The sequence below is a fragment of the Myodes glareolus genome, chromosome 7, assembly GCF_982192425.1.
Source record: "Myodes glareolus chromosome 7, mMyoGla1.1, whole genome shotgun sequence".
NCBI classification, from domain to species: domain Eukaryota; kingdom Metazoa; phylum Chordata; class Mammalia; order Rodentia; family Cricetidae; genus Myodes; species Myodes glareolus.
The window spans coordinates 53,812,965-53,918,580 of record NC_142032.1 but is presented as its reverse complement, the minus strand read 5'-3'; the positions used below and the strand labels follow the sequence as shown (position 1 = coordinate 53,918,580).

At 45.5% G+C, this 105,616-nt stretch overlaps 11 protein-coding genes across 18 annotated transcripts; 6 read left to right on the top strand and 5 right to left on the bottom strand.

Annotated features, from left to right (window-relative positions):
- Window positions 1–1,186: 1,186 nt before the first annotated feature.
- On the top strand, window positions 1,187–14,837 carry Nxf1 (nuclear RNA export factor 1). Its single transcript, XM_048458514.3, has 21 exons — window positions 1,187–1,364; window positions 5,670–5,853; window positions 6,034–6,184; window positions 7,305–7,388; window positions 7,469–7,573; window positions 7,702–7,782; window positions 7,865–7,934; window positions 8,041–8,129; window positions 8,224–8,331; window positions 8,669–8,778; window positions 10,563–10,599; window positions 11,013–11,081; window positions 11,163–11,218; window positions 11,338–11,436; window positions 11,532–11,590; window positions 11,689–11,804; window positions 11,933–11,975; window positions 12,534–12,606; window positions 12,965–13,147; window positions 14,194–14,254; window positions 14,501–14,837. The coding sequence occupies exons 1-21, from the start codon at window positions 1,337–1,339 to the stop codon at window positions 14,537–14,539; spliced, it is 1,845 nt and encodes a 614-aa protein (XP_048314471.2). The 5' UTR covers window positions 1,187–1,336; the 3' UTR covers window positions 14,540–14,837.
- Window positions 14,838–14,934: 97 nt separating this feature from the next.
- Window positions 14,935–16,432, top strand: Tmem223 (transmembrane protein 223). The gene is made up of 2 exons (XM_048458519.3): window positions 14,935–15,241; window positions 16,009–16,432. The coding sequence occupies exons 1-2, from the start codon at window positions 14,938–14,940 to the stop codon at window positions 16,299–16,301; spliced, it is 597 nt and encodes a 198-aa protein (XP_048314476.1). The 5' UTR covers window positions 14,935–14,937; the 3' UTR covers window positions 16,302–16,432.
- Window positions 16,433–16,484: 52 nt separating this feature from the next.
- On the bottom strand, window positions 16,485–18,635 carry Tmem179b (transmembrane protein 179B). 2 transcript variants are annotated; one of them, XM_048458517.3, is made up of 5 exons: window positions 18,495–18,635; window positions 17,472–17,659; window positions 17,258–17,392; window positions 17,030–17,108; window positions 16,485–16,840 (listed from the first exon to the last, which is right to left on the bottom strand). In XM_048458517.3, exons 1-5 carry the CDS (start codon window positions 18,588–18,590, stop codon window positions 16,685–16,687), a joined length of 654 nt encoding a protein of 217 aa, XP_048314474.3. In that variant the 5' UTR covers window positions 18,591–18,635; the 3' UTR covers window positions 16,485–16,684. The 2 variants fall into 2 exon arrangements, with proteins under 2 accessions (XP_048314474.3, XP_048314475.2); XM_048458518.3 differs by lacking the exon at window positions 17,258–17,392 and having other exon boundaries at window positions 17,441–17,556; window positions 18,495–18,634.
- A 16-nt stretch (window positions 18,636–18,651) lies between these two features.
- On the bottom strand, window positions 18,652–33,453 carry Taf6l (TATA-box binding protein associated factor 6 like). Of its 4 annotated transcripts, none has more exons than XM_048458512.3 (12): window positions 33,357–33,453; window positions 32,131–32,190; window positions 30,844–31,003; window positions 30,133–30,219; window positions 29,388–29,538; window positions 29,200–29,250; window positions 28,567–28,661; window positions 25,357–25,431; window positions 25,012–25,232; window positions 24,589–24,721; window positions 19,574–19,702; window positions 18,652–19,447 (listed from the first exon to the last, which is right to left on the bottom strand). In XM_048458512.3, the coding sequence occupies exons 2-12, from the start codon at window positions 32,145–32,147 to the stop codon at window positions 18,689–18,691; spliced, it is 1,878 nt and encodes a 625-aa protein (XP_048314469.2). In that variant the 5' UTR covers window positions 32,148–32,190; window positions 33,357–33,453; the 3' UTR covers window positions 18,652–18,688. The 4 variants fall into 4 exon arrangements, with proteins under 4 accessions (XP_048314469.2, XP_048314467.2, XP_048314468.2 ...); XM_048458510.3 differs by having other exon boundaries at window positions 33,298–33,427; XM_048458511.3 differs by lacking the exon at window positions 33,357–33,453 and adding an exon at window positions 33,095–33,270.
- Window positions 33,454–40,089: 6,636 nt separating this feature from the next.
- On the bottom strand, window positions 40,090–44,165 carry Polr2g (RNA polymerase II subunit G). Its single transcript, XM_048458341.3, has 8 exons — window positions 44,015–44,165; window positions 43,797–43,906; window positions 42,873–43,032; window positions 41,235–41,285; window positions 41,068–41,133; window positions 40,917–40,988; window positions 40,530–40,563; window positions 40,090–40,316 (listed from the first exon to the last, which is right to left on the bottom strand). Exons 1-8 carry the CDS (start codon window positions 44,024–44,026, stop codon window positions 40,303–40,305), a joined length of 519 nt encoding a protein of 172 aa, XP_048314298.2. The 5' UTR covers window positions 44,027–44,165; the 3' UTR covers window positions 40,090–40,302.
- A 2,137-nt stretch (window positions 44,166–46,302) lies between these two features.
- Zbtb3 (zinc finger and BTB domain containing 3) lies at window positions 46,303–53,094 on the top strand. Of its 2 annotated transcripts, XR_015738378.1 has the most exons (3): window positions 46,303–46,554; window positions 46,812–48,778; window positions 49,675–53,094. XR_015738378.1 is itself a non-coding variant. In XM_085693592.2 (2 exons), exon 2 carries the CDS (start codon window positions 46,864–46,866, stop codon window positions 48,418–48,420), a length of 1,557 nt encoding a protein of 518 aa, XP_085549718.1. In that variant the 5' UTR covers window positions 46,303–46,554; window positions 46,812–46,863; the 3' UTR covers window positions 48,421–53,094. The 2 variants fall into 2 exon arrangements, 1 of the variants encoding a protein (XP_085549718.1); XM_085693592.2 differs by having other exon boundaries at window positions 46,812–53,094.
- Window positions 53,095–53,608: 514 nt separating this feature from the next.
- Window positions 53,609–68,361, bottom strand: Ttc9c (tetratricopeptide repeat domain 9C). The gene is made up of 3 exons (XM_048458190.3): window positions 67,022–68,361; window positions 60,800–60,982; window positions 53,609–54,955 (listed from the first exon to the last, which is right to left on the bottom strand). Exons 1-3 carry the CDS (start codon window positions 67,257–67,259, stop codon window positions 54,861–54,863), a joined length of 516 nt encoding a protein of 171 aa, XP_048314147.1. The 5' UTR covers window positions 67,260–68,361; the 3' UTR covers window positions 53,609–54,860.
- Window positions 68,362–68,694: 333 nt separating this feature from the next.
- On the top strand, window positions 68,695–84,787 carry Hnrnpul2 (heterogeneous nuclear ribonucleoprotein U like 2). 2 transcript variants are annotated; one of them, XM_048457944.3, is made up of 14 exons: window positions 68,695–69,379; window positions 71,588–71,723; window positions 72,011–72,087; window positions 72,534–72,673; window positions 73,072–73,162; window positions 73,258–73,370; window positions 73,766–74,029; window positions 74,213–74,335; window positions 74,711–74,839; window positions 75,558–75,726; window positions 80,050–80,250; window positions 81,544–81,617; window positions 81,885–81,992; window positions 82,112–84,787. In XM_048457944.3, exons 1-14 carry the CDS (start codon window positions 68,842–68,844, stop codon window positions 82,190–82,192), a joined length of 2,244 nt encoding a protein of 747 aa, XP_048313901.2. In that variant the 5' UTR covers window positions 68,695–68,841; the 3' UTR covers window positions 82,193–84,787. The 2 variants fall into 2 exon arrangements, 1 of the variants encoding a protein (XP_048313901.2); XR_015003194.2 differs by lacking the exon at window positions 81,544–81,617 and having other exon boundaries at window positions 82,112–82,153.
- A 3,140-nt stretch (window positions 84,788–87,927) lies between these two features.
- Bscl2 (BSCL2 lipid droplet biogenesis associated, seipin) lies at window positions 87,928–100,324 on the top strand. Of its 2 annotated transcripts, XM_048458088.3 has the most exons (12): window positions 87,928–88,663; window positions 90,370–90,587; window positions 91,932–92,248; window positions 93,517–93,598; window positions 96,725–96,868; window positions 97,544–97,678; window positions 97,828–97,925; window positions 99,155–99,296; window positions 99,424–99,490; window positions 99,677–99,748; window positions 99,845–99,925; window positions 100,086–100,324. In XM_048458088.3, exons 2-12 carry the CDS (start codon window positions 90,510–90,512, stop codon window positions 100,238–100,240), a joined length of 1,371 nt encoding a protein of 456 aa, XP_048314045.1. In that variant the 5' UTR covers window positions 87,928–88,663; window positions 90,370–90,509; the 3' UTR covers window positions 100,241–100,324. The 2 variants fall into 2 exon arrangements, with proteins under 2 accessions (XP_048314045.1, XP_048314047.1); XM_048458090.2 differs by lacking the exons at window positions 87,928–88,663; window positions 90,370–90,587 and adding an exon at window positions 91,352–91,508.
- Gng3 (G protein subunit gamma 3) lies at window positions 88,601–90,125 on the bottom strand. Its single transcript, XM_048458091.3, has 3 exons — window positions 89,784–90,125; window positions 89,336–89,435; window positions 88,601–89,069 (listed from the first exon to the last, which is right to left on the bottom strand). The coding sequence occupies exons 2-3, from the start codon at window positions 89,432–89,434 to the stop codon at window positions 88,941–88,943; spliced, it is 228 nt and encodes a 75-aa protein (XP_048314048.1). The 5' UTR covers window position 89,435; window positions 89,784–90,125; the 3' UTR covers window positions 88,601–88,940.
- Window positions 100,325–100,466: 142 nt separating the features above from the next.
- Window positions 100,467–105,143, top strand: Lrrn4cl (LRRN4 C-terminal like). Its single transcript, XM_048458315.3, has 2 exons — window positions 100,467–102,647; window positions 103,290–105,143. The coding sequence occupies exons 1-2, from the start codon at window positions 102,605–102,607 to the stop codon at window positions 104,006–104,008; spliced, it is 762 nt and encodes a 253-aa protein (XP_048314272.2). The 5' UTR covers window positions 100,467–102,604; the 3' UTR covers window positions 104,009–105,143.
- Window positions 105,144–105,616: the final 473 nt, after the last annotated feature.

Genomic DNA, 105,616 nt, shown 5'->3' with positions numbered 1-105,616 from the left:
CAACATAGTGTGTCCTAGCCACAATGAAGGCCTTGAATTCACAGAGGTCCGCCTGCCTCTGCCTCCTTCAATATTGGGATTAAAGGCACAAGCCACCACCGCCCGGCCTGAAGGCTATTTCCTATAAGAGCTCTTGGGTTTGCCGTTTAAAAATTGTAATCACACCGGGCAGTGGAGGCACACTTTTAATCCTAGTGCTCTGGAGGCAGAGGCGGGTGGATCTCCTGAATTTCCAGAGAAACTCTGTCTCAAGGGGTGGCGGGGAGGATATCACTGTTAGAGAATTTCCCTGCCTACCTAGCTGAGGGGTCTACCCAGTAGGGATGATGACAGTTAGGTCCTCGAGTGTAAAGACCAATGCTCAACTATATCCCTGACAGGTTTTTGTTTTGAGACAGGCTTGCTATGTAGCTTTGGCTGTTCCTATATTCGCTATGTGGACAATGTTGGCCTTGAGCTCCCAAGTACTGGATTGAAGACCTACACCACCATGCCCAGTTTTGAATTTCTTTTTTTTAAAAGCAGGATCTCTCTACATAGCTCTGGCTGTTCTCGAAAGAACTGTGTAGACCAGGCTGGCCTCAACTCTGCCACCCAAATATTAGGATTAAGTTGTGTGCCCATCATTCGCGGCGTGATTCTGTCTTTATTGATCGGGCAATTTGGAAGGACCTACAAGGAACTAGATTTTAATTCACACGGATTTTTACGCTTGGCAAGATAATGAGCTAGGAGTGCTGCAGGAAGAAACGCTGTGCATTACTTAGGGTTCCTGCTTCGGTGGAGCTTACATTCCATTTTCTATTTCGTCATAATCCAGCGAAGAGGCAAGGAAAGCTGGGAGGGCTTAGGCCTGCGGCTGGCAAGGAAATCAAGTGCGACTTACAAGCTGCCGGGATCTCACCGGCAGGGACTGTGAGCCGTTATTCCCACTGAGGCCAGGTTTCCATTCTGTGTGACCCTCGTCCCTGCTCTTTGAGTTCAGGGCTACACGCTCGGCTCTAAGGAGACCCGCGTAGCAGCGGGCACGGTGAAGAAGCAGGAAGGCGGGGCCCGCCTGCAAGCCAACGAGCCCAGAGCTCCGGCTGTGGGCGGGCCTCGAAGGCCCTGGCCCCACCCCCGCGAGGCCGCCCTACTTCTGCGCAGGCGCGAAGAGCGCGTTCCCGCCCCGCGGCACCGCCCACATCCTGGGGACGTCGGCGGCGCGCGACGTGCTTCGCCGGATAAATGCGGTGGCGCCGGTCGTAGGAGAGCTTCTGTCTTGAGCGCCTGGGCGTCCGGGCGTTTGGTGGCGTCAGGTATTGAGCCTGAGTCCGCCTCTGTACCTTCCTGTGCCATGGCGGACGAAGGGAAGCAGTACAACGGTTAGTGCGGGGCCTCGGGCCAGGAGGCGGCGCGGTGGGCCGGAGTGGGCGGCCCCGGCCTAGGCCGCAAGCCCGGGGGCGGGAGGCCGCGAGGAGCTCTGCGTTCACGGGCAGCGGTGGCCGCGCGGGCAGGGGGCACGGGGCGCCGCGGGACCCGGGGGCTCCAGACTCGCCTAGATTCTGGCGTTGGAGGACCTGTGGCTCAGGGGTGGGGTGACAAGATTCCTTTGAACTTTGAGGGTGGTTGATGCCTGTCAATTCAGTTTGGCGGCCCGACTCTTTTAAATGTGAGTCAGTAGTGCCTTGTTCGTGGACTGGCTGCTCTGGTGCTCCGGTCAGGCGGTTTTGCAGCTTGCTCCTTAATGTTTACCAGTTTTCTAATCCTAACAACTACCCTCACTTGTCAATTCATCGTGGTGGTGAGGACAGTATGACAGCTTAGGTTTGACTCTCGAGTTGGCTGTGCTAACCCCAGTGAGTTAAGCTCTAAGGTCTTGTTTTCTACCTCTTTCATGTGTGTACCTGTCTTCCCATGTTTGTGGTGTGAGATCTTTTTTATCAAGGACCTGGAACACAGTGACTCGAATGAATATTTTTCAATGAACTTTAGTTGCACTGTTTCTTTATCTTACTCCTTTTCACTAGGGTCACTTGGTGAGGATCTTTGTTTACAGGACGCTAGATATTAGATAGATTTCTCTGGAAGTTATGAACCTTTTTGTGTTTGTGTGGTGCTGATTTATCTAGGGCCTGAAAAATCCTCAGCCCAGTGAACCTTTATTTTAATTAAAATATAACTATATGCTGGATAGTGGTGGCGCACGCCTTTGATTCCATCACTTGGGAGGCAGAGGCAGGCGGATCTCTAAGGGTTTTTTGTTTTGTTTTCCCCGAGACAGTGTTTCACTGTAGCTTTGGATCCTGTCCTGGAACTGCGTCTTGTAGAATAGGCTGGCCTCGAACTCAGAGAGATCCTCCTACCTTTGCCTCCCGAGTGCTGGGATTAAATGTGTGTGCCACCACCAACTGGCCAAATCTCTGTAAGTTCGAAACCAGCCTGGTCTACAAATTTTGAGACAAAGTTTCAATGTGTAGCTCTGACTGCTGTTCTGGAACTCACTGTGTAGACCAGGCTGGCCTTGAAAACTCAGAGATCTGCCTGCCTCTGTAACTCTTAGGATTAAAGTTTTGTGTCCCTATGTCCAGCTTATTTTTCTTTTTAAAGCAAGAGCTTAACTGATATGGAACTTGAAATCCTCCTACTTCAAACACAGTTTGTATTAGAGAACATTCCAGGACCCTGATATGGAAATGTCACCAGACCCCGAATCTATAAGTCCCTTTAGGTGCAGGGCATGTCTGCTCAAAGAAACTAGCATTTTCCAAATTCAGAGTAACAGTTTAAGAGCAAGGAGGTAGTGGTTATTATTAGGAGGTTTTAAGATAGGTCATATTTGTAAAATTTTTTGTTTTTTGCATTTATATGTATGGGCAAAAGATCAAAAATTTCGAAAGGTTTCCATATATTGATATTTTATTTGACTTTTATTTTAATAAATAAAGCTTGCCTAAAGTTCAGAGAGTAAAACAGCCACACTGGTCAGCCTTACAGGCCAGGCAGCGGTGACACACACCTCCAATCTCAGTAGTCACACTAGTTTACCATAGAAACCAGTTGGTAGTGACGCACACCTTTAATTCCAGCACCAGAGAGAATTATCAGACAGGAGGAGACAGCTCTCAGACAAAGTCTCATTCTGAGATTCCTGGAGGCAAGACCACAATTTCAGACTGATGTGGAGGTAAAAACCAGTGGGTATTTTGCTTTTCTGACCTTCAGGTTGAACCCCAATTTCTGTCTCTGATTTTTATTAAATGTGCTACATTTCCAGGTGTCAGGTTACATTTCTATGTTTTTTGTTTTTGTTTGCATAAAGGAACTTGTTTCTGCTTTTCTTTTTTCTTTATTTTTTTGACAATTTTATACATATATATAATGTGATATATGTATATATATATATGTATACATAATTGTGATATATTCACCTTTTGTTACTATTTTAAGGATTTATTTATTTATTTTATTTTTCCGTATCTGGATATTTTGCTTGTATGTGTGTGTCTAGTGCGTGCAGAGCCCAGAAAAGGGTATTGGATTTCCTGAAACTAACTACAAAGGCTACCTCCATACAAACACCTGTGCCCTGGCCAGAGGAAAGAACTTTTTATAAGACATCAACATCAGGACCAAGTTATTGAAAACCTGTAGGGATATTGAATATTGAAGAGTCAACAATGTACTTTGGGCTGGAGAGATGACTTTAGAGCTACTCTTCCAGAGGACCAACTTTGATACCCAGTATCCATGTTGCAGAGCACAGTTGTGAGCAGCTATGTGGGTACTAGGAACCAACTTTGGTTCCTCTAAAAGAACAGCAGGGTACTCTTAATTATTGAGCCATCTCTTCAGCCTCTTAACCCACTGATTTCGAAGGTTGTTCATATGAACTTGTAGAGAGAATTCCTCCACCCACCATACCTTTTTAAACTTTAATTTGTTTTAAGACAGGATCTCATGAAGCCTAGGTTAGTCTTAAATTTGGTATGTAGAGGCAAATGATCTAGAATTCCTGATTTCCTGCCTCTACCTCCCAGTTATTGGTATAATAAACATGGTCTACCATACCCAAATGGAAAACTCTCCTGTTGTTTGTTTGTTTTGAAGCAATGCTAGGGATTAAACCCAGGTCCTTGAGTGTACTAGGCAAGCACTCTACCACTGAGCTACATTTTTTTCCTTTTTGATTTTTTTTTTAATGTATATGAGTGTTTTGCTTGCTTGTATATCTGTATACCATGTGAGGGCCTGGCGTGGGGTACCCATGGCAGCCTCTGGAATGACATGGACAGTTGAGCATGGCAGTGCGGGTGCTGGGAATCAAAGCTGGTCCTCTAGAAGAGTGGCCAGTGCTCTTAAATGTGGTGTCTAGCCCACATTAGAGTAGTCATCAGAGACTACTCTTCCAGCTGGTGGGAACAGATGTAGAAACCTCTACCCAAACATCAGGCAGAGCTCAAGGAACCCCATGGACAAGGGGGAGGAAGGATTGTAGAAGCCAGAGGAATTGAGGATACCACCAGAACACAGCCCATAGAATCAACTATAGAATCAGCAGGGTTCATAGGGGCTCATGGAGACTGAAGCAGTGATCATGAAGCCTGCATGGGTCTGTGCTAGGTCCTCTACGTTCATGTTCTGATTGTTTAGATTAGAGTTTTTATGGGACTTCTAACAGTGGGAGATGGGGTATTTCTGACTCTCTTGCCTGCTCTTAGGACCCTTTTCCTCCTCCTGGGTTGCCTTGTCAAGTCTTTTTATTTTATTTTATTTTATTTTATTTTTTGGTTTTTCAAAACAGAGTTTCTCTGTAGCTTTGGAGCCTGTCCTGGAACTAGCTTTTGTAGACCAGGTTGGCCTCGAACTCACAGAGATTCACCTGCCCTGTCTCCGTAGTGCTGGGATTAAAGGAGTGTACCACCACTACCCGGCACTTGTCAAGGCTTAATATGAGGGTTTATATCTTGTCTTACTGTATCTTGTTATGCTGTTTGTTTAACATCACTGGAAGACCTGCTCATTTCTGATATAGATATAGGAGCTATATAGGAGCTGGGGAGGAGGAAACTGAAGAGTGGAGGGAGGGAAAGCTATGGTTGGTATGTACTATATGAGAAAAGAATAAATTAAAAGAAAAGTCATCTTGCCAGGTGGTGGGGGTGCACTCAGGGAAGCAGAGGGAGGTGGATTCTGAGTTCAAAGCTAACCAGGGCTACATAGAGAAGCACTATATCAAGAAACTAAACCAGGGGCTGAAGAGCTGGCTCAGAGGTTAAGAGCACTGACTGCTCTTCCAGAGGTCCTGAGTTCCATTTCCAGCAACCACATGGTGGCTCAAAACCATCTGTATGAGATCTTGTGCCCTCTCTGTCCTGCAGACATACATGCAGGCAGAACACTATATACATAATAAACAAGTCTTAAAAAAGAGAGGGGGGGCAAACCAAAGAATGAGTCATCTTTTCAGCCCCTTGAGGTACATTACTGACCCTTTTATTTTTCAATAGCCCTGCAGTTTTCCAATAACTTGTTCTTGATGTTGATGTCCTACAGAAAGTTTTTTACTCTGTCTAGGGCATAGGTACGGAGGTAGTCTTTTTAGTCAGTATCTGTCTTTCTCAGGAGTACAGATAGTGGCTGCAGGCCACTGATGTATTACCAATTTCTGTGTCTGTTTCCAATTCCAGAGCATGATGACCGTGTTAGTTTCCCTCAAAGAAGAAAGAAAGGCCGCGGCCCTTTCCGATGGAAGAGTGGTGAGGGGAATCGTCGGCCTGGAAGAGGTGGTTCTGGTATACGACCTTCCCGGTTTGAGGAAGATGATGGAGATGTGGCAATGAATGATCCCCAAGATGGCCCCCGAGTAAGATAGTAAGTGACAAAGTGTTCTGCTTTAAATAGTGGCCCATTGAAATATATAGTCCTATTGTTTCTTGTCTCACTTTGTAAAGTGATACTTAACCAAACCAGTTTAGTAACTGTAGTCTTTCGTTAGTAGGTCAGGTTCATCTTTCCTAGTGTTTATGGAAATTTAATTCTGCTTCCCAACAGCAACCCTTATCCCAACCGGCCTAACCGTCAGGGGGATACTTGGCATGACCATCGAATTCATATTACTGTAAGGAGAGACAAAGTTCCTCCAGAGAGAGAAGGGGCTGGGACCAGCCAAGATGGGACCACCAAAAACTGGTTCAAGATTACAGTGAGTACCTTGGGAGAGTAGTAGATGATTCGGGAAATGGAACTGGACTCTGTAAAGGTGTTTGACACTCGCCCCCAGCTCCTCAAATCCATGTACTCCAGTGTTTACTGAGCAATCAAGTATCACATTTATCCACCCTTTCCTCTTGGAATGAGTTTCTTAAGAACATTTAAGAAAAGGGATGGGGCTGGAGAGATGGCTTAGAGGTTAAGAGCACAGGCTGCTCTTCCTAAAGGACCTGAGTTCAATCCCCAGCAACCACATGGTGGCTCACAACCATCTGTAATGAGATCCGGTACCCTCTTCTGGAATGCAGGCAGAACAGTGTGCACATAATAAATATATACAAACATGCATGCATGCATGCATACATACACACATACATACATACATAAATCTTTTTTAAAAAAAAAACTTGCCTGCATACTTTGTCTTTGAAAAAAAAGAACATGGCTAAAAGGGAGTTGAGGATACGCACAATGACAAGTGGAAGGGGAATCTGCTGAGTGTGTTCAAGAAGCAGAGAAACACTTAAGCTAAGAGTGGCTTATGTGGCTGTGGAGTTTCTGTGGGGCAGGTAAGGCACATATAATATCTTAGGATTTAGAATTATACATTTGATGTGTGGCCATGTGATCTGAGGCATCTTGCCAGGAATAATAAGTATATGGAAAAGATCTTAAGGAACTCTTTGTATCTCAAATGGAAACCTACATTTGGTTCTTTCTTTTTTACTTTTTTTTTTTTCCTGGAATTTTCAAGACAGGGTTTCTCTGTAACAGTCCTGGCTGTCCTGGAAGTCACTTTGTAGACCAGACTGGCCTTGAACACACAGATCCACCTGCCTCTGCCTTTCTAGTGCTGGGATTGAAGGCGTGTGACAACACGCCCAGCACATCTGATCCTTTCTGTAGGAGCAAAAACAATCACTGTGATAGAAGGGCTCTACCAGCTTCCTGCATATAAGCATATGTCATGCCTTCTATCACTGAGCCTCATGCATGCCATGTTAAGTATGTCTTCTATCTTTGAGCTCCACTTCAAAGCTCTAGAAATCTTTTCAGTCTTGGCAAAAAATACAAGAGAACTGAAATGTACTGTCCTTCTCTCTCACTTCCAGATTCCTTATGGCAAAAAGTATGACAAAGCGTGGCTCCTAAGCATGATTCAGAGCAAGTGCAGTGTCCCCTTCAACCCTGTTGAGGTAAGGCAAGGTCAGGCTTAGGAGGCTGGCAAAAGGCCTGTGGACTCCAAATCTAATGTTCTTGTTTTTCCTTCTTCTAGTTTCACTATGAACACACACGGGCCCAGTTTTTTGTGGAAGATGCCAGTACTGCTTCTGCATTGAAGGCTGTCAACTGTAAGATTCACGATCGAGAAAACAGAAAGGTATGTTAGATAAAGGGCCATAGGTGTGGGATAGGTTGATGCTGATGTACTGAGTAAAAAGGACTAAGTATTAGTTCTGGGAATAGACTTACTTCAAGTATATTCTTGCCTGTCTGTGTTCTCTTCAGATATCCATCATCATCAACGCCTCTGCTCCACCCCGCACTGTACAACTTGAACTGAAGCCTGAACAAATAGAGCAGCTCAAGGTGAGTCCTGCGTAAGTGGTACAGCAGTCCTTAAATCTCCCTCGGTGAGCACTAAACCCTTTCTCTATTTTCTTTCCTCTAGCTGGTCATGAGCAAACGATATGATGGCTCCCAGCAAGCACTTGACCTCAAGGGCCTCCGCTCAGACCCAGGTATGGCTGACAGCAGTGGTCCTGACTAGATGGAGGGGGGAGCAATCGGTCTTTATAACACTGGGGTTGGCAAGCCCTCTCAGACTTTTCTTTCTGTTTACTGAAGATTTGGTTGCCAACAATGTTGATGCTGTCCTAAACCGCAGAAACTGTATGATGGTCACCCTGCGGATCATTGAAGAAAACATTCCTGAGGTAAAGCAAAGTGGGATAAATAGGGTAGGGTGAGGGACCAGAGCCGCCCTTGCTCTGTGTGTGGTAATACTTCTAAACTTTGTTCTGTTCACAGCTATTGTCTTTGAACTTGAGCAACAACAAACTATACAAGCTGGATGATATGTCCAGCATTGTACAGAAAGCACCAAATCTAAAGACCTTAAATCTCTCTGGAAACCAAGTGAGAACCAAAAACATCATGTTACTTTTATTTTTAATACTTAGTTATTATAAGTGAGTGGAAGTCGGAGAACAACTTTTGGGAGTTGGTTCTCTTCTTCCACTGTGGGTTCTTGGGTTGGAACTTGGGTTGTGTGGCTTGTGCAACAAGAACTTCTGCCCACTGAGCCATCACACTGACCCTGGCTTTATTGCTACAATGGTGGAGGGTGAAAAGAGTTTGGCTGGCCATGGTGCGAGGCAAGAAAGAAAACTTAGGTAGGTTGGGAGTATGAAGATCCAGCTGCTATCCTTACTAGGGTCTCTTTTTCCCTTTTGCCTCCCCTTATCCTTCATAGTTGAAGTCTGAGCGGGAATTAGACAAAATAAAAGGGCTGAAGTTGGAAGAGCTGTGGCTTGACAGAAACCCCATGTGTGATAACTTCCGAGACCAGTCTACCTATATCAGGTCAGTTGTAGCCTCTGTCTCCCCTCCTGGGGACCTTCACCCCCTTGGAGGCTGAGCTAATGCACCCTGACCAGTGCCCGTCTACAGGAGAACATACAGCCCTGAGCTGGAACCACTTGTCCTTTGGGAGGAGGATCACGTACTCTTTTCTGCCTCTCTGTGTCTCCCACCTTTGTCCCAGATCTCCTTTCTTTCCTTCTTGCCTAACTACTGTGTGCTCTGGCCTTTTTTCTTCCTTCTTGAACACAGCCTTTTCTAGATTCTCCCTATCTGTTGTTCCAGGAAGGACACCTCCCTTTTCTGTTCTGATGTGGGGGTGTCATATATATGTCCCACCCATAAGATTGTCTTCACCCAAAAGCCTAGTATACTCAGGGTGAGAAAGTCGTCTCTAACTGGGACCACCTACTGAGATGGACCTTTCCGTGTTTGTCCTTTTATGTTCTCTCTTGCCATTATGCCAAGAGGGATCTTTTCATGATTGACTTACTCAAGGCTGTGGCCTGGTCTTTCCTGTTTGTGCTGAGGTTGATGCCTCTTGGAGGCTGCTACCATGCTATTGGTCTCTTGCTCAGTGCTGTGAGCTGGGCCCTTCTGGAGAAGAAACCTGGGCTCCCTAAGATATGACCTAAGCCGGGGCCCCGCCAGGAGGCGTGGGGATCCCCAGGCAGGTGCTGGGCGTGGAGGCCACAGGGGCATCTGCTACCAAGGAGACAAAGAAATGACCCTGTCAAGGGGCATTGCCCCTCCCTCACTTGCATACCTCACATCAGCCTGCTTGGCCCCAGAGGATGGCTGGTTAGCCAGAGACGGGTAAGATTCCTCAGGGAAGGAACAACCTAAGACAGGCACAGTCGCAGAGGGGCCATCAGGAGAGAACTTGGGGGCCAACTGAGGTGGGGCATAGACCCTCACCCCCCCTCAACTCGGCAGGAGCCTAAACCCTCATGTCTTCTGAGGGAGGTCTTCTGGTCCCATGGCTGCTTTACTTCCCACGCCTAGCTCAGACCTGGACCCAGGGAGCAGACAGAGACCTGGCCAACAGCAAGCGACTACAAGCCACTATAGTAGGATTTGTTCTTCATTTCTACCTTGGAACCACAGGAAAGGGGCAGCTGAAGGAAAGGGCTGTATCAGAAGGTCTTTCTCCCTTTCCCTTTCTTTTCTAAGTGCCCTTGCCTTCAGTTCTGTCTCTGTTGCTTTGCTTCCTCTCCTTATCTCCCCATATCTCCCTTGTCCTTGCCCTTCCTACTTTCTCTTTTTCTCTTCTCCTTTCCCCTTGGTCTCTTCTCTTGCCTTCTTTTCTCTTGAGCCCTGTCTTGCTCATCTCCCTGCCCCAACTTCCTGTGCCATACTTGTGGTGTGTTCTGGTCTTGGCCAAGGCCAGACCTGGCAGAACTGGTGGATACCTGTTGAGGCAGCGGAGCCCCTGGGCTCCCACCCTATTCCCTCCTCCCGGGGCTGCACAGGTGAGTAGGTGGAAGGTAAGGGGGGCAAGGTGGGGAAGGCAGCCCTAGGCTTAAAGCTTGGGCTGAGTGTTCTTCCCGTGGCACTCGGGATCAGGTAGTGAGAAGAGACAGCCAGCCTTCAAGGCAATCCAGAGGGGTACCCCTTGTGAGGAGGGGAATTGGGGGTTCTTATCTCTAAGTGCTGATTGGGAAGGTGTGGGCGATGAGAAGGATGGGATGGGCTGTTCCTCGGGTTTTTGGTGTATTTGCTCCTAGAGCAGCCCAGGAGGCATGATGGCTCTGAAGCGTCACTTACTTCTGTCCCGTTCTTGACAGCGCCATTCGCGAACGATTTCCCAAGTTATTACGCCTGGTAAGTTTAACAATTCATTCTCAGGCCGGGTGGTGATAGTGCACGCCTTTAATCCCAACACCTGGGAGTCTGAGGTAGGCAGATCTCTGTGAATTCAAGGCCAGCCTGGTCTACAAGTGCTAGTTCCAGGACAGGCTCCAAAGCTACAGAAAAACAAAACGAAACGAAAATAAAAAATTATTCTCTCCTAACAAGCACAACTGAGGTCTTGCCTCTGTTTTGTGACTACCAGTGTGAATGAGTAAATCCCTTTAGAGAATATGCGAACAGTGGTAGCCATAAAAGTTCACACGAGATTTCTGCACACTCTTTATGCTGTTTTTTGATTGACTTCTGACTCTTTGCTCTTAGCTTTTCTGTGTGCTAACAAATTAAGTCTTCTGCTTCACATGTTACATTCACTGTTTCCACAGGATGGCCATGAGTTACCCCCTCCAATTGCCTTTGACGTTGAAGCCCCCACAATGCTACCACCCTGCAAGGTCAGAATTGGGGATAGAATTAGAAACTCGTGAGTGGGAAGCATACTGGTTCTCAGATCCTAATGTCTTGTTTGATTTCAGGGAAGCTATTTTGGAACAGAAAACTTAAAGAGTTTGGTCCTGCATTTCTTGCAGCAGTGAGTATCCCAGGGGCCCTTAGGGCTGGGGATAGTGACTGGCCTGTGCATAGCTCATAGCTACTGTGTTGCTTTGGTTTTAGACACAACTCAGACTCTTCCTTTCACTTTCCTTATAGGTACTATGCAATTTATGACTCAGGAGACCGCCAGGGTCTCCTAGATGCCTACCATGATGGCGCCTGTTGCTCACTAAGCATTCCACTGAACTCTGTCCGGTGAGTGTCACATGTCAGAACCTAGAACCACAGGGTTTTTTGGTAGATATAGTCTACTATTCTGACCACTACCATATTCTCCTCCTATTTTCCAGAAGCAACTTATCTGAATACTTCAAAGACAGCAGAAATGTGAAGAAGCTTAAAGATCCCAGTAAGTATATCGTGTGAGCAGTCAAAATGAGAAACAGTCAACAGAGCTAACCAGGGCAGGTGTTCCCTAACTTTGGTTTCTCTTCCTTCTACTTGCAGCCCTGCGGTTCCGTCTGTTAAAGCATACACGTCTCAACGTTGTTGCCTTCCTCAATGAGTTACCCAAAACTCAACATGACATCAATTCCTTTGTGGTAGACATAAGTGCCCAAACAGTAAGCACATATTCTCCTGACAGAAGCCCAGAATTGGGGTGGGGAATGGGTTCAGCACTCCTTGGGTGAGGAGGCCCAAGCTCTGGTTGGGAACCTCCATTACTTCAGGTGCTTTTTTTCTCTTTCAGAGCACATTGCTGTGTTTTTCTGTCAATGGAGTCTTCAAAGAAGGTAAAAACCTTGAATCTTGAACCTTTCTCTGATCCTTAGTTTCCCAGCTATCTTCTTATTCCTTTTCTTCTCTGACCTTCCTATTTTACCCAAACCATCTTGGTTTGATCTTATCTCCTACCTGTCTTAGATGCAGTGTGACAAAAACCTGGGGACCAGAACAATATAGATGAAAGAGTCAGACAGGTGTCCATTTCCATCTTTGTGTTTATTCTGTGGGTCTAGTAAAGTTACAGTACCTCAGAACTATTTTTTTCTTGTTTTGTCAGACGAGGTTCATAATTAATACTCTTGCACAGTGGTGCTTTAGGAACTGAAATGACTTCAGATAACTTTTGCCAAGCCACAGGGTCAAGACTTTTTAAGTTGTTTCACTTACTTCCTGTTCCTATCCTCCCTGATCTGTCCCTTCATTCCACCTCTGTTCTTCTGTGTTCTAATAACCATCCTTACCTGACCAAATAGGGTTCTTTGTATCAAATGCCATGATGTGAGAACCTTTTGTACACATCAAGCTTGAGTGACTCTAAGGAGCCATTGCTGCTGTTCTCATTGCAGTGGATGGGAAGTCTCGAGATTCTTTACGTGCTTTCACGAGAACTTTCATTGCTGTTCCTGCCAGCAATTCAGGGTAAGTGCTCAGCTTATCACATTGGGCATCAGTCTCAGTCTCAGACCAGCAGTGTGATAATTGGAAAGAATTATTCCTCGGGGAGTTAGCCGAATTGTACAAAAGCAATAAATATGAAGTTCATGAAGCTTGAGTAACAACTATCATAATAATTCTAATGTGTTTGGGAAATAATCCTCCTAAATAAATACCTAGTCTATAGTCGAAATAAATGATGAAAGGTAACATGAAAAAAAAAAAAGGTAACATTAGATGGGCACCATGTGAATTAACCAGACCTGAGAACAGAGACAATAGAGACAATGTAGAAGGGAGAGGTTATTTGTCTTATTTATTTAAGATGTTCTTTGTCCCCAAGGTTATGTATTATAAATGATGAATTGTTTGTGCGGAATGCCAGCCCTGAAGAAATCCAAAGAGCCTTCGCCATGCCTGCACCCACACCTTCCTCCAGTCCAGTACCCACGCTCTCCCCAGAACAACAGGAAATGTTGCAAGCGTTCTCTACCCAGTCTGGCATGAACCTCGAGTGGTCCCAGAAGTGAGTGCAGAGTATGGATAGGACCAAGAGGAAACAACCAAAAAAGATTCCCACCAAGACTTCTGCATAAATTATTTATAAAATTCCAAAGCAGCCGGGTGGTGGTGGCGCATGCCTTTAATCCCAGCACTTTTGGGAGGCAGAGGCAGGCGGATCTCTGTGAGTTCGAGGCCAGCCTGGTCTACAAGAACTAGTTCCAGGACAGCCTCCAAAGCTGCAGAGAAACCTGTCTCGAAAGAAAACAACAACAACAAAAAAAAATTCCAAAGCACAAATTAAGAATGAATTGTTGCCCTTTGACCTATATATTGCTCCCTTCTCCCCACAGCAGAATTAGGGATTAAACCTAGACTTCAGACTTTATATATGCTAGGCACTCTACCACCAAGCTAATTTCCCTGGCCGCCTTTTTTGTTGAGACAGGGTTACACTATATACTTGTCTGGCCTTGAACTCATAGATACCTGCCTGCATCTTCCTCCAGAATGGTGTCACTGAAGGCATGAGCTATTGCTACTCAGTCCTCTTTTTACTTGTCATTCATTTTGACAAGGTCTCATTAAGTTGCCAAAGCTGTGCTTGAACATTACCATGTCCTGGACTGCAGTAATCCTCATCATTCCAAGGGAGCTGGGACTATAGGTGAATACCTGGAGCAAGAGTCTCTTATATATGGTTCTGCAACAGTTATGTTTGAGACAGGGTCTTGCTATGTGCCTTGGCTGCCTGAAAGTCATTGTGTAGCTCAAAATTGCCTCCGACTCAGTGATTCCCACCTCCTTCTGCCTCCTGGATGGTGAGATTAAAGGCCTGTACCATCTTGCCATCCTGCAACTTAGTTTTTAAATTATGTAAATCCATTCCAGTATAAAATTTTGGTCATTTTTGTTAGACATTTTAATGTTTCATTTGTATAAGTGGTGCAACAATGTATAAACTTAATGAAAAATTTGGGTGAAGTTCTTCATGGCATGGATTATAAAGTGGCTTTTTCCCCCTTTAGTAGTCAGATTCTCACGTGGCTTCCTATTTTAATCTCACTTCAGGTGCCTTCAAGACAATAACTGGGACTACACCAGATCTGCTCAGGCCTTCACTCATCTCAAGGTAGGGTATGAGAATTTTGTGGCTAGAACCAGTCATCTCTGAGGTTTACAAAAGGGTCAAATGAAGGCTAGGTGTGGTGGGCTTGTCATTAGTCCCAGCACCTGGGAGGTAGAGGTAGCCAGATTGAAACTGAGGCCAGCCTGATCTATATAGAGTTCCAGGACAGCAGAGTGTGGGTGGGGGCGTGTCAATTAAGCTAGTGAGAAAGGGATCATCTGGCTCTACTTACCTGTTCTCTTTCTGCAGGCCAAGGGAGAGATTCCAGAAGTAGCGTTTATGAAATGATCACAGGAAAAGCCCCCTTGTAAATAGCCCTTGGATAATATTGTCTGGCTGTCATCTGCCGTCTCCTGTGCAGCACCGAGGCCAGCCTGTAACTGTGACTGAGGAGGGAGGGCTGCCTCATCCTCCTCACCTACCTTCTGGAAGACTTACAGAAGACTTCCGGAAGATTGAGCCTCATGGTGCCAGGAAGCCAAAGCTTACTTTGTAGAGCTGACACTAAACTACCCGAAGGACTTAGGTGCTCTGTGTACTTAACCCCAGATACCCTTTACTTTTTAAGATAAAGAGTGATATTGTAGTTTGTGTCCTATTACTGGCTTGTTTTCCCTCACTGCAGGAAGGGGTGGGAGAATGTGTCGTAACAGGAAGTCCCGCCCCGGGGACGGAAGTGCCGCGCCATGGCGGCACCTTGGTGGCGGGGTGTCCGCGGGCTGTTTTCCTTGCTGCGGTCCCAGCCTGCGTACCGGCCTTTGCAAAATGAGGTCCCACGAGATGTGCTACTCTTCCAAAATGAACGGGGTCGCTTCTTTGCCACCCTTGGATTATTCTGCGCCGGCCAGGGCATCTTCTGGACCTCTCTGGCTGTTGCAGCCTTGTCCCGACCTCTTATCCGAGGTCCTGCGGAGGCCCCCAACCAGGGCAACACCGACCTGCGCTCCGCACTCTGGCGCTACGGGCTAGCTGTTGGTTGCGGCACGATGGGTAAGGGCATGGGCTTCAGGTTGCCGTGGGGCTGTGAGCACAAAACTCAATGAAGGGTTCCCAATCCTCCTGGATGAGCAGAAATGTAAGCAGGATATCCAGTATAGTTGTGATGCAAGTCCGTGAATGCTTTGTTCTCCAACTCCCCACCTCCGCCCTGCACACCATAAGCCAAGGTCTGTTCTTCCTTCTGGCCGTGAACAGGCTACTGAAGCCACGGGCCCATTTTCTACCTTTAACTATGGAGCTGGCCATCTATAAAAACGTCAGTATGGCTCAATTTGTAGAGTGCTTGCCTAAGGCACGAGGCCTTGGGGATTCAATCCTCCCCTCCTTCCCCCCCCCCCCCCCCCCCCCCGCTCGCGTGCACTGTGTAAACTGTACATTATGGCACCCAGATGTAACAGCATTTTGACAGTGGAGGCAGGAAGTTCACAAGTTCAAGGTTATAGCAAGCTTGCTGCTAGCATGGATTGAAAGACCCTGTTTTTCTTTTTTTTCCTGAGACAAGGTTTTTCTGTATAACTCTGGCTGTCCTGGAACTCTCTTTGTAGAACAGGTTGGCCTCGAACTCAGATTCTCCTGCCTCTGCCTTCTGAGTGCTCAGATTAAAGTTGTGCACTATCACTGCTTAGCTTGTCTAAGTGATGAGTTTAGAGTTAGAAACACAAAATTCTGTAAGTGCTCAACTGTTCGAGCCATTACAGCAATGTGCTGCTCTAACGGGGGTCTGCATAATCCTTCACCCCACTTTGCTTCTCCCGCAGGAACCCTGGTCCTGGGTGCTGGTCTTCTCTACTCTCTCCGATCTGTGCGTTCAATCATGCTCCTTGCAGGAGGGCAGCAGGTGACACTCACCACTTATGCCCCCTTTGGCTTGGGGACCCGTTTCACAGTTCCCTTGAACCAGGTTTCCTGCATGGCCCATAGAGGTGAAGTTCCTGCCATGTTGCCTCTGAAGATTAAAGGCCGACGATTCTACTTCCTTTTGGACAAAACTGGACACTTCCCCAACACTCAACTTTTTGACAACACTGTGGGTGCCTATCGGAGCCTGTGAAAAGTGGCTTACCCTTCTCAGATGAGGATGTAAACCCTTGAAATGAGGAGACAACCCAGGACAATAAAAAGGAACCCAGGATTCGCTACTAGCCAATAAATCTGTCTTCTAAATGGCCTAATAGGCCATCATTCTGTCTTCTCTTCATCTATTTTCTTTCACATCAAGAACTCTATACCATGATGAAGAAAAGTAATATATATTATTTTGGTACAAAAAAAATGTTAAGGTGAAAAGGTGTGTGTGTGGAGGGGGGTCTATTCTTATGTTTCCCTCCTGGAGGGAAAACTGAGGTTCTCGGTATAAACAGGGCTGTATTTGAGACAAGATTAAAAGCTCTTGGGCATGGAGGTTCTGGCTGCAGAGAGCACGCTGAACATTCTTCAGGATTGAGATGGGCGGTGCCCAACAAGAGCAGCAGTCTCAGAGCTCCACTCTGGGTCACCCCTCTCTGGAGCCTGGGTGGCTTCAGACTTGCACTGCACGACCTGGAGCATCCAAACCAGACACCACAGTACCAGATTCACCCAAGAAGAGGTCTGTGAGAGAAAACAGGTATATGAGGAAGGAAGCCGTCTCCAATACTCAATATCCTCTATTGAGAATCATGTGACATGCCCACGGATACTTGGAGCTTTTGACTGAATTACAGCCAAGCACATATTACATGGAGAACACTCCATACTTGAGCTACAGGTATTTAATCTTAGTATATCCCTTTGTCTCACTTCAGCATTTTGTAGGTTGGAGTAAAACTGCACAGCAGTTCCAGGGGGTGTCCATGAGATTTTCTGGGCATCAGAGCAGCTGTGAGGATAGAGAGAGGGAAAACGCTCTAAGCACATTTGTGTTCTTAGAGTAAGGGCCAAAGGATGGGGATAAAATGAGAATGTAAGTGACTTGTCCCCTACAGAGGAAAGATAGTCCCTGCCAGGTTTCCCTCCCTCTCCCATTACCTAATTGTATGGTTCAAGGAGATGATGGAATTGCAGAGAGAACGGGTGCCAAATCGAAGAATACAGGCAGACACTAAGATGAAGAAGATGGCTATAGCTGAGATGGCCAAAGCAATTCGGAGCCCTATAGAACCTCTGAGGGAGAGAAAACAAGCTGTGTGGCTTAGATGGAACTCCTCTCACCTCAGCCCCTTGTCCTCAGTAGGGCAGTCACCTGTGGGAATCCTCGATGCAACTGCTGTACACCCAGAAGAGGAGAAGCAGAAGGCAGTAGAGGGCCAAAAGGCCTGAAGCCCCAGCTACAAAGGAGCAGAGGGAAGGGGCTGAGGGACTTGACAAGGCCAGAGAGGAGCCATTGAGGGCAGCCACACCATACAGGGGACAGCTACCACCGAAGGAGCCCTGTGGAGAGAAAGCTGTTTAGTCCTTCCTTCCAGTTTAATGCACCAAGATGCAGGTTACTGCCAGATGTCAGGGCTTGTTCAAAAATTAGGAGAAACGGGGAGACTGATGTAGATCTGCTGGTAACCAAGTCTGCAGGGCGCCCAAGGGATCAGAAAATTCAATGGATTTTAATGAACCCAAGAGAAGCCCGGCAGTGGTGGTACACCAGGGAGGCAGAGGCAGGTAGATAGATATCTGTGAGCTCGAGGTCAGCCTAGTCTACAGGGAGTGCCAGGATGGCCAGGGCTAGCTACATAGAGAAACCCTGCTTCAAAAAACAAAAACCCAAGAGAAATCACAAGTTTCAGCCTTCCCTGTGAGCAGAAATTCAGGAGTAAACCCTGACCTTGTGTGTCCTTAAACAAGCAGCTTTCCTAGCCTGTAGTGTCCTAGACTCCTATAAAGACTCAAAGTACTCTATTACCAAGACTGCCCAGCAGTAGTAAATCTTAAATGTACGTAGGTATTTACGTTTCCTCATTTCACACACCGCGTTAGAATCAGGGGGTACCTTGATCACCTCCTCTACACTACGTTTAGAGGAGAGAAGGGGTGGAAAAACGTTTCTATTGGATAAATGCAAAGACGGCCTATATGTCTCAGTACACCCAAGCAAGCTTATACAGCAGTTAACAACCGGCTCATCTTGGGCGGAAGACGCTCTCCATGTTCAGCTCCTTTGGCAAGAAAACAACTTTGGGACTTCTCAGCCCCTAAGACCGGTGGAGCTACCACGGCCAGTCTCGGACGTCGGCCTGCTCCAACCCAAGGCTAGCCCGCCCCGCAGCCGCACCTGGGTCCTTGTCAGTGCCGCAGCCGCCACAGCCCCGCACAGGAAGGCGGCAGCGAATAGCGCGAGCTCAACACGCTGCAACCAGCGCAGCGCCATGGCACCTGGGCCAACAGGAAGCCAACCGCCCAAGCCCCGCCCACGAGCCCGGACACGTCACTTCCTGGGGAGGATTTATTTGTGAAGAGGCGGCAGCCTTACAGGGGCAGGTACAGAGAGTAGTCCGAGAGCGCCCAGCGGCGAGCTGGGCGGCCGGTGCGGCCGATCATGGGCAACTTCTGCACGTAGCGGGACGCCGGGCTGGGCCCGTAGGGCGCGGGGAAAGCAGTCTGGAAGAGACGCCCGCGGCAGCGCCGCCCGGCTTGACGCCCAGCGATGATAAAACGGAAGTGAGGGGCACCGCGGGGCGCAAAGCGGCTCTTCTGGAAGACGTCGCGCGTCCCGGTGCCAGGACCCTGCTGACGAGGAGCGCCCCGCGCCCGGTGCACGCGCGGCAGCGGTCTGCTCTCCGAGGCGGCGGAGGCGGTCGCGGGGCCCCCACCGAGCGGGCTCTCATCTCCCTGCGGGCTGACCACCGCGCTAGCGGTCAGCTGCGGCATTTTCCGCACCGAGTCTGGGACAGCCACTGGCTCCTTCTTGTCTCCGGGCGGGCGCGGGACCGTGGGCACGGGCTGGCCAGTGCCGAAGCGTGTGGCCAAGCTGTCACCGAAGAAAGCGTACAACTCTCGGTAGATTTCTGCCAGGGTCAAGGAAGAAGGGTCCTCTAGCCGGGCGCCTCCTGGCGGCAGGGGGAGACCAGACCCAAAGCCTGGTTCGGCACCGCCTCCCGGGGAAGACTCTAGGAGAAGGCTGTCCCAAGGCAGGTCCTCGGCACGATGGCACCCTCTCCCGCCAAGGGCACCGCGATTGGGCTCTGCTGCCTGGGCTTTCATCTTCAGTAGTCGCTCTACGGCCACCTATCAAAAAAAATAAAAAAAGAAGAAAAAAAGAAGAAGAAGAGAGCTAGAAAGTACCTGGGCCAGCAGGCATTCTCAGTAAACCTGCTAAGCTGTAATAAGGGGTAGCTGGGATTGTCCACTCACCAAAATAGCTCCATAGACTTTGTGCCCATCTGCTTTGACCTGGGCATTAGATACTGAATAGTCATCCAGCACGGCTTGCAAGTTTGTCCAGTAAGTGGGTAGATGTGGGTAGAGGACTCGTTCTACTGCCTAGAATGGAAGAAGGAACGCAGTAAGCAACCTCGTTCCATATGCCCTCTTGAGTGTCCTTAACCCACAAAAGACCCCCTCAGATTGTTATCTCAGGCCTCAGTTTCCCCGTTTCTCTGGGATATGTAAAAGCTTTTGGTAAGCATGAGGATAAAGACATAAAAACACAGGCAATGTAAAAAGACTCATTACTGACATTTACAGTGGGATAGTAAGACATAATTAAATCATTACAACATTGAAATTGTTTGTGATTCTTAGTGAATACAATCAGCAGGAAAGTGCTGTTCTTATTAGAGAAACAGGAGTGGAGTTCAGACCACACACAAAAACAATCAAGAGACCTTGTTGAAATGACCTTGCTGGGAGCCCAGACTGGGCCTTGAATTCCTGATAATTCCCTTTAGTTTCGTTAACTCTGGGATTACTAGACAGTGTACTACCACACATGGCTTTAATTATACACTTTTAAATACAGTAGTTACCTGGGAGAAAGCAACTAAGACTAAACAAAATGTATTAATATTTGAGATGGGCTTTGACATGTAAGGTAGACTTGGATCACTCATGCACAGAGCATGAACACTGAAAATCCCGATCACCTACTTGTCAAATTCGTAGGAAAAATGTTACTGACACAAATAGCAAGAATTTTTTTTGCTTTGTTTTGTTTTGTTTTGTTTGAGACAGGGTTTCTGTAGCTTTGGAGCCTGTCCTGGAACTCTGTAGACCAGGCTGGCCTTGAACTCACAGAGTCCCACTGCCCTCAGCCTCCCAAATGCTGGGATTAAAAGTGTGTGCCACCACCACCCAGCAGGAATTACATTTTAAGTAACTATGAAAGAGACTGAAATATCTTGCTAAAATTTACGGACATAAATATACACTCAGAAAAGTGATCTTAATCACTTTTAAAAAAAAAAGCAAGATTTTGAGGTGCAAGTATGTAACCCTATCATTCACAAATGTGAGGTCAGCCTGGGCTTCACTTTACACCCCTGTTTTGTATAAAAACAGGCAGGCATGGTGGCTCACACCTTTAATTGCAAGGGGGTGGGCTGGGAGGAGCGAAAGAAGCAATTGGATCTCTGAGTTCATGAGGCTAGGAAATCCTGTTTAGAAAAACCAGTAATAAGGGACTGGACAGATGACTCAGCAATTAAGAGTACTGGCTGCTCTTTCAGAGGACCTGGGTTCAATTCCCAGCACCCACAAAGCAGCTCATAACTGCAATTCCAGTTCCAAGGGACAATGCCTTCACATAGACATGCAGGCAAAACACCAATGCACATAAATATTTTTAAAAAATAATTTTGTAAAAAGGTCAATAATAGTATATTAAAAAAAAAAAAGCATCAAGGACCCACCAGGATGTTTCATTGCATCAAGGCATTTGCCGTACAAACCTGGTAACCTGAGTTCAATGCCCTGAAACCAGGTAAAGTTGAAAGAGGGACCTGACTCTACAGAGTTTGTGGTCTCCTCTGACCTCCACACATGGCAAACATGTCCACGCACACACATCATATGCTTATGCTATCATAATAATAGTTTTCTTCAAAAGGAACTAAAATGGCCGGGTGGTGGCGGCACATACCTTTAGTCCCAGCACTTGGGAGGCAGAGGCAGTTTGAAGCGAGCCTGGTCTACAATGATAGTTCTAGGACAGCTACGGCTGTTATACAGAGAAACCCTGTCTTGAAAAACAAAAAAACAAAGGCGCTAAAATGTAGCTCAGTTGAGTGCTTGACTAGCATGTTCTAAGCCCTAGGTTTGATCCCAGCACTGTATAAACTAGGTGTCATAGTACAGGCCTATAATCCTAAAATGGCAGCATTTAGAAAGTTCAAGATTATCTTCAGCTACAAAAAAAATTCTAAGGCCAACCTGGAATAAATCAGCAAATAAAAATTCAGTTTAAACCAATAGAAACTTTTGTTTCTTTCTCTTTTATTTCTTTGGTTTTTTCAAGACAGGGTTTCTCTGTGTAGCCCTGGCTGTCCTGCAACTCACTTTGTAGACCAGGCTGGCCTCAAACTCAGAGGCCTCTGCCTCTGCCTTCCTAGTGCTGGGATTAAAGGAGTGCACCACCACTACCTGGCAAAACTTCTGCTTCTTAAATTACAACTAAACTGAGTTTATCCTATGAATGTAAAGATATCTTACTAATAAAAATCTAGATTGGGCATGTTGGTTCACATTTGCTAATGCCAGCACTGGGGAGTTTGGGGTGGGAGGAATAAAGTTCCTGGCTATGGATCTGGGGAGATAGCTCAGTTGGTAAAAAGTGTACCATGGCAGCATGAGGTTCTGAGTTCAGATTTACAGCATCCATGTAAAAAGAAACTACGCCTAGCCATGCACATTTATAATCCCAGCACTGTGGCTTGCTGGCATCTTGTCTAATAAGTTGGCGAGCTCCAGCTTCAATAACAGAAACCGTCCCCCATCACATTAAAAAAGGTAAAGTGGGGGCTGGAGAGATGGCTCAGAGGTTAAGAGCACTGACTGCTTTTCCAGAGGTCCTGAGTTCAATTCTCGGCAACCACATGGTGGCTCACAACCACCTGTAATGAGATCTGACGCCCTCTTCTGGTGTGCAGGAAAACATGTTGTATAAAAAAGGTAAAGTGGACAGCAATTTGTAAAAGACATCTGACATAAACCTCTAGCCTGTCTATATATATAAACATGCATATACCAAAGTTCAAAGTCAGCTTGAGACCCTTGTTTTAAGAAAACCAAACAAGATGTGGCACACGACTTTAAACCAACACTTGGGAGGCAAAAGCAGATGGATTGCTCTCAGTCTATGAAACTACATAGAGTCCCAGCTAGAGTGAAATCCTGCCTTTAAAAAAAAAAAAAAAAAAAAGCTGGGCAGTGGTGGCACCTTTAATCCCAGCACTTGGGAGGCAGAGACAGGCGGATTTCTGTGAGTTTGAGGCCAGCCTGGTCTATAGAGCGAGTTCAAAGCTACAGAGAAATCCTTGTCTTGGAAAACAAAACAAACAAAAAATTTAATATAAATAAATAAATAAATAAGGGCCAAAGATATAATACAGAGTAGAAGTCCTCAGCTTCAAAATTCAGGCAAGAAAGAAAAAAAGGGGAAAAAAAAGAGTAGAAGTCCTTGCTGTGTAATCCTGGAAACCCAAGTTTGATCCCCAGAGACCATGAAAGGCGAAGGAAAGAATCAACTGCACAAAGCCACCTACCATTTCCATACACAGCCCCTCCACCGTAACAATAAAAGGACGAAAGGAAAGAATGGCACATAAATGTAATCCACGGACTAGAAGGGAGAAGCAGGATTAGGAGTTTCAAGTCATCCTCTGATCGCACATGAAGTTCAGCCTGGGTTAAATGAGAGGCTGTCCCAAAACAAATCCCAAAAAGAATCAGCAGTGATAGTTTAAGGAAGTAGGTGGATCACACACAGAAAGTGACAGTCCTGAGCTGCCTCACCATGAGCTTTGTTGGGTCTGCCCACGTTTCTGGGGACCAAGGTGCAATTTTCCCTCTTTCTTTTTTTTAATATTTCCCCCCAAGAAAGGGTTTCTTTATGTAGCCCTGGCTGTCCTGGAATTGTCTCTGTAAACCAAGCAGTCCTTGAGATCTGCCTGCCTCTGCTGTGATTAAAGGTGGTGCAAAAACACATTTATTTGGTTTGTTTGTTTGTGTTTAGCACTATTGTTTTGAAATGCTGGCTAGAACCTAAACACGCTTTTTCTGATCACTAGGACTTCCTTATTCTCTAAAACCCCTCCCTTACCATGTGACTACCTACCAGTCTGCCAGTTTAGCTCAAATGACATGTTTTTGTTTTTCCCCTTTGAGAGGGACTTTTCAAGAGGGCATTTCTCTGTATTAATAGCTGTGGCTATTCTGGAACTTGCTCCTTTAGAGCAGACTGGCCTTGAACTCACAGAGAGTATTGGGTATAAGGGCATGAACCAGGCATGTTTTTTCTTCTTTCTTCATCCTCCACATCTGGGAAGCATCTGAGATTTACAGCTGGCCTGCCCTAGGATATTTTCCTCTAACACTCTAATAAAACTGTCCTTGATCTTGAAATACACACACATACCAACTGTATTTCTATATACCAACAAGGGACAGCCCCCTTGAAGCAGCACCACAGCAAGAATCTGGGAAGAAACATAACAAAAGAGTGGAGGGGAGGGAGATGGAGGAGCACCTCCAAAGTGTGAACAAGACCCAGAATCTGACAGCCAACACTGCAAAAATAAAGTGTGTTGGTTCTCCTTAGGGCAACCATGATAGCACCCTAAAAGACTGAGGACATTAAAAAAAAAAAGTAAATATGAAAATATGACATGGTCAAGAAGTATGGTGCTGCAAGCCAGGCAGTGGTGGCACACACCTTTAATCCCAGCATTCTGGAGGCAGAGGCAGGCGGATCTCTGTGAGTTTGAGGCCAGCCTGATCTACAAGAGCTAGTTCCAGGACGGACTCCAAAGCTACAGAGAAACCTTGTCTAGAAAAAAAAAGTATGGTGTTTGAAGAGGATCACAAACTGAAGGCCAATATGGGTAACAAAACAAGCACTGTCTCCAACAAAAAACTCAAAGAGAAAAGGAGAGAAACAAAGAAAATGAAGGTATTTCCTAACATGGTGTTAGGGAATGGGCAAGAATTCATTTTTACAGGAGCATACTATAGAGACCACCAAGCCGGAGTTCTGAAGGGAAGACGCATTTACACAGAGACAGTCAAGGTATACCATAAACCTGGCCTAAGGCACGGTCTCAATACACAGCTCCATCAAACACACCATTTTTACAACAAAAATATACATGAATGCTATTTCTTTAACATACATGGCAACTGTCGAAGATGTGTGAGAAAAGTCAGGTCCTCACCTTCCAGCCCAGAGCATGCAGCCCTACCACAGCCCCATAGTGAGAACAGAGAGGCCGAACAGGGTCTGTCAGGACCTTCTGCAGGGATAGCAGAATTTGCTGATAGAGGCCACTTACAAGGTCCCCATGAGTCCTGTGGGAACAATAGTCAGGAAAGGGAATGAGGTACCGCACACAAAGACTTGAGCATTTGTAGGGCACTCTGGGACAGGCTGCCAGGTTTGACTGACTCAGTATCCAAGGGACAAAAAGTGGATATCTTAGTATATTTGTACTGTACCATGACATGCCAGCTAGGGCTCGAAGGGAAGGGTCTACACTCAACATTCGCTCTCAAAGCCAGAGGCTTTACAGTTTCCTACCACAGCCCAACTGACTCTGTAAGCCATCCCATTCTCTATTCACTTCAAGCCCAGTAGCTACCAGAAGATGTGGCTGAGTAGAAGCGCAGCCCCATCCCGAAGAGTCCAGTGGTCATTCAAAGGGTTGATGGAGGCGGCCAGTGGCTCCAAGACGCAATAGAGCACACTCCCCACCAGGGATCGGACATAGGGCCCCAAGCAGAGGTGTGGGTTCCGTATCAAGCTCCGTGCCACCTGCAGTAGTCGGTGCAGCTGCTCCAGGTCGTGGCTTACAGATTTGACCTGTTGGTAAAAGCAGGTGGCTTAGGAAGACATGGAGAGACAGGAGGAGCCTGCCATTCTGACAGCATCTGCTATGAACCCTAAGCACTGCAGGGCCATCTTCATTAGAAAATTGGTCACTTACCCCACTGACCACATAAACAAAGTAAGGCAGGAGTGCAGCAATCTTGGAGTTTGTCTGCAGGTCCTGGAGGGCGACCTGAAAGGAACCATCCCAATAAAAGAGAGCCACCATTCTGGTGGGTTAGCACTGCACCCACGTGTCATCATGTTAAATGTTCATGCCCTGATGCAAGGATTCCATTAGTTTTAACCTATGGAAACCTACTGACACAGACAACAATACTATCTGTTAATAGAAAAAGTGAACGCATGCTAGGTGTGACACATGAGTCATACATGAGTACAGGTGTGAAGTCAGCATGAACCACTTTCCAAAAGGAGAAAGATGGGGCCATTGAGATTGTGAGAATCTGGTAAGAGTACATGCTGCACAAGCCCACCAACCGAAGCTCAAATCCCAGAAACCTCGTAAAGATGAACGAGAACTCACTAACTTCCCAGGTGTTCTCTTACACTCCCACACAAGCCACAGCATACACAGTAGTAACAACAGTGAATATAATCTAATGGTCCAATATTATTTCTGTTTTTTTTTTTATTTTATAAAACTCTTTTTTTTTTTAATATTTTATTTATTATGTATACAATATTCTGTCTGTATGCCTGCAGGCCAGAAGAGGGCGCCAGATCTCATTACAGATGGTTGTGAGCCACCATGTGGTTGCCGGGGATTGAACTCAGGACCTTTGGAAGAGCAGGCAGTGCTCTTAACCGCTGAGCCATCTCTCCAGCCCCCTTATTTCTGTTTTTGAGACATGTTCTAATGTATGCCATAACAGCCTTTAACTAATTATGTAACTGAGGATACCCTGACCTTCAAATGCTCCTGCCTCCCATTTCCTAAGTGCTAGGATTACAGGTGCTCACCACCAGGCCTAGCTCCAACACATTTCTAACTAGGAAACAGCTGTAGGTTAGGCTTGGCTGAAGCCTGTAATCTCTGCACGCGAGAAGCTGAGACATGCAGACTGTTGAAAACTTAAGACCAGCCTAGGCTATCATAGTGAGTTCCAGGCCAAGGGTTACAAAGCAAGACTAAAACTAACTCGACTCAAACAAAACAAAATCCAAGGTAAATTGTAAAACCAGATACTACTTATGCTTACATTAAGTTGTAAATAAGAAGACTGTATGCTTCTATATTATATGTACCTCCACAATAAACATATACTGGTGTTACTTCTGTAGGCAAAGACATTTATCACAGTAAAAACCTTAAGCCAGGCCTGGAGAGATGGTTAAGTAGTTAAGAGCACTTGCTGTTCTTGCAGAGGACCTGGGTTCAGTTCCCAGCACCCACATTACAGCTTATACAACTGCCTATAACTCCAGTTCTAAGGGATACTCGCCCTTTTCTGACTTCTGTGGGCAATGAACAAAAATGATCCACTTATTTAAATGTATCCAGGCAAAATATTAGACACATAAAATAGGAAATAAATAATTCAGTTGGGCAGTAGTGGCGCATACCTTTAGTCCCAGCATTCAGAAGGCAGAGGCAGGTGGGTTTCCCTGAGATCGAGGCCAGCCAGGTGTACAGAGGGAGTTCCAGAACAGTCAAGGCTACATAGAGAACCCCCCCCCCGCCAACAAAAAATAGTAATAAATTCTTTAAAATATTAAAAAGCAGCCAAGTGGTGGAGCATGCCTTTAATCCTAGCACTAAAGGCAGAGACAGGCAGATTTTTAGTTTTGGGCCAGCCTGGTCTCCAGAGCTCATTCTAGGACAACCAAGGCTACACAAAGACCCCTGTCTCAAAACAGACAAAAAGCGAACAGCTGAGCACGGCAGTGTACACTTTTAATCCTAGAGCTCTGGGGAAGTAGGCAAGAAGATCTCAGAGTTCGGCAAATCTACATAGAGAGTTAGTTTTAGGGCAATCAGGACTATATAGAGAGACCCTGTCTCAAACATAAACCCACCTCATTCATCCATTAACTGCTATGATCTGGACCACCCAAACCTTCTGGAGATCTGAAAGTGAGAGGGGCTTAGCTCCCAAGCGCATAGCTGCCTGCCATCCATGAGTGACCAAGACACAAAGCAAGAGCTCAGTTTTTATTTCCCTTGGTTCTCTACTGAGACAGAGTCTTATAAAGTAGCCATTAGCACGGCCTAAAACTTGCAGTCTTCCTACCAGTGCTGAGATTACAGGCCCACACCACCATGCCTGCTTCTGATATTTGTTTAACAATGTTGGGACTTCCAATCCAGGCCTTTGCACATGCTAATCAATGCATGGCTAGCCCAGCAGCCAAGTTCTGAGGACAGAAACAGATGCTGACAATGTTCCTAGATTTTTAAGCGAAATAGCAGCAGCCAGATGTGAAGGTGAGGATCATATCACACAGAGAAGTCACATGGTTGGGCAAACCGAGCCCTGATCTGACTGTGGACCAGAGAGGAAAGCCTCTGGTAATGTCCAGAGGTTAAAGAAGCAGCTCAGGAAGCAGTCCAGGAACTACGCTTGACAGCAGGCCTGAATGGCACCTGGAGGCACTTGACCTGGACCTAGACTTCTTCTTTCCTTACCAAGTCCAGAAAAACAAATGCCTCGACAGGCATAGTGGCAAACACCTTTAGTCCCAGCACTGGGGAGGTAGAGGATGGATCTCTGTGAGTTCGAGACCAGCCTGGTCTACAAAGAGAAGTCCAGGACAGTGAAGGCTTGTTACACAGAGAAACCCTGTCTCAAAAAACAAAATAAAATGATTATTAAATAAATAAAGCAGGGTGGTGGTGGTGCATGCCTTTAATCCCAGTACTCAGGGAACAGAGGTAGGCAGATCTCCATCAGTTGAGACCAGCCTGGTCTACAAGAGCTAGTTCCAGGACAATTACAACTGTTATATATAGAAACCCTGCCTCAAAAAAAAAAAAAAAAAACCAAAAATAAATAAATAAATAAATATAATGCCTCATTTGGCTCCAGATCAATAGACACCTCAAAAAATGGGAATCAGGAATGAAGGTGTGGGAATACAATCATTAGAAGCACCTGCTCTGCTGCCCACTGCCCAGGGAACAACTGTTTCTATTAGAGCATTAAGGAGTTAGGACTGGCATAGCAGGGACTCACACAGAGCACACACACCACTAAAGAATGGGTTCCACCACAATAAACAGTTCCTCTACAGAGGACAGGAACTAGACAACTGAAATATTCATGGGGATTTAAAACTCTGACTTTATGCCTAGTCACTGTTTCACCTTCATCAGCTGGGGGTCGTCCCCCAGTACAGCCCGCGTGACTTGCTGGTAGTACTTGAGAAGGTCATCTGTCAGTGAAGACACTGCGCTGGGCACTGTGATGAGATAAGAAGGAAGAGGTCACAGATGAAGGGACAGCCTTCTCAAGGCTTCCTCAGCCTGCCACCCTACAGCTACCACACCCATCCACATGGGACCCAATCAAGCAGAAAATGCAGGCACAGGCTCCAGCTGCTCCCAGTGCACTCTGATCAGGCAGGCTCCACTTGTCTCGGCTCTATGTACTCCCACCCACCCTCTGCCATACAGATTCCTGCTCAGTTCTACAGCTCTGATTGCGATTGCGTATGACTCAGGCTCGCTGAAGCTCTGCTCAGCGTACCCTGGAAGTGAGACACTTCTTGGGGACCTCAGAATACAGCACAGATTTCTGTCTTGGTCTCCAACATACATTATGGGGGCTAATGGGTCTGGGTTCTGCCTCTGACCATAAGCCTTCTGATCAAAGGCATGTGTTCCTTTAGAACATGGCAGGCATCTGGAAACGCTTGGCGGATGCAGACCAAAAGGCACAGATGCCCCTGACTCTTACAGAGTTCTTCTGGACAGCCCATTCTCCACACTGCCATTTACCTGATCCCTGAGGTGCCAGGTTTCCTTTGCCATCCAGATAGGAGACATGGACTAAAATTAAGGGAAAAAGTTGGATGTCAGTCGAGATTTTGCCCCTCCAAATTCCACCCTTCCTAAAAGTTGGCCCATCAGCACCACTCAGACCATCCAGTTCCTGTCCCAACCCCAAGAAGGACCCTAGCAGCCACCTCTGACTGCTGTCTCTGCACAGCCCTTGGGGATGTTGGTGGCTAATGCCAGCTCCACGAGGTTCACTTCTCGGTCCTCTGGAAAGTAGAGCTCACCCTCTCTTGCGGGTCGCAAGGGCAGTGCCTCCTGGGACCCATAGCCACACACAGCCTGAGGAGAAAGAGGATTGGCAAACAGTCAATCCAGTAAGGAACAAGAGAAGGGCGGGAAGCCTTTGCTGGCGGGCAGTACCTGGGTCCCAGGATGGAGAGAAGCCTGGGGTTCAGAGCTGCCTATGGCTCACCGGGTCAAGGGCTGGATGTTACCTTCCTCTTGTAACTGTAAGGGTTCTATGCCCTACTAGGTGCCAGTCCCTATCACTCACAGCCAAACAACTCTAAAAACACAACCTTCCTCTCTCAACTCCCTGATCCAGAACTACACCAACACAGGTTAACATCCCATGTTTCTTCAGGCTGTTTCCTTACCCAGCATGCATTTTTATTTCTGGAGTACTTCAAACTCAATTTCCTCAGCACTCTTTTAAGGCCTGGCTCAAGCTCTATTTCTTTTATAAATCATTCCCCCACTGTCCAGGATCCCAGGGGCCTTTCCATTCTTTCAGAACTCATATTGCTTTGGTCTGGGTCCAGCACCCGACCTATTGCACTGTGTGTTTGTCTCCATGTCTCACAACATTGCGAGCCCTGACCTGAACAGGGGTGAGGTAACCGCCTGAGCCCTCTGTGGTTGTACTCCACTCACCTCCACACTGCTCCACCTGAGAGCCCTGTTGAAATCCTCTACTGTTAGCTTCCTCCGTTTGGTGTGCTTCATGAACTGAGAGCTATTCTGGGAGGGGATGAACAGAAGCCAGAGTCAGGAAGCAGGGAGCAGGTGTAGGAACCCCCAAAGGAAATGGGTTAGATTGAAGACACAAAGAGGAGCCCAACTAGCAATCAGAAAGCCTGGTTTCTCCAGCTCAGCCTTTGCAAAACTTTCTCACATCACAACCCAGCTCTGTGCCTTAGTGTCTGCTGTGCAGAGCGTCACTATCCATCCACTCTGCCTAGGTGGCAGGACATTGTAAAGAAGTGCCATAAGGAAATGCTCAGCTAGTGTTTTCTTTTCTAGGTGACTAATGATGAAAATGTTTTCATTCGTTTGTCTTTTGTTTTTGTTTTTCAAGACAGGGTTTCTCTGTGTAGCCCTGGCTGTCCTGGAACGAACTCTGTAGTTCAAGGTGACCTCCAACTCAGAAATCCACCTGCTTCTGCCTCTTGAAGCATGATTCTAATTAGTCTAACATACACCATCACTGCCTGGCTTAGATAAGGACTCTTTAAAAGATCTAGACTGTCTGCTAACCTCAAAACACAAGGTACCTAACATATGTTTGCTGAACCAGCCAGTGTGGGAGGGGGTAACAGGGAAGAACAAAGGGAGAAGGGCTAAGGAGAGCTGAGAGCAGCGCACCTGTGTGGCCTCTCTGAGACGGTAGCACACATCTTCAGCAAGCAGAGCCGCCACCTCGTCACTCAGCTCCAGCCCTGTGCTCTCTGCCATGAGTCGAACTGACTCACGAGGGATCTCCACAAACCTCCGCTCTTCTCTCTCTGACATGGTCCCAGTGGAGCTGGGAGTGGAAACAAAAGGAAGGGTTAAAAACTGTCCAATATCTCTAAGAGTCCCCCAAACACAGGTCAAGCAAGACCCTCTCTCATCCGTGCCTGCTCCTCTTGCTCTACAATCCACAAACAGGGAGTTTAGAGGCTCAACAAGGCCAGGTCCAAGATGATCCACCCAGACAAGCTCCCAGGACTCCAGCAAAGATGCATCATTCATCTCTAAAACCAATGGGCAATGCATGTAGCCCCCATCACTCTCCTCCTAGTCTCCCCCGTTGCTTTTGGAAAAAAGAACAAAACTGGCCCAAGCTGGAAAGACTGCACACAGGCTGTCTGCAAAAACATGTGCTTATTTCAGGACCTCAGTCCATTCTGTTTCTTCTTTGCGACACTCCCCCTTCTTTGTTCTCCTCCCTAAATCTCTTTAACTTGGCATCACTGTTCAAATGTCACTTGCTCAGGTTGTGTAAATATTCCTGTCATTTGTCCTTAAAGCAGATCTGAGGCAGGAGCATGGATAGTTCCAAGCCCACCTGGACTATGAAATGAGTTCAAGGTTACCCAACAACTCAGACTATCTCAAAATACAGGTAAAAAGAAGGCTGGAGTTGGAGTGATGGTGCACACCTTTAATCCCAGCATTCAGGAGGCAGAGGCAGGAGGATCTCTGAGTTTGAGGCCAGCCTGGTCCACAGCCAGAACAAATTCTAGGGACAGTCAGGGTTACAGAGAAACCCTGTCTCAAGAAAAATATAAAAAATTAAAAAAGGAGGTTGAAGATATAGCTCAGTGGCAGAGCCTTGGGGTCAAACAGTCTGTAACTACACAGTTGCACAACTCTGTGTGTGTTTGCAGAGTTCACACCAGAAGATAACCTTGGTTATCACTCCTCCTGAGGAGCTGCCTACTTGTTTTTTGAGACAGGGTCTCTCCCTGGAACCTGAAGTCCACAGATTAGTAGGCTGGCTGGTCAGTGAGCCCCAGAGAGACGCCCACCTTGGCGTGCCCAGGGCTGGGTTACACATGGCTTTTTACCATCATTCCCACTCTTTTTAAGGGGGTTCTGCAGGCCAGCATGTGGTCCCCAGCAGACTGGGAGCTGCACACCAGCAAAGACCATGGTCTGTATGCTCACCTTTGAAGCCCAAGCATCCAGCAGCAATGTCAGCACATACTATGCCCTCATTAACACTTGCTGAAAAAAGAAAGAACAGTTATTCTTCATTGCTTTTTCTGTTTCCTTGGCTCTTTGAGCCAGGGTTTCCTCTGTAGCTTTGGAGCCTGTCCTGGAAGTAGCTCTTGTACCAGGCTGGCCACGAACTCATAGAGATTCGCCTGCCTCTGCCTCCCCAGTGCTGGGATTAAAGGTGTGCGCCACCACTCCTGGCATTTAAAGATTTATTTTTATGTACATTGATATTTTACCTGCACGTATGTCTGTGTGAGGATACCAGATCCCCTTGAACTACAGTTACAGACAGTTGTGAGCTGCCATGTGAGTGCTGAGAATTGAACCCGGGTCCTCTGGAAGAGCAGCCTGCTCTTAACCACCAAGCCATCTCTCCAGCACAGCTATTTTTCTAAGCACATAAATGTGGCTTCCAGATAGCAACACTCTATGACCTCATTCAAACCTATATATCTAATATCTAACAATGAGATATATACAGTATACATTTTGTTCATTTCACAAAGTCACAAAAGCCAAGGCTCAGAGAGATTACCTGGATTGTCCAAGGCCAACCAGTAGCACTGAGTAATTAGATGGCAGGGGCTCGAACCTTTGTAGTAAATTAACTCAGAATACTCTATTTACAAGAAGCACGCTTGTGTTTGAACTAGGCCTGGCTTAGTAGCCCAAGGATTTGGAGTCCCACAATTAGATGCACCACTGAATGAGTATGCTTTAGTTTTCCCATCTCGAAAATGGGAGCACTCAGTATTGGGTGTGTGGAAAGCCAGGAGGGAGTTACTCTATTATGTCCCCCTATTGGGACCTCACAAAGTCGAGTCTGTGACCAGGGTCTCCCACTCCTCAGTCTCCTCTCCTGCACATTCTCAGTTCCAAGTCCCTCTGCCCAGAAAGCGTAGGAGCCGACCTCCTAGGACCTCAGAGTTGCGCATCCTCCAATCCACCTTACTTCATCCCAGATCCGGAGGGCGTGGGGTGGAGAGGGAAGGTCAAGGGTTACGGAACTTGTGTCACGTGCTCGATGAAGAGGGCGGGCCCCCGCCGGCTTCCCGGCTGGTGAGCAGCCCACCGCGGGATGCGAAGCCCTGGACCCCAGCAGGGCCTGCTCACCTGCAGAGTCCGGCGCTGCGAGGAAGCCTGCCCAAGAGGCGGCGGCAGCTTCTACTCACCGGCTCGGGCTAATTCCCTCTCTCGGAGCCCAGACTCCGCCCTCAAAACGCGGGGCCAATCGGTGGCTGTCTCCTGAGTATCCCGCCCACCAATGGGCGTTCCGCCTCAAGATTGGTCAGTGTGAATGAGCGCTGAAGGCACCAAGCCGTCGTTGGTCACGTGGGTGGCGTTTCTTAAAGCGACAGCTCGTGGTTGGCCAGCAAGTGGTGTGTCCTGGTTTACATAGTCCCCAGAGAGATAGTCCTCGTCCCGGACCTTGCGCCTGCTATTGCAGAGTTTTCCGGATCAGAGTAAACCTTTAGGCTTTTGGTGCCTGACTTAGCTTTCCTCTTTCTATCTGTTATCTCTCCAATAATACCTCCAACAGCATCTGCTACAGGAACAGATGGGATTCACAGGAGCGAATTCCCTGTGGACTGAAGAGACTTCTGGCCGGGTGTGAGGGTGCACATCTTCAATCTCAGCGCTGGGGAAGCAGAAGCAGGAGCATTTTTATGAGTTTGAGGCCAGTCTGGTTTACACAGTGAGTCTGAAGCCAGCCCAGAGGAACATCGTGAGAAACAAAAATCCAAAGAGGGTACAGCCAGGCCTTTGTGGCGCCTTTAATCCCAGCACTTGGGAGGCACATGGGCAGATCTCTGTAAATTCAAGGCCAGCCTGTTTCATAGCGTGAGTTCCAGGACAGTCAGAAAAAAAACTGGGCCAGACACTTCCAATAAGCCCTGGATTCTGCTCATTGGGCTCATGTCCCCATTCTCCTGACTCGTGCCTAATCGTCCATATTATAGGCTACAACTCATACAATACGCTAACAGCTCTTTCCTAAACTCCTGTTGGGACAGTTCCTGTGTGTTCTTTCTTCAGTGCCCCCACCCTTAACCCCCTTCCTTGGGAAAAGATCTTACTAAACTCTTCTGCCTGGCCAGGAACTCATTATGTGGACCATGCTGTCCCCCAGCAATCCTCCTCACAAGCCCCACGAAAGGTAAGACATTTGGGCCTGTTTCAGCGTACCTGGTTCATCGGCGGCAAGTCTCAGTTGATAAACAGTGAATTTCACTCAGCAAACCACCCTACTTCGAGTAAAAGAGGAAATGGTGGTGATGAGGCAGGAGGATTACCAATTTCAAACCTGTAAAGGAGGAGTTGGAGGTTAACCTGATCCGTTCTCAAAACAGAGACAGTTGCTTACCGATCTTCACTGCTAAGCCAGCCCAGTAATCATAATTTCTCCCACGCCCATACCAGTCAAAATCCTAAACATGCTTGTCCTGGCACTCCGGACATTCTCACTCTTTCTCTGAAGACCATTTCCACCCCTGAATTCGCAGCAGCTTGCAAACCTCTATTGCTAAACCAGCCAGGTTTTTTGCTTTTTTATCTGTTTTTGTTTTCAGTTTTTTTTTTTCCCGAGACAGGGTTTCTCTGTAGCTTTGGAGCCTGTCCTGGGAGTAGCTCTTGTAGACTAGGGCTGCCTCAAACTCACGGAGATCTGCCTGCCTCTGCCTCCTGAGTGCTGGGATTAACAGCGTGGGCCACCACCGCTGGGTCCAGGTTTTTTTGTTTTTTGTTTTGTTTTGTTTTTGTTGTTGTTTTTGCTTTTGTTTTTTTGTTTGTTTGATTGGGGGGAATAGTTTTCTTGAGACAGGGATTCTTTGTGTTACAGCCCTAGCTGTCCTGGACTTCCCTTCTTAGACAGACTGGCCTTGAACTCGCAGAGATCTGCCTGCCTCTACCCTGCCCCAAGGCTGGGATCAAAGGCTTGCTACCACACCCAGCCAGCTTTTTTCTTAAAAGGGTATAGCCCTCTTTCTTCTTCCTGAACATCATCTCCCAACAGCTGCAGAGACTTAAGTTTGTCCGCCCTGCTGTTTTTCTCCCAAACTTTAATGAAAAAGCATCCAGCAAAGTTAGAGGTTAAATTTTATTTCATCCCAAAACAGTAGAAATTTTAAAAACTTGTGTATGTGAGTGAAGGCAGAGTGCATGCAAATGGAGGTCAGTTTACTTTCCAGAGTTGGTTCTCTTCCATCTTGCTTTTGAGGCAGGGTCTTGTTTCTAGGCGATGGAGTCCAAGTACTGGTCCCAAGCTTCTGGGTGGCCAGTCTCACCTCTCTTCTCACTGGAAGTGTTCTAGGATTTCAGCTACTGGCCCTTACACCCAACTTTATTATTGTTTTTCTATTGGGGGGAGGTTTGGTTTTTTAAAACAGGGTGTTACTGTGTACATGTCTGTCTTAGAATTCACTGTGTAAACCTGGCTGGCCTTAAACTCATAGGCCTGTTTCTGCCTCTAGAGTGCTGGGATCAAAAGTGTGTGCTAGCATGTTCCATTCCAATTTCTGACCTTTTAAAAAAAAACTGCTAGGTGGTGGTGAAACACACCTTTAATCCCAGCACTCTGGAGGCAGAGGTAGGCGGATCTCTGTGAGTTCCAGGCCAGCCAGGTCTACAAAGTGAGTCTAGGACAGCCAAGGCTATACAGAGAAGCCTTATTTCAAAAACCAAACGAAAAGTGTTTTTTTGTTTTGTTTTGTTTTTTTAAAATCTGTATGTGTGCATACGGTTGTCAGTCAGAGGACAACTTTCAGGAGTTGGGTTCTCATCACAGCAAGGGGGGACCAAAAATTGAACTCAGGCGGTCAGGTAACAAATTCTTTTACTTGTTTCACCATCATCTCAGGCCCCTTGGTAAAGTATTAGCTTACTACTTGCAGGACATAAACTGGGTGACTTGATACACACCTGTAATGCTGGCACTTGGGAGGCGAGAGTGAGAGAACCACAAGTTCAGTGTTCTCCTCAGCTACATATCAAGTTCAAGGCTAACCTGAGATATAGGAGCCCCAAGAAAGTAAAATAATCCCAGCACTCGGGAGGCAGAGGCAGGCAGATCTTTGTGAATTCGGGGCAAGCCTGGTCTACAAGAGCTAATTCCAGGACAGGCTCCAAAAGCTACAGAGAAACCCTGTCTCAAAAAAAAAAAAAAAAAAGAAAGAAAGAAAGAAAGAAAGAAAAAGAAAAAAAGAAAAGAAAGTAAAATAAATTTCATTTATTTAATGCAGTTCAGGTGATCAAACCTCCAAGTTTGCATCTGCTAGACAAAAATGTTCTATCACTAAGTTACATCCTCAGCACGTTACTAAAAATTTTTTTTAAAAATTTAAGATTTATTTTTTCATAAGTGTTTTGCCTGCATGTATGTCTGTGCACCATGTGTGTACCTGGTGCCTGAGGAATTCAGAAGAGGGCATCAGATCCCTGAGACTGGAGCTATGTGCCAACATGTGGGTGCTGAGAACAGACAAAGCTGGAAGAGCAAGTACTCTTAACTGATGAGCCATCTCTTCAACCCCAAGATCTACTTATCGCTATGTTGATTTGTGTATGCATGTGTGCACATGAGTGCAGACTGTGCTCCAGGAAGCCAGAGGAGTCAGATCCCCGGGAGATGGTAACAGGTGTCGTGAGCAGGCAACACGGTGCTGGTGATTAACTCAGCTCCTGTGCAAGAGCAGCAAGAGCTCTTAAGCACGGAGCCATCGCTCCATCCCTTATTTTTTATTCCAGAAGAGAGATTCCTGCATGAGAACCTGGACAGACAGACTCACCCCTCTTCCTTTCAGGGCTCAATACTGCTGCTTGGGAAAGAAAATCCTCTGGAACTAAGCTGTGAAAGCCAGATGGATGGAACTGGGGTTGCCATGGCAACTCCACCTTAGGCTACTGACCCTGCTGAGTCTCTCCCAGTTACACTGACTTGCAGTGTGGTTTCCATGCTTGAACACCGAAGTGTCTGTCCATCTATGAAAGCCTTAGTTTATCAGCTCATTAACATCGGGCTGGGCTCCTGGTTGATACTGCTCACATTTATAAGTCTAAACGACAATTGACAACTTGAAGGCAGGAGAGGGCAGAGGAAGGCCCAGGCCTGTCAGGGCAATATCATATCTACTGAAGCTGTATATAATCTGCCTAGAGTTTACTTGCTCCAACTGGAGTGGAAGCAAGAGCTCAGGAAGGAAGCAATGAGATCCACATTACCAGAGGAAAAGAGGAGGCTGCTGTGGGTGCCATCTGGGATGGATCACTGCTGAGCCATTCCGTCCTCAGAACAAAGCTACTTTGGCATTAAAGTGGGTCTGAGCTCAGGGTAAGGGTCCTGATGCCTCTGAGAACCCATTAATCTTAACAAGCCATAGCTACACTTTATCTTAAGGCATCCTAATAGCATACAGAGAATTCCACCCTTTAATGAACAGATGTACACTTTCACAAATCTGACCCCTAGTAGCACATTCCTGCCCTTGAGACAGGTTGCCAGTATCAACAGCAGGCATCCCATACTGTAAGTTAGTCCTCGGGACTGTATTGTGTCACCTAACCAAGTAAGAGCCCCCACAGGTAGGTGTCCCAGCTGATCAGACCTAAGAAATTTCCATTAAACCCTGTAAAGAGTTTTTCATCCCTCCCTCCCCAGTTAACATTAGGGACACATTGTGTCAGATACAATCCTTGATTTCCCCCACCCCAGCTTTGGTTGTATCTCTCACTAAATCCTCCATTTCTATTAGTCTGGTCTTTGAAGAATTCATTCAGTCATTGGCCTGCCAACATGGTCCCCAGCACAGAAGCATTTTCCCACTCCCCAAATAACTAGCCCCTGGAAAGAAAAAATTACTTTATTTCAACCAGGTGATGGTGGCGGCGGCAGCAAACACCTTTAATCCCAGCACTTGGGAGGCAGAGGCAGGCAGATCTCTGAGTCCAAGATCAGCCTGGTCTACAGAGTAAATTCCAGAACAGCCAAGGCCACACAAGCGAAAACATTTCTTAAAAAACTAAAGGGAAGAAAATTGCTTTATTTTAAACACTTGCCAGGCATGTTCGTGTATTTATGTAATTACAACCTTTGGAGCATGGGCAAGAGAATCTATCTGTTCAAGGCCAGCCTGGGTTATAGTGTGAGATCCTATCTCAAGACCAAAAATCCATAGTTGCATTATATCATTAGCTGTGTGCCCTTAGACACATTAGTTCACCTCTCTGATCAGTTTCACCAGGCTGTAAACAAGACAAGTCTATATCATGGAATTGTCAAATAATGTGTTGAAGGAACTTGTATCATTTGTGCACAAAGCACTTCATGACTCTCCCTGGGCCAGTTCGGGAGGTGCTAACTTCCATGGGATGCAGACACGGCTCAGGAGAAAGCACTTACTACTCTACCCAAACACGCATGTCAGTGGCTCACAACCACCTCCAACTTCAGCTCCAGGGGAATCCTACACCTGGGGCCTTGCTGCAGGCACCTGTACTCTTGCATACACACGTGCTTAAATATAATGGAGGATAATAAAATATTTAAAACAACAAAACAATTTGACATTCTAACTTTCAGACTTCCCTAGCACTGATCAAAGTCAGACACAGTAGCAGATGCCTTTAATCTCAGCGTTCAGGAGGCAAAAACAGGCAAATCTCCAAGTTCCAAACCAATCAGAACTACACAGTGAGACCCTATCAACAAATGGGGGGGAGTAAGGGTGGCAATGTGAGCTTACAATTTTGTGTCCCTGTGTAGCTTTGACTTCCTGCCTCTGCCTCCCAAGAGCTAGGATTAAAGGTGTGCACTACAACTGTTTGGCTATGAACCTACAATTCTCTAAAAATTCTGAATAAGAACATTATGTTTTATTATACACACACACACACACACACACTAGTTGTTTAGTTTTCTGGGTTTTTTTTTTTTTTTGGTTTTGTTTTTTTTGAGACGGGGTTTCTCTGTAGCTTTGGAGCCTGTCCTGGAACTAGCTCTTGTAGACCATGCTGGCCTCAAACTCACAGAGATTCACCTGCCTCTGCCTCCTGAGTGCTGGAATTAAAGGCGTGCGCCACCACCACCTGGTTTAATATTTTTTTACTCTAATTTTATGTACATTGGTGTTTTGCCTGCATGTACGTCTAAGGGTGTCAGATCCCCTGGAACAGGAGGTATAGACAGTTGCGAGCTGCCATGTGGATGCTGGAAATTGAACCTGGGTTCTCTGCAAGAGCAGCCAGTGCTCTTAATCCCTGCGCCTTCTCTCCAGCCCTTGTTTTGTTTTCTTTTGAGGCAGAATCTCACTATATAAAGTGGACTGACACCCAGTTCCAATTAAGAACATTTTAGATATAAAACAGAACATGAAGGGTGATAAGAAACTACAGAACCTTGGTCCAGGAGTTGTGACAGTCAAGGAAAAGGGAAAAGGGAACCATATTGCGGTGCCTTTCTCCTGCCATGTTCTGACATCATTCTGGATGCTTCAGCTCTCTATTTATTAATTTATTTACTTTTTATTGTTATTGTTATTATTGAGACAAGGTCTCACTGTGTAGCCCTAGCCGGCCTGGAACTCTTGTAGACCTGATTGGCTCTGCCTCCCTAGAGCTGATATTGAAGAAATGAGTCACCACACCAAGCAGCAACAGCTCTTTAATTTCTGAACCTCAACACAATTAACACTGGGACCATATTATGTAAGATGCAGTCTTTGAGCAGCTGGGCTCACAGCCCTTAAAATAAACCAGGAATGACCCTGTATACCTGTAGTCCTTACACTTGGAATTCAAAGACGTCCTAGGATACACAGTGATTCAAAGTTAGTACAGGTTTGAGAACCCATCTCAAAAGCAAATAAATAACAACAATACTAAAGCTCTTATTCCGACCAAGAGAAGACAACATTTCCATGAGAACCAAAGACCTTTTATGGTTAGAACACAGAGTAAAAAATCTTGAGAACACAGCTCAGCTGGAAGAAGTACCCACAGCCTCCTGTGGACAAGAGACCTTCTTTGCCTCCGTAACAGTGGCCAGACTGAACCTCTAGACAATGTACCAAGCAGGAAAGTCACATTCTCTAAATCAGGACCAAACAAGGCTGGAAGCTCCCTTACTCAGCTCACGAGTCCTATGATAAATCAGGAAAAAACATGTAAGTTAGACATCAAGCTCTCTGGCAGCCAAAACCATAGATTTCCCACCCCAAGGACATATGTCTTGGACTTCCAAAAGAATAGGATGAGAACTTACACACCTCTGAGACATTAAGTCCTACAGTTGCCCCCTCTCCTGTACACCCCTTCTTCAGAGAACAGAACCAGCACCCATGGCAGACACTCACCCAAGTAATCGTCCATCAGAGAGCCAATAGCAAACTGTAGGAAGAATGGTAAAAAGGGAGGTGAGGCCAAGGCACAAGGATATCCTCTACCCACCCGTCCCCACTCTAGGCTGCTATCATCAATCCCCCTTTCAGAGAAAAATAGCACAGAAATAGTAATTTTTTTAAAAAAAAAAAAAAGAAAAGAAAACAAGAACCCAACAGCTCTCAGCTGGGAATGACAGTATTGACTTATTTATAATCCAACCACTTGAAAAGCTGAGGCAGGAGGATTATGAGTTTCAGGCCAGTCTGGCCTATATCATCAAGACACTGCCTCAAAAATAAAATTAACCAAATAGCTCCAGGCCTGCCCCGTAAAGGCAAGAAGTCAGGCAAGAGACTCACAATGTCATTCTTGTCCACACGTGTCCCCACAATCTTCAGGCGGATCTCATCATCCTGTTGAATCACAATGTCCTGTGGAAGGAGAAAACCATGTACACAAGCGTACTCAGGCCCACAGTCTCAGAATGTCTTACTCTCTTCCCTCGCTCACCTCATCCACTGTCTTGTAACAAGGTGGGTTGGAGTTCGGGTCAAACTCCATCTCCGATGGGATGGACTAGAAGGAAATTGACATGAAGATTAGCACTTCAAGTGGCTTTGTCAAGAGATGATAGGACTATGTCTCCTCCTTGGACCCCACCCAGTATACCGACTTACATGTCTAGAGATGAAGCAAGACATAGGCCCAATTTCTGTGAAAAGTCCAACCTAGGAGGAAAATGATCAGTCACACTTCAAAGGCTTTCAGGGACTAATTTTCCCACCTTTAGCTGATGTCTAATCATATTATTCATGTTTCCTTAAGAGTCTGAATTGTAGCGTTTGTTTTCATTTCTCTCTTACACAGTAATCTTCATTTCTTTATGTAACAAGTCTTTTCCTGTCCTGCCAGCTCCCAAATAATGACACAGACACTTAGTAATTATGAAAGCTTAGCCTTAGCTTAAGCTTGTTTTGTTTTGCTTTTCAAGACAGAGTTTCTCTGTGTAACAGTCCTGACTGGGCTGGAACTCACTTTTAGACTAGGCTGGCCTTGAACTCAGAGATCTGCAGGCCTCTGCCTGATTCTGCCTCCTGAGTGCTGGGATTTAAGGTGTGCACAAGAAAGAAAGAAAGATGTGCACCACCACAACCCTGATGCTTAGGCTTATTTTTAACTAGTTCTTATAACTTAAATTAACCCATTTCTATTAATCTACATTTTACCAGATAACTCTTTACCTTTCTTTCGTTCTGTATGTCCGACTCCCTCCATGTCTCCTTAGTGTCTTGCTGGCATAATTTGATTGCCTACATCCTCCTCCTCTTCCTCTCTCTCCTCAGAAATCCCATCTATCCTCCCTGCCTAGCTTTTGGCCATTCAGTTTTTTATTACACCAATCACAGCAATACATCTTCACAGTACACAAATATCCCACCACATCTTTACATTTTTATTTTATTTTTTCATTATTTTTATGTGTGTGAATATTCTGCCTGCTTGCAGTGATCATGAAGGGGAGAAAAGGTTGTTGGATCCTGTGGAAATGGAGTTGCAGAAGATCGTGAGTCATAATGTGGGTGGTGGAAATCAAACCCAGGTCTTTTAGAAGAGCAACCAGTGCGCTAAACCACTAAGCTATAATCCTTAGATTTCAAAAACTTTTATGTTTAAGACATAAACATTAAGGGTATCACTAATTTGCACTAACTAACTTTGCATTTACTTTATAGCCCAGGCAGGCCTTGAATGTGTGATCCCTGTCTGAGCCTCCCAAATAGGGAGGATTACAGGCTTATGTTACTAAGACTGAATTTTACAAGGGTACCAGGGATCGGAACTCAAGTCCTCATGCTTGCACAGGAAGCACTTTACCCACTGAATAATATCCCAGATTCCCACTTTGTCTGAGACAGAGTCTCAACTCTATAACCCAGGTTGGGTTAAAACCTGCAGAGGCAGAGGCAGGCAGATCGCTGAGTTCAAGTCCAGCCTGGTCTACAAAGTGAGCTGCAGGTCAGCCAAGGCTATAGAGAAACTCTGCCTCAATAAATAAATAAATCTTAATAACAATGCCAGGCCGTGGTGGCACACACCTTTAATCCCAACACTCGGAAGGCAGAGGCAGGTGGATCTCTGTGAGTTTGAGGCCAGCCTGCTCTGCAAGAGCTAGTTCCAGGACAGGCACTAAAGCTACAGAGAAACCCTATCTCGAAAGAAAAAAAAAATCTTAATAACAACAACAAAAGATTTAAGACAATTAGTAAGTGGACTGGAGACTGACTATCCCACAACCTATCTATGAATGCTCTTACCTTGTTGACCTGAGTGACCACAGCATCCACCACCTCACCTTTAAAGGGCCGGAAAACAATAGCCTTGTACTTAACTGGATAAAGAACAAAACCTCGGCCTGGCTGGATCACACCAGCACCAATATTGTCGATGGTGGTGACAGCAATTACAAAGCCATACCTGCAAGAAGGAAGAAACAACACAGCTACTGTATGTGAAGATCCTCTAACAATCCATCAACAACATGAGTCTGTGGGCATCTGTGTATGTGTGATGAAACTTCTGCTCTGGGAGCTCAATGACCAAGAAAAAGACAGGCCCACCGATCAGTATCTGTAAGAGCAAATGATGCTCTTTTATTTGTACAAGAAATGTTCAAGAAGGCTGACATACCCCTATTATCTCAGCACTGAGGAAGAATGAATTGGTCAGGGTCGGAGGCTAGGTTGAATCAACATGGTGAGACAGGTGTCTCAAAAAACTACAAACAGGGATTGACTGGAGAGATGGCTCAGCAGTTAAGAGCATTGGCAGCTCTTCAGAGTTCAATTCCCAGCAACCATATGGTGGCTCACAGCCATCTACAATGAGATCTGGCGCCCTCTTCTGCATACATAATAAATAAATACAAACGAGCTGTGGTGATGACACAAGCCTCTAATTCCAGCACTGAGAGGCAGGCAGATCTCTGAGTCGGAGGCCAGCCACTTCAAAAACCAAAAACACTTGCATAACTGTCTGAGCTCACATAAGGGATGGAAATTTTGTTACCCAACTCTGCAGAGGGCCCAAAGCTGGCAAAAACTGGCTGCCACGGGTGCCTGGATGGGTGAAAGGGTTTCTCAGAATGAATGACAAGCCCGTTGACAAGAAGTTGGGTAGAGGTTCCAGGCTAGGCTCATTGTGCGTGCATCCAGCAAACGACAGGTGAGAGCGAAACTTACTTCCCGGTGCAGGTCCCCTCCACCTCGGTGAAGAGCTTCTGCTTCACCGTGTTAAGTAAGTTGGGACCGAAGTAGCGTGGGTGCAGCAGAATCTCGTGCTCTAGGGAAATCTGCAGACAAAGTCAGACGCATTGAGAATAAGGAGCGACTAGTCAGCCCTTCCCGGTCTCTTGGCTCCTCCTGCCCCGGCCCCCGCCGCCACCTCGCGTTCAACTCACGTGATAAAACATTTTCTGCAGAAGTTTGGAGCTCTGAGCCGCGAACTCGGCAGGCAGCAGCCTCACCGGAAACACTTGCAGATGTCCCGCCCATGTGTCCCAGCCACTTCCGCGGTTCTGACGGAGCCTAACGTCATGGGCGGACCCACGAAGCCCCGCCCCTCAAGCCTGCTCATTTGGCGCTCAGACTTCCCACTTATATAAAGCAAGTTCCAGGACAGCTAGGACTACACAGAGAAACTCTACCGAAAAATCAAACCAAACCAACCAAACAAACAAACAAAAAGATAGTTTACTATAGGCCTGGCTTGATGCCGCACCCCCTTAAACCCAGCAGAGGCAGACATATCTCTGTGAGTTCGAAGCTACCCAAGTGTACATAGTGAGTTCTAGGAAAACCAAGGCTGTGTGTGTAAACCCTGTCTCATAAAACAAAAACTAAAAAAGCGTTAATTGTTAAAGAAAGCTGGAACAAAGTGCATAGAAAAGCAAAAGGTCCAGAACAGCCAGAGCTACACAGAAAAACCCTGCCAAAAAAAAAAAAAAAAGGGCAAAATGCATTCAGTGCATTCACAGAGCAAATATTTGAAGACTTTTTACTTGTTTGTTCTGAGATAGGAGTTTCTCTGTATAACAACTCTGATTGTCTTGGAACATGCCTTGTACACCAGATTGAGTGTTCAGGTTATGAACAACTGACCTCTTCCAAAACTGTGTTCTTGACTAATATATATTGGACTTCAGATTTAATCTGACCAAAAAAATCCAGAGCATTGCCAGACCATCATGTCTTCTCTGAAAAGTGTGTAGATGGAACCTCAGAGCTTAGAACAGCTCTCCAAGTGTGGTGTGGAGGAAGAAACATTCATGATCTTGGGGAATCCTCTTCCAGCTGCCTATGTGTGAGATCGGGTTTTCTTTACATGTTTCAGTCCAAACAATAGCCCATAATAGCTCAGAAACAGATGTAAGGAAGGAAAGAGAGAGAAAAAGGAAGGAAGAAAGAACGGGAGAAAGGAAGAAAGAAAGAAAACCCTCCAGTCTTGGGATTCTTTTTTTTTTTTTTTTTTTTTTAAGGGGCTCACTGTGTAGCTCAGGCCTGCCTGGAAGTCACTATATTGACCAGGCTGGCTTTTAACTCACAGCCTCGGCTTCCCAAGTGCTGGGATTAAAAGTGCATACCATCTACACCTAGGTTTTATGTCGTCCAGGCTGTCCTGGAACTATGTAGTTCAGGCTGCCTTGAAGTTCTGATGCTGTCTTCTGCCTTCTGAATGCTGGTATTGCAAACATACACCATAACATGTGGATTATGAGCCCATACAGGACTATCCTCAGCCAAACTGCCATCATCTTCAGGGCTCTGGCTAGGTCTGCAGGCAGATCATCTCAGGTGGGTTTGCTGCCTATTGACTTTCCCTTATAGGAGGAGGTATTGTGGACAGTCATGGGACTCACCCGAGTATCCAGCTACTCCCCTCAACCAGTTGCATACAATTCTTCCCTAATTGCACAGGGCCCAGAATCTCCAGGAGGCGCTAAAATATATATAGGTGTAGGATGACTGGGGAGGGGGCTCTGTCTATGAGGCTGTAAGGAAAGTTATCATTTATGCTAGGTAAACACTTTCCAGCGGGGACTTCTAGGGTGACTCACTCATTCTCTTTTAACCCCTTACCTATGCTCTGTAAATCCAATAAATTCATTGGAGCCCAAAGGGCGCTTTGGTGGTCTAGTACCTTGGTTTATCATTGGAACTGTAGAGAAAAGATTTCTAACAACCAAGACATTTTTAAACTCTGTCTCACTCCTGTCCACTGTACTGGCGCCTGGGAAGTGGTCATTCTCTGACACCACTGCTGAGCCTAGAACTAAGTGGGGCATGCCGGAATTTTTGAGGAAGTTCACAGGAGTGAACTGCACTTTTGAGAAGTATGGTTTACTGCCCACTGTTTTCGGCAGAGCCTACACGTTACACACTATGTCTCCTAAGAACTCTGCGGTAGGAACACGCTATTTACTCCCGGACACACTACGCAGATGCTAACTTCGTGCCCCATCCAGGCGCGTAACCGCCCTACAAAAACCAGGTAAGTAAAGAAATTCAGCCAATCCTGAGGGGTCTGGGACAAAGAAGGCGGGATGAGGAAGAAAAAGTTTAGGACAGGAGCAACAACCAATCGTGAGCCTTGACGCCTGAACGATGGCAGATACTACCCATTTGGAGAAGCCGGTTACCGAGGGGCGGGGTAGTGGACGGTGAGCCAATCCACGATGGGAGAGGGCAAGCTCAAGCCAATTAGGACAGCGAAGGTGGGAAGGGGCGGAGCTTTCCTGGTGGCTGCTAGGTTGTGCTGAGGGCTCAGCTTTCTCTGCTAGTTCCTACGCTCGAAGTCCTTATCCCTGGAATGTGAGAGGAAGAAGCGCAGGAAGTTCCGGAACCGGGGCGTGAAGGCATCACCCTGGAAAGCTTGGGCGCGAAAGACAGTCCTAGTTGAAGGAGTCACTGGAAGGCACCGTCTGAGACCGAGGAAGCAGAGGCTAGTTAGGGGCGGGACTTCCGGGGGCAGGGCTTTTTTTTGAATAGGGGCGGGGACGATGCTTAAGGTTAGTCTAGGGGGCGGAGCCAACAGGTCTTTGGGTGTGACCTGAGAGAAAGACAGGCAGTTAACTGAAACATGGTTGGGGGGGAGGGGGGAATGTGTTGCCAGAGGCCTTGGGTGGTAAGCCCTAGTTAAGGGCTGAAGTGGAGGTTGCTGTGGAAATTACCTGAACTAACTCAGACTTATCTTTCCAGGGAACCACTGTTGGGGAACTTTCTTGGGCACCCTTCCCCTTCTTGGGGTGCTATGGAGTTCCCAGAACACAGTCAGCAACTGCTTCAGAGCCTGCGGGAACAACGATCCCAGGGTTTCCTTTGTGACTGTACTGTGATGGTTGGTAGCACCCAGTTCCTGGCCCATCGGGCTGTGCTGGCCTCCTGCAGCCCATTCTTTCAACTTTTCTACAAGGAGCGGGAATTGGACAAGAGGGATCTGGTGTGTATTCACAATGAAATTGTCACAGCCCCAGCCTTTGGGTTGCTTCTGGACTTCATGTATGCTGGCCAGCTGGCCCTTAGGGGAGATACCCCTCTAGAAGATGTGCTGGCTGCAGCCAGCTACTTGCACATGAATGACATCGTTAAGGTGTGTAAACAACGGTTGCAAGCCCGGGCTCTGGCAGAGGCAGACAGTACCAAGAAGGAAGAGGAAAGCAATCCTGCTAGTATGGAGTTTTTGTCAGGAAGTTCTCGTGGCCCCCAGCCTTTACTGGCATCTGTTGAGCCATCAGCCCGCTGGAGCAAAGAGGAATGGAAGGGTCCAGCCACTCCCTTACCTATTGCTCATTCTGCAGATGAGCCACCAGTATCCGGTGGTGCTGACACTACACAACCAAGCATGGAAGTCGACCCACCACATCTGCGGGTACCTCCCCCACAAGTGGCTGATGTCTCTGTCTCTCTTGCCAGCCCCAGTAGCTCTACAGAGACCATTCCTGTAAACTACTTCTCTTCTGGCCTTCCAGCAGTTTCCGTGGAGCCCTTGACTCCTCTTGATGTGGTTCCTGAGAGTCTGAGAGTGGTGGAACCAAGGGATACTGGAGGACCATTGCAAGGCTTCTATACTCCAGCTCCAGCCCCACCCCCGGCTCCAGCCCCAGTTCTGTCCCAGGCTCCAGCCCCAGCTGAAGCTGAACTGGTCCAGGTGAAAGTAGAAGCTATTGTGATCTCTGATGAGGAGACTGACTTGTCAGAGGAACAGCCTCAGGGACCTGAAGGGCTGTTCGCATCTGGAGGTGCAATGTATGGGGGACAGTCTTCACAGCCAGACACTTTTGAGGAGCCAGGGGCAACAGGACTAGAGGAGGTAGGGCCAGGTGACCATTTCCTGCCTCCAGAATCTCATCTACCATACCATCTGCTGCCTGGTCCTGGGCAGTATCATCGAGGACTGGTGACCTCACCCTTGCCTGCACCACCAGCCCTGCATGAGCCACTCTACCCAGCTTCTGAGTATGAAGTAGCTCCAGGGAGCTTTGGGAGTTTTACAGAGGATGTTCCTACCTGTAAGACATGTGGAAAGACCTTCTCATGTTCTTATACATTACGGAGACATGCCACAGTGCATACACGAGAGCGACCCTATGAATGCCGCTATTGCCTACGCAGCTACACACAGTCAGGGGATCTCTACCGCCACATCCGCAAGGCTCATAATGAGGACCTGGCCAAACGCAGCAAACCAGACCCAGAGGCTAGTTCCAATCTTGGGGTGCATCCCCTCTCTGGCTCCCAGACAACAGAGAGACAGAGCAGTGGTGGTGGAGTACCACCCAAAGATTTTGTACTTGGTCCCAAAAATTAACATCTGGGGAGCATGAACTGATGCCAGGCCTGCGCTTACTACTGTTAGATGGCTACAGAGGAAGTTGGAGGAATCCCATCATTACTACAGGGTGGCAGAATGAAGGTTCTTCCCAAGCTGAAGGTGTCTACCCATCTCTTTGTCAAGCCAGATAAGTAGGACACGGGGCAAAGCAGGTCAGCCAGAACACTCCAAGGCACTGGGAATTTTCCTGAGGTGTAACTGCTTCTCATCCCACATTCTGGAACATAAAACCAGCAGTGAAATCATCCCTTTGAACTGGTGTTGGCTGGTTCCTTCCACGAGTCCGATGGGTTCATGTCCGCCCTTTAGTTCTTTTATTTGACAGCTGCATTGGGTAAGCATGTGGGTCTGACTGCTTCTGAGGCAAAAAGTGAAACGGAGAGGGCAGCACAGACTTAACTTAGGAAAAGAGTACAAATAGGGAATCTTACACATGGTTTACTACAGTTGAACTTGTGTGTTCTGGGCTGTATTGGGTACTTCATACACTCATTTTTAATCCCTGACAACTCCCTGGGAGTTTTAGGCTCCCCCGTTGCAGATACAAAGAAACTTGAGACTCAGGACTCATTCATTTGTTTAGGGTCATTGAGCTGGTTAAGAAGAAAGCTAGGATTTGAACTTGGCTTGTGACTCCAGATAAAATTCATGATAAAACCATACATTTTCAAAATAATGTTCAAGGCAAATAGTTAGCCAACAACTAGAAGGTTTTTTTCTTTCTTTATTTGAAGATTTATTTATTTGCCATGAGGTGGTATAGCTTATGCCTTTAATCCCAGGACTGGGAAGCAGAGGCAAGGCAATTCTCTGAGTTCCAGAACAGCGAGGGCTACACAGAAACCCTGTTTCAAAAAACAAAACAAAATTTATTTTATGTGTACGGGCTTTTGGCTACATGTATGTCTTTGTACCACACATGCATGGCTGTTATCTGCTGAGGCTACAGGAGAGCATCAGATCCTCTGTAAGTAGCGTTATGGATGGTTGTGAACCACATGTGGGTGCTGGGGATTGAACCTGGGTCCTCTTGAAGAACAGCAGGTGATCATAACCATGGATCCATCCTCCAGCTCCAGAAGTTGTTTCTTACTCTTTTGAGTGCACGGCTTTGTTCTCTTACCTGTGTCCGCTGCATTGGACCTAGAAAGATCTTTGGTTGTGTGTTTTGACAATAGACGTTGTATTGATAAACTTGAAATTTTTGCCTTTTTGTGAATTTGAATTGAGGTCTCTGAAGATGAGAAACTCGTGAGAGAAAACTGTGTGCCCATGGAGAGGGACGTTTACGGGGGCTGAGAACCTGAGGAGGTAATGAAATGACAGCTGCTTGGGAAAGCTAAGGCAGGAAACCCCATGAGGATTTCCTAGTCCTCTAAGCTTGGACCCTTACTTCCAAATGTGGGGCTGGGGACTGATTCTTACTTAGCCTGAGACCCTAGCACTCTGAAAAGAAGTAAAATTGTTAATAACAGCAGTCTAAAAAGCTTAAAGCACTCACAAAAGTTATATAGGGAGTTACTGGCACTAGAGGTACTAGAAATGAGAGTTTGAAGTGCTGAGATGGGATGAGGGGAAAGCTCACAATGTAAACGAAGTAACTTTCCAGGCTGTGAAGAGTGGAGCTATAGAGTGAACTAGCCAGGTGCCCTACAAACACCCTCTCACTGTGGCACACAAGGACCTAAGTGCAAATCAAACAGGAAGCAAAACTGAAAAAGGCCAAAATAAAAGCAGACTTTCTTGACTTCTTTGGCCTCCTCTGGGGTCACACGCAGGGCTGTAAGTTGTTCCAACTAAGCTACTGCTGGTTTTGAGATAGAAGGAGACTGAGCTAACAGTGAAGATTTGGCCAAAGGAAGCTCCCTTGGTGAGGCATCATGGGAAGCAAGAGTTGATTTTTTTGTTTTGTTTTGTTGCTGAGAAAATTCTAAAGCTGAGTACAACTACAGTGGCAGCTACCTATAGTCCTAGCTACTCAGCAGTTGGAGGAAGCTAATCTGAGCAAAAAAGGAAGACCCCATCTTCCCCATAGTGAAGAACTTGTATATGTGTCACACTCCTTTTCCTCCCTCTTTGGATCCTTCCTCCATTCCTTTCTTCCTGCCTTCCATTTTTGGAGACAGGGTCTCTTATAGCCCTGTCTGGCCCTGAACTTGCTAAGTAGCTGAGGATGGCCTTGCCACCTTCCAGGTACACTTGCCTCTAACCCAAAGATCTGATGATTTAGGCATAGACCACTATGCCTACCTCTTTGGTCTTTTGAGACGGGGTCTTGCTATGTACAACAGGCTAGTCTGAAATTCTAGATCTTCTGCCTTAGCCTTATCAGTACTGGATGTACAACCAGATCCTGTAGCAGGACTAATAAAAACCCAGAGACAGAAATTGGGGTTCAGCCTGAAGGTCAGGAAAGCAAAACAGCCAGCCACTGACTCTTAGCTCTACCTCAGTCTGAAATGGCGGATCCTGCCTCTAGGAATCTCAGAATGAGACTGTACCTGAGAGCTGTCTTCTCCCGCCTTATTCCTCTCTAGGGCTGGGATTAAAGGCGTGCACCATTACCGCCCAGTTTGGCAAACTAGTGTGGCTACTGGGATTAAAGGTGTGTATCACCACTGCCTGGTCTGTAAGGCTGACCAGTGGGGCTGTTTTACTTTCTGATTTTCAGGCAAGCTTTATTTATTAAAATACAAATGAAATATCACTACAAGGTCCAGCTAACATTCCTTATATTAGAATAACTGGCTATGTTCCAATTTTATTTATGCTAATGTATTATTGCCTTAATTTCTCCAAGAAAGGGCAAAATATGAATAAAAATAGTAAAAGCCATTCTAGATGAGTGTAGCACCTTTTCCAGTTTTTCCTACTGTAAACATCAAAGCCTGTGAGAATCAGTTCCCTTCAAAATGGTGGATTTTATAGCTTTTGATTTCTCATTTAAAAATAAGTTGCCTTAGAATATCAGTTCCTCAAAGTAAGGAACAATGCCCTTATGGAACTGACACAGATTCTCTAAACTGTGTGAGTAACAGTCACTCCTGGGCTAATCAAGTCAGCCTTGCTCCAGCCAGTACCTAACTGACAAGTCAGTGAGCCAGGGTGTGATTCAGTGGGAGAGTATGTGCCTAGCAGGCACAAGGCCCTGAGTATCCACGCCTAGCCCACACAGAGAAGAAAAAAAGAACTCATGAGTAAGTAAATTCACCTCCATTTTTACAGACTACTGGCACTAGTAGTTCTAACTCAGGCAGAAGGCTCACGGGCTCAGTAGACTAGGCTAGCCTGGCCAACTTAAGAATAACCAGTGTGTAAAGAATATAGCTGGTGTACTGGCTCATGCCTATAATCTTAGCACCTGGGAGGCTGACCACAGGAGGACTGCCATGATGTCAAGGGCAGCAAAGGCTACAAAGACATTAAAATCATTTTGGGACAGTGTTAGCCAAGAACTCCACAACACTACACCCTTAACCCTCACATATTGACTAAACACTAATACAGGTAATGTGTAAATAGAACTTGAGGCAAATCTACGGAGGTGGTAGGTCTCAATGTGGGGAATTCTTGTCAAACTGCCTTTTGTGGTGATCTTCAAATACATCACAAAGCTTCTCTCTCCAGATCTTGTTGGAAATGCTTACAGCCTCTTCCTCTCACAAACTTCTGAACAGATATTTAGGGATCCACTGTGGCTGACCAAGATATAGGCTTGTCAGACCTGTGTCAGGCTACCTTCCTCTGTCTACTGTTCTGTTTCTTAAAGTCTCTGTTGGGAATTAGACTTCAAAATAAAAACTGCCATTTATGTCTGATTACCATGTTAGTATCTTAGAAGGCTAAGAAAATGATCAGCAAAATAAATTTCTAAGATGTATTTGTGAATATCAGTTTTATTTTTCCTCAAAATATAGTAGACAGCTTACTTGAATATCTAATTTTTGCAGAACCACCAAGAAGTAAAACCAGCTCCAAAGGAATGAAACGCGTGCCAGGATTAAAGCACTTGGGGAGAGAGGCAGGCGGATCTCTGTGAGTTCAAGGCCAGCCTGGTCTACAGAATGAGTTCTAGGACAGCCAGCTCTATGTAGAGAAACACTGTCTTGAAAAATGAAACAAAAAGTGAAACATGCAAGATGATAAAGATTTTAAAATTAACTTTTAGACACAGATTGAACCTGACTCCAAAAAGACAAGTGGATATTTATAATTGAGGGGTAGTGTTAAGATTTCTACATGGAAATTTACTCAGAGGAAACTTCGAAGATAAGGGGCCTCTGGCCAACCAAATGTGACAGGATTCACCATGACAAAATTTTGCCAAACCTATATAGGAATTTTTTTCCGTCTATTTTGAGTTTTTAAGACATGATCTTGGCCAGGCTGTGGTGGTGCTTGCCTTTAATCCTGGCACTCGGGAGGCCAGACTGGTCTACAAGAGCTAGTTCCAGGACAGGCTCCATAGCCACAGAGAAACCATGTCTCCAAAAACAAAAAAACATGATCTTGTTAGGGAACCCAATCTAGTCTGAAATTCAGTATACAGCCTCATAGTAATCCTCCTGCCTCAGCCTGAGTGCTGAGATTACAGGCAAATGCTAAGTTTAACAGTTTAAGAAGTTTAAATAAAGAAAATATTCTACTTTACTTAGTTCTGGCCTTGGATTTTTTAGATTATTTGGTAGTAAACCTTTTGCTGTACTTTGATGCATGTATTACTTAAAGTATAGGGAGGAACAAAGAAGAGTAGTGCATTGGGAAAGTTTGGGTGTTACTAATAAAATAGACGGACCCCACCCCAAGAATCATATTTGTTTAATATGATGAATCATATATGTTTAATATGATGGCTACTGAATACCACATGCTTATTATCTCCACTTATAATGGTAGAGGCCTGCTACATGGTCTTAGCTACTAATTGGCACCCATGATATAGATGCAATCCACAGAGCAAACAGAATGACAAAGCAGCCATTGGCTGATGGACCCCACAGAGGCAGGACTGCACTAGATCTGCACCCTGCATCCATGAACACAACAGCTTCCCAGGTCCTATCAGGATTCCAAGACTAAGCAATAACCATCTTTCCTTGTGGTTTCTTTTCTCTGAGAGGTCCTGTGCTCTTAAAAAAATAAGAGCGACAGATGAAGAGGAGACTTGGGTTCTGTCATGCTTTATTATGATACTCTTTCAAGAAGACACTGTAACATTTCTGAGAAAAATGAACACACTTTAGAAATGCACCTATTAAAAATTAAAACATGGACAGGCAGAGCAACACAGAGAAACCTTGTCCAAAATACAAAAAGAAACAAAACCACTTTGAGGCTGACTATGTAGCTCAATGATAGGGTGTTTGCCTAGCATGTGCAAGATAGGTTCAAACTCCAGCCCCACACATACATACAAACCCATAAAAAGCTCACTAGCACATGGCATGAGGACAGAGTTATTAAATACTTAACTATTTACATGCTTGACTCCCAGAAACATTTTTTTAAAAAACAGGGTTTCATGTATTCTAAGCATTTCCTTCAGAAGTTTTAAAACAGAATAAAGACAAATAAATAAGTTATACTATGTTAATGATCTGAATATAAGCAATATCAAGGACTAGAAATTACTGGGAGATAAAAAAAAATTAAAGAGCCGGGCAGTGGTGGCGCACACTTTTAATCCCAGCACTCACGAGGCAGAGGCAGGCAGGTTTTGTGAGTTTGAGTCCAGTCTGGTCCACAGAGATAGTTCCAGGATAGCCAAGGCTACACAGAGAAACCCTATCTTGACAACAAACAAACAAAAAGATTAATTTAAATAAAAGTTTGATTTTGTTGTTGTTTATTTTTGCAACACTGGGGAATCAAACCCAGGGCCTTGTACATGCCAGGCAAGCATTCTACCACTGAGCTACATCCTAACCCCAAAATGATTAATTTCAAATCTTTAATGTAAATATACTTGGGCTCAATTTATATTTATCTAGTTTCACAAGTTATATATATATATTTCCCACTGGGAAAAACAAAGGCATCTGAGGAAACAGTAAAAGATTGCTTTCTGCCTGTCCTTACTATTTTATCCTTCACTGGTCTTCTCCTGTGTATCTGAACACATCTACTACCATCTCATTTTATCTACATCACAAATATAGTTGATTGCATCCACAGTAGATGAATGTTTTCTAGTTGATTTCTCAAGGCAAATAATATGGATTGCCAGCCATACTGAGGGATAGACAATAAAGGATGCAGATGGCCTAAGTAGCAAAGAGCTTGTGCAGAACGGGAAAAATAGAAATCCACCTGGGTCAGAGGTAAAGGGTGAATTTCTCCTGCTGAGGTTCAGGTTTCTCTTGATGGGTCTTTAGTGGTCCACTTGAGCTCATGTAGAGAATCATCTTTTTTCTTCATTAACCAAACATGCCCAGATACAGCTGCTTCTCTTTCCTGTGGTAGCTGCTGAGTTCTGATTGTGTCAACTGGAGGTATCGCCGGACATTGGCATCTTCAAAGACAACAAAGAAGGAAGGCAATTACAGACAGACCACAATGACCCAGTGGACCAGAGAGCACTGGTAATACTCCCAGTTACCCTAGTTCTCCAAAATCTGAATCTGAATGTATCACAATTACTCCATGCAATAATAAGTTCTGTTACTTAACTTATGTCACCATGAATTACTTTTTTTTTTTCAAAACAGGGTTTCTCTGTGTAGCCCTGGCTGTGCTGAAACTCATTCTGTAGACTAGGCTGGCTTCGAACTCAGAGATTTGCCTGTCTCTGCCTCCTGAGTGCTGGAACCAAAGGTGTTTGCCACCACTGCCAGATAATTCTTTTTTCTTTCTTTTGAAAGTCTTGTAGCGGTTGAACAGAGAAATCCTATCTTGAGAAACCAAGAAGTTCCATCAAAAGTAAATAAATAAAATAAAAATAAAATATTTCAAAACAAACAAACAAAAAAAGGCCAGGTGGTGGTGGCGCACGCCTTTAATCCCAGCAGTCGGGAGGCAGAGGCAGGCAGATCTCTGTGAGTTCGAGGCCAGCCTGGTCTACATGAGCTAGTTCCAGGACAGGCTCCAAAGCCACAGAGAAACCCTGCCTCGAAAAACGAAAGAAGAAAGAAAGAAAAAAAAGAAAAAAGAAAGTCTTGTAGCCCATGCTGGCTTTGAATTTGATTTGTACCTGAAGATAGCCTTGCTGATTCACCCATCTTAAAATTATGACTTAAACAAACAAAATCTCTATAGGTCAGAGCTAAGTTTTGCTTATTTGTTTGTATCTGATCTCAAATTCATAGTCCTCCTGACTCCACCTCCCAGGTGTTGGGATTATAGTCATGAACCACCATGCATTATTCATTGATGGGGATTCAGACAAGAAACCCACCACCTGGGCTATATCCCCAACCTTTTTCTAATTTTTTGTTTGTTTGTTTGTTTGTTTGTTTGTTTTTCTAGACAGGGTTTCTCTGTGTAACCCTGGCTGTCCCGGAACTCTCTGTGTACAAGGCTGGCCTCAAACTCACAGAAATCTGCCTACCTCTGAGAATGCTGAAGCTAAAGGCGTATGCCACCTCCGGCTGGCTATTTTTGGATTTTTTTTATTTTTAAAGATGTAGTCTGCTGTGTTGCCAGATTGGTCTTGAACTTATAGGCTTAGTGACCCTCCTGCCTCAGCCTCTCATAATAGTTGGGACTAAAGATGTGTGCCACTGTGCCCACTTAGTAGCATTTCATCTATATACCTGAAGTCAAGAAACAAAACAAATGGCTCATATACCTTCATTACTTCATAGTGGCTTTGCGTTCATTTAAATTAGTGAAAAGTTTTATTGCACTGTTATGTTTGGGGTTCCTCTGCTACTAGCCTCCAATAGCTGCTTTAAGAATGAAAAAAGGGGGCTGGAGAGATGGCTCAGTGGTTAAGAGCACTGGCTGCTCTTGCAGAGGTTGTGACTTCAATTCCCAGCAACCACCTGGTGGCTCACAACCATCTGTCTGGCGCCCTCTTCTGGTGTGTGGGCATACATGGAGGCAGAATGTTGTATACATAATAAATAAACAAATCTTTTTTTAAAAAAAAAAAAAAGAATGAAAAAAGGATGAGGTTGGAAAGATGGCTCAGTGGTTAGGAGCACTGGCTGTTCTTCCAGAGGACCTGGGTTCAATCCCCATCACCCACATGGCAGTCACAACTGCATGTAACTCCAAGATCTGGCAACCTCACTGACATACATGCAGTCAAAACCAATGCACATAACCAATGCACATAAAATAAAAATAAATTAAAAAAAAAAGAATGAGAAAAGGAAGCTGGACATAGTGGCCTTTAATTTCAGCACTTTGTAGGCAGAGGCAGGTATGGATCTCTCTGTGCTTGAGGCTAGCCTGGTCTACATAGTGAGTTCTAGGACAGCCAGGACCATGTAGAGAGACCCTGTCAAAAATGAAGAAGAAAGGGGGCTGGAGAGATGGCTCGGAGGTTAAGAGCATCGCCTGCTCTTCCAAAGGTTCTGAATTCAATTCCCAGCAACCACATGGTGTCTCACAACCATCTGTAATGAGGCCTGGTGCCCTCTTCTGAACTGAAGAAAGAATACTGTATACATAATAAGCAAATAAATAAATATTTTTTAAAAAATGAAGAAAAAAAAAAGCCAGGAAGTAGTGGCGCAGGCCTTTAATCCTGGCATTCCAGAGGCAGAGGCAGTGAATTCAAGACCAGACTAGTCTACAGAGCAAGTTCCAGGACAGCCAGGTTTACACAGATAAACACTCTTGAAAAAGAGAAGAAAAAAAGGGAGAAACAATATTCAGTGTTCAACCAACCAACACAGAAATGAACCTGCCATCTGCTTCACAGTTTCCTTTCTGTCCTGAAAGTGCCAAATCTGAAAATTTCCCAGTCAGTGGTTTCTTTTTCTAGGTCACACCTGGAGTTAGCTGAGCTAAAAGATAAGGCAATAGCTAAAGCGAAGGCCAGCTCCTATCTGGAGAGCAGACTAAATGACGATGATCAAGTTCATTCCCTGGGATTCACTAACATACTCTTTAAAAGGTAGGGGGGCTTTAAAACAAAGTTCCTAGGCTGGGTACTGTGGCATGTATCTGTAACATCAGCATTTGGGAAATAGAGAAGAGGGGATTAGAAGTTCAAGGCCAGCCTGTGCTACAAATTGAGTTTGAGATGAGCCTGAGCTACATGAGACCCTTACCTCCAAAAATTAAAAAAAAAAGAAGGAAAAAAAAAAGTTCCTAAAATCTCCATGGTGACACACATCTATAACATCAGTACTCAAAAGGCCAACACAGGTGAATCAGAAGTTCATTGCCAGCTTGGGCAATAGATAGAGCTCCAGGCTGGCCTGGGCTATAGAGTGAGATTCTGTCTCACAAACCCAATATAAATAAATTGGTTAAGTCAATAAGGACATGGGTATGTTCCAGAATATTTATCTATGCAAAGATGTGTTCCATTTGTTTACTGTAAAACTGTTCTGCATTTGTTTATGTTGCAGAATATTTGTTTAACTATATAAAGATATGTTGCTATTTTACCTTGCCTGCCTAAGGCACCTGATTGGTCTAATAAAAGTTGAACAGCCAATGCAGGAGGAGGTATGAGCAGGCTTCTGTACAAGAGGAGTAAGTAGGCGGAGGAATTTAGGCTTCAATGAAGAAACAAAAAGATACGAGGAGCCAGAGAGACAGACATAGAGAAAGCAAGAAATTAGGACATAGAGAGTAAAAGAAAGGTAAAAAGTCCCAAGGCAAAACATAAATGAGGGGGCTGGAGAGATGGCTCAGAGGTTAAGAGCATTGCCTGTTCTTCCAAAGGTCCTGAGTTCAATTCCCAGCAACCACATGGTGGCTCACAACCATCTGTAATGAGGTCTGGTGCCCTTTTCTGGCCTGCAGACATACACACAGACAGAATATTGTATACATAATAAATAAATATTTAAAAAAAACATAAATGAATAGAAACAGGTTAAATAATTTTAAAAAAAAGCTAGTGGGACAAGCCTAAGCTAAAGATGAACATTTATAATTAGTAATAAGTTTCCATGTTTTTATTTGGGAACCGGTTGACAGGCCAAAGAAAATTCTGTCCTGAGTATGGTTCCCAGCAAGGGAAACGGGTGTTTTTTATATACAGGCCCTGAGTTTGATCTGTAGCACAGAAATATAAACAAACAAGCATATATATATATATATATATATATATATATATATATATATATATATATATATATACACACACACACACACACACCCCTGACTTACAGAGCTAGTACAGGGAGTATGAATGTGCCTGTTTAAGCATAAATATTCCTGGGGCTGGAGAGATGGCTCAGAGGTTAAGAGCATTGCCTGCTCTTCCAAAGGTCCTGAGTTCAATTCCCAGCAACCACATGGTGGCTCTCAACCATCTGTAATGGGGTCTGGTGCCCTCTTCTGGCCTGCAGGCATACAGACAGAATATTGTATACATAATAAATAAATAAATAAATAAATATTTAAAAATAAATAAATAAATAAATATTCCTAAGGATGGAGACAGAACTAATAGTTGCATTCCCGTGGAAACAAGGACAGAGTATTGTGATGAGGTGGTAAGAAACTATAATCCTAGCATTCCTCACAATGGCTGGCACTAAGGATGCCGCTGCAGGCCATCCACATGGTGGAAGGAGAGAAGCAGCTTCTACAGGCTGTCCTCTGGACTCCACATGTGCTGTGGCTTGCAAATATCCCAGCCCCCCCCAAAGTAAGTAAAAAACAAAATCAAAAACGCCACAGAAGTGGAAAAGTTATTCATGTGCACATTTTTGTACACATTCTCTGTTTTTTGTTTTTTTGTGACAAAGTTTCTTTAGCAGTCCTGGAACTCGCTTTGTAGACCAGGCTGGCCTTGAACTCACAGAGATCCACCTGCCTCTGCCTCCCAAGTACTGGGATTAAAGACGTGAGCCACCACCACCCAGCTCACTTTCTTAAATATATGAATGCTATCTATTTTTTAAATATATTTGATTAATTCTTTGAGAAAACTACATTTTCATCATATTCACCTCCCCTCCTATCTACCCTGCCCTCAAACTCCCATCCCACCGAAGTTTAAGCTTTCTTCTTTTCCCAACCCCATCTAGTCTAGTTTGTGTTGCCTAGATACTCTTGGGAATGGTGCCTGCTCTGGAGTGTGTGTGACCTACAAGGGGGTAACATCATTAAAGAAAACTAACTCTCCCCTCAACAGTTATCAAATAGTTCCTTGGCTCCTCGGCTGTGATCAGCTGTGAATTTCTTTTCTCTCTTTCTTTCTTTCTTTCTTTCTTTCTTTCTTTCTTTCTTTCTTTCTTTCTTCTTTCTTTTTTGGTTTTTTAAGACAGGTTTTCTCTGTGTAACCATGGCTATCCTAGAACTCTAGGGGAGGCAGAGGCAGGCAGATCTCTGTGAATTCAAGGCCAGCCTGATCTACAAGAACAAGTTCCAGGACAGGCTCCAAAGCTACAGAGAAACCCTGTCTTAAAAAACAAAACAAAGCAAAACAAAAAAACCCTGAAAACATTAAATAAATTTCCCTTCAATGGGTACGACTTCAATGGAATAGATTCTTTGTTTTTCAAGACAGGGTTTCTCTGTGTAGCCCTAGCTGTCCTGAAACTTGATCTGTAGATCAGGCTGGGCTTGAAGTCAGAGATCCACCTGCCTCTGCCTGAGTGCTAAGATCAAAAATGTGCACCGCCACCACCCATCATAAACAGATCATCTTCAGACTCACTAACCTTGAACTCTGACCCTCTTGCTTCTACCTCCCAAGTGCTGAGATCACAGGCATTTGCACCACTATGTATGCTTTTATGCAATGCTGGGGATTGAACCTGGAGCTTTGTGCATGCCTACCAACTAAGCCAACTAAGCTGTATATATTCATTCCCACCTCTTTTTTTTTTCCTTTTTTTTTTTTTTTTCTTTTTGGTTTTTCAAGACAGGATTTCTCTGTAGCTTTGGAACCTGTCCTGGAACTAGATCTTGTAGACCAGGCTGGCCTAACTCACAGAGATCCACCTGTGTCTTCCTCCCAAATGCTGGGATTAAAGATTAAAGGCATGCGTCACTATTGCTCGACTTCTTCTTTTTCTTTAAGATTTTTTTTTCTGTTTATTTGTAATAGCTGTACATATTAACAGGAATACTGGCTATAATTCAATATATGACATATACAGTGTGTAATGTCAGAGCACAGCAATTAGTGCTGTCATCTCCTTAAACACTGATCATTTGTTTATACTAACAACAGAACAATTTTATATACGCTCACCACCTTAATGTCCCTCTCACTCACCTTTAGGTTGCTTATTGACAGCAGCCAGCAGGTAGTGCCGAGCCTGGTCATAGTCCTGCAGATGGAAGAAGGCTACTCCAGCCCGATACAAGGCCTTGGCATTATCAGGTTGTCGTTCTAGGACTTTCTGACTGTATTCCCTCACTCGTTCATAGTTCACTGGCTCCATCTGGAGGAGACAGGCTAATGGATCAAGTTAAAAGGAGAGAAGGTAGGCTTATAGGAGATTTCACTAGCCAACTCAAGGCATTCCCCAATATTCACTTATTCAACTAATTCTAAAGTGTTTCCCATACCTATACCCTCATCTAGGAACTGGAGATATAAAAGTTTTGACTGACAAGCTGGCTTAGTAGGTAATGGCTCTTGCCAGCAAGCTTGATGATATGTGTTTGATTCTTGGGAAGAAGAAAATGACTCCTACACGTTTTCCTCTGACGTTCCCAACATGTGTACAGTGTCATGCTTGAGCACATGTGCACACACAATAAATACATAAATTTATTTATTTCATTTTATGTGTGTGTATATATATTTATTATATGCACGCAGGAGCCCAAGGTGGTCACAGAGGCATCAGATGCCCTGGAACTGGAGTTACAGATGACTGTGAGCTGCTATATGGTGAACCAAACCCAAGCTCTCTGTAAGAGGAGTAAGCACTTTTAACTGGGAAGTCATCTTTCCAGTCTCCATACTTTAAATTTTGTATCCAAAACTCTCTCAAGCATGGCATGGTGTACACATCTGTAATCCCAGCACTTGAGAGGTAGAGATTCTAGGATTAGGGATTAGGAATCTAAGGTCATCTTCAGTGTGGTGGTTGACTACCAATGGTCCCCATAGGCCCATATATTTGAATGCTTAGTCATCAGAGAGTAGCACTATTTGAGAAGGAGTAGGAGGATGTGGCCTTGTTGGAAAAAGTGTGTTGCTGTAGGGGTGGGTTTTGAGGTTTCAACAGCCCATGCCAGGCCCAGTTCTCACTTTTCCTGCAGCCTGTAGATCAGAATGAAGCTTTTAGCTACTGCTCCAATGTCATGCAGGCCACCATGCTCCCTGCCATGATGATAATGGACTAAGCCTCTGAAACTGTAAGTAAGCCTCCAATTAAATGCTTTCCTTTTTAAGAACTGGCTTGGTCGAGATGTCTTTTTACAGCAATAGAACAATGACTAACACTTGGCCACATGGGGAATTCAAGACCAGTCTAGGCTACTATATGAGACCATCTCTCACAGTCTACCCTACCCTCTTCCTCCCCTCTCTTTAGTGCTGGGGATCAAATGAAACTCATCATTGTATCTCTTCTACCTAGTGCTGTGTCCTAACTTCTTGGTCTCATCAGGTCTTATACTGCAGCATTGTTAATGCTTGCCATTATGTGAGGAAAGAACAAGCTATTTTATCTTTTCACCCACAGTACAAAAATCAGTGTTAGTCTCCATTTAATGGATGAAAAAAAATCCAGGCTCAGATAAGCAACTTGCCCAAGATCTCAGAGCTTGTAAGTGAAATGAGCATGAAATCTGAACCAAGTCCTGTCATCTTTTGTTTTTTATTTCACAGTGTTCTGAGGTAGGGGATCTCATATAGCTGTGGCTGACTCTGAATCCTCTGTATACTGGAAGATGATGATCTTCTTGTTTCCACATACCCAATCATTAGAATTACAGCCATGTATCTACACACCCAGGGTTTACTTTGGTTTTGTTGAGTCAGTGTGGTGGTTTGAGTAAGAATAGTCTACACAGGCTCATGCATTTAAATGGTTAGGGAGTGTCACTATTTGAAAGGATTAGGAGAAGTGGCCTTATTGGAGAGAGTATGTCACTGGGGGTGGGGTTTGAGGTTTCAAAAACCTACATCAGACCCAGTGGTTCTCTCTCTTCCCGCTGCCTTCCAATCCAGAAGTTGAACCCTCAGCTACTTCTCAACACTATGTCTGCTGTATTTCGCCATGCACTCCACCATGATGACAATGGATGTAGACCTCTGAAACTGTAAGCAAGCCCCCAATAAAATGCTTTTTAAGAGTGGTCATGTTGTGTCTACACAGCAGTAGTACTGAGACCATCAAGACCATCAAGTTCTCACTTTGTAGCTCAGGCAGTCCTGAAACTCCAGTATAGCCCCAAACTCCTATTGTTCTTCCTGCCTCAGGCTTCCAGTACTGGGATTACAGTTCTGTGCCACCATGCCAATCTCATTTCCAACAACATCATTTAATATTAATACACTATTTTCTTGGCTGATTAATGGAACCCAGAATAAATCTTGGTTAGGAAACAATGTTCAAAACAGTGTTCTGCCTTAAAGAAGGGTTTTAGCTTAGCAGACTGATTGATTGCCTGGCATACTGAGACTCTTGAGTTCAGTCCCCAACACCACCAAAAATAAATGTAAAGGAGATGTGTTGTGGGACAATGATCTTGTACCCTGTAAAGATTTGTCAGTTGTTTAATACAATGATGATTGGCCAGTAGCCAGGCAGGAAGTATAGGCGAGGCATCCAGAACAGGAGAATTCTGGGAAGAGGAAAAGTTCAGTCTGCAGTCATCACCCAGACCAAGAGGAAGCAAGGTGAGAATGCCTCACTGATAAAAGGTACCAAGCCATGTGGCTAGCACAGACAAGAATTATGGGCTAATTTAAGATATGAGTATTAGTTAATAAAGCCTGAGCTATTAAGTCAGCCAGTTTATAATTAATGTAGACTTCTGTGTGTTTCTTTGGGACTGAACAGCTGTGGGACCTAGTGGGAGAGAAATGACTGGAATGGTGGAGTGATGGCTCAGTGGTTAAGAGCTCTTGCAGAGGACCCAAGTTTGGTTTCAAGCACCCACACTAGATGGTTCACAACCACCTGCAACTAAAACTCCAGAGAATTTGATGCTTTCTTCTGGACATCAAAGGCATCTGCCTTGACATATACACATACCCACATAAACACATACACATTATTAAAAATAAATAGTTGGGTGTGGTGGCACACACCTTAAGTCCAGCACTCAGGAAGCAGGGGCAGGTGGATATCTGAGTTCGAGGCTAGCCTGGTCTACAGAATGAGTTCCAGGACAGCCAGGGCTATACAGAAAAAAACCTGTCTTGAACCCCCGCCCCCCCAAAAACCAAACAAATAAATATTTTCTAAGTTAAAAAAGAAAGGGAAAGATATACCCTATTTCACAGCTACTGGAATAGATATATTAAAGTTAAATCATGCTCAGATCATTGATTCAGGTATAATGGAGTCAAGAACAAGCTTGGACCATACTTGCATCCCTGCTACAATACCCCCACACCAAGCAGGCTTTTCACAAGGTATTCTCCACAGGTCAATTAATCCAGCATTTTAGCTTCAGTACTTCAACTGATAACTATATACCTATCACTAACTATGCTCAAACATTAAACTAAGTACTAAGAAGAACAAGTAAGGTACCTTGATGATTATTTTTAAATGATATATGTATTCTTATGTGTATGAATGTTTTGTCTGTATTTAGGTATGTGAACCATATGTGCGCCTGGTGCCTGAGGAGGTGAGAAAGGGGGTGTTGTATCCCTTGGGACTAGAGTTAGAAATGGCTGTAAATCACCATGTAGGTACTGGGAATTAAGCTCCGATCCTCTGCTGGAGTAGCCAGTGTTCCTAATTATTGGGTCATTTTTCTAGCCTTATTTACTCTAATACCCCCCAGTTTGATGGGGGATATATGGAAACTGATTTCAAGAGAAATACCTTTCTGTAATATTGGCCATTAGGGGATGGGGGCTTGGTTAGGTAGGACACCCAACAACAACCCACAAAACAGAGGAAATTACTTTTATAGACTTTAGAAGACAGAGATTTTTGAGCTTAGAGAGGGATCTGAATTTAGCAGCTTAGTAAGTGATACAAGATAAGATATAAAGCACTAAATCCTATTGTCCCACTATACCTTTGGTCCCCAGCTATGAGCTAGGATTTTAGCAGCTTAGGGAAAGTACACTAGGATATAAGACTTGACTGATCTTCACAGGGGTAGCAACTGAGATCAAGCAATGATTAAATAATGCTAGTATCCTGCAATAAGAATTTAAGCTCTGGGAATTAAGATTGTTTGCTGGGGTATAATTTTAAATCTACTTGTTCCCAGATTAATCCTAGTTTCCTTAGACTAATCTGGAAGAATTATGACCCTTAACATAGATCATGTCATAAATGTCACATCTATGAATCCTATAGAGTCATCCTTTCTTAAATCGAACATCTCAGGACTCTAACTACTTCCATTTTCCAGTTTATTCTTACTTGTTTGAGACAGAGTCTTACCATATATCCCAGGCTAGCCTGTACCTCAGACTTGAAGCCACTCTTCTACTTGGACCTCCCCAGTGCTGGGATTACAGATATAAAGCACCAAGCCATCTCACTTAATCTCTTCTGCAGTACTTACTGTCTGATATACCATGTTATTTCCTTTGTTTCATGAATATAGGGATTGTTATCTGTAGTGTTATACTGCTAATCCTCAGCATTTAATACCTGTTGATCAGAGTTAAGTTAAAACAGTTACTGTTAGGGGATGGGCTATGAATGCCTTTAGTTCATGCACTCTGGAGGCAGGCAGAGGCAGGCAAATTCAAGGTCAGCTAGGCTACCCAGAGCTACACAGACGTTGTTGCAAGAAGAAACAAATAAAACACCACCATAATTACTATTATTTGAGTCCCAAAATTATTGCTGGACATACTGGGAAAAATACCCTTAGCTTTTATCATAACTAAGGAGTATTGTAATTTCAAAAATTTTTAGTGCTGATATTGTAGATTGGTGGCACAGTTTTTGGTTAGCATGTGCAAGGCCCTGAGTTCCACAGCTCCACTCAAACACTACATGTATATTTGCATGCAATATATATATGTGTGTATACATATTTAAGTTTATACATATAAGAGTGTTTTATTTTTATATGTATGTGTATATATGTATGTGTATTCGCTTGTTTGTTTGTTTGAGATAGGGTCTCTATGAAGCTCTGGCTGGGCTGGTCACAAACTCACAGAGATGACAAAGATATGCATACACACACACACATACACACGCACACACACTTGGTTTTTCGAGACAGGATTTCTCTGTGTAGCTTTGGAGCCTGTCTTGGAACTCGCTCTGCAGACCAGGCGGGCCTTGAACTCACAGAGATCCTCCTGCCTCTGCCTCCCAAGTGCTGGGATTACAGATGTGCACCACCACCACCCGTCCACAAAGATATTTATAAAATAAGCAGCCAGATGTGGAGGCTGACACCTATAATCTTAGCACTTGGGAGCCAGAGGCATAAAGACTGCCAGGAGTTTGGAGCCAGCTTGGTCTACAAAGTGAGTTTCAGGCCAGGCTGGGCTACATAATGAGACTCAAGAAAAATTAAAACAATTTTTAAAAAGCAACCAGTAGGAAACATAACAGCTCCTGATAATATATATAGTCTCTGTTTGCATTGTTAGAATTTCTTACTCTACTATAAATTAAGTTAATTAGTTCTAAGCTTGATTTGTCTATCATACAAAAGACTAAAAGGTCTCTTATCAGTTAAGGTTATACCTAGCAGAACTGTTCTATCTTCATACAAAGCCATAGGGAAATGGAAGATACTAATTATCTAGTATCCTTGATTTCTACAAAAAATTATACAATCAAGCACAATTGATCTACACTATCTAGAGCCAGTAACGTGTTTCCCAAATGTTAAATTTCCTTTAGACAAAAGCACTTTTTCTCTACAGAAGGCAAAATGTTCTAAAGTTAGCAACATTCCTCCAGATAAATCAATTGGCGGTCCCACCCTAGATCTACTAGATCAAAGATTCTGGAGTTAGGGCCTAAGAGGTTGGATTTTTACAAACTCTCCAGATGAGAGTTCTCTACTGATTGGAAATAGGTTTCAATTCATTGCCGAATAACCAGATGACAGCGAAGAAGAATGTATTTTTTTCAGTGTTCACAGGGTTTGATAGTCTCTTTTTTGTTTGTTTTGCTTTGTTTTTTGAGACAGGGTTTCTCTGTGTAGCCCTGCCTATCCTGGAACTCAGTCTGTAGACCACTCTGGTCTCGAACTCAGTGATTCACCTGCCTCTGCCTCCCGAGTACTTGAGATTAAAGGCGTGTGCAGCCTCTGCTTTGCTGGATGGTCAAGTCTTGATGTTCTTCTACCCACCCTCCAGCCCTGCTCTTACCAGCTAGGTTGTTGTAGCAGTCTGTCTGAGTGGTGTGCAGTATGTTTTCTTGCTCCGGCGTGAGAGCTGGGCCCTCAGGTCCTAGACTGGGTATCGGGGAAGGCAGACTTGGATCCAAGCCCCGCAGCTGAAGAAGAGCTCGGTGGTACCTACTCACAGCATCTCGGTACTTCCCTTCTCGGTAGCGTTGGTTCCCTTCCTCCTTGAATAGCTGAGCCTCCTGTAGGCGCTTCTCCATGACTCTTAGAATTGTTAAATGAAGGATCAACTGAGACTGTGGTTTTGGGATCAAAATTATTGCTTTGGGACGTCTACTACAAAGTAGCAGAAAATTACTCTCCTTCAGGAGGATTTGAGCTTTGATGTTTGATAGGACTACAGTCCTATTGACCCTCCTCTTTTCAGTTTCCACAAGTTCCGCAAAAAAAGGAATAATGTGGAGGTAATGAAGCCATAGACCAAATGATGATTTTCAAAAGAAGAGATTCTGGCGTGAGTATAGACTCTAGGAAAATTCAAAGGCCCAGCTAAAAATTCTTTCCCTTCTTTCTCTGAGGCACACCCCCTGACCTGGAAGAAGATGGAGTAGGCGGGAACAACTGAAACAGGTCAAAAAGGTTTCGCTCCTTCCCAACTCTTTATTTCTCTTTATTCAACAAGCATTTGTCGATGTCTCTGCTGTTAACTGAAGGAGCGAAGTGAATGAGGCCTGAGCCCCTGTTCCGCTGACAAGGCAGAAGAGGTCGTGTGCACTGGCAAGCCCAACAGCCGCACTACTGCAGTGGCCCAAGCCCGGAAGTCTCCTCCTGCGATTCAGTTTAAGGGCCGGCGCACGGACAGGAAAAGACCCGGCCTGGTAGCAGTTTGGCGTCTAACGGGGCGCGCGCATTGCGTCACATCACCCAATCAGAAATGAGTCCAGAAAAGTAATCCCGCAGAAACGACCCCGCCTCCCCAGCGGACCAACCCGGAAAAAAAAAAATTCCCGGCCACTTCTCCAATAGGAAAAAAAGCCGCACGATAACAGACGACCAATCAGAGCAACAGACTACGATTCAAGATGGCCAATCAGAGAGGCGGAAGGCGGGGTTGGCGCGTCTGTTGCCGGGTAGAAGTTTAATCCCAGAGAAAGAGGCCCGGACGTTGCTTGGTACTGGAAAGCCCTTTGCCTACGAGCCACGAAAACAGCTGCTGTGCACCCGCCAGCCCTCCGACTTGTCTTCGTTTATCACTCTCAGAAGAGGCGGTGAAGGAATAAGGAGGCGAGGACGTCAAGCAAGACCTAGGGTGCCTCGGCAATTAGGAGCGATCAGGAAGTAAGAGTATTGACAGGGTGGGCGGGGCTCTGGTGCGACTGCGCAGAGCCTCCCACTGAAGTACGGAAAGAGAGGCGCACTCCCGCTTCCGGGCTGCGAGGCACTTGAGCCGCTGCCAGCCTTGCCGGCGCACGCTCGTTGCGGCTGCGCAGTTAGGACGCCTCCGCTGATTGGCCCGGATCTCTAAGGGGAGGGAGGAGAAGTGAGGGAACTCCGTCGTCCTCGGCGCGCTGTCGCCCGCGGTCGAGAGCCGACTACCCAGGAGGCTGCTCCTCGCCGCCTTGTTTTGGGTTCCGTGAGCCGAAAGGGGCAGGGCAGAAAAAGGCGACACAAACACGCCGCGGGAGAAGCGCGGCCCCTGCCGCTGTCTGCGTGCGCTTACTAGCGCGGGCTCAGTGCTGGCGCGGGAGGCGGAGGCGGGCGGCGGCGGCGCCTGCGCGGTCGGGCTCGGTCGACAGTTCGCAGGGGAGGAGGCGGCGGGAGGCGGAGGAGGCGGCGGCGGCGATGGAGGTGAAGCGGCTGAAAGTGACCGAGCTGCGGTCGGAGCTGCAGCGGCGGGGCCTGGATTCGCGCGGCCTCAAGATGGATCTGGCGCAGCGGCTCCAGGAGGCGCTGGATGCTGAGATGCTGGAGGACGAGGCCGGCGTTGGCGGCGCCGGGCCCGGCGGGGCCTGCAAGGCGGAGCCTCGGCCTGTGGCCGCGTCGGGCGGAGGCCCGGGCGGGGACGAGGAGGACGAGGAGGAGGAGGACGACGAGGAGGAGGACGAGGAGGCGCTGCTTGAGGACGAAGACGAGGAGCCACCTCCTGCTCAAGCTTTGGGCCAGGCCGCGCAGCCTCCTCCGCAGCCCCCGGAGGCGTCAGCCATGGAGGCCGAACCCGAATCCTCCGACACGCCGGTGGAGGCCACGGCCGGGTCAGGTGGGGTAAACGGTGGTGAAGAGCATGAGACCGGCAAGGGGGAGGAAGACGGGCCGGAGGAACGGAGCGGGGATGAGACGCCGGGATCCGAGGCACCGGGTGACAAGGCCACAGAGGAACAAGGTGAGGAACTTGCAGCAGAGCAAGGCTCCAACCTACCGGGTGCGTCCCCGATCCAGCACCCCACCCCGCTGCACGCGATCTGATTCCTTGTTTCCACTTGCCCGAACGATTCCCGTGGCTGTGTGATGGGATTCCCCAGGGAGCGGGGTTTTCATCTCTTGCCCATTTTCTGGGGGGTTTGGGTGCGTTGTGGCTCCACGGTTTGCCGGAGGGAGGTTCCTGTCTAACGTGATACCTCAGTGTTAGTGGATGGAAGTGTGTGGTATGGTGTGCATGCGTGTGCGTGTACTGCTTTCGAGCTACCTGTGGATCAGTCTTTAGCGGAAAATATGCTGGGAAATTGGCGGACTACAGGTACCCGTTAGAAGCTTAGACCTTCGGTCTAGCTGACAGTCAATTTCTTACCGTAAAATCGTTACCCAGTGAGCAGTCTGTGAAATGTTGCTCTGTCAGACCCATGTTAGAGCACACGCCTCACAGAGCCTCTGGATAGCTAACCTTGCTCCTTCCTGCTTTAGCGGTGGGAGACAGTGTCTCGTGTGAGCGGTTGGGTTTAATCATTAACTAGCAAAGAGAAAGCCTTAGGCTGTTAACTTTTAGTAGCGTGTTAGTTGCTTGAATGGAGCTTTTTCCCTTGTCCCTCTTGTCGTTATATTTTAATTCTCCTTCCGAGTCGGTAAATGAGCATATTTACGGGCTCATTCCACACTGGGGACTTGAAGGCCCCAACTTCCTGAGGTGGAATGATTGAGGGGTTCTAGTGAGTAAGTTGAGTAACCTTGTGGTAGAATATGTGTAGCGACTTTTCCTCAGGAGTTAATGACCTTTCTCCTTTCTTTTGAAATGCTGGCATGGTTAGAGCTAATCCATAGTGTCTGTCAGGAGGGAGAGCTGCTTCCCAGTCTTACTTTCAGTTGGATTGCCTGAGGTTTTTTGTTTTTTGCATTTGTTTAAGACTGTTATTGTCCTGTATTTGGAGTCTATTTTTCAATGACTGTATGCAAAGTATAGTTTTTTTTGGGGGGGGGTTGTTGTGTCTAATGTTCTGGAACAAAATTTCTATTATATAATAACCCTTGACTTGTTTGTATTCCAAATAGCAGATAAAAAGATATTGACGGGTAAGAGAGTACTTTAGAGGAATTGTCAAAGACTATTAAGCCTTCAAAACATGAAAGCCTATGGGGAAAAACTCAATGTGTACTCCTTGTAAAGAGAGTGGTACTGTAGGCTTAGTGTCCCGCCTTCAGTCCCAGCACTGCGGACTGGAGGCGTTGGTAGGCAGATCTCTGTGAGGTGGTTTTTTTGTTTTGGTTTTTCGAGACAGGGTTTCTTTGTAGTGTTTTCTTTCATTCATCCATTCATTCTTTATTTTTTTTTATTTTTATTACTTTTTTATTTTTTTGGACCTATCCTGGAACTACCTGTTGTAGACCAGGCTGGCCAGGTTTACATAGAGATCCGCCTACCTCTGCTTCCCGAGTGCTGGAATTAAAGGCATATGTCACCACCTCCCGGCTACATTGTGAGTTCTAAGACAGCCAGAGCTACATAGTGAGACCCTGTCTAGAAAACAACAGCAAAAAGAGTGTCGCTAAATGTACACCACCAGCTTCCTGCCCCAAATTCCATGAAGTAAAGATGTGTTATTTATGGTTCACGTGTGACTTAATGATTTGCTCTGGTAACTTTCAGTTCAAATTCCTGTTAAAAAATAAAGCTGCCATAGTGTGGCTGCATTTTAAGGCAAAAAAGGCAGTCTCTTAAAGAAATTGTAAGGCTTCTGTGCCATGTACCTGCTGAAAAATGTTAGAAAATAGTCATTAAGTACTTGCTGTAATTCAAATCTGATGAGAACTGAAAGAAATTCACCTGTGAAGGTTTTTAAACGACTTCAGGGATATTTTTCTGTTATATGTTAGTTAGGATGTTAGTGGGGAGATCTGTCAGGTTGGCTTAAATGAAGTAGATACATTTAGAATGGAAAATTTGCCCAACTTTTTCTATTTCTTGACTGTATTTAGCTCACAGCACCCCCCCATCTTAACCAATAAAATATGCTGGAAATAAAACATATGGATATAATAGGAACACTTTCACTTAGATACCCCCAGTTGCACATATTGGTTAACTCAGATTCTCTTAGTTCTGAGCTTATTCTATGCTCCAGTATAAAAACTGCTGATTTTCTTTCCCTCCCTTTTGTAGGAGATGACCAGGATAGTGAAAAGTCAAAACCAGCAGGCTCAGATGGTGAGCGGCGGGGGGTAAAGAGACAGCGGGATGAGAAGGATGAACATGGCCGAGCTTACTATGAATTCCGAGAGGAGGCTTACCACAGCCGGTGAGGGAAACACTCCCTTGATGGGAATGTCTGCTCTGCTTTTGGTATTCCTGGCATTGATTGGACAGTCTGGAAGGAGGGGTGGATTGAAAAATGGAATAGATCTTTATAGGCATAAGTTTTAGAGTAAATAACTCTCTGATGAAAGCTATTTCCTATTCTCATTGACTAAAAGAAGCTGTCTGCTGGAATTTGATAATTCACTGATACTTTAAATGGGCAATGCCGCACAAATCCTCAAAGAAAGTAGCTTTGGTTATATTGCATTTGCTCTCTCCTACCTGTAGCTCGAAGTCTCCACCACCTCCAGAAGAAGAGGCAAAAGATGAAGAGGAGGATCAGACTCTTGTGAACCTGGACACATGTATGTAGAAAGCGAATTGCTTTGGTTTTTTGAGAATAGGGCCTTGCTATTTATCCCAGGTTATTTTTCAACTTGTGATCCTCCTGCCTTAGTCTCGCATGATCTAGAACTGACTTTTGCGAGTAAAACTTGATGACTTGAGTATTTGGACAGTTTTTGTATCCATTCATGATAATTGGGCATAATGGTGCTCTCAACACTTGTCAAGTGTTGAGTGTTGTAGTAAACAGGGCCTATCTTTCGTGTTATGTTTCTTTTATTTAGATTTATATACTATGTGTGCAGTGTTCTGCATGCACACCAGGAGAGGGCTCCAGATCTCATTATAGATGGCCATGAGCCACCCCTGTGGTTGCTGGGAATTGAACTCAGGACCTCTGGAAAAACAGCCAGTGCACTCAACCTCTGAGCCATCTCTCCAGCCCTGTATCTTTCTTTCTTAACAGATACCTCGGATCTCCACTTTCAAATAAGCAAAGACCGATATGGAGGGCAGCCACTTTTTTCAGAAAAATTTCCTACCCTTTGGTCTGGGGCAAGGAGTACTTATGGAGTAACAAAGGGAAGAGTATGCTTCGAGGCCAAGGTAAGGGCTCTTTCAAGTCAGTTATTAATTTCAGCTGTGTGTTGGACGCCTAGCCAGTACTTTATTAGTGCAGAGAAGGCACCTGACTTAACATACCTTAACTCTGAGCAACAAAATTGACCCTTATGACTTTTTTGTTTTGTTTTCTTGTTTGTTTTATGTGTTGGGGATTGAATTCAGGGCCATGTACATATCAGATGCTTTATTTCTGAGCTATATACACAGACCTACAAATTTGGTCTTTAGTTTAGGTTTAGTGAAAGTTGTTTTTCTGATACTGAGCTGTGATCTTTTTTTTTTTTTTCTTTTCAGTTTGTATACAAATCTTATCTTTGTAACTCAGACTTTGTACCTGCATTGGTCAAAGTACCTAAGAATTCCTTTTCTGACTTGACCAGGTAACACAGAATCTCCCAATGAAAGAAGGCTACACAGAAGTTTCTCTACTCAGAGTTGGGTGGTCTGTTGATTTTTCCTGTCCACAGCTTGGTAATGTTATTTTTTAACTTCTTGCTGTGTTTGCTACCATATTGCTCACTCTGTGGGAACTTTACAGATAGATAATTGATTGTTGACTACCCTAGGTGAAGATGAATTCTCTTATGGTTTTGATGGAAGAGGACTCAAGGCAGAGAATGGGCAGTTTGAGGAATTTGGCCAGACTTTTGGGGAGAGTGATGTCATTGGCTGTTTTGCTGTAAGTGTTCCTGTAAATTGTGGATTTATAGCAAAGAGCAGATAAAAGGCTGAGAGGATTCAGCTGTGCTTCCTACCAACTACTGGCTTTTATATATTCTATGCATTGCTTGCTTATTTGAGCTGTCCAGTAACCCCAATATTTATTTATTTGCTTATTTATTTCTACATGTATTGGGGGGCATATCAGAGTGTATATGTGAAAGTCAGAGGACAGTTTTCTCCTACCATGTGGGTTCTAAGGACCAAAGTCATGTCATCTTACATGGTGACTTGTGCCTTTACCCACTGACCCCATCTCTCCATCCTCCCAACTAAAAAAAAAGTAAGCTGTAAGACTTCATTGTCCTTAAAACCTGTCAACCTGTAAGTGCTCTTGTGCTTTTGTCCCTATAGAATTTTGAGACTGAAGAAGTAGAGCTTTCCTTCTCCAAGAATGGAGAAGACCTGGGTGTGGCATTCCGAATCAGCAAGGAATCTCTAGCAGATCGAGCCCTTCTACCCCATGTCCTTTGCAAAAATTGTGTCATAGAATTAAACTTCGGTCAGAAGGAAGAACCCTTTTTCCCACCACCAGAAGAGTTTGTGTTCATCCATGCTGTGCCTGTTGAAGAGCGTGTGCGGATTACAGTTCCTCCTAAGACCATAGAGGAGTGTGAGGTATGCCAAATTGCAGAAGTATGGGCCTCATGTTTTAGAATAGTGAAGGCTGTGTCCTTTCAGGTGTATTCTGAAATTACTGTCTAACTTGGATAGGGAAAATATAAGAATATTTTTTAAAGAAAGTTGGATTTTAAAAAATGACTCATTTTTATTATATTCTTATTTTCCTTTTATTTGTAGGTGATTCTGATGGTAGGACTCCCTGGATCTGGGAAGACCAAGTGGGCACTAAAGTATGCAAAAGAAAACCCAGAGAAAAGATACAATGTCCTGGGAGCTGAGACTGTGCTCAGTCAAATGAGGGTCAGTTGCTGAAAGCTGGGGGAGGCATGGTTAATCAGCAGTGATGTTTGCTCTGGAGACTCTGGGAATCTTTGATAACCTGTCCTCAGTCAGGAATGTAGGGTGTCTTTGAAGTGTGTGAGAACAAGGGCTACGCATGTAAAAATGTAACTTTCTGTCATGTGTTAAAATATGCTCCATACGTGCTGGATTGTCAAGTCTCTGAAAATGTGCAATCTGGAGTATATACAGGTTAAGAATGGAAGTAATTACTATAGGAAATTAGCAGTGTGATGAGTTGGTCTTATCCATGTAGCATTTAAAGCAGGTGACTTTGGGGATCTTGAACTTGCTGTGTAACCCCTTGTCTTCCTTCTGTCTTCTTGCACTCATCAGATGAAGGGGCTGGAGGAGCCAGAGATGGACCCCAAGAGCCGAGACCTCTTAGTTCAGCAAGCTTCCCAGTGCCTTAGTAAGCTAGTCCAGATTGCTTCCCGATCAAAGAGGAACTTCATTCTTGATCAGGTATTCAAACATTCAAGAAGAACCTGTTTTTGCATCTTTTTAAAAGAGTGAAACTGGGATACACACGTAGGACTGAATTAAGAATTAAGAAATAGACTCAGTTCACCTAATGACTGCTCTGAGTTACATAATGTACTTGAACTCATCATACTGTTATCCTGAGAGTATGAACTAGATGATAGAGGAATAGAAGATTTGGGCTCATTTATTTATTTCTTTTATTTAGTCAATATCATGACCTACTTAAATTTGTGATCTTGAACAAGTCTTTTACCTCTCTAACTTCAGTTTTCCTGATGTGTGAAATAATTTATTAAGTAGAGTCTCAAATAAAAATCAAAGGAGAAGCCAGGCAGTGATGGTACATGCATTTAATCCCAGTACTCAGGAGGCACAGTCAGGCAGATCTCTATGGTTCAAGACCATCCTGATCTATAGAGCTAGTTCCAGGACAGCTAGGACAACACAAAGAAACCCTGCCTAAGAAAAGAAAAGTCAAAGGAGACTGGGGTTATAGCACAGTGATAGAGCAGTTTTCTAGCATGTACAAAGCCCTAAGTTTGATCCAGATTACTACAAACAATAGTAATAATAGTGATTATTAAAGAAAATTGTGTACTGACTTCTAATCTGATGCTTCAGATGTAGAAGATCGTTTTCTTATGTAAGTTGAGTGGTGACTTTTGTTCTTAAAACATGTTATTACTCCCATTGCTAGTGTAATGTGTACAACTCTGGCCAACGAAGGAAGTTATTGCTGTTCAAGACCTTCTCCAGGAAAGTGGTGGTGGTTGTCCCTAATGAGGAAGATTGGAAGAAGAGGCTGGAGTTGAGAAAAGAAGTAGAGGGAGATGATGTACCTGAGTCTATAATGCTGGAGATGAAAGGTGGGCTAAAATTGCATAGATTAGAGAATCTTGTACCTGGTTAGTACAACTGCACTGGAACCTTGTAGTACCAAGAGTGACACTCTACATCTAAAGTATAAATTTAAGAACAATTGGGGGCTGGAGAGATGGCTCAGTGGTTAAGAGCTTTGCCTGCTCTTCCAAAGGTCCTGAGTTCAATTCCCAGCAACCATATGGTGGCTCACAGCCATCTGTAATGAGACTTGGTACCCTCTTCTGGCCTGCACTGCATACATACAAAATAAACAAACAAACAAATATTTAAAAAATTAAGAACGATTTAATGGAGGCAAGCACTTGTAGGTATAAACTAATTGGTAGAGTAGGTGGAGAAACAGTAGATCCCTTGACTCGTGGCTAAAATACAAAAGGGTAATGTCTGGGTGTAGTAGGTAGCACGTGTTTGTAATCCTAGCACTTGAGATGGTCAGAAAGGAAGATCATGAATTAGACTAGCCTGGATTACATAACAGGACCTTGTCTTGGTTGGGAGGAAAAAAACAGGGTGGTGCTTGCCTATAATCTCAGTATATAGAAATTGAAAGCAGGGAGGATAAGAAGTTAGAGGCTAGTCTGAGCTAATGATGCTGTCTCAAATGAAAGAACGAGCTGGGCAGTGGTGGTGCATGCCTTAGACCCCAGCACTCCAGAGGCGGAGGCAGACGGATCTCTGAGTTTGAGGCCAGCCTGGTCAACAAGAACTAGCTCCAGGATAGCTAGGGCTGTTACACAGAGAAACCCTGTCTTGAAAAATACCAAATAAAATAAAAAGAAGTACGAGAAATAAGATTTTTAAATCCAAACAAGATACTTAAATGTGAAGGAAGGGGATTGAGTCAATTACCTATTAAGTATTTATAGTGTATACTGTTTGTCCATCATTTCCCTAGTCATAGGAAAATATCAGCATATGAAATGAAACTTCACAGTAATAAATACAATTTTAAATTAATATTTATATTCCATAAAAATGGCAAGAATGATTGTTAACATTCAAATAAAAATACAGTAATTGTAGAAGATTGTCTCTTTACGATATGTTGATTTCTGTTACAATAATAGTTTTATGTTTTGTTTTCCTTTTTGCTTATTTTTTTGATTTGTTTTTGCCTAAGTATTCGGTCCTGTCAAGGCAGTGTTAGCTATGTTGATTGGTCTTGCTTCATGGTGTTCCCTCAGATCATATTCTTCATGTTTCCTTTCATTCATGGCGTCCCTCTCACCCTCTCAGCTGCTGGCTCTGGAAACTTTCATAACCCCCTGGCTGTGGGAGTCACTTCTCACAACATCTATGAGCTAAAGTGTGTGAATTTATACAGAATGAATTATGCGAGCTCATAGCAAATACTCAGGCACTTGGAGGAATTTGATGCTGTTTCATAAAATAGGGATAACTGGATTATCTGAGAATCATAATTGAAATACAACTCAATGGAACACAGTCTATGAACTTGATGTCCATAGAATGATAGATGTGTCTGGCTATCATGTATAACTAACTGTTCAGTGACAGGCCTTGCTGTCAGTGCGTGTATGTTGTTAGAGATGATGCTTTTAACGTGCGCACGTGAGTGTACATGTGTGTGTGTGTGTGTTAGGGGCTACTGGGAATTGAAACCCAGGACCTTTGTACATGTTAGGCAAGTGCAGTGCCCCTCACCTATACCCTCAGTTCCATTTTGAAGTTCTGAAAATGTTACTTCTTGACCAGGCATGGTGGTACATGCCTTTAATCCCAGCAGATCAGAGACAGATGGGTCTCTGAATTTGTGACCAGACTGGTCTAAACAGACTAGGCAGGTTACATAATAAGACCAAGTTTTTGGTTTTTTGTTTGTTTGTTTGTTTGTTTTAAGGTTTATTTGTTTTATTTCTGCGAATGTTTTGCCTACAGATGAATGGTGCCCTTGGAGGTCAAAACTGAACTACAGTTAGAGACGAGACAGTTGTGAGCACTTATGTGGGTGCTGGGAACTGAATCCAGAACCTCTGCAAAGGGCAGTGAGATACTTTTAACTACTGGGTTAGCTTTCCAGTTTCTGAGACCAAGTTTTTAAGCAACACCGAAACGTGTTCAGTTATGGTGTTAGCCTGTGTTTCTTCTGTCTTGATATCTCACTGATTTATTTTGGATCATTTAAGAATTTGTAAACCTGGGGCTGGAGAGATGGCTCAGCGGTTAAGAGCATTGCCTGCTCTTCCAAAGGTCCTGAGTTCAATTCCTGGCAACCACATGGTGGCTCACAACCATCTGTAATGAGGTCTGGTGCCCTTTTCTGGTCTGCAGACAGAATATTGTATACATAATAGGAAAATAAATAAATATTTAAAAAAAATTGTAAACCTATCTGGCATAAACCCTTTGTCTTCATATACTATACCATTTATAGTATAAAAAGGTTTGCCTTAGTCATGGTACCACAAGTCTTGCATTCAGAAGACTAAGGCAAGAAGATTGCTTTGAGTTCTAGGTCATTCTGAAATATATAGACAGACACCATCTTTAAAAAGAAGAAAGCCATGGTGGCGCTTGACTCTAATCTCAGATTTTAAGAGATTGGAAGCAGCCAGGTGGTGGTGGTACACATCTTTAAATTCCAGCACTCCAGAGGCAGAGACAGGTAGATCTTTGTGAGTTCAAGGCCAGCCTGGTCTACAGAGCTTGTTCCAGGACAACTAGGGCTGTTAACACAGAGAAACCTATCTTGAGGACCCTCCCTCAAAAAAAAAAAAAAGATTGGAAGCAAGAAAATCAAGGTCATCCTCAACTATATAAGGGAGTTTTACATCTGCCTGTGCTACATGAGACCATGTCTCAAAAAAGAAGTTAGTTTGGTTATCTAAGGATGAGTTGGTATAAGCCTAGTACATTTTAGTGCGTTACTAAGTTAAACTTTGAAAGTATTAGGCTTGGCTTGCTGTCATGTTCAGACCTATACTGTACCACTTGGGACAGTAAGGCAAGATCTTCAGTTTGAAGCTGGCACAGACTGTATAGCAAGCTGAAGTCCAGTCTGAGCTTTATAACAAAACAATCTCAAAGGAGAAAAAAGTAAAATAAAAAGAGAAGCTAAGTGCAATAGGAAGAACTATAATTGTAATCCCAGTTTTCAGAAGCAAGAGGCAGGAAGGTTCAGACCCAGCCTGGGATACATGAAACCCTATGTGTAAGAAATCCAACAAGAGCTAGATGGCTCAGCCCTTAAAGACTTAGCTGCATAGCATGAAGCCTGAAGTTTTGATCCCAGCACCCACATAACAAGTCAGGTACCATATATACTTCCGAATCTCACCACTGAGCAGGGTGGCAACAGAATGGTGAGTCTCTAGATTTTGAGAGGGACCATGTCTGCAAAGGAGTAAAGTGTGGTAGAGAATACCTGACATCCTACACTCGCCTTCTTACACTAACACATACTCACTTAGACATATATTATTAACAACAAACCTGGGCATGGTCCCATCAGAGACAGGTGGATCTCCACATTCAAAGCCAGTCTGGCCTACATAGTGAGTCCCAGGACAACCAGGGCTATGTAGAGAGTTCCTGCCTCAATAAATAACAAACTGAGTGTTGACTCAACTGTAATTCCAGCACTCAAGAGGCTAAGGTACTTGAGGTTAGCCTGGGCTATAGAACTAAAGCAGAACATACCATACCATTGGCTAAGATAGTTGAGGTTAGCCTGAGCTATAGAACTAAAGCAGAACCTACCATACCATTGCATTATGAAATTGAAGAGGAGCGGCCTAAGGGTATTTTTAAAAAAAAAAAAAAAAACCTTAATTTATCCAGTTATCATATAAGGACGACCACCAGACATCTGATAGATACCCCGAGGCTATGCAGAAGTTAATTTGGATCCTATGGAAATGTGAGGTCTGAAGAGACACAGAAGGAGGAAAGCAGTGTAGACGGTATGTAGATGAGGTAAAATAAACAAGCATGGGGCAGCACATAGATCACTGATAGAAATGAAGTAGTTTAAGTTAAAAGTGCTAGCTAAAAAACAAGCCTAAGCTATCAGCCAAAATTTCGTGATTAGTACTAAGTCTCTGTATTGTGATTTGGGGGCTGGCTGGTGGGACAGAGAAAGTCTCAAAATGGGGGAAAAAAAGCAATCAAAATAAAATCTCTTGGATATAGCTCAGTGAGAGAACACTTGATTAACATTTACAAAGCCCTGGATTTGATCCCCAAAGCCACCAAAAACTAAAGTATACTTCCTGTAGTAGATTTTCATGCATTCTTAACCTTGTCTATACTTTCTAGGCCCACAAGCTTCTCTCTTATTCTTATAGCCAACTTCTCTCTGCCTGAGAAATGCGATTATATGGATGAGGTGACATATGGGGAGCTGGAAAAAGAAGAAGCCCAACCCATTGTTACTAAATACAAGGAGGAAGCAAGGAAGCTGCTGCCCCCGTCTGAGAAGCGGACAAACCGCAGGAACAATCGCAACAAGAGAAACCGGCAGAACCGAAGCAGAGGCCAAGGCTATGGTGAGTCCTGGAGACTTGGTAGCCCACAATGAGCAACTTTCCTAAAGAAGCTTATTTTTTCTTGTGTCTTTAGTACTTACTTCCTATGCATTCCCCATAATCCTTCAGCCAGAAGGGAGTTACTGTGGGGCAAAAAATGTTTCCTTGAAACACAGTCCTGTGCTTCATCTGTGTAGCTTCTGTGTGAGCAAGTGGGTTCTAGACTTCACTGCAGTCTTAGGATGTGTGCAGTGAATTCTCCCCTTAAGATTTCTTGGTGTTTTATCAAATCAACCCAGTTTCAGAGACAAAAGTGAATGCATTTCCAACCTTTTTAAAGTGTTAACAAAGCAAGTTAGTTATTAGTGGAATTAATTTGTCCTCTGAATGTCGAGTTTGCCAGCAAAATCCCCAGGGCATGTTTAAGCCAGGCGGTGATAGTGCATGCCTTTAATCCCGCACTCAGAGGCAGAGGTAGACGAATCTCTGTGAGTTCGAGGCCAGCCTAGTCTACAAGAAGTAGTACTAGGGTAGGCCTCAAAGCAACAGACAAATGCTGTCTCGAGAAAAACAAAGCAAAACAAAACAAAAAAACCCAAGGGCAAAAAAAAAGTGTTATGAGTGTACAATTGTATGTAAATCAACAGGTAGTTAGTGTTAAATATTTCTCAGACACCAGGAATAACAACAGTTCCTAGCCTTGAATATTGTGTAGTTTTTTTGTTGTTGTTTTGTTTTGTTTTGTTTTTTGTTTTTTATGGGGGGGGATAGGTTTTTTGAGACAGGGTTTTTCTGTGGCTTTGGAGCCTGTCCTGGAAACTAGTTCTTGTAGACCAGGCTGGCCTTGAACTCACAGAGATCCTCCTGCCTCTGCCTCTCTGGGATTAAAGGCATGCACCACCACTGCCCAGCTAGATTTTGTTTTCTTTGTGTGCAGTAAGTGAAGGGTATAGGTTACATGATACCTCAGATCCCTTTTTGGGCTGAGAATCTGATTGGTGAATGCTAGTTTTTATTCATGCCTATAATACTGTCATGTATCCTTTTGTCATCTAAAATATTTTGTAGGGTTGGGGAGCTTCAAAAGCAGGGTGGCCTTATTATCTTGTGTCTATTCTTCTGCCCTCCCCTCTCAAGACTCTTTAGTCAAATATCCTGGCTGGTGCTTTACTTAACATTGTGTGAGCCTGGCCAGAGCAAGCCTCCTCCTCCTCCCATAGAATTGCCTTGGGCTCCAACTTTTTGATTTCCACTCAGATGTGGAGCCAGGACCCCATGCCAGCTGTCTGAGCGCCCTCTCCATTTCTCTTCCAGTGGGCGGGCAGCGCCGAGGCTACGACAACCGGGCCTACGGGCAGCAGTACTGGGGGCAGTCTGGAAACAGAGGGGTGAGTGCAGCTCTCCTTCTGCTCCTCCCTCTGGGCTGTGAAGCCATTCCTATTGACTTGGGGGAGCAGAGGGGTTTGGGCTGTTTTCTTAGGTCTTTAGGGTTTTGCCCACTTAATATGTTCATCTGGAAGAATTTAACCTGGGGAAAAAAATTTACCCTGCTTATAGTATCAAGATGAAATAATGTCTTGTTCAATAATGGGTAACTATGGGTTGTGCTTCTGGAGACCTATATATCACCACCACTCTTCTTTCTCCTTCCTTAGGGCTACCGTAATTTCTATGATCGATACAGGGGTGACTATGATCGATTCTACAGACAAGATTATGAGTACAACAGATACAGAGACTATTACAGACAATACAACCGGGATGTGAGTATTATCTTGGCATAGATTGAGGTTGAAGGGGAAAGGACCAGCTGGATGAATGTCATGCCTCTTCATCCTTAGCCAGCTCTGGCTCTAAGTGATGGGGTTTCCCTCTCTTCTAGTGGCAGAATTACTACTACCACCACCAACAGGACAGAGACCGATACTACAGGAACTACTACGGTTACCAAGGGTATCGGTGAAGCCCCTGCTGTTTTCTGTCAGCCATGAAGCTGAGGCTCTGGGGATGCCAGGCATCCCCCAAAACACAACCAAGGAAAACAGGGGCTGTCGGGGTGGGGCTGAGCTGCCGGGGAGGGGTGGTTGGGGGGAGGGTATGCAAGCAGGGGTGGGGGAGGGGGGAAGTGGAAGCAAAACAAAACTGTACATTTTTTTTTTAAAGTTTGTTGAAAAGAATATTGTCTTATTCTATAAAACATTTCAAACCTAGTTAGGTTATTTGTAATCAAAAAACATTTGCACAGAAAGCAGCACTTAGGGCTGCCTGTTCTGTACCCTGCAGCTGGATAGGAAAAGAACTAAAAATGACACCCTCCAGCACTCTAAGGCAACTGGAATGGTAGCCCAGCAAGAGAGAGTGGTGTAGGGAGAAAGGAACACCATGAGGGAACTCTGCATAGCAAGCAGGCAGGAGTAGGGACAGAAGAGGCAGGATTGGGGGCAGAGGGAGCACCTGTGACCAGGGCAATGAAAATAAATGATTGGCTCTTATCAGACACTTGCACCAGTTAACCGTTTGTATTTTCGTTACCAACCTTTCCCTCTTGGGGTATCTGATCTTTTAGGCTGGGAGACCCAAATGTCCCACTGTCCTCTTTGTTGTGCCTTTGTGCTGTCGCCTAAGGCACAGAGACTGCTAGTTGGGTGGTTCTATTATATAGGATTCCCAAGCCATGGGGACTGTTGGGGACTACAGATCAGAATAGTTTCTCCCCATCCATGTTTTATCCAATGGATTCCCATAAAGTCTGGAGGAGAGTGGGAACATAGCCCTCAGTCTAAAGATGGTGATTTGCCAGACCCTAGACTCTTTGTCTTCTCAGTTGATAGAGGCAAGAGATCTCCAGAATCATTTGCTAAGATTGCCTGCCTCTTTTAGTGTGAGGAAAGGAATGATTCTCAGGGTTTCCGCTCACAGAAACGCAGCAAGACGATGTTCACTGCGTCAGGATATGTATATAGGTAAATCTGTGGTGTGCGCTGTCAGGCCCAGGTGCTGAGAATAGCAAATATTTTATACAGTGGGGGATGCTGCCCTGCTGCCGTTTTTGTTTTTGTTTTTGTTTTGATACACAGATGAGAGTGAGTAGAAAGTGGGGGGCAGCTCAGTAGGGCTGCAGAAACTTGGGAAGACTGTGAATGTGTGTGTGGGTGCATGCAGGGGAGCACCTTTTCCCAACTTACTGAAACAGGATTCCTTCTGGGGTGTTTCCTTGTGAGCCCCAGAGAGGCCTTTCATCGAGAGACTTCATTTGGGATCATTAAATTTGTAACTTTACCAACACCCTCCCAATTCTTGACAGAACAACTACAGGTTGCTGGGTTCAAGAATATGGGCAGGATATGGCAGTGCTCTTTTAATATTGAGCTTCAATTTAAATCATCTTGCTTAGCTAAAGCTTACTCAGCAACAGCATCCTACAGTACTTCCTGGTGAGAGAAACCTCTGGGCTGTGCTACTAGAACATATTTCACATCCACTTCCTCACCTGTGCATTTAGTTCTGTTGTTTAAACTTGTACTGAGATTTGGATCTTCCCTATCCTGATGTCCTTGCTGTGCAGTTCTTCTCTGGGCATTCAGACCCTTATTCTGACTCTCTGGTCTGTTAGGACTCAACCTTCTATTCAAGGGCCTCTTTCCAAAGGTCGTTGCAGGCCTGGAAGGAGATAGCTTGTTCATGTTGTGTCTTTTCTATCGCACCTGTCCCTTATGGTGCCACAAATGGATTTGTGTGTTACAGTGGGTGGAATGACTGCATGTATCTTTGTAACTCACTGGCATCATTAAGGGAATTTGAGAAAGCTTTGTTTATAATGTCAGGGCAAAAAAGTAAAAACTGGAGCCCAAAGAAATCCCCTTAGGAAAAGATTATGTTATAAAAGAAAACTTAGTTTCCAGAGACAGAAGCTGACTCTTCAGATGTTCAGTCCTCCAACAAATAACACTTTTATAGTAGTCTGTGACATGGATTGTGGATGGTTGGACCCACAGACAGGGGCATAAACTTAACACTGAAGTTTGGAGCAACGGGTTAGAGAGTATAGTTATTATTAATTTGATAATAGAAAAGTCTTTTTAAAAAGCTGTTTTTCTAACTGAATGGAGAATAAAACTGCCACATCCTTGTTGGGTCTGTCCAGGAGGTCTCTTGCATCAAAGTGAATGTCTGCATTTTGTTTCTGTCTCGTGTTTTTATTATGAAAAGAAATGTTATGGTGGGTGGGGGGTGGATTATGGTAACAGGAGGGAACCCTGACTTTGTTTCCCTTAGAAGACTTGTTTAGTGTTTTATCAGACTTCTGTTGTAGTTGTAGATGGAAAAGCTTGTGAGAAAAACAAACACCACATGGAGCCTGTAAATGTTTTTGCACAACCTGTAAAGCATTCTTGGAAGTGGCCAGTAAAAAAAGAAAAAAAGGGTTTTACCATTTAAAAAAAATGTAACTGTGTCATTGTTTACATCTGTAACTCTTCCCTGTTCTCATTACATCATTCTGGCAACAAATGTAGGCACAGTAGTTCCAGTTTTAGAATAAATGACCATTTGGATTGAATTTTCCTATCTCCTGTGGCTGCACTGACTGGAGTGATCATGGGGGTATTTAATAATATATTTTTTTAATGTTTATTTTGAGACAGAATCTCATTGTAGCCCAGGCTTGACTGGAACTCTTGATCATCCTGCCTTAAATCCCAAAATGCTTTGTTTATACTGTTTGTCACCACCTCCAGCTTATTCACCTACTTTAAATTTTGGTGTATGCACAGAAGTGCACAGGGAATCAAGTGTCCATGTAGATGGGGAGGGGAGGTCACGTGGGGGTCAGAGGACAACTTTGTAAAGTCTTTATCCTACCTTTACGCAGGTTTCAAGGATCAAACTCAGATTTTCAAACATAGATGAAGTGCCGAGCCATTTCACCAGTCCCTTCATTTTCATGCTTAGTTATCAAGTTGTACTAGATACAACCAAGGATAGCTTCTTTGTGTGACTGCTATGCCCTTTTCTATAACGGAAACCATCTATGCATGGATTTGTCTACCTAGTTTTTGCTTAGAGAAACATTATTTGAAATGTTATGTGTGTGAGTGTTTTGCCTGCATCTAAGTCCACCCCCCACATATGTGCAATGCCTTTGGAGGCTATTAGAGGGCATTGGAACCTCTGGAACCCATGGGTCTAGCTGCCATGGGGATGCTGGGACTGAATCCTGGTACTCTGCAAGATCAGCAAGTGAACAAGTACTCGTAACCACTGAGCCATCTCTCTGTCCCTCTTATACTAACATCTGGAGCCATTAGAGTAGAAAAATCAATTGTCTATTTGAGTGAGGTTAAATGAAAGGTTCCATTTATGAAAGCCATTAAGTTTATGCACAAATAATTATTATCTAAGAAGAAAAATCTTCATTTTCCCTATGCATTTGAAGAATGGAAGTTATAAAAAACATTGCAACAGCATTGCAATGTACTGAACAGACGGGGCTTAGTATTTATGTGCTGCTGCTGGCAGCAGCAATCAAACCCATGGCCTCATGTAGGTCACTGGAACCTTTTTATTTTCTTTCGGTCTTTTAAAAGGGTATATTGCCTATTATAGCCTAACCTGCTACCACACCAAGCTCACTAGGATTTTTTATTTTTTTTACCTGTTAATTTTATACACCTGTGAAGATCAAGATGAGTTTGGGGAGTTCTTTGTTCTGCCATGTAGGTCCCAAGGATTGAACTCAGGTCATCAGACTTAATGGCAGGTACTTCTAGCCACTGAACTGTAGGCAGAGTTTTTCTGTCCTGCAACAGCTCAAACACACTGAGGCTTATATTAATTATAAATGCTCCGCCAAAAGCTCAGGCTTATTGCTAACTAGCTCTTACATTTTAAGTTAACCCGTATTCCTTATTTATGCTCTGCCATGTGGTGTGCCTTTATTAGCATGTCATGTTCATCTCTGCATCTGGCTTGTGACTCCAGACTCCGCCCTTCCTAAAGTTCTCAGTTTGGCTTTTCTGCCTGTCTTTATCCTGTTCAGCTATTGGTCAGTCAGCTTCTTTATTAAACCAATCACAGTGATAAATCTTCACAATGTACAAAAGGATTATTTCACAGCACTGAACCATCATCTTAGCACCCATTGTTGGGGCATTTTAAACTTAATGTTAGAGCTGCTTATCATTAGAGCATAGCTGAGCATGATAGCACTTGCCATTTGTCCTGTCCTAACACTAGATAGGCCAAGGCAGAAGGATTGCTGTGAACTCAAAGCCAGTATATACCAGATCAGCCTGGATTACAGAGCGATACTATTTCAAAAAACAAACCAAGAACAGCTGGGTATATTGGTATGTGTGTAATCTTAGTACTGGGGAGTTGGAGGCAAGAAGATCATAAGTAATACCCTGTCTCAAAAAAATCACTAATGGTCCACCCCTCAGCTTTTTAAAAAAAGATTGGTGTTTATGCTTGTTTTGCCTGCACATATGTGTATGTGCCATGTGTGTGCCTGGTGCGTGCAGAGCAAGAAGACTGTTGGATCCTCTCGAATTGGAATTAAATTCAGTTGTAAATCATGTGGGTGCTGGGAACTGAACCTAAGTTCTCTGCAAGAACAGCTGCTTATAACTACTGAACCATCTCTTCTAGCCCCACTCTAATTATTCTTAATGGGTATAGTTCACACCTTGTTTGTAGGGCTGCTAACCTGGTTTTCTCCTCAACCAGCTATTCATCCATAATATGACTAGGTATCAAATTGGGTGAGGAGAGTAACCTGGGTATTTTAGTGGGTAAGGTGGTGTTATCCTAATGCCAGTGTTACATCTGCCACATCTGAGCTGATAAGATTTTCTTACTACACTGATACAGTAGGAAAGGTATTAAGCACCCATTGCATACTGGGTATTGTGAGCAAGCAGGGATTATAACAAGGATCCTTCTTGGATAGTTACCACAGGTATCAAGAAATAAAGATACTAAAATAATGAAATTAAACTTCAACACTGAAAGTGTGGTGGTGATGTGTACAGGCATACTCTTGTGAATGGAGGTCAGAGGAACTCTTCAAACAAAACACCTTCTGGAAGGTACTCTGGGTCTCCTAAGCTTGCTAGGCACTCGTGGTACATACATGTCATCTCTAGCCAGGATAAAGGTATGCACACCATGTCAGGCTGTGCACTTTCTTTTTTGTTGTTGGCTTTGTTTTTTGTTGTTGTGGTTTGTTTGGGGGTTTTTTTGGTTTTGGTGGTTTTTGTGGGGGTTTTTTTTTTTTTTTTTTTGGTCTTTTTGGTTCTTCCAGACAGGGTTTCTCTGTGTGGCAACTATGGCTGTCTGTGAACTCTAGACCAGGCTGGAGTTCTCACGGCCCCCAAGTGCTGGGATTAAAGGCGTGCACTCCCACTGCCTGGCTTGTACTTTTTTTTTTTTTTTAAATAGATCTTCTTTGGTCATTTTGAGGAGAAAATAAAAAGCTCCAGTTCAACAAGAAAACATAAACTGGGCCAGGTGGTGGCTGCACACATCTTTAATCTTGGCACAGTGAGTACCAGGACAGCCAGGGCTACACAGAGAAGCCCTGTCTCGAAAAACTAAAAAAGACAAGAAAACAAACTGAAACTGATTGTTTATTTACCTCCCAGAGAGACCAATGAACCACGCTTCAAGATGGACTGTATCACATTTGTATTATTACAAATCATCCCCCAAAGAGAACCTCTACTTGGAAAGATGTAAAAATTCTCTTGCAAAATCCACACTGTGCTTTTTGAGCCCAAATCCTAGTGAACTAGAGTACCCATGACTTCTTTAGTGCCCCTGGGACTCGAGCCCTCCAGAGGATGTAGAGTTCCAGGTTTTATGGAACACGGTGCCCGGCTCTGACTTCGAGAGGGCAGGGGCAGCCATTTTAAGACCAGAGGCTTTCGTAAGGGATCGTTGCATATTGGGAACGCTGGGGGCCGCCATTTCAAGAGAAGTGCTGTACGGCAGCTTGACGCTCGCCTTCGTGCGGTTCGCACAGGCAGCCGCCATCTTGGACAGCGGCTGCGGGCACCGCCATCCCGGGCGCCGAGACGCCCTGAGTCGCCTCTCAGTTCCTCAGGACACCTCCACCCGGCTCTTGTCTCAGTGCCCGCGGAAACCCACCCTACTCGGTCTGCATAGTTCTCACTGCTGTCGTGGCGAGCCCGTGAACGTTCCGCAGCTTGTGGGCGCTCTTTTGAACAACCCCCCACTGGGGGCGCTCGCGCGCCTCAGACCCGCGATCTCCAGCCCTTACTATGTCTAACTGGCTCGACTGGCCCTGTACCCTGGATATGGCAAGTGTATCGATTAAGGATCCTCTTTCCCAAGAACGCTAACACAGGCGTTGTCCTCTGAGGCTCTGGATGACTTTATTCTTCAAATGCCTTTACCTTTCCAATAGCTCCAGGTGAGACTGAGAACAAGCACCCGGGCATCCCCCTCTCCATTGCCTGAACGGATCACAGAGGGAATCAGGCAGAATTCTGGCAGTTTAGCGGGGTCCCTCTGGATGGAGTAAAAGGTATTTGTAGTTGGCCTCAGGGTGAGGAGATGGGGTAGACATGGGTAAGGAGGGCTTGTGCTTCAGCGAATCTCATGATAGGTATGGGTAGAAACGGGCTGCTACAATTTCCGATCTAAGGGCGGGTCTCGGAGGGGAGATGAGTTCAGAGGGACAAAACTCTTCAGAGGAGGGCACAGAAGAACTTCTTCTCCCGGAATGGGTTTTCCGAAGTGGGCACAGGAGTGATGAGGGGATCCTCACAAGCGTGAGCATCACAGTAAGTCATCAAGTCTGCTGCCGCCTTGGACACCTGGGGCACAGCCACGAGGGGAAACATTAGCCAGAATTCCTGAAAGGGCCGCAGCTCCCTTCGCCAAATAGCTATCTTTTAATTTCTAATGCCCTTTGAGGCAGTCCTATTCCCCGTCCCCACAGTCCTCGGGAACAGCTATACTGACAATGCCCAGTCTCAGCCTCTGACCTCAGGGTGTCAAGAAAAAAAGCATCTTTTCCCCAAGGGTTATAAAACCTACAGCTGAGGCCTGAAGAACTAATGGGAGCCAGGGTCGCACCCACCTTTATTCGGCACAAACTGGCCTCAATCTTAAGCTGTTCCACCATCTTGCGTGCTTGGCCAATACTCATAGTGCTGTTCACAGGGGTCTCCCCTTTCATCCTGGAGGAAAGACAGACAACTCAGTACTCTCAGCTAAAACACTCAGCTCTTCAACAACCCCACGGCCGGGATTGGGCCAGTATTTTGTACCCATATTATCTCCACTCTCCAGTGACCATCCCATCTCTTTTTCTCAGTGGGGAGAATGGAGAAAAAATGAAGTGCTCTCCAAAACCTTGGGTCCTCGTCACCGAACTATACAAATGTTCTAAGGATTTCCAGTCTTTGAGCCAATACGTTAGAAGCAATGAAAACCTCAGTCAGAACGAGCCCCACCCTGATGAAATCACTTCGGCCACCTGTCCCCTTAAGCCCTACTGAGAGAGAAATAAGCTGCTCCCTACTCACCTGAAATGACAGGCGGCAGCAGCAGCCTGGGATGTAGCGTCAGTGGGCAGGGGGCACCAAGCTCTGATTCAGATAGGTGCCCCACCCTGCAGGAACTTGCAGCTAAAAATAACTGTAGCAGTGACAGCTAATGCAGAGAAGGTCACTAGAGATGCTCAGACTGGAGGTCCTTGGAGGGGTGGTCTCAGTTTCTGTAGCTCAAGCACTGTCCAGATGGCTGGTACCTGAAGGATGAAGGATGCTAGAAGGAGCTGCTCAGATTCTGGAGCGTACCAACTGCCTGGCCAGTGGGGGGATCTGACTGCTGCTTGCATCCCCTGTACACACACCCACTGTTACTGTCTCACTACCTGCCCCTGCCCATTGGAGAAGTCTTTAGTCTGAACTAGAGCCCTCCCTAATGAACCTGAAGCGGAAGCAGTCTCCCCTCTTAAATGGGGGTGGTCTGGGCCTGTGACAGCCCCTGCAATAGAGTCTCTACCCGCTGCGGGAGACCCTGCTCATTTGAAAGTCTGACATCAGCTGGACTGCTCCCCCCACAACCCTGACACAGCACTCAGCACCTGAATCTTCGTTTCTTTTACAGTGACCCTCCATTCTGCAGATCCAGGAAAATGTGACGCTCTACAAGTGGTCAGCTTCTAGGTCACCACTTTCTAGCCACAAGTGACTTGAGTGGGGCAATCCAGGGCAGCAGAGGTAACCATCAGGAAGATATCTAAAGATATGATACAGCAAAGAAGAGAAGCTGGGGGAAAAGAGACATGCAGAGACCAGATCAAAAAAGGATCGGTTAAAGAGGAGGTAAGGGAGATACGGGAGCCAGTGTGACTATTATGAACACAGGTGGGCTTCTTGGAGTGAGAAGAAGCGGTGGCAAGTGGCGGAGTTGGGGAGATAGCAAATTGATTCGAATTTTTCAGGTAATTGGAATAGATTGTTACTATTCAAAAAGATGTGCACTGGCCTTGCCTCCTGGAGGACATTGTCCAGAAGATGCCACCTTCAGAGACCTAGTCTCATGTTTTGTAGGGATTCTGAGGTTGACTGCATCACGTGGGTCACTGAAAGTCGATCACGCAGCATAAAAACTGGAGAAAGGGGCTGAAAATGCTGCTACGCTTGACTAGCGGACCGCAAGCCATCTGTGCAACACACAAGATCTGACAGGGTGCAAGGTTCTCAGGGCAAATGGGCCCCCCACCACACACACACACTCCCCTTGGGCTCCTACAGGCTCAAGGAGCTCTGCTGAATAAAAACAGCACCCATTTTACCACCTCCACTCTACCCACCCCGCCTGCACCCAGATCCTGCCTTTTGGGGTGAAAAGCTGTGGTAAAGGTTTCGGAAGAGGGCCATGATTGCGCAGCAATCAAAGGGATGCTGCTGAGTCTCAGCCTGCCTCCGGAATGATAGTGGGCTCTAGATGGGGAAGCGCATTGCCCCTTTGGTCGCTGAACTGGCCTATAATGATCCTCAGGCAGGGACAGTGGGAAGCACAAAACCAGAGCAAGGCATCTCACAGGCCCTGCCCACTGCGCTAGGGCCCCGCCCCTGCACGAGCCCTTCCCCTGCGCTTAACTGGCGACTGCCCGAAGGGGCCGAGCTCTCTCGGCAGCCGGAACTCCCTTCTCTAGGTTGCTTGGGCAGCGGGAGGCTGCGGTGACAGGCTGGTGTTCACCGCGTTACCGCAGGGGTGGGCGCCTCAGCGTCACTCCGCAGGTGGGCCACAGGGCTGTGTGATCGCTTGGTGAACGATCACAGGTCTGGGAGGAGGGGAGAAACTCGAGAGGTTGTGCGACCTTAGGCAAGTCACTCATCCTCTCCTTGCAACCCCTGGCATTGTGGATCCATGTCATCTGTGCTTTGAGAGAGGTTTAAGGGCCTGGTCCTATGTATAGAACAACGCTGTGAATCAAGGAGGTTTTCCCCCGGCCCCGGTGACTGAAGGAAAGGTTCCACTGTCAGCGCTGGAAGGAAACTCGGTGAAGGAGTAATTGGAAGAGAAGCGCGAGTGAAACAATGACTTTGCTTTATCCTGCTATCTCTACTTCCTCAAAGCCAGTTTAATAAGCTTGACTTTTTTGTTCCCAGCTCCCTGAGGGGGGAAGAAAAAGATTTATTTTTCCTCTCCTCTTTCTCCAGGAACCTCCAGCTGCCCTATCCCATGGCCAAGGGTATCGTCCCTGTGGAAGACCAGCCAGGAGCTCAAAGCCTGAAGCTGGGGCCAGATCCTCTGCTGTCCCCATCATGGTCAATGACCCACCAGTACCTGCCTTACTGTGGGCCCAGGAAGTAGGCCATGTCTTGGCAGGCCGTGCCCGCAGGCTGCTGCTGCAGTTTGGGGTGCTCTTCTGCACCATCCTCCTCTTGCTTTGGGTGTCTGTGTTCCTCTATGGCTCTTTCTACTACTCCTACATGCCGACTGTCAGCCACCTGAGCCCTGTGCATTTCCACTACAGGTGAGGAGACTGCTCACTTAAAATAGAAGAATCTTTTCCGAGACAGGGTTTCTCTGTGTTTCCCTGGTTGTCCTGGAACTCGCTCTGTAGACCCAGCTGGCTTAGAACTCACAGAGATCCGCTTGCCTCTGCCTCCCGAGTGCTAGAATTAAAGGTGTGCACTGCCACCGCCCAGCTAACGTAGAAGAATCTTAAATTGAAATGACCCCAAGGACTCTTGGTGCATCCTCTGTCGAATCCCATTATTGACAGAGGATGAAATCTTATCTGTAATTCCAGCACTTGGGAGGCTGAATTGGGAGGATTATCATGAGTTCTAGGCCAGCCTGGGCTACAGGTTGAAACCTTGTCTCAAAGAAGTTAAAAAAAATAAAAAAGACTAAAGAAAGAAATTCACTTTTAAATTCAAGTAATTAAAGTCCACTCTGTTTAGATTGCATAAAACCTTTTAAGCCACTATAGAGTTTTGGGCCAACTCAACCCCTTATGCATCTAAGAATTATCCTGGCTTTTAGCGTAGGCGGCATTAGGAAATACCTCTTTTGCCTTTTAGTTTACTGCCACTTACCCGCAATGGTCTGCATCTGCACAGTAACCCAAGATAACCGACTCCTCATTCATTCCCATTTCCCTCCTGCTGCCCAGTTCTCTGTCTGTCCCAACAATGCTGTAGGACCAGTCAATTAGCAGACACAGAAACAGTTTTAATACCATCAATTTAAGTCTTTCTTCCCTCTCCCTAAACCCTAGTCATGCGCTGTCATTTTCAAGGTAGATCTTCTTAACCATTTAGGGAACATGAATCTTATACATACAGGAGCTATCAGGGATGAGCTGTGCACCCGTGTGTCATGTGTAATTTTGCCTATAATTTCTCTTAAGATCCGTAGATCCTTTTGGAGGAATGTTTTCTTTTTTTCTAATCAGGCCCCAAACCGGAACTGTCTGAATCAGAATCTGTAGGGGTGGGACCCTGAAATCCACATGCCCCGAGCTCTTTAAGGGAGCCTGTAAGAACACCAGAGTGTCCTTTGGTTCCTACCTAGAGGTTCTCTTCTAATAGGGACATAAACTGAAGTAGTGGGAAGAGAATGAAAGCCTTATTTTGGTATCTTGAATCTCCTGGCCACGGTTGTTGTCCACTTCTCAGTAATGGAGAAGAGGGGTGGATGACAGGAGGGAGCCCTAGAGACCAGGTGGGTATGGGGGCAAGCAGGCAGAGCAGGCTCTGGAACGGCACAAACTGTCATTCATCCCTTCTCGTCTAGGACAGACTGTGATTCCTCCACCGCCTCACTCTGTTCCTTCCCTGTTGCCAATGTCTCGCTGGCTAAGAGTGGACGTGATCGGGTGAGTATGAGAGCTAGAGAAGAACCAGGAAATCTCTGGTGACTTGAGGAAGATGTGAAGAGCAGGAGAAAAGTTCTGAAGCAAACGGAGGTTCAAAAGAAAATCTAGATGTTGGTTCCAGTCACTGTGACACATACTTGTAATTTTGGCACTAGGAGGAAAAGGCAAGAAGATGACTTCCAAAACTGAGACCAGCTTGGGCTGCATAGCCAGACCCTATATCCTCCCAAAAGAGAAAAAGGAGGGTTAGGGGTAAGTCCCAGTCGTTAGAGTACTTACCTCCTATGTGTGAGGCTCTGGATTCAATCTCCAGTATAAAATTACAGCCCAAATGATGTGTGTGCAGTAGGCATCAGGAATGATCCCATCTTGCACTTACTACATGAACCATAGCTCCTCGATAAAGTTTGTGTTCTAAGCCCAAGTGAACATGTCAGCTAGCTAGAACATTATGGCATCCACTCAAGGATGAGAAGCTAATATGTAAGGCCAGGTATGGTGTCTGTGACTTTAATAATTCCAGCACTTCTGAAGCAGAGGCCAGCTTGATTACACTGTGAGTTCCATGCCAGTTAGGGCTACATAGTGGCACCCTGTTTGTTGTTGTTTTGGTTTTCTTTCTTTTTTAAGATGCAAGGTTACACAAAGAAACCCTGTCTTGAAAAATAAAAACAAAATAATTATACAAATTAATTAATTAAAAACTGAGCATTGTGGTGATTGGCGCACACCTTTAATCCCAGCACTCAGGAAGCAGAGGTAGGCAGATCTCTGTAAATTTGAGTCCAACTTGATCTACATTGTGAGTTCCAGGATAGCCAGGACTACACAGAGTAGCCCTGTCTCAGAAAAAACAAAACAAGCAAGAACCTGTTATATAAAATTATGAAATTATTGACAGCTATGTGTTACCTGTTATCACAAAGGGTACTATGCCAGAGGACTGGCCAGATGCCAATGTGACTTCAGCAAACCTGGGAACTGTGACAAGTGTGCATAGACACAGCACACATAGCCTTCTCTACTTGGCAGGCTGCAGATGCTCAGATGAAGGATAGGATCCCAAGCTCTAAAAGGACCTGGAGGATCAGTGTCAGTTTCGATTACATGAGTTCTTTTAGTTGTCAATCTTCACCTGAAAGTTACTTTTTAGAAGTGATATTTAAGAAGAAAGTGGCTTTATGCTGGGATGTCAGCCCTTGCACAGTGGCACACATCTGTAATCACAGCTATTCAAATTGATGTAGGAGGTGTGTGTTTGTTTTTCCAGACAGGGTTTCTCTGTGTAGCCCTGACTGTCCTGGAACTCATTCTGGAGACCAGGCTGGCCTCAAGCTCAGAGATCCACCTGCCTCTGCCTCCAGAGTGCTGAGATTAAAGGTGTGCGCTACCAATGCCTGATAGAGGATGTTTTGTGTTTAGGATTTTAAGTATATCTTGGGCAGGTTAGTTCCAGGCCAGCCCATATTGATAGCCTGTCACAAAAAAAGAAAGGAGCCCACACTTGAGAGGTAGAGGCAAGAAGGTTAGCCTGGCGACATGAAAAACAAACAAAAAATGATTGAAGTTGTGATCATCTTGTCTCAGCCTCCTGTGTGCTGCAATTATAGGCATGCAGTACCAATCCAGCCTGGAAGTGGGTGATCTAAAAGCTGCCTCTGCCTCCCACGTGCTGGGATTCTAAATAAGTACAACGGAAGGCTTGGAGATAGGCTTTTCAACCACTACTTTTCTAGGTTTTTTTTTTTAATAGGTTTCTTTTCTTTTGATTTGGTTTTTCGAGACGGGATTTCTGTAGCTTTGGAACCTGTCCTGGAACTAGCATTTGTAGACCAGGCTGGCCTCAAACTCACAGAGATCCGCCTGACTCTGCCTCCCAACGGCTGGGAGTAAAGGCATGCACTACCACCGCCCAGCTTTTTAATAGGTTTATTGAGATAGAATTTATATAATATATAGTTTACTCTTACAGTTTGCAGTTCTATCACTTTATTTATTTACTTTGAGATAGTTTCATTATTTAGCCTTTGGCTGGCATAGAACTTACTATGTAGACCAGGCTGGCCTTGAGTTTCATGGAGATCCTCCTGCCTCTGCCTCCAGAGTTCTGGGTAAAAACATGCACTGCCGTGCCAGCCAGTTGTATCATTTTTAATAAACTCGGTGTTGTACACACAGACACAAATAGACTAATTTTTTTAAATTGAATTACCCTGGATAACAAGATGATCTGCCGCTACAGTGATTGTGCAAGAGCTGGCTAGAGAGGCAGAGCAGAACTTGCTTAATTAGTAAGTGAGGGCAGTCTAGGCCCAGGGGCAGCTTCAGCATCGCACAGGCCTGAGTCACAGATGGCCCAGTGAGGGCAGTCTAGGCCCAGGGGCAGCTTCAGCATCACACAGGCCTGAGTCACAGATGGCCCAGTGAGGGCAGTCTAGGCCCAGGGGGCCAGCTTCAGCATCGCACAGGCCTGAGTCACAGATGGCCCAGTGAGGGCAGTCTAGGCCCAGGGGCAGCTTCAGCATCGCACAGGCCTGAGTCACAGATGGCCCAGTTGGCAGTGTGTCTGTTCACTTTTGGGAAAGAAAAGCAACAGGGTTCTTTTCGGAACAGTGTAGTAGTCTTCTGACTCAGACCCAAGAGCTGACTGGGTGAGTATGGTGGTTGTGCCCAAAATTTCAGCACCAAAGGCCGAGGCAGGAGAAGTTCCATTAATGTGAGGCTATATAGTGAGTGCTAGGCCGCCCAGAGATCCATAGCAAGACCTTGTCTTAAATACCATGTTCCCTACCTGCAACCCCCACCTCCAAATAAAATCAAGTCAACAAACAAGATAGAAGTCTGGAAAGTCAGGGTGCTCAGTGACCAGGAGGGGGCAGCATTGAGTTAGGATGTACTTAAAAACAAAACAAAACAAAAAAAGATTAAAACAAGCCAGGCATGGTGTTGCACAGGTTTAATCCCAGCACTGGTGAGGCAAAGGCAATCGACGCTCTGATTTTGAGGCCAGCCTTGTCTACAGAGTGCTTCCCGGCCAATCAGAGCTATGTAGTGAGATCCTGTTTCAAAACAGCACAAACTTTTTTTTTTTTTTTTTAACAAAATGGGTGTTGTTCCCTTGGGCAGGTACTGATGTATGGACAGCCATATCGAGTCACCTTAGAGCTTGAAATGCCAGAGTCCCCCGTGAATCAAGACTTGGGCATGTTCTTAGTCACTGTTTCATGCTATACCAGAGGTGGCCGAATCATCTCCACTTCTTCACGCTCAGTAAGTGTTTAAAGACAGTCTGGGAAACTGGGGACAATGGTGGACAAATCAGTATGTATGGCTGATACTTCAAGAGAAGACCTCCTTGGCTCTGAGATCGGGCCTCAACCAGGACAAGTGAAAAATCCGATTAACAAGCCAAACATTTGCCCGAATACCTAGTGTCTGATGGGCATGCCCAGCTTCGGAGTAGTCTAAGAGTACAGCTGCTCTTAGAACAAGAAGACTCCAGAAATATACCAGCTTTATAGTAACTTCCTCCTAACCAGACCAGCAAGAAATGCCGGGTTCTTGTTAGCACGTAGCAGACACATTCAGCACTGGACCCCATTTAAACCACACGATGATTATCTGCATTTGAGGACAGCTTCAGGTGGTGCGTTGGGACACGGATCCCAAGCCAGATAACAGACTATGTAGAGAAAGGTACATGAGAGCAGACTGCTTACCTGAGGCAGGTGTTTTAGAGAAGGGAACTTTGCCTCATTAGAATGGAGAAATGAGGTCGGGTACCAGGGAGACATTACTGAAACAAATGGATGGTTAGGTGGGAACTGGGGGTTAGGCAGGGAAGGTGAAGGAACAGAATGAGCTTCTTTGTGTACATGGACTGCTCAAGCATGGGGCAGACTGGAGAGAACACCTGTCCCCAGCCTTCCCCTATGGCCCTGTCAGGTGATGCTGCATTACCGCTCCCAACTGCTCCAGATACTTGACACACTGGTGTTCTCCAGCCTCCTGCTGTTTGGCTTTGCTGAGCAGAAGCAGCTCCTGGAGGTAGAACTCTACTCGGACTACAGGGAGAATTCGGTAAGTGGAGCGATGGAGTAGGAGACAACCCTCCTGCTGGCCCAAGAGTGTGCCCGAGAAGCTCATTGGCAGCCACCTGCCAAGGCCACAGAGGCTGGAAGCGGACCTCAGACTGAGCCCAGCTGACTCTGCTCTCCCTGCCCTCGCAGTATGCGCCCACAACTGGAGCAGTTATTGAGATTCACAGCAAGCGCATCCAGATGTATGGAGCATACCTCCGCATCCATGCCCACTTCACTGGGCTCAGGTAAGAGGCCACAGAGGGAAACCTTGGCAGCTTTCCCATGACCTGCCCCAAAATGAAGAGGGTTTCAGGTAGAGGTGACTAGTAACAACATAACATCATATTTTACCAAGGCCAGAGGCTCTTCTCCCTAGTTCGACTAGTCTTTCAAAAGAGCTTCTTAGAAATCCCATGTGAGGATAGAGAAACCCTATCTTTGCTCCCCCCCAAAAAAAAGAAAAGAAAAGAAATGTAATCCTATGTGAGGGACTGGAGAGATAGCTCAGGGGTTAAGAGCACTGGCTGCTCTAAAGAGCTGTGTTCATACCCAGCACTCACAAGGTAATAATAGTTCACAACCACCTGTAACTCCAATTCCAGGGTATCTCATGTATTCTTCTGGTCTCTGGAGACACCAGGCATCCATGTGGTGCATGCAGATAGTCAGCAAAAGCTCAATATACATTAATCCCAGAACTTGGAAGGCAGAAGCAGGCTGATCTCTGTGAGTTCAAGGCCAGCCTGGTCTACAAAGTGAGTTGGAATGACCAGGGCTACACAGAGAAATCTGGTTTTGAAAAGAAAGAAAAAAAAAATTTAATTTGTTTTATTTTTTTGTATGTAATAGTGTTTTGCTTGCATGCATGTATGTGTACCACACATGTGTCTGGTGCCTAAGGAGGTGGGAACCCACATGTGGGTACTAGGAATTGAACCTGGGTCCTTTCCAAGAACAACAAGTCCTCTTAACCACTGAGCCAACCCTCCAGCCCCATTTTTAAAATCCCATATGAGATGACACTCCCTGCCATTTCAGCACTAGGAGGCCTAAGGCAAGAAATCTTGGGCTACAAAGCAAGACTCTCAACATAAATAATGAAAAGAAAATAAGAGGCTCGATCCTATGAGCCAGGTGTAGTGTTCTGTGTCTAGTCCCTGCTACTCAGGCAACATAGTGAGAGCCACATCTCCACCCACCCCACCCTAATAACAAATACCCACTCCATCGGCTCAGCAAGAGCTGGAGTGTATAATGCTGTGGCCCTGTGATACTGAGGCTGCCTGAAGTCCTTGGCCTTTATTAGAACCTGGTGGGGTGTCTTCTGGTAACTGGACAGGGGAGTGGGTGCCATAGTGGCAGAGGGCAGCTCCAGCCACATTCACTCAAGTTGTCCTACAAGTATTTGTGGAGTGCTAGCCACTCGAGCTATCTGGTAACTGCCGCTCCCTTTCTGACCCTGTTTCCCACCTAGGTACCTGCTGTACAACTTCCCTGTGACCTGCGCCTTTGTGGGTGTCGCCAGCAACTTCACGTTCCTCAGCATCATCGCGCTCTTCAGCTACATGCAGTGGGTGTGGGGGGGCGTCTGGCCCCGACACCGCTTCTCTTTGCAGGTCTCAAGGGGCGAAGACCCTGTTCTTCCTCGGTGGTCCTTGTTGGTGATCAGGGGCATGTTAGGGATGGGGCATGATTACTGCGAGGGGAGCCAGGCTTCACTGCTCGGTGGTTACTCCTCCACAGGTTAATATCCGACAAAGGGATAGCTCACGACAGGGTGCCCAGCGTCGGATTTCTCGCCATCAGCCAGGTAAAGGGGTTGGTTGACAGGATCGTTGAGAGGTATTTTGGCTGGGGTAGAGGGAATGCCTGCCTTCAGTACAGAGCAGCTACTGTGAAACTGAGGGTGTAAGGAAAGGCTGAAGGAGGTGGAGTTGGCACTGCAAACCAAGCATAACCACTGAGTCTAGCTGTCCTCTGTTTGCCGGACCTGAAGGCCGGGAAGAGTCTACCCAGCAGTCAGACATGACAGAGGATGTCGAAAGCCCTGAAGATGCCGCAGGAACAGGTATGATGCTGTCCCTCTTCCTCGCTCCTCCACAGCACTCCCCTTCAGTGCCTGGGTCTCACTTCTGTCACACCTCTGTTCCCCTTTTGGCTGAAGAGGGCCAGCTATCTGAGGAAGAGAAACCACGACGACAGCCCCTGAATGGAGAGGAGGAGCAAGAGCCAGAGGCTAGTGATGGTGAGGGACACTGTATAATGGAGTGAAGTGTGGTGGGGACGCCCCTCTATCCTTGCTAACCTGTCTCTTCTGATGGAGTGAAGTGTGGTGGGGACATCCCTCCATCCCTGCTAACCTGTCTGTCTCATTTGCAATTTTGTTTGACCTTTTCCTGGCTCAGGTTCAGGCTCCTGGGAAGATGCAGCTTTGCTGACAGAGGCCAACCTGCCTACCTCTGCCTCTACCTCCACCTCTGCCCTTTCCCCTGAAACTCTGGGTAGCCGTGAACCTTCTGTGGGCACCATCAGGCAGCGTCCAACATGCTCCAGTTCCTGAACAAAAAGACTCCTCACATTCCAGCACTTCCCCATCTGACCCTTCTCCCTTTGTCATCCCCTTAATAAACTATTTTGTGCCAGGTGCTTGTGTGAAGGCCAGAGGACATATTCCAGGGGTCAGTTCTTTCCTTCCACCACATGGGTCCTGGGAATCAAACTTGCATCATCGAAGATTTTGCTTTGTGTATATGTATGTGAATGAATCTACATAACTATATGTGCACCACATGCGTGCAGGAGCCCATGAGTCAGAGAAGATGTCAGATTTCCTGTACCTGGAGTTACTGGAGTTACAGGCAGTTGTGAACTACCATATTTGATTCTGGAAACCAAACCCAGGTCTTCTACAAGAGCAGGATGCTCTCTTAACCACTGAGCTGTCATCCCAGCCCTGGGCATCCATTTTTTATTACTTTCTTTTGGTTCTTTAAGACAGGATCTCTCTTTGTAGTCTTGGCTGTCCTGGAACTCACTCTGTCAGGCTGGCCTCAAACTCACAGAGATCCACCTACCTCTGCCTCCTAAGTGCTGGGATTAAAGGTGTGCGCCATCAGCGCCTTTTTAAGTATTTTTAATTCTGTGCATGGGTATGTACATGTGATTTCAGGTTCCCATGGAGGCTGGAAGAGGACACTGAATCCCCCTGGAGCTGGAGTTTCATGGCTGTGAGCCACTATCTTAGTTAGGATTGCTATTGCTGTGATGAAACACCATGACCAAAAAGCAAGTTGGGGAGGTTTATTTAGCTTATACTTCCATATTGCTATTGATCAAAGGAAGTTAGGATAGGAACTCAAATGGGGCAGGAGCTGATGCCAGGAAAGGAGTTATTTACAGGCCTCCACATAGCTTGTTCAGTCTGATTTCTTCTAGAACCCAGGATTACCAGCCTGGTGATGATCCCAATGGACTGGGCCCTCTCCCAGCAATCACTAAGAAAATCCCTTATAGTTGGATCTTATAGATGCATTTTCTCAATTGAGGTTCCCTCCTTTCAGACAGCTCTAGCTTGTGTATCAAATTGTCATAAGATCAGCCAGCACAGCCATCATGTAGGTGCTAGGAACTGAACCTAGTTCTTGCTGGAAGAGCAGCCAGTACTCTTAACCACTGAGCCATCTCTTTAGCCTCTGTATCGCTTTCTTTAAAAGGATAGTAGTACAAGGGCATTACACACTCCAAGGAGATTTATTTAGTCTATGATCTAATGTCCCCAATTATATGCAAAAATTTTCTTTGTACTAAGGAATTGATCAACATTTATATCCCAGCAATTCAACTGAGACAGAAATGTTTGAGCCCAGACGTTCAAGGATGACCTAGACAATTACTTTGTTCTCTTTCTCTCTGTCTTTTTGTCTGTTTGATTTTTTGTTATGTTTTGCTTTTCAAAACAAGGTTTCTCTGTGTAACCTTGGCTGTCCCGGAACTAGCTCTGTAGACCAGGCTGGTCTCGAACTCAAAGAGCCTGTCTCTGCCTCCCGAGTGCTCGGATTAAAGGCATGCACCACCACCACCCAGACTGTTTTCTTTCCTTTTTTATATATTTTGAAACAGATTCTTAGAGGCTGGCCTCAAACTTTTAGCAACTCTCCTGCCGTAGCATCCCAAGTACTGAATTACAAGCTTGTAGCACGGATCCAGATGTTTCATGACGTCGGTCTCACTATGTAGTGCGGACTGTCTTTTAATGATTCTGCCTCAGCGTCCCTTGGGCTGAGAAATTCAGACATGCACCTCCACACTCAATGCAGCTGTTTCCATCCGTAATCAAGGGGAGAAACCCTATCCTGGCCAGTGGTAGGCTTCCTGCTCTAGCCATGTGATTCTCATCTCAGGGGAGGGGGATAGGATAGGGCGGGTCTGGAGAGCTGGGATACATCATTCTGGCCTTCACACCCCTCCCTTCCCTGTCCATTGGGAGGCAGAAGACAGGAAATGACTGCCATGAGTGTGGTAGGACTTTTCACAGAAACAGCATTTTGTAATTCAGGCCCCGTACCATCCACAGATGTTTTCCTATCTGACACCAGCCAGGTGCCCTCCCTCCCCTGGTAATTCTCCTCTCCCCACCCCTTCACATGACTGCAGCCTTTGGAGTCTCCGCTCCTGGCTGCTGTCCACATTTCGTTCCTGTCAGAACCCAGGCGTCCTGGCCTCCAACTGAAACCGCTGCCTGTGGCGTCCCCTATCCTTAGCCCCGTGACTCAGTCCCTCTGAGGGAACCAGCCCTCTTCTTGGCACTCAGGGGCAAGGTGGTGACATCAGAGTTGAGGGGTATAAAAGTTCTCAGCCAAAATAGAATTGAAGATACAACCTGACAGTGGCCTGTGACAGGAACCTCTTCGCCTGATATCCACAGATGTCTGGAGGCAGATTCTCACTGTGTCAAGGCCTACCCACTGGTGAGAGGCTGCTGCGGGTCCTGGGAAGAGGGTGGACAGGGGGGAGCCTGGATTGCTTGGACAACATTTGCACAAATGCAGGTAGAGAGTTGGGACTCCCATGCCTGTCCCCACCTCTGCTCTTTCTTCTCTCCTGAGTTTTTCTGGATTTTTGTGCATCTTACTGAGTGCTGTTGTACATAGGCCAGTTTGCTGAGTGGATTCCTTCCACCTTTCTTCCCTGAGCCGAATAAATCCCTTTCCTCCTCCTCTTTCCCCAGCACTTTTGTTTATCCGCTAGCTGCTTGCTTCTAGCACTTTGCCTGGTGCTGCCCAAACATCTGTCTCTCATGTGTGGGACTGTATTTTATTATTTTTATCCCAAACCAAGCACGATCAGGCCTAGCGACACATACTATTAATCCTAGTGATTTGGAGGTGTAGACAGGAGGACCGGGAGTTAAAGAACAGCCTCAAACCAGGCTCTCACCCCCCGCCCCCAAAAAACCTGCATTCAGAAGCCAATTGACAAATAACTGCATGTCTCAGTCCCACCTCTTTCCTTTGCCCATCTTGGTTCGGTTCTGTGTTGTGCTTTTCCCAGAGGTCTTGTCCTGGAAGGCAGGGCTAACAGTATTTACCCTCTCACTCCTTCCCTTCCAGACTCCATGGTGGGCTCTCCTTCCCTTCTGTGGCTTGTGGCCATGACCACCTCCTTGGTTTCTAAAGCTCAGATCTTGACCCCCCAAGACTACGAGGAAGAGGATGATGAGGCGGTAACCACACTTTCTGTAGCTGTCCCTTGCGACTATGACCGTTGCCGCCACCTGCAGGTGTCCTGCAAGGAGCTGCAGAAGGTTGGGCAAGTAGCCTGTCTGTGCCCGGGGCTCACCAGGGAGGATCAGCAACCAGACCCTCCACGGCTGGGAGAAGTGCAGATCTTGGTAGAGGAAGGCTGCGCTGTTGTCCACTGGTGTGCCCCCTTCTCTCCAGTCAATCACTATTGGCTTCTGCTTTGGGAAGGCAACGGCGCTCCACACAAGAGTGGCCCCCTCAATGCGACGGTTCGAAGAGCAGAGCTGAAGGGACTCAAACCTGGTGGTTCTTATGTTCTTTGTGTGGTGGCTGCTAATGACGCTGGTGAGAGCCAAGTTCCTGGAGCAGATGTTGAGGGTCCTGAGAACTGGGCTGAGCCTTCTTTTGGGCCTTGTCGAAAGCTTATCATGCCGCCTAGACCTTTCACCCTGGCCCACGCAGCCGTGGGCGTGGGCACAGCTTTGGCTCTGTTGAGTTGTGCTGCCCTGGTTTGGCATTTCTGCCTTCGTGAGCGGTGGGGTTGCCCCCGACGTCAAGGTACCACCCAAGATTCAGAAGCTCTTTGATGGGAGTCCCACCGACTAGAAACAGCTCTGGAACATTCCAGCCACATCTGGAGAGTCCAACCCACTCCCAGGAGGGGTGTGGGGCCTGCAGCCACCTGGCACCAGGACACAGCCAAGTCAGAGCCGAGGCCCAGGCAATCGGCCTCGGGTCTGAGAGCTTGTTTAGTCCCCAACTAACTGGTCACTATGCTCCCTGGAGTCTAGGAAGGAGTAGCAGTTATTCAGGTGTAAATAATTTAAACTTAATGGGCTTGTGGGGGTAAAATCTCATACATCACATAGGTACTTACATATAGTCAGTTAAAATGGGGCTATTTAAGGCCCTTCATGGTGTTCTACAATTCTAATCCAGCATTCTGAAGGCAGAGAGGCAGCCTGAGCTACACAGAAAATTCCAGGTCAACCCAGATTATATACTGAGACCCTGTCTCTAAAAGAAAATAAAATAAAAGTAAAAACCAACAAAGAAGGGAAAGAGAGAAAGACGGTTCAGTAGTTACAGGGTACTGGCTACTCCAGAGGTCACAGTTTTAGTCCCAGCGCTCACATGGCAGCTCACAACCATCTGTAACTCCATTTCCAGGGGATCCAAAATCTACTACTGACCTCTGACAGCAACAGGCATGCACACACGCTTGCACAAGCGTGCGCGCGCGCACACACACACATACACACGCAAACACACGTGCAGGCAAAAAACTCATACACATAAAATAAAGTTTGAAAATGTCAACTGTCCATAGCTCATAGGCCTTCCACGGCAAGTGGCAGGCCAGGTTCAGGCTGCTGGCTGGAGTTTGCAAGTAACACATTCTCAGAAGTGTTCTGTAACTATGGGTGGCTGACACACATATTTTGAGAATAAGCTTCTGTAAGGTAGGAGTTGAGACTGGAGCTGTGCCCTTCTCCTACCTTCTGTTTTGTTACTAAGGAGGAGCCTGCTCAGAGTTCAACTGTGTCTGGGGAAACTGAGGATTAAGGATCAGCATGAGCTGGACGAGACAGACGGCCCAAGCTGCAGTCTACACAAGTGAGTGTTTTTGTTAGTTATTAATAATTTATACCAATGACTCCCCTCACATTTGTGTAATTGTTTATCCACTAATAATATTAAAGGGAAATTAGAAGCATTGTATTTTCAGTTTTCATGATCCTGTTTAATTCTGTTTATACATATACTTATTTTTCATCACGTCTCAGTCTTCTGACTAAGATCAAGTATATGACTTTTTTTTAAAGTAATGTATATACTTTCAGTTTGTGTTTGTTTGAGACAGGGTCTTACTGTATAGCCCTTGTGGCCTAAAACTCCTTATGTAGACCCGGAGAACTTGAAATCCAGAGATATTCCTGCTTCAGCCTTCCGAGTGCTACTTTCCACATAGTTCACCAGAGCTTTGAATTTGTGATAGTCCTCCTGCCTCAACCTTCTGAGTACACATGTCACCATACCCAACTTCAAAATGTATTTGTTACATTTTTTTTATTTTTTTAAACTTTTTTTTTTTTTTGGTTTTTTTTTTTTCAAGACAGGGTTTCTCTGTAGCTTTGGTGCCTGTTCTGAAATTTTTTTAAACTTTTTTAAATTTGGGGGGGCTGAAGAGATGG

Excerpts from the sequence above, each read along its gene's own strand:
- Taf6l (XM_048458512.3), bottom strand. Across the intron at positions 24,722-25,011 it reads CTACTCAGCCACATCTTCTG|GACTCATGGGGACCTTGTAA; the intron begins GTAGCTACTGGG and ends TTGTTCCCACAG. Across the intron at positions 19,448-19,573 it reads AAGTCTATGGAGCTATTTTG|GTGGCCGTAGAGCGACTACT; the intron begins GTGAGTGGACAA and ends TTTTTTTGATAG.
- Lrrn4cl (XM_048458315.3), top strand. The coding sequence starts at position 102,605 with ATGTCTGGAGGCAGATTCTCACTGTGTCAAGGCCTACCCACTG. Across the intron at positions 102,648-103,289 it reads GTGTCAAGGCCTACCCACTG|ACTCCATGGTGGGCTCTCCT; the intron begins GTGAGAGGCTGC and ends CTTCCCTTCCAG.
- Hnrnpul2 (XM_048457944.3), top strand. The coding sequence starts at position 68,842 with ATGGAGGTGAAGCGGCTGAAAGTGACCGAGCTGCGGTCGGAGCTGCAG. Across the intron at positions 72,088-72,533 it reads TCTTGTGAACCTGGACACAT|ATACCTCGGATCTCCACTTT; the intron begins GTATGTAGAAAG and ends CTTTCTTAACAG. Across the intron at positions 74,840-75,557 it reads GGAACTTCATTCTTGATCAG|TGTAATGTGTACAACTCTGG; the intron begins GTATTCAAACAT and ends TCCCATTGCTAG.
- Nxf1 (XM_048458514.3), top strand. The coding sequence starts at position 1,337 with ATGGCGGACGAAGGGAAGCAGTACAACG. Across the intron at positions 11,976-12,533 it reads CAATGGAGTCTTCAAAGAAG|TGGATGGGAAGTCTCGAGAT; the intron begins GTAAAAACCTTG and ends TTCTCATTGCAG. Across the intron at positions 12,607-12,964 it reads GTTCCTGCCAGCAATTCAGG|GTTATGTATTATAAATGATG; the intron begins GTAAGTGCTCAG and ends TTTGTCCCCAAG.
- Tmem223 (XM_048458519.3), top strand. The coding sequence starts at position 14,938 with ATGGCGGCACCTTGGTGGCGGGGTGTCCGCGGGCTGTTTTCCTTGCTG. Across the intron at positions 15,242-16,008 it reads TGTTGGTTGCGGCACGATGG|GAACCCTGGTCCTGGGTGCT; the intron begins GTAAGGGCATGG and ends CTTCTCCCGCAG.
- Tmem179b (XM_048458517.3), bottom strand. The coding sequence starts at position 18,590 with ATGGCGCTGCGCTGGTTGCAGCGTGTTGAGCTCGCGCTATTCGCTGCC. Across the intron at positions 17,660-18,494 it reads CGGCACTGACAAGGACCCAG|GGCTCCTTCGGTGGTAGCTG; the intron begins GTGCGGCTGCGG and ends TTCTCTCCACAG. Across the intron at positions 17,393-17,471 it reads TGCATCGAGGATTCCCACAG|AGGTTCTATAGGGCTCCGAA; the intron begins GTGACTGCCCTA and ends TCTCTCCCTCAG.
- Zbtb3 (XM_085693592.2), top strand. The coding sequence starts at position 46,864 with ATGGAGTTCCCAGAACACAGTCAGCAACTGCTTCAGAGCCTGCGGGAA.
- Gng3 (XM_048458091.3), bottom strand. The coding sequence starts at position 89,434 with ATGAAAGGGGAGACCCCTGTGAACAGCACTATGAGTATTGGCCAAGCA. Across the intron at positions 89,070-89,335 it reads CCAGTTTGTGCCGAATAAAG|GTGTCCAAGGCGGCAGCAGA; the intron begins GTGGGTGCGACC and ends GCTGTGCCCCAG.
- Ttc9c (XM_048458190.3), bottom strand. The coding sequence starts at position 67,259 with ATGGAGAAGCGCCTACAGGAGGCTCAGCTATTCAAGGAGGAAGGGAAC. Across the intron at positions 60,983-67,021 it reads CTGCTACAACAACCTAGCTG|CCTGTCTCCTCCAGATGGAG; the intron begins GTAAGAGCAGGG and ends TTGATCCATTAG. Across the intron at positions 54,956-60,799 it reads TGTCAATAAGCAACCTAAAG|ATGCCAATGTCCGGCGATAC; the intron begins GTGAGTGAGAGG and ends TTGTCTTTGAAG.
- Bscl2 (XM_048458088.3), top strand. The coding sequence starts at position 90,510 with ATGATACAGCAAAGAAGAGAAGCTGGGGGAAAAGAGACATGCAGAGAC. Across the intron at positions 99,749-99,844 it reads TGAAGATGCCGCAGGAACAG|AGGGCCAGCTATCTGAGGAA; the intron begins GTATGATGCTGT and ends TTTTGGCTGAAG. Across the intron at positions 99,926-100,085 it reads AGAGCCAGAGGCTAGTGATG|GTTCAGGCTCCTGGGAAGAT; the intron begins GTGAGGGACACT and ends TTCCTGGCTCAG.
- Polr2g (XM_048458341.3), bottom strand. Across the intron at positions 41,286-42,872 it reads TGGTCACTCAGGTCAACAAG|GTTGGACTTTTCACAGAAAT; the intron begins GTAAGAGCATTC and ends TTTTCCTCCTAG. Across the intron at positions 41,134-41,234 it reads CTTGCTTCATCTCTAGACAT|TCCATCCCATCGGAGATGGA; the intron begins GTAAGTCGGTAT and ends ATTTCCTTCTAG.